Here is a 107,824-nt window from a genome sequence, read left to right as displayed (position 1 = left end):
GCAGGTCTAGAACATTCTCTGTGTAATGTTATTTACAGAGACCTAACAGTTCCCACCATGAGCAAGCACTTGGCGACAATGGCAAGGAGAACAGGAAGAAACCTTGACCAGGACCTAGGCTCGGGGCAGGCGCCTACTACCTCTCCTGGTTGGGTTATAGTGAATAGTTGCTTCTTCACCACAAAAAATACTTAACAGAAACTCTCTGCCTACACTTGTTAAGTAATATAACAAATACATTTAAAACAACTGTAGCTCTGCAATAAAAGCAGGTGAAGCTCATAATGTTTTTTTTTTTTTGCTGGTGTATTAGAGATGTAGATTCAACATGGTCACGTTGAAGAACTTTTGTGTTATAGTACGTTTACTGAAGTTGTTAGCTTTCATACCCAGGGTTGACAGAAATCAGGAACTTACAAAACATTTATTGAGCTGGCCTCAAACTTTATACTAAAAGTGACATAACGCATGTATTTATACCAGATATACATTTTGGTGCACTTGGCTGTAAAAATGGGACCAATATTTTTACTTGGCAAAATGAAAACTTATTTCCCTAAAATCTCCAGCAGGTGGAGCCAGAGATGTTTGGCTGATTTGTTTCACAGTCTGCTGATAACATTGTGGTAATGCAGATCAGAATGTTTGTTAACCACTGATTACATTAGTTTATTGAATTTATTTGTCATGGACTATGTGTAAAAACCTTAAAAAATACACCAAAAAGAAAGAGATGTAGCTTCTAGCTGCAGTCCACAAACACTAATACAGATAATGCTGCAACTACAACTTAAAAATACAGTAAATGCTAAATTAAATCAGAACACAGACATTTCAATAATTACCCCCAAGCCTTTGCAATGTAAGTACTCGTTCCCACTGCCAAAAATATACAGCCAATTAGAATCAATCAGAATCTATTGAATTACAAGCACTAAGTGTACTCACATAGCATGTCAAACAGTAAAACTGTAAAAAAACAGTAAAGATAATTAAATGGATGTATGATGTCTATATACAAGGTACACATGCTCACTGTGTGTACTAAATGTACAGGATGAATAGTAATACAAAGAACACTGGAATAAATAGTTATTTTAATGGGGATTCAGAGTGGTAAAGAAAAATAAATGTAGAGTTGGCTGTGTGGACGGCTATTGCATATTCCAGGCTATACAGGCTGTTAGTGAAGATGATAATATTTGAATTGGAAATATTATGTACAGCACAGTATATAAATACCCTATATACACATACACAGCTATAACAATAGTAATTGCAGACACTGTAGGGAGACATTCACATAGCTGAGTTTACTGTTTATGAGTGTGATGTCCTGTGGGAAGAATCAGTTCTTGTGTCTGCTTGCTTTGAAGCTCGGTACCCTGTAGCAGCTGCCAGAGGGGGGAAACTCACATTTGTTTTGGCCGGGGTGTGAAGTGCCTGTGATGAACAGTGGACATCTACTAAGGGAGTTTTTCCTGAGGTGTTTGTTGTTTTTCTGAGTCTGGATCTAATAGCAACGTCACATTTGTGGGATACATGCTGTATCTTCACTATATAGGAACTGGATTTTAATTTATACCTTTTATTTAATTTTAGAGGTATCAAGATGATTTAACATTTGTTATTGTCGTACATTAAAGACTTAACCTAAAACGTATCCATCAGAATCAGAATCCATCAGAATTTTAATCCTTACCTTAGAAACTATGAAAGCTTGGATGAACAATCATGGTTCCATAAGAAATGGTGCCAAGCCATGAGGCTTTCTCTATCCACAGTTTTACACACAGACAATAGTAAGAATATTATGTAAAACAAAAGACAAAAAAGCAGGGTGATTAATACAGGCCACTGTGTCTTAAGTTTCCTCACAGTTTTCATCATTAGCCCCAAACCCTGACAGTAGTTATCCATCACTGATATGTTAGAATGATGATATGATAGAAAAAACGAGGAAAAGAGGAGCAAGAAAATATAGGACCAATGAGTTGTAGAGAGTGAGAGAAATATCAGTAGATGAGTCTCATTAATATCGGTTAGCTGTCAGCTCCATCTCTTACAGCTCCTTATAACCAGACACCACACACTGCATGGGAGACAGAGTCCAATTTGTTGAGTGATAGATGAGGTGAAAGGGGACAAATTCTATCTCTCTGTCTATTTCACTTTGTGTGTGTGTGTGTGTGTATGTACCAAAGACACAGAGGGATCCTCTCCAGAGTAGATAGCCTGACCTCTTCACCTCTCCTGAGTGAGACAAGTTGGAAGTCACTTGGGATAAGACCTCCAATCTCAGAGTCAATGTGTGTTCTCTAGGTCCTCTTAGACAATTTATATTGTAAATGTGAAGGGGGTTGAGGGGAAGACGGGCTGGCTGAACAACAGCTGGCCATCAAGAGGAGGGGAGGCCAATAACTGCTGTGGCTGCTGCAAAAACAAAACTCTGCGACCACACTTGGCTGCTCTTGAGTCAAAACCACATAATCTCTAAAATATCAGCTTTTCAGGAGCCAGAAAATGCTGTGTTTTTAGGTTGAGTGCCATTCATCTTTTAATGTGTAACAATATGAAAGCTGGAGCTGCAGGGTGACCTCACTGCATTATGTGTACACTGGCAGGCATCAATATATTTATAGTTCAAAATAAACTAATTTCCTCATCTTTCTGTGTGTAGACCATGTGGACGACCTATGTACCCTCCAGGCCTTCCATGTCTGTTCCACTTACATTAACCTACAGTCTGCCATGCTTTTGTCTTTGTCTGGCCTGTCCCTGCAGGGCCCATGTACACCATTACTGTGCCATTGCCCTCATGTGGAGCATAGGGCCAAAGGCCACCTCCATTGGTCCATTATAATTCACATTATCATGCATTGTTGTTTCCTATTACTGTTAATCAGCTCAGCCTCAGGAGGAAAGGAGAGGTCTGGACGACTAAGGGTTACTGGGAAACTCCAGTCTAGACACATATGGAAACATGGCGGGATGTACAGTACAGTGTGTGTCTGTATGTGAAGATAGAAAGAAGGATTTGTTTTTCATATGGACTGTATAGGGATGGACGGTCACCCCTAAAGCTGTGGTAATCCAGGATCTGTTTTCAACTGATAGTGTTTAACTGGATCTGCATGCAGAGGAGGCAGGCCGCGAGGATCATCTGGGTGTCAGGGGGAAGACATACTGGCATCCTTCCCATCTTCTCTCCCTGGCTTACTTCCCTCCTCCCTTTTCTAGTCTGTCTGTCCATGTGGGTGCCCAACAAGGGGGAAGGGTGAAGGGCAATTGCCAATTTCTGGGACACCCAACCCCCACCCCTGCAGCTTCCCTCATTGGCACTGATGTAGACGCTCATAGACATACACAAATAATGTATTAACCCCTTCCTTTTACCCAGTAACTGTGTAACTGTGCCTCATCCAACTGTGCGTCACATCTCGTTTTGAGCCAAAAGCTTTTCAGAGTCAGCCTGGATCCTCACCATGAGTAAGTCACAGCTAAATAATAAGACTCTTTTTTTTTTGACACAGCAAGCAGATATATCCGTGTTGTCATTACATTACTGCAGTGGCTTTCAAACGTTTTGGCTTGTGTCTGTTAAAGTAAAATACTGATTACATGTCTACATTCAGATTGCTTTATTTAAGTACTTTTAGGGGCCTGAAGAAGAATCGTCGAGTATTTAACACGACAAAAGAGTAACACTTTAGATTACAGCCCACAAATCACAGGGTAAATATTTAGTACATAGGGAGTACCAATGAATCTCTTGCTGTATATCCCAGTAGGTACAAAAGTAGAGTGAAGATGAACAAATACAGTGTGACGACGGCTATGTTGTTACTAGTGGGGTTTTTTCTCTCTCCAGTGACTGAAAGAAAATATGTACAATACCAAGAACATAATTCCAACAGTGTTTTTTAGCAGTGTGTTGCTAGCAAGTGGTACCGTGCTTGTGAGCCTTGGCAAGTAAATCTCTGCCACTGATGGACAGTGTGTTCAGAGCGATGTGGAGCAGTCACGTTTCAGTCTCACTGATGTGTTGTTGTGTTTTTGTTCCAATAGGAGAAAGAGAGAGAAGTAAGATTTTACTGCAGACACGTGACAGACGTTACTAACTGGCTTATTTTTTCAGCCATATCCAGAGACTTTCAGCTAGTAACTGTAATTAATGTCCCAATCTCTCTGAAACCCAAAGTTGTTACCTCCTCACTCCTTGACTTCTTGTCTTCTTCCCTCATACCTACATATTTGTCCTGGTAAAGGTACCCAGAGTTTGGGAAAAGAGTATATAGTGTTTTATTGTACCATGTTATTAACTACTGCCACTTTCACATAAAAAGAGCCTCTTGTTTTTATATGCACGTATACACTCAGTGTAAACTTGTGACCTTGCTCTTGCACGTCCTTCAGTTTACTCATCCCAAAAACTCCATGTCTCCTTTCGAGTTATATCACAGCCTCTTTACATAACCGACACACCAGAGAGAGCTATCAAGACTCATCGCTCTCTCTCTCTCTCAACAGTTTTCATTCTCCTGATTCCTTCAAAGGGAGTGCCGATGGAGAGACGTGATGGAGGGCATGGTTCGCTGTTTTACGTTCTGAGAGGAGAGATGATTGAGAAAAATGCTTATCTCCAAACTCCTCCTGAATCAAGATCCTATTTATTCATCTGATCTATTTTCTTCTAAGATCTATGTGGGCTTTAGGGTGGGTTTAAGATTTGTCTCTGTGGGGGAATTACTCGGAGTAAATGAAGTATTGCCTATAGGTTGTTTAAGATTAACAAGAGCAGATGTTTCATACTGATAATGTGCCGAAAAAAACACACACAAACACAACGCCATTAACGGCCCCCGCCTGCCTCCTCTCAAAGATGCTGACACACTTAGCAGCCTTGTGTTTTGTTGGTTTAATTCCCCTCTCTTCCCCTCCTGCGTCTGCCTTTTACTCCACTTAGGGATCTGTGACTAAATGGATTTGCATCTCTCTTCTCGCATCGTTCCCAAAGGGGTGTCATCCCTCCATCTGCAACAAAACGAGGGGTCTTTTTAACTTAACTGAGAAGGATACCAGTACACAGAGAGGAAGTGTGTTACTGCAGAGTGTGGCGCTGCTGCCGCTGATTGCTGCTTGCTGCTCTCCACATTCACTTCCATTCATAGCAGGCACCTCCATTCAGAAGCTTCAGAGCCCAATTAGCACCTGCCCAGTCCTCGCAGGCAGACCAGGCCTCCTGCTACACAGGAGGTGTGACGCTGAGAAATGCTCCAGCTGAACCAACAGAACCAACATACACACACACACACACACACACACAGGCTTAAGAGGGGAAAAACTTTACCTGTTCTCCGTCACTTGTACATGAAATGGAGACGCCTAACTCTCCCACACACTCGCTGGCACACACCACACTCCAGAAGACACTGAACTTTGTAGTTACAGCTGATCACGCTCATTCAAAAAAACGACTCTTTTCTACATGAAGTGTGTTTGACACAACCGATTTTTATTAGAAATTTCATGTTGACCAGAAGCCCCCCCCCCCCCCCCCCCCCATTTCAAGGGATACAAAGTGTTTTGTTTGAATAACAGATCAATGCTTCATTGATGGTGAATTGATTGGAAAGTGACATGTGATCACACTCAATGAAAGCATGCTGGAACATATTTACGTGAATATGATGACAATCAGCCCATATGATCGCTGTGATGATCACGATAAGGAGGAGATGGATATTGATGATTAAATAATGATGATGCTGATAACAGTCGCTGATGCCACAGACAAACAATAGCGTCATTATAGATGCAGGTAGAGTTTCTGACCCCTGCTTCTAGCCAATAAGCCAGACTCAATGACTTGCTGGCATGCTTGCTGATCTTGACGTGAAGATTTGTGGTTTGCATAAGGCAAACTACTTAAATTGCTCGGTGCTTTGATCAGCTTTCGAGACATGGTATCATTTGTCTTTCCAAAGATAACATTTAGAAAGTTAGAATCAGGGTTCTTTACAAATATTTAGTATTGAGACTAAATATCATCAGTTTCTAATCCAATTAACTGCGCTAATAGTGGATAGTGTCCCTCTGTCCATTGGGACATTGTGTTATTGTGTTTCTTTGCAGGTCTTTCTGCCCTGCAATGAAATAAAATTCAGGGAGGAAAAGTAGATCTTAAAATATCTTTTCCATGAGGCAGAAAATTGATTCACACAAACTGCCACAAAAATATATGCTACCTGCCTCCTCTGTTAAAAAATGTTGCTATTTGCTTTCAAAAGCCCCAAACCTTCAATTGAACCTTACTTCTTATCGTACAATCCCTATCACCCTTTCTCCCTGGCCATCTTCATCCCACCTCCTCCCTGTTCATTATTTCCTAATCTCTGCTCCTCTGCCTCCACATCATCATCTCTCTCTCTTTCTCCCCTCCTGTTAAAGCCACTGTCCCCCTACCTGCCTGCTTGTGCTGGTACAGCCCCCTCTCTCTGCCTCTGTCAATGTATTTTGCCCTTATAAGGAGAGAGCACAGGCAGACTGTACTAACCGCGTGAGCTCGGCGGGGGTGTTGCAGGGGCAGGGAGACCACAGCGACTGTAACAGCAGGGTGAGATGGGAGGAGGGATGGAGGAGATTGGGTGGAGGGGTGGGGAGGGTGTCACACTTCTGTCAATGACTCCAAATAAGACGACAGAAATAGGCACAGGGGAGGAAGAGGTGAGGCGAAAGAGGAGAGGGAGGAGAAGCTGGAGATTGGAGAGGATGGTGAATGTATCTGTTAGCGGGGATGCTTGTGTGTTAGGTTGAGGTAATGTTACTAAGAAGCAGAGCAATTTCCAGCACAATTTACCTTCCGTGTCAACAACCCAAAAAAGCCCACACTGATAATATACTTTTACAAAGCTCTCATTTTCTTCATTCTGGTGCTGTGAGTGGTGTCTGCGTGATGCCAGCTCACCAGCTGCCCACATACTCATTAATATAGAAGTCTAACATTTATGTGCTGAGAGTGATGGAGGGAGAGTGTGGGCTGCAGTACGGATGTCTGTAGTGCAACATGACAAGTCCAGGCTTCAGAAGTTCAATCCTTTGATGAGAGGAATATGATGCCCCTTGACGGGGTGAACCAAGTCATACAAAATAATGATTGATTTGAGATTATTTAGCATGATCATGTTGTCAGACACACAATGGACAGTTAAAAAAAAGAGGTGTCATCTTTTTTTGTTCTGCACATTCTTGTCAAAACCTGGCGCCAACCTTACCCACAATGCAAATAGACTGTTGCCACCCTAGACTCCGAGGGTGATGTGGTGTTTGACATGGAAAAACAAGACATGTCTTTGCAACATACTGTTCATAGTTCAGTAACGATGTGTAACTTCAATGATATGACACTGACCCTGAAACAGGATAAATAATGCACTCTCTGAGACATCTTGACTCATTCGAGCATTCATGTACTCTGATGTATGTGAGTCCCTGTAAGTTTATCAGGCTACTGGGATGGTTCATTTTCCAAGTCGTTCTTCTGACTTCATTGTGTTCATGAGCTTTAAGTTGAAATGTGGATAAACAAACGTTTTTTCATAGCGTCTGGGCGATGTGATGTTGCTTTTAAAGTATGTTGAAACAGTTTGAAGCTTAGTGAATTTGTCCCAGATTTGTTGCTGCACCAGTACGCTACATTTGCCAAAACCACTAAAATATTGCTTTACCTGACCTGTTGTTAGGGTTAATTCTAATAATACAATAATACAGCCTAATACCATATTACAAATTACATGTGAGCAAAAAATGTATATGCAATACCTGAATTAATAAAAAACGTTAACTTTCGTCCACCATGTTTCTGCGTAATATGGTGTCAACTTGGCAAGTCTTTGCAGACTTACCAGTTTGGTGTTCCGACTTTAGGGGCATTCAAATGAATTTTGCCAGTCGGGAGCAAATTTTTCAGATTATTCCAACACCATCTTACTGCAGGGTAAGATTATCACAGTAAACCCTAAGATTTATACAAAGCATTTTTATTTATTGGAGCATGTTAACAATGTGATATAAAATTCTTTTAGTTTGGACCGCTTGACTGTGGATGTCAAAGGTCACCAGGATGAACTGTGACTACGGGTTTTTACATTTGTTCTTTCAGAAATGAAGAATGAATATTAAATGACTAAAAATGAGACTATGCCACTTCTCAGAGACAAAATAACACCTCTTCTTCCTCTTACAAATGAAAAAAAAAAAAAAAAAAATGATAAGCAATAAAACACATCCTTCCTCAATTCAGTACACTAAGAGGTTACAACCTTTAGCTTATTATGCTTGTCCTACTTTCTTGTTTTGCCATTTAATGTTATATTGCTGTCGTCACCTGTGACCACTGTGATAGCTGTTCAGTAGTCTCATTTTAATGTAAAGCTACTTATTAAGAACTCATCAAACCATTTGTTGAATCTATCAGTTTACTTTATATTTAAAATATCTGTAAATATCATGACCTTTCTGTATAAAATTCACCTGATGTAAGTGTCCTCAGCTTTTATATTTTTTTCTCACACCAAGTTGCTCTATTACTGAGTTTCACCTTAATGACACTAGTGACACTTTACTTCTCCTCATAATTCATAACACATGCCTTCATAAAGACTGAACTCATCTGAGGACACGCCATTCAAGCAGGATGGGACAACTGACCTAAAAAATAATAGATACTGTATGAATAATCGAAGGTGCTCCATGCTGGTTGGCAATAATGCTCAGGTATTAATATTTCAATTAAGAAAGACCTCCATACCTCTCTTGAACTTTCCCATTTTGAAGCTTGACAACTTGATCAGCTTAATCTATATAGACTTCAAACTTTCAAATGCGTTTATTTTCACAGCTGATATGATGTTAAAGGAGAATTTAGAGTATTGTGGTTGTCAGATAAAAAGCATGAAACAGAGATCTCTGTGTGATTAACCAAGTTAATGAATGGCTTAGCAATCATTAATTCATCTTCATGTACTAAGGGACTGTATACAATAGGTTTTACTGGAGGCAAACTTTCCATAGAAGCTTATGCAAATTGACTTACTCACCATCCTCCCTCAGTATCCTTGGATACGAGTTATTTATTCATTTTGGTCTACTTCACTGCAGAGCCGCTGTCTTTCAGTGCAGTGCACCCAGATCAGGTGATGATCATGTGTCTCAGCCGGCTTCTGCAGTTTATGCTGTTCAATCTGGCACACACACACACAGAAAGACACTTGTGTGAATTTCACGGTGTGGTGAGATGGCAGCAATTTATCTGTTGGCCAGAGTTCAGTTGGTTGTGAGGGTTCAATACAAGTCCTCACATCAAAGATGATGTTTATTCACAGACAACAGGCAAAACTCATGCCCTTCTCTTGTTTCAAACAGAACATCTGGTCCCATGCATATCTGAGTCATTAAGGTCGGCCATGTTGTCTTGTCATCCAGATTCTGATGCACTGTGTTAATGAATAGTCGCAGTCTATGCTGGAGTCATTTGCAAAAGGAGACATTAGAATGACAACACTGATCGCATTAGTGAGGCAAGACAATGAGTCAATGTGGTCACACAGTCATGTGAAATGCCCTGCAGAGAGCCCAGACCATCATGTTTTAACTGCTGTGCAAGACCAACAGATGCCACCATTTATGTGCTGCCAAAGCCTCAAATTTCAGGATATAGCCTCAGGACCTGCAGCAGCTCCTATTCACTCAACAGATGGGTGCAAACCTCTTTTTTGTTCCTAAATTGATGCAGAGTGATAAGAAAAAACAGATTATATCCACTGTAAGCTATAGTTAATCAGTGTAGGCGAATGTGCACAACTGTTGCTTTCAAGAGATGAAATTTGAGATTTTTGTTTGTATCAAAACATTTGTTTCTGAAACTCAAATACAGTAACTAAATACAATATCATAATACACAAAGGTGTGCATCATTACTCTGAGTCTCGCACCAGTTCAATCCTCCCACTCAATGAGCTTCGGTGAAGTGATGAAAAACTCTCTGACTCTGGTTCTCCTCCATTCCTCAGCCTCAGCTGACATCCCTGTGGAGGCAGACTCTTGTCCCAGCATGTGTTAAATAAAAAGCTAAAACACTCTCACACCACTACAAAATGAAGTGCTCACTGTTCTTTCTATTCTCCTTTTCCCCAGTGGTGACACTGCAGCACTACTTCCATGTTTCTGTGCATCTCTTCCTCTGTGATGGTCTCCAGATGGCACATGTGCATTCTGGTATATGGAGTCTACTGAATGCGGACTAAAATGCTCAAATTTGCATGTATGCAGGGGCTGAAATATATTGCACATAGGTTTGGGCCATATCCATAAAAATGTTTTTCTCATTAGTATTATAAGAAGATCATGTCTGCAGTATTAATAATGTACTATCACAGGGAAGTTGAGGTAAAACTACGTGTAATGTTTGCATGTGATAACAAGCTGCATATGAAGTCTGTTTAGCAATGTCGGACAATAATTGGCGATGTGAAAGTAGCAGTCAGACCATCCACTTCTCAGACACAACCACAAAAACAGGAAGACTTAAATTTATTGTTAGACATTAAACTCTTCCTCTGCTTTTCATTTTGGTTTAGCAGATGCCATTGAGCCTGTGTTTAGCCATTGTTTCAGATTATCAACACCATATGTAAGTCTTTGTTACATCTGAACTGAATTAATTGACAATACAACTTTTCTTTATGACAAAAGGGTACATGACTATAATGATATGGGTCTTTCAAAGCCTCCTCTCTCTGTCTCAGCTATGCTAAGTGGTGGCATTATTAGCTACTAGCATGCTAGTAGCTAATAATGCCGTCTATATAACAAATCCTTATACACAGTTGTACCCTCTTTTGCTTGCTCATGATCCACTGAGGCCACATTGCAGCGTCTCTGTGCTTATTTTGAACTCTGCTAGTTCACGGTTGGTGAAAGACACGCCTCTATGTTCTTTTGACTGCCCAAATCAGAATTCAGCACACGTGAACTCTGTGTGAACCTTTAATTCGTTTTTTCCCCCCACCAAAGTTGAAAAAGTTAAGTTAAATTTGTCTTCCAGTAGAAGTTAATAAAAGGAGCTAGTAAGCTATAGCTAGGAGCTAGATAAGCACTTTGGAGACTGATTGCATCTTTAAGCTTGTCATATTCACACAACAAGTGTCTTCTGCTCATTTGACAATCTGTTCAATCTGTTCAAATATTAATAGCCTAATGGCCACGGTGGGAAGAGTTCATCAACTGGACTCACTGTCCGCAAATACACTCACACAACCTGATTATAAAAGGGCTAAATTTGTCAGTTATGCAAACTGTGGGGTTGAGTATTGCACAGCATCATTTGGTCTTCCGCTCTTTTACCCTGCTCCAGTCCTCCAGATGGGCTACCATGAGCACTGGTCAGGTACAAGATCATCAGACAATAGAGAGTCTGCTCCCCCCCTCCACCCCCACCCCCACCCCCTCTTCCACCACACACACACACGCAGTGACAATTTAGCCACGGCTCCTTTAATCATATCCTTTCATCTGAGCTGCGACCCTGGAGTGAGTGTCCTAATGGGAGTTTTAATCAAATCAAATTCTTAGTGAATGACAAGGACAGAGAGAGAAGAGGTAACAGTAGCTACTTAACCTGAACATTTTATAAATGCATTTATGCTCATTGCTGCTCTGTGCTGTTTAGTCTTAAACAGCCTCACCCTGACGCTGCCTACAACCACAAATACCACAAATAAAGTGAATTTCCTTCCCTTCTGCAGCACAGTAGCAAATGATGCTCGGCAGTCACCCACACAGTTTGCAAAAATACCCTGCTGCACATCCTTACTCACCATGATTCACTTTCACACAGTGTGGACAGAAAAAGTCACTCTGCTGCTGAAACAATGTCAAACACAATACAACTCTGCACCGCACACACACACACACACACACACACACACACACACACACACACACATACACACACAGGGTAGTGCCCCCTCCTCTTTTTGCCAGCAGGCTAGTGGGAGATGTTAGTCAAAGGGGGAGGGGGTGTTGTGAGGACATGCCGAATGCGTGTGTGTGTGTGTGTGTGTGTGTGTGTGTGGTGGGGGTCTTTGTGAGCGAGCGAGGTAGGAGGAGAAGAGGAGCGGGAGGGGGACATAGCGTTCTATTTCTCATAGACCAACAGCTGCTGTCTTTAGTGCAGAGAGAGAGAGAAGAAGAGGGAGGGCTGGGTGGCGTGAGGCAGTGCGTGTGCTCAGTGTTTAGGTGAATCCACAGCCCTCTGGCTCACAAGGATAAAGCAGCCTCTCAAAGGAAGACAGAGAAAAGCAACACAAGGACTTTTCCCTCTTTTTTTGGGGCATCCTCTGTTGTCTTTCTTCCTGCTACATTCTCTCGCTAGCCAGCAGCTGCTGGTGTCTGTATTTTGCCTCCTTCTGTCGTTCTCTTTTGTTCCCTCCATCCATCTGTGTTTCACCTCAGTCCAGAAAGAAGGAAGGAAGAGCAGAGTCAGAGGCATCATCCTCCCCTCCTGTACGCCCGGCCGGTAAGCTGAGCCAACACTCTGAATTTTTTTCTCTTGATTTTATCTATCACCATCACTCCATCCGTTAAGCTCCGATAGCAGGAAGGCGGCTTACAGTCCCACCATGCACCTAAAAGAGAGGCTGCGAGCTGGCTTTGCTAGAGAAGGAGGAGGCTGAGGCTGGTGGATGGATGTGGGTTAGACTCTAGACCGTGGATGGTGGCTGACTGGTGGTTTTGGGGGGGGGGGGGGGGGGGGGGCATGGTGCTAGTGCTTGTGGATAGAAGGACTGGATGTGAAGGACCAGCGTGTTCCCCAGGATAGGGAGGGAGCGTTGAATTTGGCCAGACCATTTCAAACCCCGTGGGGCTGGTCAACTGGGGCTTGTCCTCTTTCACTGCAGTGCTTTGCCACAGCGGCACGGTCACTGCCACAGTCACAGTCATACACACACACACACATCTACATACACACATACCATATACACATACACACCTTAGCAAAGATCTCTTCCTCTGTGCATTGGCAGGAATCCATCATCAGAACATGGAGTCCACACACTGTATGCTTGTGTGTGTATACTTTCAGTGATGGGTGATGTTTGGTCACAGGACATCTGTGCTCTAGAACCATCAGAGCGCATGCATCATATATCACATTGATTCACTGGAGTGTTCTGTGAACAATGTGGGTAAATTGCATGTCAAGCATGCCTCCTCGTCTTTTCAGCTCCATTATCACACAAGCATTTCATCAGGAAATGTTAGTGTTACTACAAAGGGGGCTCTGTTTTGGACAGTAATGTGTGTCTGTGCTTGTTGCGAGCCGTCTCTGCTAAAAACAATAGCCCCAGATTGCACTGCTGATCAGAAGGGATGGGTGCACACAACTAGAGTGGAAAAACAGGGAAGGGGGAAGGAAGGAGGGAAGGAGGCAGGCAGGCAGGGGAAAAAACTGAATGGAGGGATGAATGAATGAGGGCTAAGGCTTTTCAAGAGTGTTTCAGTCTGTCAAATGTGAAAAAAACTCAGGTTGAGCAAAAATAGTGTACATGAGGAGGAGCAGAAAGGGTGAAGCTACCTACAGTGCTGCCATGTGACTCTGCAGGTCTTCTTTGTGTGTGCCGGGGAAGAAGGAATGAGATGGACAGATGGATAAATAGTAATGTAGAGAGAGAAAGCATGATAATCACGTATAGGCGGGTGGAGGGGGAGAAACAGACAGGAGAGGTGTGTAAGTGAAAGATCTGGTAGCTGTCAATCCCTCTGTAATCTACTGACTGGTTATAATCCATATGAGTAGATTAAATGATTAAATGACTTTCATGACACATACACATACACAATAATTTTGTTTACAAGAAGGCCATGTTGCAGTGTCAGTATGTTATGTTACAATATAAATCACACACAATATGCCGTTGTATCCTCTCTTTTTGTACAACATAGCTATACATATACTCATTCATACATGTGCATGTACAGACATATGCGTGAAGAGTATATATGCACACAGACACATATATATTTAAACAAATTAATACACATGGTGAAATTCGCCATATTTTGCATGGCCACATATACTCACACACATGTTGTACATACACTACTCTCCATTTGTGCACAGCCCTCTGAAAATATACTCAATATCACACATCTAAAATCTTAAATGTCTGTACGTGTCTATAAAACAGAGAAAATATATGTTTGATGCTTGTCATTTGAAGCATCTTACATAGAGCGAGTGATATGTAGATGTTACTGTATGGTCATGAATCAAAACATGTAGATTATAACCCAGGCGCACTGAAACAGCTAATGTGTGCTCCGGTGTTAATCAATCTGTGTGTGCTTTTTTCGGTCTAAGATTGAACGGTGGCTGCTATGGTATTTACTCCGCTGTTGCTAGGACACTCCCTTTGAACATTCCGACCGAGCCTTTTCATTGGCCTGCCACGATGATGCAAGATTCCCTTACCCCAAATCTTTCCCGAGCGCCCATAGAAACATGCCCGTCTGCGTTTTCTCTCCTCGCTCTTTCTCTGTCACTCTTTGTCTCACACCCTCTTCTCCTCTCTCTCTCTTTTCCTGCCTGTTGGTTTCTCTTCTCGTGCACCCTCTCCATTCATCTCTCTTGTTAACTCATTAATGCGTCACCGGCTCTCAGTATTTATTTCCTTCCAAGCCCCTCCAATCAGTCCCACTTTCTGTCACTTCCTTCACCCTCTTCTAGTCAAAATGCTCACCGCAAAATGGTGTTGACAGCATGTGGCTGTGTCTTCCAGCGCAGTCATTCTGTCCTGCCGTCTCGCAGAGGATTAGTGCTCTGTGTGTGTAACAATGTCCCATTTCCTCTGTCCATATTAGCTGCAGTATCTTATTAGGTTGCCTTAGCATGTGTCTGGATTATCAGGTTTGACAAGGCGGAAGACAGGAATGGGGGTTGGGGTGTCATGGTGGAGGAGGCTCTCTTTTTATTTCTCTTAATGCGCATCACCTTATGTACTTCAGTCTTTTCTCATTATGGACAGTTATTTGAGCTATGCATTCATATCATCACTGCAATCAGCCCAAGTTCACAGCTAGACAACATTTCCCATGGTGAAACGTATTTCACGCTACAGATGAGTGTAACCTTATGGCTCCAGCATGTCGGTTATTTCATGTTGAGGGACTGGGAATAGGGGATGGGGATCTGTAAAGTTAGGATGAAAGGAGAGCAAAGGGAAGAGGGAGGAGAGGATGGGTAATGTTTGTCGTGTTTGCTGCATCTCTCAGTATTTGTCACCTTTGAAACACTGTAAACACAGGCGATCAGGTGTAATGGTCTTTAATGATCTCCAGCCTTCACTGAACTAGACATGGCCGAGGTCGCAGCCTGACCTCAACTGGCGGTCTGTGAATGAGGCAGATGAGTGACACGTACAGTGACACGGGAAGTGTGTGCAGCTACTTCAAAGTGTCATGGTTCATGCCTGAAAGAGTATTTTGTGAAAACATTTTGACACTGAATAGATGCTAATAGGACAGCCTGAAAGACAGCCTGAAGTGCAGCTTCCAAATGTGAGTTAAAGACACAAGAGCATTTGTTGCTAATCTCATCATTTGCTGAGGTATATAAATATCCTATATCCTATATCCTATAATTTTATATCAATTTTAAAGCTGTACTTGCAATTCATTATTTATTTTTGCAAAACATGTGTGCTTTTTTAAAACCCAAACCATTCTTAAACTTCCTGTACTTGCCCTCAGCAAAAGAGCAACAATGATTTGATGGTGGATTATTGTGCTTTTTAACTTAGTAAAGCTTATCAGACTGACTTCCAGTGACATATTATGATGCCAGAAACAAGTTGATGGACAATGTTGCGTTCAATCCTTTGATTAAAATACAACATCGTCCATATGTCTGTCCATGTGGCTCAGCTGATTTCCTCAAAAATGCCTGACAATCCATGTTTAATCTAAACACTCCTAATCTTGTTGACTTGCCGACCCATCTGCCCAGCAGTAACATCTCTCATTCAAACATCTGTCACTTTAGCGTTCATGCTTGCTGTTAATGTTCCTTTTGTTTTCACTGGAGTTCAGAGGTTGGATCAGACTAGTATTGTAGCCAGATCATTTTGGAATTTGAGACGTGATCCGTCTCTACCTGGTAATCTTGTGGATTTTAAGACAGTATTGTCAGGAAGGAGGGATTACTCCCTCAGAGCAGAGATGATCCTGTTAAAGGGGGACAGGGTGCAGGGTGGTGAGGGAGGGTGCAGGGTGGTGAGGGAGGGTCCAGATATAGCATGCAGAGGATTGTATCTATGTATATTCAGTAACATTGGGTCAGAGAGCTGCTGACAAAAGAGAAACTGAGGATGCTGCCGATGCACAATTTCCATTTAATCATCTTGGGTTTCTTACAGTTTCTAACAGTAGTGCAACATTTTGGGAACTACGGTTTCTTTCGCTTTGTTGCTGGGCTTCAGTCAGAAGCTGGTTAGCTTAGCTTTGAATAAAGGCTAGGGTGACCAGACGTCCCCGTTTTCCGGGGACAGTCCCCATCTGGAGCTGTTCCCAGAAATGTCCCCGTTTTTTAACTGTGTGTTAATCACATAGACTGCATAAGGTGTTAACAGACCTGAAATCAGATTTTACTTGGTGAGAAAGACTGGACAGCAGAGCATACAGGTGTCGTGCCAAAAAATGGTCCCCGTCCATGAGAGTGTGCGTAGCATGTTAAAGCTGTATCGCCCAGTCTCTTCAACATCAAACAGACATAACGTACAAATTAACATCACTTTATGACCCAAGGTAATAGCAAAGGTATGTCTTTGTGATACTTACGCGTTTATTTTAATGGAATAATTACAATTGTGGCCAAATAAGTGTTTGCCATTTATTGCGTAATCCGGCGTGACATTTAGGCTACGTGATTATAGGCAATGACAGTAGCCTGTTGTTGCCGATGGAATATGTGTTTGGTAGGTGTATGTCTAATATCCTTGTTTATTTTTGGAAAACAAAGTTTAACCTATAATTAACACAACTTACTGCTGAGTTAATTTTAAAATAAAGACATGATCTCTTCTTTGGCTCTCTTATGATTCTACATTATTTAACTTGCTGTGTACCAACCAATCCAGTCCTTTACCTGTTAAAATACCTTTAAATGGCCAGTACAACCCATGTAAAGCAGTATTCCACTTGCCAGAAAGTGATTGCAGTGAACTATGACTGAAAGGTAGATTCTGCCTCATAATGACTTGATTTCATTCAGAAGAGTTTTATTTGACAGATTAGAACTCAACTACTACTTTTTACCTGTTAAAATACCTTTAAATGGCCAAAACAACACATACAATGCAGCATTCTACTTGTCATAAAGTGATTGCAGCCTCTTCTTATTGACTGAAAGGTAGTTTCTGCCTCAAAATGACTTGATTTCATTCAGAAGCGTTATATTTGACAGATTATAAAACCGAAATTGTCATATATAATAACAATGTATTTTTAATGACATACTGACCACCAAACTTAAAATGTCCCCAGTTTTTATTTCAGAAATCTGGTAACCTTAATAAAGACTGGAAACGGGGAAACAGCTAGCCTGGCTCTGACTCTAAATGTAAGAAAATCCACCTAGAGATCACTAATTAACACATTATATCTTGTTTGTTTAATCTGTACAGACAAACTGTAAATCTGTACAGACAAACTGTAAAAACAAAACGTTGAGGTTTTGGAGCGGGCTTATGTGTCAAACTATTTTTGGACTGGCAACAGTAACTTCCTGAAGTCACCATGGTTTGACTTTTTACACTTTTTGTATGAAATAAAGAAACAAGATATAATGTGTTAATTACAGAGCTTTTGATGTGTTTGTAGGTGGATTTTGTTATTTTTTATTTTGTTGTTGTTTGGACAAAGCCAGGCTAGTTGTTTTCCCCTGCTTCCAGTCTTTATGCTAAGCTAAACTAACCAGCTGCTGTCTGTAGTTTCATATTTATTGTACACACATTCTCTTCTCACCTAACTCTCAGCAAGAAAATAAACAAATTTCCCAAAATGTCATTCTTGCCTTTAAGACAGGTGACAAATTTTGCCTGGTAAGGTAATGTCACTTGTGTGTCACTATCCTGAAACAAGGAACAAAGATCCTCTAATGCTCATTCATTTAACAGAAAAAGACATTTTCTGATTCCTTATTCCACCTGTTTTAAACTAAATGACTCAACACTTAATTAAAACGCTTGTTAGGCATGTTTTTAAAATAAGGGATTTGCTAATTTAACACATGTCTGTGAAGTAACCCAATGAATCATTGTGAAAATAGATTTAGGAGACAGTGAGATTTAATTCACTGTGACAAGGGAGCCAAGATCTGATAACTCTTAGATCATATTACCTAACTCTCAATGTTGGATGGCACTTGTGGAAACTACTGAAAAGTCTTATTAAACTCTGTTATCATCCTTGTTATGGGTGTCCTGCTGAAACTCTTTGAAATGTGCGATATTACATCCAGTAAGACACAGAGATGGGCCACAGTGAACTCTCTCTTGCCTCTGTGAGTCTACTTCTAACCAGGCATGACTTGGCTTGTCTAACTCTCTCTATCTATGGCAATAAAAGAGGAGACGGTGATTTTCTGGATGTAATCAGATTACTTCAGATCTGCTCTCTGAGGACTTCCAACAGTATCATGGCCTGCTGTCTGTCGATCAGATCAACTGCTGTCCACTAACGTCGATGAACAGCTCAAATCCCCTGGTAATATTTAAGATCAATATGCCCAATTCAGTGGACAGGCGAAGTCAATTTAGGCCGATGGAGGCTAAAGAGAGCAGCGAGACAGTGTTGCAAAGTGTGTAATAAGTGAAGAGGGAAGTTATCTACTTAGCAATGGTATCTCATTTGAGGCTCTCGCTCACTTAATCGTTCGGCTGGATAATATAACCAAGTGTTTGGTTACTGAGGCTCAAGGTAAAAAATATGTGAGACTATCCAAGATAAATAAATGAGTTGGAATGCTGGACTATGCTGCTGATCTCTACCTCTTCACAGTCTCAAAAGTAATTCTTCAGTAAAAGCTTAGCAAGTACCCGAAGAGTTTTGAGGATGGTGTCATTGTCTTTTTAACCTTTCCAAGACCAAAAACATGAGGGCAAAAGTGTGACGATTAAACCATGTGTTTTCTGCTCCGACGTCTATGTCTCACTGACTAGCTTACCACAAACAGTTACATCACTGACCAAAGCAACATATCATTAATAAACTACATTATGTCGTAAGGCTCCAGGTTATGTCAGAAAAGACCTTCAGGACTAACCCTTAACCTTAACCCTAATGTGTGGGAGTCCTGAATGATACTATATCCGACTTCAGATTCACAAAAGCGGTTCTGTCCTACTCTTTATTGGATTTGAGAAAGTTTATGTAGTACCCCAACCAACGTTACCCGACCGCAGCTCCCACACACAGCTTGAATGTTTGCAAATGCAGAGTAGATAACAGGCCAGTTGTAACAAAGGTAGGCCTATAAGAGACAAATTTAGCAAAGTAAAAAGTAGATTACTGGCTCAAAAAATCACTTGAGTAAAGAGTAAAAGAACATTTTTAAAATTAAATGTAAGTTTATCTTTTTTACAAATTTTTACTTGTAACAAGTTACTATCATCTATTGAGGACTTTTTGGGTGGAATATCATTAGACTCTTTTTATTTAAGTCTTGCAGAGTTTTGAATTTTGAGTTGAGCTTAATTAGCAAACTAGCTTTGATAAAACATGCTAACGGCAATTTTCATTAATGCAGGCAAAACTGCATTGAAAAGACTGCTTTTCAGTTCCTCCAGGATTTCGCAGGCCTATTTGTGATTGTTACGACCTAAAATGCCTGATTTTGCGGCTGCTTTTCTAAACAAAATTGCGTTGAAAGGTGCATGTTTTGGAGGGGGGGTTAAACTGCAAAAGTAGATGTGACTTCTTTAAACTTTAGAATTATAGTTGAATCATTAAACAGTCCCTCCAGGATTTTGTGTGCCTAACCCTGACCCTGCATATTCAAACAAGCTTACTTTGATTCTTCCAGCGCTTGCAATTGATTGGGATGCTACAGCCTGTATCTTAGTGACTCGTCTGACGTCCTCCATGCATTTCTGCCAGTGTCCGCATATGTTTTGCTGTGGCAAAGTGTTTATCAATAGATGATTTTCTTTATGTTCGACCACAATACTGCACGGTTTGCCAAACATTTTACCTGCACTTTGGTAAAGAAGATCCAGATACTGTTTTTCCCAGTGCTTTTTTTTGTCGGCAAATGTGAGACATTGGTATTACACATGTCTGCTGGATCTTATAAACAAGGAAGAGACATGCTGACGTATGTAACGTAACGTTACAATATTTTGCGGGAAACAGCGATGATAGGTCAAATTTGTGGAGAAGTTGCGGTGATTGGTCAAAATTGCAAGTCGGCCTGAATTCATGGGGATTTGTTGAATTTCTGTTAATAGTTGCGATCGCAAAATCCTGGAGGGACTGGCTTTTGTCTAACTCTGTGTGAAATCGAGGGCACATTGTTTAAAAAATCACAACACATTCAGAGTGATATGTTCTCACTGTTACAATTGTAAACTGCATGTGTCGTGACTCATGCAAGAACAGAAAACAGGCATAGCAACAGGAACCGCAGAGGATGTGGTACAACACATGGTCAGTTCTCATTTCATCACTGTATGTCTTTGTATTTATGTCTGTTTCTGTGTGTGTGTGTGTGTGTGTGTGTGTGTGTGTGTCTGTGTTTTTTCATGTGTGTACACCAGATCTGCCGTGGGGCACACTGGGATGCTGGCAACCATGCTTGTGTTCAGTGTTTGATCAGGCTTGTGAGACTATACTCATACAGTTGATACTCTTTTTCCCCCTTTTTGTGCACATACACACACATATGCTCACTAATTAGCTCAGCTTGAGTGAGTGAGGATTCATCTACTGTATATATCATTGTTTTTGTATCAAAGAACAAGGAAATAATAGGAATGTAGGCCTTACTCAAAAATAAATCACTGGACAGACATAAACCACAAAAACAGCCAATATCTCAAACTGTCACCCCGGGGATCCACTAACATGTCCCAAACTACTTTTTTCTTTACTTCATTCTCATCCTGTTCCATCATTATTTTTTTCTGCGCGTCAGCTTGAGCCCATACCTTACATCGCAGCCAATTTCCTGTATTTGAGAGCTGCTGCTGCTTTTCTGCCCCTCCCAGTGGGACAGCGTGTAACACTGCGTCCTCTGCCATGTGAGACACACTGCAGCACAGTGTGATGGAGCATCGCCTCTGTCAAGGACACGCCGGCTCGTCTAGGTATGTGCAGGGTGGACGACTTCGACGCACCAAGCCTAATATAGATTCTAGGTCATGCTGAGGTCAAAGGTCACACCATTCATTCATTCTCTGTAGTCTCTATACTGCGGCCACAGGATTTGATGATGTGTCCCCATTCAGCACTACATAGTAATAGCATGCAATATAATACATACAAACAATCACAGTTCACTGTTAACATAAAAAATGTTGTTACTGTGAGTCAGTTTCAGTCAAGATGGATGTTGCATTTTCGGCTGCTGGGAGCATTAACGTTTGTCACATTAAAGAACTAGGCCAATAGTTTATAAGTCGACTTGCAACAACCACACATGTTGTCATTTTAAAGCCATTTCTCTGGCCCTGGCACAAGAAGATCATTGCACCTACACAGCTCTGATTGGCTCAGCTTCCGATCAGGGAAACGAACGTTAATGAGCACAACACCAAACCTGTTGGAACTGCTGAAAAATCCAATATTATATAGCTGCAGTCCCGGAGGCTGCAGTTTCAGGACCCCTGCAATCCTGGGACTGCAGTTCTAGGACCATAGTTCTTTGCGACAGCTCCCTCTAGTGGAGTGGTGGTGGTAATGCACAACAACACGAAGGAGGTTAACCCTGTCTGCTTGCACAGACAGCTGCCGAAGTACGCAGCTGTAGGGTTATCCGGTCGACATACACATAACTTAGGTTTAGGCACATACCCTGTGATGGTTAGGGTAAGGGTAATTGGCTTCGGGGGCTGTCAAGAGTAACATAGCTAGCTAGCTAACTTGGCGGTATGAAAGTAAACAAGGGTCCTAGAAATGCAGTTCCAGTCCTAGGATTGCAGTCCTGTAACTGCAGCTACATACTACTCGAAAAATCTGAGATGTGGACAGTGATTCAGAAGTCTGGTACGAGGCTTCTTTACTGTTTTGTAAAAGAGAAAGCAAAACTTACAGTCAAGCAATGCTATTTTTGTCCCTTGGGAGCTTTTTTATTAATCTTATGATTCTCTATTTCAATTGTACAATATGAGAAAATCTTTTGAAACAGCACCACAAGCATTTTTGTATGTATTTTGACTTAAATTAGTTTCTTTTTGTTTTGTCAAATTTTCCAGTGTGTACACACTACACTCAAAAACCTGCTAAGAATTTGTAAGTATGGTGGCTTGGTGCTTTAGATACATGCCAAAAAAAGCCAAAAAGGGACTGAATGAGAGAGAATGAGTTATAAAGCCAGGGAATTTAGATTTCACTACACAACAACAAAACATACAACTGTGTTGAGGAAGAGTGCAGTGGCTAACATGCATACAGTCAAAAACAAACATGTGGTCAGACAAAAGGTGGGCAGACGGAAAGACAGTGAATTAACTAAAAGAGTGAAGGAGAGTTGAAGGAGAGAGGAGACACAAGACAGAGAGACGCCAGGGAGTTGAGTTCAAACTGCCTTTATGTACTGTTTTATAGTCCTTGTTCCTCACTCTCTTTTACTCTTTCTCTCTCTCTCTCTCACACACACACACACACACACACACATGTTTTGTATAGTTTAATTTAGCACAATGAAAATGAATTCATTTCAGTTTCAGGTGAATACAGACACACAAACATACTGTACGTACAGGCATCTGCACACACACTGGCACACAAACATACACACACAAAACAATTTAACTCCATTCAAATAGATTCAACTCAATTCATATGTGAAGACACGCATGCATGCATACACAGACACACTGCCCTGACCCATATAAAGCAGTGTGTAAGCACTCCATCGGGGACAAAGAGTGGCTGGCTGTACAGACGTATATCGCTTCTCTCTTTGTTTACAGATAGCAGGGGGTTAGGGAAGGACAAGGAAAGGGGAGGCGGAACAATAGTCACAGCAATGAAAGTAACACACACATATGCACGTACACTCATCACGAGCCCCAATGCGAGTGCATGTAGGCCCCTAAAAGCCTATAGCGCTCCCTTAGAAAGCAACTAATTGGCATCCCACAAAACAAATAAAGACTACAAGATCACTTTACACCCATCTGTCCTCTGACAGCCAGCTCAGAAAGAAAACTGCTCTTAAAACTGAAATTCGAGGCTTTAATTGTCCCAATTCTGCTTTTCCAAGGTTCAAAACGCCCCTGAGCCAAATTATGGTATTCAAATATTAATGGCTGCATTAAATATAAGCCATATATTAATCTCTGGTGGAGAAAAGAGAGAAAACAGAACAGTGAAACTGAATTATATTACCGAGAATATCTTATGTTAAACACTTTGGCAAACAGGATGCTGTATATAACAAATGCAAATGCAGTTAATGCATAGAAACAGTTAGTAATATCTACCAAATAGAGACATTAGAGCTCGGTTTTTATCCACCTCTGAGCAAATAAGCCATGAAATCCCACAGTTGCTGCCCCAGTTCTTTATTTCAATCGAAATAATGATCACACTGAAGCATGTTACACAATGAAAATGGATTCAAGTACAGCTTAAACATACCATGCCCTCTCTCTCGCTCGCTCTCTCTCTCATTTTTTCTGTCTCTCCCTCTATCCTCCCCTTTTTCTTTGTCAGCCTCGCAGCACAGAATCACAATGCTCATTTGCAATCGCCCTTTCATGAGGCACCGTGCGCTGGACTTGTGTGTGTGTGTGTGTGTGGGTGGGTTGGGGGGTCGTAACCACCTACTGCCATTTCCATCTCTCTTTTGCTCTCTGGCGATCATCCATCCTTTGCTCTCACGCTCAGCCGCTCTCCCCTTTTATTCTCCTTCCCTCCTCACCTCGGGGGGGGGGGGGGGCAAATTGGCTGTAGCATTCCATCGGTGGTCAATCTTTAGCGATGGTCTAGCTGGGTCTGACACTGCCACCTCCCATTATACTCCTAAAAGTAGCTCTTTGCCAACCGATCTTTGCTGTCTTCTCCTATGTTCTTCTTTCTTTTCTTCTCCTCTCCTTCTCTATTCTCCTTTTCTCTCCTCTCCTAGCCTCTTCTTTCTTTTCCTTTCTTTTCTGTTCTTTCCTCACCTTTCCTCTCTTTCCCTTTTCTTTTTTCACCTTCTCATTTTGGTCTTTTCTCTGCTCTTCTAGCCTCTTCTGATCTTTACGTCCCTCCACTTTCCCTTTCTCCCCTTTCCTCTCCTCTTCTCTTCTCCTCCTACAACCACTACGTGATCATAGGTTTTCCATCCATCCTACCACCAGCATCAAAATGACAGTATTACAATGTACAGTATATCATTTTATGTGGTTAAACACCTTTTTACAAAAAAAACAGAGGATTGACTGAGTGTTTAGTTCACTTCACATCCTCCTCTTTTCCTTCTCACAAAATACTTTTTTTTTTTTATTTAACCGTAGCCTCCTGCACTTGTCTCTAACTTAAGGGAGAATATGCTGAGAACAAAGAAGGAAAGGACAGAGGGAGGATATAAAAGACACACGAACAGAGGAAGAGGTCAAAAGGGGTGTGCGGTGAGGAGATGAGCGAATGAAAGGCATAAAAGAGGGGCTTGGAGTGAACAGGGGATGGAGAGAGGGGTGTGTCGAGTTAGCGGGCGAAAGCTTGAGAAAGAGTGAAAGAGATAGAGAGGGAGCGAGAATAGGAATAATCACCAGTGGTGTTTTTAACGAAGGACCTGTTCAGTAAGCAGAACTAACTTGAGCTGAGTGCCACAGAAACGGACAGATGTCTGCATATAATGACTTTGTGATCACTCGGACCTTCCTACTTGCTCGCCAACCCTGTCTGACATACTTATCGGCTCTGAAGTCACTGAAAAAGCAACTGTTTATAAAGTCTTTCCCTCCAATTGCCTAGACCTCTCTTTCAGTGTCTGCTTTCTGGAGACTGCAGATTGGTCTGATATTTGATTAGAATGACACTGATTCATGATGGGGCTCAGCAAGTGGCAGCGCTACTATCAGATTTTTCCTGGAACCTGGTTGATATGTTTTGACTTTAAATACTTCTGTTGTTTTTGAAGCTTTCAACCACATATTGTGGACTTCCTCAGCAGATTTAGAGCGATGCAACAAAGGTCCTGGGCCGAATTCAAACCAGGAACGTACATGGTCCTCTGGTCTTAACCCCTAAGAAACTTTATGTTGGTAATACTTTTCATTAGCCAATATATGAATGTATTCACTGTATGAACAAACTGAATTTGTGTTACTAAATGAATCATTAAACCAGCACATGTACCAAAAAGACTAGGCATCCTGTGTTGATTGGACTGTATTCTAATATAAAATCAAAACTGAGCAGAATCACAATAAGTGTGACTGATTAACGAAATCTGATCAAAGTGAATGCAGTTGCATCTCCAACCCTCATGCTGGATGGCTAGTACGGAGACGGAAATTGATTTTTGTGTAGGGATCAGATTACGCAGTGCTGGGAAAGCAAACAGGTGGCATGGTGCTTAAACAGCAAACTAAAGCACACAACTAATTTGCAGAATTGAAAATAGTAATCCATCAAAACACGGTCCTGAAGATGGAGTCAAATTATTTGTCTGCTCTCACTTTAATCTGATACATCCATTAACAGTTATGACACGGAGCTTTTAATCAACCAATTCGGTACCATGTCAGCTTAAAAGGTCAACAGGGAGAAAGACTCTGAATCTCACTATATAAAGGTGGCTTACCCTAACTCTGTCCACAAGAATTAACCAAAATTTAGTTCAAGTTGTCACCTCTCTTGACCTCAGACTCCTGTGCAATATTTGACCTTTGCCATTTCACTTAGAGGAGGAATCAATAAGCATTAGGCGATTTACTAGAAGGGAACATACAGTCAAAATAAAGGTCCCTAGGTAAGGTAGAGGACATGTAATTCTAGGAGTGGACAGTGTAGTTTACAACCCCCACAAGGAGGTAAGTCGATGCTCTGGTGCCCCACACACTGCAGATTAAGGAGAGTATAGTCTGTCCATCCATCCAATCAATCCAATCCAACTGATTGATAACAGTACCCGACTGTGTGTTGCCATGAGAATAAGAGGCTGTGTTTCCCTGGCAACTATTCCTCAAAGGCCCCCGCCTCTCTCCTGTCGGCACTCTCTCGATGAGATTCGATGATGCAAGGGCAGCGGCAGCAGTGTTAATAGTTACACCAGTCTGCGGATAAGACAGCACTGGAGTTGTGAGAGACGCACAATGACTCAGATAAGCTTTACAAGCTTATCAAAATGTAAAAATAGGAAAGAAAGAAGCACCTTCTATGTTCTCAGATTAGACTGATTGAGCTTTAGGAAGGGTAGTCTAATACTGATAATTCTGGATTAGATTAAGATACTACATCTTTTGTTTCTAACCATGAATCATTAGTGCTTATAACTGCTGTTTAGAGACTTTATAGCTGAAATGGTATCACTCCACCATGACCACCATGGGACACTTAAAGCAACTGTAATCATTTATTTAACAATAGTCCTTCTCAGCGCTGCTAAACTTTTTCAGCTCAATATTTCTGTTTTCTGTCCACCAAAAACACCAAACTGCTGTTTTGTTCAGTCTTCCTTCTCTCAAGGTGTAATTTGCGGCCGCAGCAATGTATGTATGCAATGTATGCTAACATGTGCATATGTTAGTGTTGTGATGCACAGCTTCTTTCTGCTGTCCCCAAGTGTGCGCACAATCTCTCCTTACAATATGAATACATATAGAATAATAATAGTTTTAGAGTGGGTTATCTGGTGTATCGCTTTAAAGCTAAAACCATACCCTCACCTAAAAGGCTTGTGAAGGCAAACTAGTACATTGGCCTGATTACATAATTGCTCTTATGTTTATTTGCCCTTTTTGATTCCGTGCTTCTTAAAAGCCAAATCAAGACTTTTACATTCCTGCTTTTCTCGACACTGTACTGTGCGTGATGTTGATTTTTATGTTAATTCCTCTTTCTCTCTGTCTATCTGTCTGTCTCTTTGCCAGGTGGTGGGTGCTGATGCTGTAACCACTGTGTGGAGCTGACAAGCCCTGGTTGATGCAGTGAAGTGTTCCAGAGGGATAAACACAAGCGAAGGTAGGAATGAAAAATGAGTGGAAAAAAGCGGAGGAGAAAAAAAGAGAACAAACGCTGAAAAATAAGGACACGGCAAAGAAACGCCATATGGGCTGGACAATTTAGGAATAAGTGATGCGTAGAGAGGACGGATGAGAGCTGGGAGAGAATGGTGGCTGCGTACATCTGCTGAATGGGTTTGATTCACAGGCCACTGAATACCCACCATCCAGTGTGTGACAGAAAGAGAGATCATTGTGGTTAGAGGATGGAGAAAGGGAGTTCGGGTGGTATTCTTGATGAATTAATAGAGGTTAGACTTGGCAAAGAGGAGCACTGCTGTTTCTGTGCTCAGTAAATCCAAACTGGTGAGGCTCCTGGGCTGTAACAGGAGGAATCTTTCAGTAAGAGCTGAAAGGAAGCTGGGAAGACCTGCTCTGCTGCCTGGCTTCCAGTCTGGACCAGGTTTGCTTTTCAGCCACCATGTGGGAGCCGAGCCGTGTCTTTATTAAGACTCGAGGAGCCCCTCGGTTTGGTTTGTCTTGCTGGACTACAGATGAGAGCTGTGTGCTGTGCAGTTGCATAAGAGAAGCACTTTGCTCCACTTTCACGCTGGCTGACTGCAAACGTTGTGTGTGTTGCGTGTAAGAGAAACTGCAACTAGTGACCACCAAACACTTCCTAATTCACAGAATGCCATGTCTTAATGTTCAAATAATACGGCTCTGATACATCCCATGGCTTTTATGTAATGTACATTATGCACCAGTTTAAAAGGGAACGTGCATTGGCGCAGCCCGATCGCCATTCCCATTCTGCCACTTAGATTTGTTTGCACCTAAGGGCCACCAGTGAGTGAATGGCACCATGACAGAGATGGGCTGTGACAAGACAAGGCCAGGGGAGCCGGGAGAGTGCTGTTGAGTGGTGAAATAGAGAAGTGAGGCAGAGAGGAGAGCTGGAAGGGGATATTTTTGAGGAACCCATTCTGACGTCAGAAACGAAAAGAGAGACGGAGTTTTCTCTGCGTATGGATTGAAAAGACATAGACAGACATCAGGACAACACAGCCAGAGGTAAAAGACAGAAATGTAAATAACTTGAACCGATCTTGCGCTCTTTGTTGCTGACAACCTCACCCAGCAGAGCACCCTGCTCTACAAGCAGCTTGAAAAAAAAGAAAAGAAAACAAAGAGCAGCATCTAGCGCACAGACCCAAATAGAAAAAAACCCACAAGCCTTTAAATAGATGGCTGAAAAAGAGAAGTGCGAAGTGGACAGAGATACACGGAGAGAGACAGAGGGAGAAAAAGCGAGAGCAGAAGTTTACATCACTTGCTAACAAAGGCAGAGTGGCAAACATCGCTGAGCCGCGCTAACCTGGGATTTACTCACAGCAGCGATTTCACAAAGACAGGAGGAAGACAGGGAGAAGAAACTGAGGGCTAAAGATAAAGGAAGAGGCAAATCACGCATAAGATAAAAGGGTAAGGAGAGAGAAGTGTTGGTTAGTTTCTTGATTTCCTGCTTTTTTAAGGCTTAGGCCTTCATGAGTTCTAATTTAAAGACTGGATGATGTTGAAGTAGTAAAGATTGATGCATCAGATCACTGTTGTAAGCAACTGACCCAGTGTGTGAGCAAGCTGGATGCTTCTTTTTTTTTTTTCTCCACATCTTCTGCTGAGAGGAGCAGACGATATTACCAGGCCAACAGTATCCTGGCAACCAGCAGCCGAGCGCTGCTCTCAGGGTGGACCACATGCTGCTCCAGACTCGCTGAATGTGTGTGAACGTTTGTGTGTGTGGCTACCTCTAACACATACACACGCGCGCGCACACAGACACTCTCAGCTATTCACGTCAGAAAGCTTTCATTGCTTTCTATGAGGCTGCGATCTGAATCTCAGCTTGACTTCCCCTTTGCAATCACCTTGTCAGGTGGAAGATATGACTCTGTTATTCATTTATTCATAGCGTCGGTTGAGCGTGTGTCTTGGAGCAGGTGGTCTAAAAGTCAGGAGGAGACAGGGTGCGTTTTACAGGTTTTTGGACTGATGCTTGCAGGTTTCAGCTGTGACGCAGCACATAGCTCTCTTTCTCTTCCTCCCAGTAGATTTTGTGGATAGAGGAAACATATGATGCAGTGAACACTGTACTCATCTGAAAGAGAAATCGCTACTTTGGAGAATGCCAGCAAGCTGTCTCAGCGACTGGACAGTGTGTAACTCCATCCCCTCTCTATCTGTACCTCAGTGCTGCATTGCAACACCCGTTCTTGCTGAGTAACAGCGAAAAGGCCGGACTTTTATTTGCAGTACGGTGGCATCGCATAAACATGCTAATGCTGGCCATAAATCAGTCTTGCAGGGGGGGGAACTCATAGGCCTCTGCTGTGTGCTAACATAGCACAGAATCACAGAGGGTACGGCAGGGGAAATGAAACTTGGCAGCTGCTTACCGTCTGCTACCGAAGTCGCTCAATGGTCGAGAAGAGACTTTCACACTCGCCCAGCTGAGAGTCATTTCTGTTTATTGTGTGTTTTTCATGCGACATACACTTGGGTCCACATGTGGCCTCAGTCCTCTGCTTCTCTGATCTCGTAACATCCAGTTTCCTTAAATTTCCTCTATAAGTAGTCTTAAGTTTGTTAAAATGATTTTATTCCACACTGTCTGACAATATCACCTATATATTCTCTGTATCAGCTCATTCAAGCTTTGTATTGAAGCTGTATGATGTGAGTGAAATATTCAAAACCTGGACATTAAATCAGATTAAAAAAATTTATGGCTGAACTGCTCTATCAAATGGAAATATTCTGCACGTGCATAATTTCCAATTTCAATGCCCAAATTTAGCCTGACATGTTTGGTGTCTGTAAAAACATAAAAGTCTCCACTGCCTGAAAATAATATTCTGTGGGTTTGAACTAGGGGTGGGTGGTCTGATTCCTTAAATATCAATACTACGGACACTAAACTACTTTTGTTCTGTTTTGAATATAGATACTAGCATCACTAGGATCAATACGAAAAAATCAATCTATCTCATGTTAGATACTCTGGGCAGGAATACTCCACTTGCTGTTTGCATATGTGAATTGATCATTTGGTTAGTTCAGAGAATTCACGCACAATCTTTTTGTGACAATATCACAATAATTTACCATTAATAACTGTCCTGTTTTATGAAACATCTTTGTGATTAAGTAATTAGAGAAGAGTAAACGTGTTCAGAAGTAGCCTATTAATGATGCATTCACCTCATAAATTATGACACGTGGCTCTCCCCTATGTACATGATAGACCATAAGCTGTTTTAGATTTATTGACTACTCTGGACTTGGTATTACTTGGTATCAGATCAAAATCAAGTTTTGTGGCATGGCCCAGCCCTATTTTTAACAAGATTTGGCTCCATGGCATCAGTTTACACTGCCTGGCCTGACCAGTGTTGAAGAGCTTGAAACCAGGGACCACTGTCATGCTCCTAAATTCTAAAACATGACAAATGTTGTTTTGTCTGGTGCAATATGTGAACACACAAGCATGTAGAGCTGAATATCCTGCCCATCTGACCTCTAGTATGATCTGATAAAGCTTGCATCATTGGTTTCATAAAGTGCTGGCATCTGGCCTTTGGGTATGAAGTATAAAGAGCTTGTCATAAAGTATCTATAGACTGCTGTACATGAAGAGCATTAGGAGAAAGTAGCCCATACACAGCAGGCTTTTATTAGGTTACTATAGTAATGTAAATGGATTACAAGCACTGCTCAGCTCTCCTGACTCCCAATGAGTGAGCTAAATGATTCGCTACTGGATTTAGGCCCCCCTCTAATTGAATACAGCATACGCTGTGTATGGGATGCAAACTGTGATCAGTGTCATTTATGACTCTTATGTCTGACTTCGCTCTGGACATATTGCTTAGACAGAAGGATGGAGGAGGCTGGGTGGAAGACAGGGGAATTAGAAAAGTGCAGATGGGTAAAAAAAATAATAAAACAGTCACAACCTGCTGTGTTCTCCATGTGCATGTTGTGCATTTTCATGGCGGCTGCCAGGTTCTGCATACTGTATGCATTTTGTTGTTTCCTCCTGTCCAGGTCGCCAGCCATGGGGAACCTCATTAAGGTCCTTGGCAAGGATTTAGAGAACTGTCCACATTTTTTCCTGGACTTTGAAAGTAAGTGAGCGCCGGGGTGTGTGCACGTGTCTGTGTGCTTGAGATGTGAGAGCACATGTGTGCAGCAGAGGTGTTCAGTGGGAGGTCGCTGGGTGGGGTCAGGGCAGGTGTATTTGGATGTGAGCAGCTGAGTTGTTGATGGTGTGATGGAGTGTTGTTGTGGGTGTGATTTGTCATTATCAGACGCTCTCTAGTCCCACTCTCAGTACCTTTCTGATGCTAAAATCTGTTCTCTCCAATGAAGGTATAATATACAGAGGAGGAAACAAGCATCAGTGTGAATCCAAACCAGTTACATTTTCAGAGAAGAGTATATCTATGCTGTTACCTCTTGCTAAACAACACTACGGTTCTCAAATACATTTCCCAGAGGAAAGGAAACAGGTTTTTATTTATATTCTGACTTTTATGCAGAATATGGCTCCTTACTACATGTAAGGCTGTACTTTTATGCAAAGTATTTACAAATCTACATTATTCAAGAAAACCACGGAAAATGACTCAAATTGGAAAATGAAATAAATTTAAACCAAAAAAGACCATAAGTAAAACCTGCAATAAAACTATACATAGTATATGTATATAATGCCACTCCATTTGATTACAATATTCTCCACTTTTATGTCACGGAAACCCATGGCTCTTTTGCTGCTCCAGCTTTTAGTCACACTTCTGACACAGAGCTCTCATTACAGGGTTAACATCTGCCCACAAGTGGGGTTATTCTAATCAGATGGTGCATTCACATTTTTATTCAATGTCAATTAAAATTTTCTCTCATAAGATTTTGCTCAGTTCCTACTGAAACAAGATCTTTGCCAGAAAATGAGGAACAAATTCTTATATTTATGTTTTTACATTTAATTCTGCAAAGAAAAATTTGATTTCTGATTTTCTCTCTGCCATGTCCCATTTACACACAGTCTCTGTAACATTTGACCTTTAAACCTCAGGTTTGCCATCATTTTTTTAGCTATAAATGATACCATAGGAGTGGGATTAAAGAAGCTCCATGTCTATGTCGCCTGCTTCACCCAGGACATACTTCCACCACGCCATTCCAACAACCGCCTCTCATGTGGTCCCCCACCCCGACAACGTCACCTCTCACGCACCACACACACATACAACTCACACACACATACACACACGCACGCACAACCCCGACACCCATCCCCTCATCACCCACAGACTTCTCCCCTCTCTCTGTTCCAGGGGGCTCATGGGAAACCTCCTGAAAGTGCTGGCTTGCGCCGAACTTGAGCATGGCCCAATAGTTTTCCTTGACTTTGAACGTGAGACCATCCGCTTCTTCTTTTTTTGAGTTATCCCTTTCTCTTTGTTGCCTTTGCTTTGTTTTCCTCATTCCATCGATCTTAGCTGACCATTGTGTCATCTTTACGTCCTTATTTACTCCTTTCTCCCTCCTCAGCTCCTCTCCTCCTCACCCTCTTCTTTATCTTTTGAGTTGTGCTCGAGGGACTGGCATTTGAAAGTAATTTGGCTTCTTTCTAAAGGGGTCTTATTCACACGCGCCACATCTTATTAGACACAGACAGATGAACAATGGCATGGTGTAGCAAAATGACAACAACAATGCTTTGATCTCAGCTCCTAAGCTACAAAAACCGAGGAGAAATCAACAGTGAATGCCAGTCCTGTGTGGGTTTCTCTTCCTCGGGGATGATGATGGCTAACAAAAAGTCTATCATCATCCTTCCACCTACTCATCTCCTCATCCCCTATTATGTGATCTATTGCATGTCTGACCTATCTGTGTATGTATGTGTGTGTGTGTGTGTGTGTGCGCAAAACAATTTGTGTGTAAGAGAGTGAGAGGGATAAAGAAAATCTGAAAGAAAAAGAGAAAGATTTTGAAAGAGGTTGGCAATTAAAACCACCTCTATTCCCCCTTTTCTTGTTTTCCCTGTCAGTGAATTCTAAGCTTTGCAGTGTGAAAATGTCCATCTTAAAAGTTATTTACTAGTTAGTCATTTTAGTGCTCAGTTTTAAAATCTCATTTTGCCATCTTGTTAGCATATTTAACATTTGACAATTAGCACTAAACACAACGGCATGCTGCTAGCATCCATAGCTAAAAACACAAACCAAAATGTTCAAAATGTTCCCTTGAAATTTAAGTGATTTTCATTTTTCTTCCTTCTTTCAAAAACACATACTCTTTCATCAAACATTTCCTACTGAAGATTTTAAGACTGGTTATGATTATGAGACTAAATTAACTGTTAAGATGGAGATGTTTTGCGGTGTATCCCAACATATCCTGCCCCTCCTCAACTACTTTCCCCCTTTAACAGCTGGCTTCCTCCTCCTCCTCCTTTAACATACAGTCAGGTATGTTACAGTTGGAGAGGGAGAGCTCACTGCTGGCAGGAGACGTCAGCTGTCAAATAGACTGAATTTACCCTTAATTTATTATGCCTATGATTCACTTTACTTCAAAAGCAAGTGGAATGAGTCAGACTCAGGCATGGCAGCTTCAGACATGTCCCCCCACCCCAGTGCCATCTGTGAGCTCTCCTTCTCAACCCAGAGACACAGTCACCTCTGTCACACAGCTCAAAGTTTGGTTTAAACTCTTTACTGAGCTCTCATGAAGCGATTTATGGCTGAATGCTAATTGCCCTACCATGTTAAAGCCTTTTGTGGGATCAGGAGCAAATCTGAAACAATTACAAAAAATCGCATTTAAACTCACACACATGAAAAACATGATGCTTGGAAGTTCATCCTCACATGCTAAATTAAATCAACCCGTATTTGCTTAAAGTAATACTTTGGGAAGTGTGCTTAAGTGAAGAAAAAACATTTGCACAGGGACAGGCTAGCTGTTTCCCCCCTGCTTCCAGTCGTTATGCTAAGCTAACTGTCTCCTGGATCCAGGTTCATAATTTAGCATACAAATATTGAGACTGGTATTGATCTTCTCATCTAACTCCGCAATGAAAGTGAACTATTCCTTTAATGCTATGAGCATATGCTATGCTCATTTGATTATTAGTGTACCTCAAAATATGTTGTTGTTTACCACAGTAATGCAGAAGCACATTAGTTAGATCATCACTGAAATAGCGACGCTTGCTGTGCCTAATACGGCAGCCAGTGTGCACGTAGCACATATTCCACGATTCTGTTTCTCTCCAGGGAGGCGATGCCTCAGGATGCAAAAAATACTTGAACACTCCCACTCTCACTTTATACCTGAGTCACACAACGAGACAGATCGCTCCAAGTAAAGGAAACTAAACACAATGATGATTCAAGGGGACACATCCTAAATTGTGTCCCTCGAACACTTAATCCCTCCTGTATGCATGCAGCACGCCACATGGGCAAACAAAGCAGAACTGTGACTGGGAGGTGCCCTGCGGCAAAAACACCGAGTTTACAGTATATGTGCTGCTCAGTGTGTATGTGTGAAACAGAGAAAGAGAAAGAGTGAGCATGCCCAGAGGTAGTCCTCCCTGCTGCTTGTTTGTTTTAACATTCCTCACAATTAAACCTCAAGGGCAAAAAAAAAATGTGTCTACCCATTCACAGACATGGAGGAGGAAATAGAAAGTGAGAAAAAGATGGATAAGACCATTACATCTTTCTGATGGGACATTTACACCTATTCAGGCCAGTATAAATTTCAGCTGAATGAGCAGTTGAGACAGGAGTCAGACACATTGTCCAAGTGGTGCAATCCAGTAAATTTTATGGCACTTGAAAACCATCAAAATGTTTAACCATTTAACCATTTAACCATCCTCATTCAAATAGTTCCCTGAAATGAAACTGACTTGTCATTTTCTGGTCCTTATTGGGTGACCACAGACTGTAATCAGACCTCACTGTGAGACAGAGCATGGCTTGCAGCTCTCTTGGTATACTTCTGTGGGTAAATTGGATCATTTATTTGGTGGCCAGATTTTGACCTTAGATGTATATGGCTGCAATGTCAACTAACACGATGAAATGCTGTCATTTTCTCTTTTCGGGACACTTTGCTTTTATTGCAGTCATGTAGCGAGTAATTACTTATCTCAGAATTATATCTGGCCTTTTAGGATATAATTTTTCCAGCTCTTCCTTCATCACTAACCTCTTTCTCTCCTTAAATCCTCTCTCCTTTGCCCTCCCATTTTCTTCACTTGCCTCCCTCCGGTCCATCTCTCCTTCCCCCTTTTCTGCTGCAACCCCTCAATATTTTCATCACCACCCGTACCTTACATCACACTTTCACTTCCCACTCCTGCTCTCTTTCTCCCTCTCTTCCTGTTTTCCTCCGTCCCTCTTTACTTTCCGTCCTTCCTCCCCTCCCAGATGCCCAGCCCACAGAGGCAGAGACAGCCGTGTGGAACCAGGTCAGCGCTGTGCTGGAGGAGGCTCATGGGATCCTAGCCGAGCTGCAGTCTTATAATGGCGCGGGCCAAGAGATACGAGAAGTGAGCACGACGCAGTCAATAAGTGCTGAACGTCAATAAACAGTCGAGCCACATCACAGTGTGGAGAAAATAACACTCATGTGTGATTCACATGCCCTGCCTGGGTGAAGTTCTGACATGTAGTGTACCATGCAGTGTGCACTGAATGTAGGCAGAGACAGAAATGTGTGAAAGTATTTTTTCAAACAAACATTTCATGCAATATGTTGTTTTTGGTGGCAATGTTATGGTAGAGGCATAAATATTGTCCGCTAGAAAGCTGGCGCGCTGGTCTTGATGTACACCAGCTTTAGTGTGTTCAGGTTCAGCTTTACTCAGCGACACATTACTGCAAACCAGTTCCCTCTGCAGCATGAACGATTGCTGCTGATTAGCTCAGCTGTAAGTGTTGCTCTACTTTTTAATAAAATAGTGCTGAATCGTTTCCTAACCTTCCTAATAGACACTTTCACTAAACTACATTTCACCAACCTTTTCTTTTAACGTATGCATCAGCAGAGGAGTTCCGAAGTCAGTGTTGAACCTTAGCTGCTGTAGGATGTGACATGAATCTTTTATGTTACTTAATCCCACCAGGAAGAAAAATTAATTAACATGGGAACGTTTATCTTGAATAAATCCAATATACACTTAAGAATCCTGCTGCTGTAAATAGTCCCTAGCAAATGTGTATTAATCCATGGCTGAAAATAGTCCCCGACAAATGCACTGTTGACTCCTGTTTGAGTAACATTAGCTAAAACTGCAGGGCCCAGCTGTTTTAGGAGCTGTTTTTGGAAAAAATTTAATAAAACTATGGATGTGCGACCCACTTTCTAAAATGTACATCTTCAATATGAACAGATGGGCTTGGGGCAGAGTACCACAGAAGCAGTAGAAAGTTGGTAATATTTACAGATGATCAAATGTATTGATGAGTTTAGTCTATTTGTGGGCTTTGTTGATAATAAGAAAAAGAATTATGTTCCTACTTTGTTGAACATTCCTGTTGGATAGTTTGGTTAACTATGTATATATAATTATTTATTACAATAGCGAAATAATATAGTGATATATCATTAGGTGGATATTATATGACGTCAGTAAAACTAAATTAGGTTTGGCTGGTAAATTATATTTGATAGTCTTTTCATAAACTTCACTTTGCTGAACTGAAATCACTATAGTATGGAAGTACTTTCAAAGTTGAAAGTGAAAATGTTTTATTAAAGTGAAACATTGCTTTAAGGAAGAGATGGGGAGGTTTAATCATTTCTGGAAAGTAACATCTGTGCTCCTGCCTGTGTTCCTCGCCTGCAGGCCATCCAGAACCCAGGTGACCTAGCTCTTCAGGAGAAGGCCTGGAACGCAGTCTGCCCCCTGGTGGCTAAACTGAAGAGGTTCTACGAGTTTTCCCTCAGACTGGGTGAGCATGGCTATTACATACAGCCTACAGAGTAATTTCAGGTGATGTAACACTCTCTGGCGGCCATGTTGGAGGTCCAAAAGGGGGCTAGCTAACCTAAATCTAAATTTAGAAAGAGTATTTGCTTTATAGTCAGCCAGTCAGTTATCAAAGAAGCAAGGCCTTGACTACTCCAACCAAGAGGTGCAATTCTCCACCTCTGTAGGTGAATGTGTGGTATGGGTGGTATAGAGTCAGAGGACAGGGGGAAGACTGCACGAAATGTAACAGCAGTAGAAGATGAGGTGAATGGTGCACACAGAAAGAGAAGCATCACTCACATTCATGTCTCTTTGCTTCTTGCATTCTGACAAAGCTATTACATCTTTCTTTGGTCTCAGCATTCGTTGTGCATAAACGCATACAGGACTGCTGATACGTTCAACACTGGTCTCACACAATACTAGTGCATGGTAACACTGGCTGCTGCATTGTCTTTCTGACAGCCACAGTTACAGGATGTGAGACATGTGACATGTATCGTAGGTGACAGACAGTTAACGTTCCATTCATTGTGACCTTGACAAGTACAGTAAAAGGACAGATATTTGAACCACAGCACACTGAACACATTAAATATGCAGATTCATTTTGAGGTGATGAACAGCTCCACTCCATGTTACCATGTACCACCATCGTGATTTCACATTTGCAATTACAGTCCAGCAGCATTCCTTACACACACACACACACACACACACACACACACACACACACACACACACACACACACACACACTATGATGTCCTCTCAGCCATCTCTGCAGAATTCTGACCTAGCAGCCAGGCAGCCGTTGCTACGGAAACAGTGGTACATGGTCGTCCAGCACAGAGAGAGACTGGGGGAGAGGAGAGAGAGAGAAGTATGAGCAGAGGAATAGAGTTTGGCTGCCGCCTCTGCTCTGCCTTCCAATAATATTTCAATCTCATGGACACTGTGTTCCCAGCTTACCATAGAAACAGGGCTATCTAATAATTAATGATGTAATTATTATGTATGTATCAGCAATAATGTACTTATGAGATACAGTGTCTTGCAGACATCCCCTTACTGCCCTCCTTAAGAGAAAAAGGGATCAAATCTGAATCTTACAAAGAGAGAACAAACAAGAAGATCCCTCCTGTTTTGCCCCTAGCACCATTTTTGTTGAGTTATGTATTTGATCAAAGGGAGCAATAAGAGGTTGAGAGGTCCCATGTAATATAAACAAACAGCTGCAGTGCCTCTATCCAATATGTCAGTATAGACCCTCAGGAATCAGTGCTCAGGATAGGGACCATGTGGTCTGTGCAAACAGCAGGAGGCCGAGTGGGTTTCTGCCCAGGCCCTTTAGATGAAACACTTCAGTGCTGTATTTATAGAAGGCCCTTATGCATTTTTAATGCAGAGGAAGGGATGGGGCCTCTGGAGAGTTTTCTTTACTTTGCATTACTACCCCATAAAGCCTCTGAGGTCCAGCTCTGGTGTCTGATTTGTTAGAGGCAGCAAAGTAATGAAAAGGCTTAGGTTCACTGGCATACGTGACAGAATGGATATCTGTATGGTCACTGATATGGTGTCCACAAGGCCGCTCAAGGCTATATGATCAGCCGCAGTGTTATCTCTATGGAGTACCACTTACAGTATATATTCATTTAGTTTGTCTTGTGGAGTGAAATTTACTGTTAATGCCTGTGGTCATGGAGGGCAAAAAGAGAGCTGCTGAACTGCCGAACCTTAGAAAATGTCAAAATTACTCTCTGGGCCCAGCCCAGTGTATCACTAAAAGACTTCTACAGCAATGCTTGTGGATCTGTGGCGCTGCATATTGCACTAAATGTGAGACAGAGAAAGAGAAAGGGAAAGAAAGGGAGAACGATTGTGAAAGACGTTGATGAATGAAACCACCTATATTCCAACGGTTCTCATTTCCCCAGTCTGTGAATTCTGCACTGGGAAAATGTCCATCTTGACAAGTCATTTCATTGTGCTTTTTTTTTTTTTGCAGTAAGTTGAACATTTGAAAACTGAGAGCCTCCTGCCATGCCAGTGGCTCTGTGAAGTCGTACCTAAATGCCCTGTTACCTTGCTAACATGCTTACAATGACAAATCAAGCATGTTAAGCAGGTATAATGTTAACCATGTTCACCATCTTACTTTAGGGTATTAGCATACTAGCACTTGCCTATTAGTAGATGCGTGCGTAGCATAGGTGCCAGGTTTTAACGAGGAAGAAGAATGTGTGGACTTAAAGAGACAACAGCTCTGGTTTTACTAACTTTCCATCGTGAATCTGACAATTATAGGAGTGCAATGCTAAATCTGTGGAGTACTCTTTAAGGGATCACCAAAGTCTTAGGAGTAATCCTGAAGTGAATATGGATGTCTGTAAACCGTGAAGTATTTCAGTCTGAACCGAAGTGGTAGACCGACCGATCGACAGACCAACATTGGCATCCTAGAGCCATGTTGCTAGCACATTTAGAGTTTAACAGACATGTTCCAAAGTCTGATGGCTCTACTGGTAGATGTCTGGCCACATTAAATGTTAAATCCCAAAGGTTTATTATACTGCCTGAGGCCAGACTCCACGGTACTTGAAAAGTGCCGGGTCCATTTCTAAAAGCAGGTATCCAGTGATGTCCAGTGAGGATGTGACAGAAGTGGATTAAAGTGATATCATCTAGTTTAAATCCTGCTGCTGCTGCATTTTGTTATTTAAATATGGTGACATGAAAGAGACGTCAGATCCGGGGCAGATTAGTGAGAATTACTGCAGTCTGAACATGAGGCGATAAAAGCCTGTACAGCAGCAGCAGCAGCAGCAGCAGTATGACATGCAGACACATTTCTGACGCCCAGATATGTTTGCAGAGAACGCCTTGCGCAGCCTGCTGGAGGCGCTGACCAGCCCGCCGTACGCTCCCATGCAGCACCTGGAGAGAGAGCAGGCCCTGGCCAAACAGTTTGCTGAGATCCTTCATTTTACACTCAGCTTTGATGAACTAAAGGTGAAGGGAATCATGTTTTGTCTCCTTATAAGGCCTATGTTTTACTGTACTGAAAAATCAATGTCTTCCTCGAATTGCCTTTTGATAACGTAAATCACCTCTTCTCTGACCACACAGATGACAAACCCAGCCATTCAGAATGACTTTAGCTACTACAGGAGGACTATAAGCAGGAACAGGCTGAACAACCAGCAGGTGAGGCCTTGGCTGTTTACGTTGCATGCATGATCAAATGTTCAGCTTAAGCAGCATGGCTTCACTTTTCTCTTTAATCATTAATGACTGAAGTGCAGGTGTTCCTTTCCTCCTAACAACACAAGCAGTATTTGATTTGGTTTTTGAGTTACACAAGTTAGTGTCAGGACTTGCTTCATCATCCCTAGATGACATGATTATTGGACTGGGTGCAGTCGATGATGAATGCTTTTTAAAGATATGATATCCCTTTTGTATTGGCACACAGCTGGAAGCGGAGAACGAGGTTAACAATGAGATGGCTAATCGGATGTCCCTGTTCTACGCTGAAGCAACACCAATGCTGAAGACTCTGAGCAACGCCACCACCAAGTTTGTTTCAGAGGTAGAGAGGATTTTAGTGTGGTCACTTTCAGTACTGAGCAGGAGTCCAGATTTAATTCTCATAGCTTCAGTCATTGAAAGCAAGCATCAAGCAAAAGTCACAAGGAATTGATTAAGAAGGGATCCTAAAAATAAATCAAGGGAGCGTTCTAGGTGGTTTTCCTGCACAGGTGATAGCTTGGAGACCTAAAGCCGGTGGGGGAGAAGTAAAAGTAGCAATACCACAATGAAGAGTAATCCATTACAAGTAATTAGGTAAAAGTTAGTATTATCAGCTAAATGTACTCCGTGCAGAGAACTGGTACCTGTTAGGTACATAATTATATATTATATTTTTGGAGTATTACTGATGCATTAATGTGTAAGTAAGATTTTTATTGTTTTAGCTTGTAGTTTTGGTGGAGCTACTTCTATCTATTTCAGATTATTGGGTAGATTAATATATAACAATGCATCGGATAAATTCAGACTATGGGTTGAATCTCAGGACCAGACTGTTAGTGGTTGAGTTGCATTGTGAGCAATGTATACAGGCCATTTCTGAAACAAGGCAAAGACACACTGGTACTAAATCAAACATTAATCAGGGACTGACAAATATCTACATGACTCTACAGATACACTCTTGTCTATCTTTAGTCAGAGTCAAGACATCCTGCGCTAAATGAGCAGAGAGTTCAGAGTCTGTTTTTAAAAAGCTACAGAGCACAGAATGCACTAGTGAAGTACCAAAGCTGTTTTACCCTCCTTATACTTTTCCTAAACTCTGCAGATTTTTCTGTACTGATTTGTCTTTTTTAACCCCCACCCTTCAGAATAAGACCTTGCCCATCGAGGACACCACAGACTGTCTGAGCACCATGGCCTGTGTGTGCCGTGTCATGCTGGAGACTCCGTAAGTACTTTTCACACTTTCACTCTCTACCATCCCTTCCTCAATCCATCTCCTTCGTTCTCCCCCAAAGGTCAGAGGCCTAGATTTTAATTAAGAAGCCCATTCAAAGTGAACACAAAAAAGGCCTTCTCATGTTTGAGCCACTAATTCAAGAGACTAAATGACATCATTCATAGAGTCCTTCATGCTAAATTTTTAAATCTTTAGATATCTTTATGTGACTAAAAAGTGATCAGCAACTTTTCATGGCAATCATCCGCAGCAATATCATCCTGTCATTGTGTGGTCCCCTTGACTCTGTGTCTCATTTGTCGTATTTAAAAATGTTCTTGTATGTTAAACTCCTTTCCTCCATAACTGTCTCCGTCCCAGGGAGTACCGCTGTCGGTTCACCAACACAGACACCATGCTGTTCTGCATGAGGGTGATGGTGGGAGTCATCATTCTCTATGACCACGTTCACCCTGTCGGAGCTTTTGCCAAGACCTCCAAAATCGATGTGAGTGAACACAAATGATCAGCGTTTAAAACATATGATTTCTGCCACACTGTGAAAAACTCCCTTTAAAAATGTATAGTGGATTCGAATTCAAAACCGTACAGCATTTCCAGCCCAAACTGACTCAGGTAAACTTCTGTACCTGATGATGTAGCTTTTGTAATGAAATAAAGGAAACATTTTAAAGGGAGGGTTGCAAGTCCTTGGGAGGCAGGGTACACACAAATACACACACACACACACACAACCTTGTAGTAGACCAAGCTATCCGTTTTAAATCAGGTTTATATTTTCATTAAAAGACTGGATATTGGCCAGTCATGTCATGCAACTCTAATGCACAGGAGGTGCGTCCAAGTTGATGTAATACCTGAGGGATCAATACATTGTTTTTTTTTATGGGCTATAATAAAGCTTGAATTAGTTATAAACTGACATTGTGACTAGGTTCCACACAAATATACACGATTCAACTGATTTCTTTCTGAGACTGCATCATTCAACTTTACAGTCAATAAAACGTGCAGTAAAAGCTGCCTAGTTCTGCCTGTAGAAGCTGCTCACTCACCAAAATGATGTTGGACCACTGTTTTCTGTCTGTAAATGCTGTTTCAGATGCTTGTCTAAGATTTGATGGGGAAGAAAGTGAACCCCCAATTTTTTATCAAATGTTTGCTGGGATAACAAAACTCAAAGACAGCCTGTTAACAATCAGCATGAAAAGGCAATCCTGAGAATCAACCTAAAACCAACGCTATCACTATAAGCCTTCATATTAATCTAAAGGTCTAACCCAGTGGGCTTTTTCTTGTGAAAAAAATTCAAGCTGTGAAAATACTTTAAATCAAACCATCTGAGGAGCAAAAATTACCACTGCTCACATCTCATGACCTGTAACAAGCCAAGACGACTAGGAATCACCGGTCTAACCTTATAAAGATACGTGTTTGCTCATGTATGATACATAGTCAACGTTATACAGGTAGATGAGGTCACTTACCTCTATAAATGTGTGTATTTGAGTCGGTGTGCGGCAGCAGCAGGAGACGAGGTGGATCTGAGGCTGCTGACCTTTCTCTGACGCCATGTGTTGTCTTTGTGCCACACAGATGAAGGGCTGCATCAAGGTACTGAAAGAGCAACCGTCCAACAGTGTGGAGGGACTTCTGAACGCACTGAGGTGTGTATGAACGTGCGTGACAGTTGAAGAGATATTGAGAGACACAATGCATACAAATTACAGATTTTGACATATCTCTCCTCTTCTTGTCGCCTTCCTCTTCAGGTACACGACACGGCATCTAAATGATGACAGCACCTCCAAACAAATCAGGGCCCTGCTGCAATGAGAAAGAGGAGAGCGGTGGAGAGAGAGGGAGGAAAGAAGGAGTGCACTTGAAGGAGGAGAAAAGCGAAGAGGAAACAAATGCCAGTGGCTGATAAACCTGTTTGTTTACAACGAACAAAGAAAATCATCTCCAGGTTAAGTGAAACCTGATGATAACAAGAAGAGGAAAATAATTATATATATTGTCAGCTGTCCATCATTCTGTCTCTCATTTTGTAAAGTAAGGAAAGAGAAAAGCCAGAAAAGAAAATATAGATATATATTAAAACAAGTGAAACACAAGCAGCAGATGAAAATACGTAGGATTAAAGAGAAGCTATATTGCAAAATTTAAGGTCAGAACGAAGCAAACTGAAAATGTACAAAAAAAAAGGGTTCATGTTCCAGCAGTAGTCTGACAAGTATTTTTGCACACACTTTGAAAACAACGCCATCTCCTGTCCCCTGAAATCTGATCGCCTTGTGCTCTCCTCACACACTCAGTTTAACTAGAGGGGTTTGTAAGCTCTCGAGGTTGCAGATATAGCGGTGTGGCTGTCCTCCTTCAGCTGCACTGATCTCCACCTACAGGTGATTTATGAGGCAATGTGATGGATACACTCCGGAGATTTGCTTCTACCTGTTTTGTTTCTTTTCTGTGTCGGTGCAGCTGAAGGTGAGGCGGCAAGGACTTGAGGAGGTCTTTTTAGGATGCCTCCATTTTTGCCCAGATTTCTTCCTCGTTGCCCATCACCCTCACGCCTGTTCCCCCCAACGATCCACCCATCCACCGGATATGTGTTTTTATTTCCCTGGCACAAAAAAAAATTCATCCATGTTGTGTGTGCCCTTACGCTGTATGTATTCCTGCACAAAACATCTCGTGATGTTGTCTGGCTTTACTTGAACAATGTTGTACACTCTTTCTCTCTCTCTCTCTCCATGGTGCTAATGTGGTTTAGATATCACAGTACTAGCTTGTTAGATATCATTTTAAAATATGATATCCCCCTCGCCCCCTTTTTTTTGCTCTAACGTGTTAAACAGCAGATCCGCTATCAAATATTCTGTGATTTCACATTGGTGCACAAACAGGGGACGAATCAGATTTTACATGACCTGTAAGAAACCACAGCACACTTATTTCTTCACCCAGTGCCAAAGCTGATTGGTATTTGCTTTTATTACATCATTAAGCCAGGCTCGAGGAGGGGGTGGGGGTGGTCTATTCTTGTAAGACATCACTGATCATCATTTTCAAGTCCATACGGGGATGAGAAACTGCCAAGACAACGTACAATGACACAAACAGGTCAGACAGCGGTCAAAATTTACACACATGAGATCTGAGTGTTCCAGTGTAAATATGTGAGGCTTTTCTCAACCGGCATCAACATGGTCAGCTTGGGCCCTCGAGGGAAAACACAACAAACTCTGACATCTGCATACAACTAGAGTTCTTTCTTTTAGTACGAGGTCGTACGAAGTAATTAAATATGTGGGAAATAAAAATGAAAATAAAAAAGATTCAAAAGGAGATTAAAAAGAAGTGCTGTACTTTGGATGTCTATAGCCCTTAGTCTAATTTAATTTGATCTTATAATATATTTTCTATACAGGGGTATGTGCACAAGCATATTCCGTATAAATATATAGATGGCATGTTGTAAAAGTTCTGACAGAAATGTGTAAATAAGGTGTTTTTATTCATTTTTAATTGTTCAGTGACGCTGAAATTGGGTATGTGTTGTCTCTCAGAATTACCACGCGTTTGGCTTGGACCATCGGACTTGCCGTAGTCATAGGTTTCAGAAATTCAGCTTCATTATGGCGAATGAATCAGAGGGAGGGGAGGGATGCTGAGGGGGTGGGGGTGGGGCTGTCCATTTGCTTGTTATTTTGTACATTTTGTGCAACAATAAACTTGTCATTTATTACATTCAACCACTGATGTTCTGTGTCTGTAGAGCTTCAGAGCTCCATCAATGACATTAGTTGTTGCAGTAACTGATACAGATATATGTGGTACTGAACTGGAACAGATTTCATTTATGTTTACCATCAAATTAGCTATAAGCACCCACAGTGATATGCAACACCTTGTTTCACTGACGCTGTTTCACTCAGGAGTAGTGCTGCTAGTTGCTGCAGTTAGTTTCCGCTGCCTTGCTAATGGCCATGATCTTAATATGATATAACTATGTTTAATTAAATTTAGTACTTCAAACAATAATCAGGTGTCCCTTTGAATACTGAAACAGATTTTTCATACTGTATTTGACATTTCTCTTGTTCATACTGGCCACCAAGAGATTCCTCCCTAATGCACTTCCAGTGTTGTGGATCTACAATCCTCATCTTCTGCAGAAACATATTCAAAAGTTTATCTGAAGCTACTATTAGACTTCAGAAGTCTGACTTCATCAAGTGGACATCTTCAAAGTTACTTTTTTTTGTATTCCTTGTTTTTGTTACTGTCCCTCCAATGCAACAAGGATACACTGTTTGAAAAATATAAAGGGAAATATAATAATAAAAATAATTATAATAATACACTTCATTATGCAGTTTTACAATACAATACTAATAATCAAACAAATAAGATATGTCGGCAATGATAAAATCAATAAAAAGCTTTTTTGAGTGGTTTTAAAGATGTCACTGATTCACCATGCCTCAGATCCTTGGGCAGGGAGTTCCAGAGCTGAGTAGAGAGGTCCTGACTGTAAAAGCCTGGCCACCTTTAGTGTAGAGCCTGGACTCTGGGACAGACTTTGGGGGACCAAAGTGAATTATTTCCAGGGACGTCAGGCACTTTTTACTAACAAACGGGATAAAAGATGATTCAAATTTGCTGCTTTTTAACGGGACATAAATCTGTGTGCCATCTGCATAGCAATGATACAGGATATTGTGTTTATTTATGATCTGTCCAAGTGGTAGCATGCAGACTTAGTCAAAAAGCCATCACTCGCCTCCAACTTGTTCAAAAGCAGCTTGTACAGCTGCTAGGCTTTTAATCAACTCCAAAAGACGAGACCATGTGACTCCCATCACTTTCCTCTCTCCACTGGGTGCCTGGAGGGTTTAGAATTGAGTTTTGAAGATGTTATTGCTGACTTCTAAAGCTCTGCAGAGTGTGGGCCCCAACCGAGCCTCAACGTAACCTGAGATCAGCAGCTGGGACCCTCCTGTTGGTTACTAAGTACCGCCTAGTCACAAAAGGTGATCGGGCCCCGCATTTATGGAACTCCCTACCTGATCTCAGCTTAGCAACTTCAGTGTCCTCTTTTAAAGCTCATCTAAAAACACAAGTTTATGTAAAAGCATATATTATTTATTGTATCTTACTGAATCTTATTGTTTTCTACCAGTTTTTGGCTTTTTACCAGTCCTTCTTCTATTCCCCTAAGTAAATGCACTGTGTAACCTTGTTTGTAAAGCACTTGTTTTGAAAGGTGCTGTATAAATAAAAGTTAAAATCATCATGTTTCTAGAAAAGAAAAAAATAGTAGATGTACACTTGATTTGACTAACTCAGACTGATGAAACCTCATAAAACATTCAGATAACTTACATTTGTGCAGAGAAAATCAACATTATTTTTGTCCCGCAGCACTTCCATTAGAATCACATTAGGAAAGGATCTCATCAGGAGGCACACGCCAATGTTGAAAATGTTGTTAAATCCATGCTAAATTAAAAAGAAGTGGGGAGAAGACAGCAGCGGGTACTTTTTCGTTCAGGACGAATGATTAAAGCTAAACCTGTCTCTAAACCTGTTTCATTGTTCATATGTTCACCTGATTATTATTTTAAGACAGACCAGGAAAACGGTGAACCTGTCCTTAATGTATTTATTATGAGTAAAAATGACAGAAAACCATTAGGTTGTGAAGTTTTCTAAATGAGGGCTATAGTGTTAGCCTAGTCTTAGTGAGTGTTACAGTGCAAAAAAGCATTCCCCAATCTAAAGGTAGAGATCCCCAAGTGGTCTCAACATGGATATAATATGTTTAATGAGGTAGCAACCAAATAAACAAACAAAAACTAAGTTCCACTAAACAAAATGATGTGTATTTTACTAACTTTTCTGATCTTTGATTTTATTTCTCCCGTTTTTTTTAAAACATGGCATGGTGTAAAATAGTAAATAGTTACATTTACCTCTGAAGTGAGGAAATAAGGAAAGCACCATTTGATTGTCTGTGAAGATTCTCAGCCGTAGTTATCCAAGGAAGGTTAAAATCAAGGGCAAATGGACTTGATTTGATTGAAAGTGCTCATAGACATGCAACCTGTGATTCAAGGGTCACATGCACAAGAAAGGTCCGGTTGGAGGAGATGATCGTTCAAAAACCAAAGTGTAGTTTTTAACAGGATTTGAGGTTTCCATCCTGCCTGAAATATGGACCTCATGAAATATCATCATATAATAGGCTTCAGACAGAGCTGTTAGTGGCACCTGTCTTTATCACAATGATGGTATTTATCTTAGTTAGTCTCACAACCTCCCGCTGCCCAGCGTGTTCTCATCTCATGATGTACTTCAGTCGTGTTGCTTATCCTACCACAAGGTGGCAGCAAAAGATCAATTTCTGAAAGACTGCATAAGCAACCACTTAAGATAAACATGGATAAATACTCTGCTCTATTGTGATCAAAAGATGAGAGGTCTACTCCACCCCAGCAAAGAAGACCTTTTGGTACCAAAATGAATGAGTAATGATGGATCTGTTGTTCCAAATAAGCAGTATTGTTTCATAATTAACCACTTCAACACATCTGATACTGGAACGTCAGTTTTGGGGGTGTGACTGAGTCATGGGGACTATTATGAAGTCGGTTTTTGAAAGATAGCTTTAGAATAAGCTTCAGTCACACTGTCCAGTCTGCCGTGCTGTACAGTGTGAGTCCTGGAAGGTGTAAAGTAGAGCAGGGGGTTACAGGAGAGCCCGTCAGAAGTTATATATGGAAAAGAGAGCAGCAGGCAGATACTGTACCATCTTACGGGGCAAAATGCAACCAGAGAGAGAAGCAGCTGTAAGCAGACCGACACAGACGCTCCTGAATTAACAGCAAATTGGATGTAAAATAAAAATAGATAGCAGGCAAATATGATATCTCTTGGTTTGGAAGAGGGAGTAACTTGTATGTGTGTGTGGTTCAGACCACTATCCACAGGTCTGGCTTTGGCTTTGTGCCCTAACTGTCATGCCATAAATAAGGAACAAATGTCTCATGTTACTTCCCTAATGGCATGCATTCAATTTGGAAACTAAATTATTCCTGACAAAAGCCAGTTATTCACCGGCTTCCAATAGACAATATGAGGTACAAAATTACAGTTAAATGAGATACGCAGGTGATTCCTAGTGACTTTATGTACTGTAGTTTTTCACTTTGGTTCCAAAAGCAAATTGTTCTAACTGTTTTCTCCCAACCTCTATTCTTGTCAGGAAACTCAATAAAAACCAAACTAGTGGAATTCTGTTAAGGGTCAGCATGTTACCCACACCTTTTCAATAGTCTGGGACACACTGGGCTCTTTCAAAAAAGTAATGATATACTTATACTTTACAACAAATTCTGTAATGACATGAGCAAGTAAAATATGCAAATACATAACGTGATTGTAGGCTTTAGACGGTTGACAACAGCAGCAGACAAGTGTTGAGACTATAGAATGTATATAAAAGGCTTTAGACAAGTTATTAAAAAGGAATGTATCTGTTTAGTGTGAGTTGTGATCAGGGAGCAAAACACCTGCAGAGCAAATGGGATCACGAGTGGGGACATTTTCTGTTTAGTTAATCTTCCAACAGTCGACACTATCTCAAATAATCCAAAAGTTCCCCAGAAATGTTTTGCAAATTCCCCTCTTGCATTGTTACTTTCCCTCTTAAAGCCGCGCCGCTGCAGCAGGGCTCAGCCCAAACGGATCAGCTATTAACCGTTAACTGCCCCAGAGAAGGGACACCTTATCAGCCAAACTGTGTGTGTGACACACACTCAACGGCAGTTTCCCTCCATTGACATCCCCTCCCGCCTTTCACAGAGGTTTGAGTCACCCCACACTCACACAACTGTACAACAGCCTCTTTTTCCCCCCCTTTGTCTCCCTCTCACACACCTAACAGATGACACACCACCTCAAACATACTTCATATCAGCAATCATTGTCCTCCCCAGCCGCAATGTAAATCAACCAGGGAGTCGTTAGGGCCGGTTACCAACTTCTGCTACTGTGCTGAGAAACATTTCTGCACGTCTCTATGTCTGTGAGGACATGTGGTTTCTGATCATTCGAAATGAAGAATTCTGGGAGAATTTAATCTTTTTCTTTGAAATTTGGTGGTTTTAGAGAAAGACAACAAATGTAGTTTATACAAAGTTTCCATTAATTTCATTTCAATCTACAATACAAGACGCAGAGGAGGTCAAAACGCCAGCAACACTTACAAAACTTAAACAAACTTAAACAACAACATTGTGAGACCAACACGTTTTGGCTTGTGGTCTTCATCAGGGTGACCCACACTGAAGTTGTCCTTTATGCTGCTGGTGTTGTTGTTTTCCTTTCTCCATTGCAGTTGAAGTTGTGCCAGAAATCCCTACAACGTATGAATGCAGCTCAGCAGCATACCCACATACAATGTAAAAAAAAATAATAATAAAGCACTGTTCTATTCCTTTGTTGGTGAAAATGATTAAATATTACTTACCGTTATTACCTCTACTAACGTCAGTGTGATATACCCACATTCCTTCGCAGTGAGTGTTGCACATGGGTGAAAGTGTTCAATTCATAAACTCACGCTCTTTGAATTTATGTCACATGCTTTCAACTACTGATTGCGGGAGGAAAAAGCCAATTTGCACAATGATACTTGTTAAAGAATAGAGTACATTCAGAGTAACTTCAGTGGCTTGGATTAAATACCACATGTGTTTTCTATCTGCTGTCAACTGCATGACTATTTGCATCAGCTTGCCAAAATGACATGATAATACAGTCGATATGAGATATAGCCTACTACAATAATGTAGTTTGCAATAAAGAAATGAACAAATGGAGAGTACAGTGAGGAAATATCTGTGAGTGTGCCAAGTAAGTGTGTGAGACCATGTTGAGTCCTCATCCTGCCTGCCACTTAGTTGAAGCACACAATGTCTTCATATAATAGGGCCCTTTGTTGTGAGATGGGGTGAAGAGGTGGCGTGTGCGAGTGCACGTGTGTAGAGCAGCTGCTAATTGTCTACATGACATCTAAAGTTACACAGGGTTGTGTAACTGTTACACACACGCACACGCACATCTGTTTCACAATACCTGTAAAGAGCTAGCAGAGCTCCACCTTTTAACAACTGTGGCAGGTTTTAGAGTTTTTAGTGAGGTATCAGAAACTTAAGTAGTTTAAATTTCAAGTTCAGGTTTAAAGTTCAGGTGAGCAGTCACATGTTTGTCCTTGGGTGGCAGCACAACAAGTTGTAAATACAATAGGCCCTACTGACTGAGTTATGGTGAACACGTCATCAAACAGCTGCCCATTTACGCTTTCAGTAGCTCCATTTTTTGGTCTGAGGAAACTATCTGGCTCTTGCGCTGCTAAGTGCTCCACAACGTTCACCAGCTAGTGCTAACTGCGTCTGCCCATTGTGTGGTGCTAAGCAGGTTGTGCGCAATGGGTTGTAGCGCTTTCCCACTGAAAACAGCTGCCTGCTGCAGCTGAAAGTGTTGATGATGAGAGCGCTGAGAGTGAAGCAAAACAGTAAAGCTGCAACCAAAACGATGAGCTGAAAGATGCTAAAGCGGGGGAATTGCAGCTTTGGGTGGCAATTTCTCTGTGTGTTTTTCCACTAGGAGCGACCACTTTTGCATACAGCACACACAGTCATTTAATCAATTTATTTAAAAAATGATTAAATAGCAGCTTTAAAGGTGGGTCCTGTGTTATTTCCTAACCATTAGATCTGGTTTAAGACCTTTATTATTTCAATATTGTGCTTACATGGTGCAAATTCCTACATGCTTATTTATGTTTTTATTTCCACACAGCAAATCCGGTTCAAATTCAAGCATAGGAATACTGGACACATTGCAAAGAAAGTGGAAGAATGGCAGGTTAATCTGGCTATGGATAAGATTGGGTATACATTTTTAATCTTAACTTCAACCCTAAACCCAAGCTTTAGCCTTCTGCTGTCCTTCCTTTAGACTTTCCTCTTTGTTCTGTCATTTTGAGGACAGAAGAACAAGAAGGCAAAGACACAGACTGCCCGCACTTTGCTAACCACCACCCTGGCTGTGAAAGCGTTAAGCGCTGCAGTAGGGGAGGCTCCCTGCCCCGCCTCCCCTGAGCCTATTTGCATATCGGGCGGGAAGCTCTGGCTCTTTGTTGCTGCTGAGCCCAGCCAAAATCCCCTCCCACAAAACGCCGCACTGGCGGGAAAAAGCCGGCTCCAGTGCTTAAACCACTGACAATGGAGAAACCCAGAGACACACACACACACACACTCACACAAACTCCCTCTTTGTCTCACATATAGTACACTGCAGAGAGTACATTTCTCCCTGTGCACGCACACACACACGCACGCACACACCCAGGCGGCTGCATTGTTGGTCCTTTATGGTCTGGCACACCCATTTCCTGGCTGAGAGCAAAGGTGAAAACAAGTGGACAGACAGATAAATGAGAGAAAAAAAATGTACAGGAGGACAGAGGAGAGGAGTTATGATGATGTGAAGGCAGATGAGACACACACACACACACACACACACACACACACACAGAGAGATACAAGGCCAAAGTGTGTGAGGATTGAGACAATGATATTTATGTAGCCCACCAGACACAATACATCAAGGGTAAGCAGCTTTAGCACATTAGTTAAATACGTGAAAGCAGTATGTGCTCTGTCTCTGTGTGCCCTCCTAAGTGTTGCCCTGGGAAAAGAGTTCACTGGGTTGCTGGAAAAACAGGAAGGCATGTCATGCTCTGGATTGGGGAGGGTAGAAGACGGGGAAAAAGTACCGAGCGGCCCCCGCATTACATAACCGGGCAGGAAACATGCAGCGCGCAGAGAGAGAGAGCGAGAGAGAGAGAGACTATATGTAGCCATGCATACACTGCACCTACGACACTTTCCTCAGAGGCTTTTCACATCTAATCACATCTCTTCCTTTCCTCGTCCTTCTGTCGCTTTATTTATTTATTTATTTATTTTTTACAGAGGCCACTACAGGAGCCAGACAGCGCAACAAAAAGAGAGACAGGGAGCTGCATAAACTCACTGAACCTCACTCGTCCCTATAGACACACATCAATAAATGATGGTCTGCACTTGGCTCTGGATGCAAACATCAGATTGCATTGAAACTGCCTAACATCGTCTCTGGGCTGGATTAGGCTGCAACACACTCATCCGTCATTGTGCAGCTCTGGCCTTGTGTGTGTGTGTGTGTGTGTGTGTTCCATAATGAATATATAAACAAACACACACAAGCACTAGAGGGGACAGCAGGGGTTGTGGCGTGTGTTTCTTATTATATTGCTAATATGAAACATGCCAAAAAGCAGACACACTTGTGTGCGCACACACACACACACACACACATAACAACACAATGCTCCCTTATGTGATTGAGTCACACCTGAGAGTGATGTGTTTCTCACTTCATTACACAACACCAATGTTTTGAATTGTCTTTGTCCTCTTCCTGACAGACAGCAAAACACTGACCCTGAGCAGGGGAAGTTGCATGCAGGGAGCCGCACACACACACAATCTTTGAAAGACTATAAATGACAAAATAATGTCACGGGGCACAAATAAGAGCACTTGGTATACTCTGTACTCAGGATATAGCTCAAATAAAGTCGTGCACATAACAGCTGGCTGCCTGATAGTTGAACTTTCACCACTCTTCTGTCTTGCCTACGGTGACAAGAAAGGTTTCACATTCTTAAAGTCCTTCACGTTCTACATCTACTGGGAGATTATAAGTATGTGTCGTGTCTAGTGTTCTGCCACTGCCAAAGATTTGGCCTTCTGTATTATCTATAAACAAACATGTTTACTGTCCACAGTAGCAGAAGTGATACATCTCATAAATAGAAGTGTTTTCTTGGTAGCCAACACTGTCTTCGACTACAGCTGATTAAGTTGCTTGCATGTCAGTCTGCATGTGTGTAGGTGTGTGCAAGTGTTGTTGTTTTTTTTGTTTTGTCTCGCCAGGGCCAGATGGTAGAGAATGTTTAGTCAAATGGGATTAGAGATTAGGATTAAGTGGACTTCAAATTACCTAGACGCACAGTCACTGGATGACACACTACTACTGCAGAGCTCTGAGGCGGAGAGGCCCTGCAAGTACAACAACACAGACGGTGTTAAACATCATTAGCACACAAACTGGGACTAGTTAGGGGGGAAACCCCCTAAAAATGTAGCTTGACTGTCTCAAGAGTAAATTCAGGCTACGTTTTTACTCACAACTACCAGTGCAGAATTGATGAATTTCTGAAAGAAGTAGTTTGACATTATGGGAAAACACTTACACCATTATTCACTTTCTGGCAGAGTTAGATGGGATCATTGACACCACTCTCATATCTGCGTTAAATATGAAGATAATTATCTTAGCACAAAGTTTATAGCTCTGTCCAGCACCACTTGAGCTCACCAATTAACACAATATACTCTATATTGTTTGTTTAGCACATATAAAAACTGAATGTGTAAGCTAACCTGCTACTGGCTGTAGCTAAACATTTATTGACACCTATGGGTGGTATTGATCCTCTTATGTAACTCCTGGAAAGAAAGGAAATCAACGCATTTCCCACAATGTCAAAACCATTTCTTTCATTGATGTAACAAATTATCAAATTCGGGCCACTAAAGATTTTTTTTTTTAATGATTAATCCGTTAATCGGGTGGGACTTCGATACCGCAGCTGCAACCCCGATCACTACTGCGCAGACTCTGGCTCCAAATGGGACCACCAGTGCAAGATGGCAGTGCCCGTATCCGGGATATTTTGGCTTCATTTCCGTACAGTGGGAAGAAGGAAAACTATTTACCGATGATAAAATCATCATTATCTTTTATCTATCACGATACAGACTAGGCGATATCTCACAAGTCGATTTAGTCACAAGTATTCATTTGCAGCATACATTGGTGTTGCTGTACATGCAGTAAAGTCTGTACCAGAGGCCAAAACTCAACAGGATAGCACAGGCACAGATGCAGACAACAAGCAACTATAGGATGCAGCGTATGTTACATAAGTCAGCCTGCAGTTCCCCCACATAGGGCCTCATGTATAGGACAGTGTGTGCTCTGTGAACATAGGGCAGGACTGGGCTGAGAGAAGGAAACGGAAATAAAGTGCTAAAACTGGGTGAAATATTGTGCTTACTGATGCAGCTATACATATAAACACACACACCCACACACGCATACACAAGAACACTAAGCTTGCTCGAGTAGAAGCACTCATCAAATCAAACACTTAAGAAAGCAGAGAAACACTTTTAGAGCATTTATTTGTGTGTGGGAGGCCATAGCTGCATTTTAAACTGGTTTGGTGTCTTGATTCTTTGTGCTCACTGTCTGCAGCTAATGAGTTTCCTCAGTGCATGTAAGCGCATGCGTGTGTGTGTGTGTGTGTGTCCATAGATGATCCACTGTAAATCACTAATTAGCCTTGTGACCGTGGATGCTGCCCTAGTTCTCCACTTCTAAGAGTGTGTGTGTGTGTGTGTGTGTGTGTGTGTGTGTGTGTGTGTGTGTGTGTGTGTGTATGCATGGGTCAAGGGGCTGAAGCCTTATGTCACTCAATTGCGCAAGCTTTCTCCTTTAAATGAGGAGTGAGTCAGCAGTGTCTGGAGGTGCCAGGCCAGACTCACTGAGGCGCTCCCGATAAGAACATTCCACATGTAAAAGTTGCCCAATATAAAAGTGAATTATATGACTGATGATAACATGTATTCTTATTCAAAGATTCTTCGCATTGTTTTTATATTCACAGAAAGAGATGGGTGGGGGGAATCACTGGAGGGGAAAGACAACAAAGCAGTTGTATGTCTGATTTTAAAAAAGTGCAACAGAAGGAGAGAAAAACTAACCATCCAAACACAGAAAGGGTTATAAAAACCAGATGCCAGTTGCACAGTGACCTTTGCCATCAGTGTGACTCTCATACTGTATGGTAAGCCCCCAGTAAGCTTGATGCCTGACCCAGTTTGGAAAGAGAGAATGTGGGACACACACACACACACACACACACACACACACACACACACACACACACACACACACACACACACACACACACACACACACACACACACACACACACACACACACACACACACTTCCAGCTATTATATGGCTGGAAATATTTTTAGTCATGTGGACGAGGTCAAACACTGGGAGCCTGTGAACTAACGCTGTACTGAAAGAATACATCTTAAGACTAGGACTGAACGCATAAAGAAAGACATGGAGTGTTAGCTGGGAATGAGGAACAATTTTTTGATTTTCCTAGGAAAGGAGGTGTGTGTGTGTGTGTGTGGGGGGGGGGGGGGTTGGGGTTGTCATGGTGTGAAGAAAAAGTGGCAGGTGAGGAGAGGGAAACGGAGCGCCAAAAGAGGCCTTTGGAGCGATGCCCGGTATTGTGTGGTTTTCTAGCACGCAGGCACACCTTGCTTTGAAAGGGGTACGACACGTTGCTGGATAAACAAGGACCTGTAATCACTGTTGTGAAAACACAAAAAAATGAAATTGGGCTAACAGGGAAAGACAACAGCACAAATGACCAGTCATTATCACACAAAAGATCTAGAAAAACATATTTAATGACAGTAAAACAAGGTGGCAGCAGGCAACCAGCGCACCAAACTTTGTGCTATGTAAGCATGCCAATGAGGTCTCACTAGGATAATCTGCCGCTGATGTCGTGTGAAAACTCCAAGTCCAATTTTCCTTTTTAACTTAAGTGATTCAAAGCACATCACCCTAAACTGGCTGAGACACAAGCCTTTGGTTTATTGAACATATCTCAAACAAAATGGATGAAGTTAAAAGTGCATGGTGGCTAAGACAAAGACAGGGCAAAGAAACTTTGATCCTGAAGTCCTGCAGCAGTATGAAAGATCGCCAAATCGTTTAAGGCACGTTCTGCAAAAACAGAAAAAAAAACTCTTTCAGCTTAAAATAGATTTTCAGGCACTGGCCCAAAAAACGATTCCTTAAAAATTATAGTTCTTTGGCTGCACGCGCCATAAAACATTGATCACACACAATTGATCTTTTTGAGTCCACAATGTTGACCATCATCTCAACTACAAAAATACCTATCTTCTTTGTCTTTGACAGGTCCCTCATCCCATTCAAAAAGAAATACTTTGCTGAAATACTTTGCTGCTGCTCAATTTTCTGATTTGTCAAAGAGACATTTTGAATCTATGGGAAGCATGAAAGTAGCACTATAAGCACCATAAGGAAAAATCCAGCTGTTAGTGCAGAGCAGTGGTAGGTAGAGATGTACAGTATTTAGTCCAGAGTCTGCACAACTCCTAAAAAGCCACAGGTACTTCCTCATGTGTCCTCCTGGTGTCTTGAGAAGACTCCTGAGAGGTTTCACTGCAGCCTGAGGCAACAGTAGCACCAGAGTCCTTTGAAAGGCTCTCCGCGATCTCTGCAGCAGAGGGAGGAGGTGCAGTGGTGACCTGGGACTGGTCACAGACTGGTTCAGACTTCCTCTTCTTCCTCACATGATAGTGATGCTTTTTGGACTTCAGGTGAGCTGTGGGGAAAGACAATAAAACACTGTTGGATACATTTGGCACAAGACCACACCGTTTCAACTCAGTGACACTTGTGGATCGTGATCCAAAATGAGTCATTCACAAGAAAAATAAGTAGAAACTCTGTGTCAAAAGGTAGTTCTACAGGCGAGCATGTTTGTCATCACTCTTTATGGCATTTTATAGCCCTTGGAATCTCATAACATCTGGCTCTTGTCCCTGACCCTGAACCTAAAATACTGAAGTGGTTTGTATGGTGTGATATTTACAGTACAAGTAGAAATGGTTTGTCATGACATTAATACTTGAGGAACAAGTCATTCAAAGTGTGTACTGTCACTGTGTAAAAGTATTGACAGAAACCTGAAGGCGATTTCAGCATATACCAGAAACCGCTTTTACAGTGTATACACATTGGTGGCTGAATACAAACGTAAACATAAAAACGAACGGCACTTGATAAAAATGTCATATTGTGCGACGTGGGTCTACAGCCTCACCTGTCCACTCCAGGTCACCTATGATCACTTTGTCACACAGATCACATGAATGGTGGCTCCGTTTGTTTCTCTGCTCCGACCCCTGTACTCTGATTGGTGCAATAGCTGGCTCCTCACCCTGATTGATTGATTGAGCAAAAGAGTGTTTTGTTAGGGTTTATTATTGCTATTATTCACTTTTTTCTTGCATTCAGTGTTGCTCACCAAAAGATATTGTGTGTATCTTTGAGGTCTGACAAATGTGTTGAATGCATTTCCTTTCTAATAAAACAACTGCAAAGCTTGTTTTTAAAAAAACATATTTAAAATTTTTGCATTGTTTACATCCATGTTCGCTAGTTAGCAGCATAGTTAGCAGTCTTTGTTGATGCACTGCTTTGTTTGTTGGCATGTTACTGCCACTGTCAATCAGCACAATAGCAGAAAGCCGGCGGCAGGATGTGAATAATGCACCTTTGTGTAAGATACAAACAAAACAGAAACCCATTGTAAAAACCTTGCTCCTACAATAATAGAGTGTTTATGAAATAATGGGTTTACTTATTAAGTAATACCTATGGAGCAGGATATAAAAGCAAAATTAAGCAAAGCCAGAGTCTGGTGAGAAAGGGAGGGAGGGAGGAAATGAAGCAACTGAAGATAAAAAGAAGCTGTGAGAATAACAGAATGAGATGAAAAAGATGAGAGGAAAAGACATAAGAGACTAAAAAGAAAAAAATAATCAAATTAAAGTGGCAGTCAATAATAATTGAACACTACAACAATCCGCGTCTCTCTCTGCGGCTCATATCACTCCGCTAAGCCCCTCCCACCAAACAAGAAGTTGTTTCTCAGACATTGTTCTTGCAAAACTTCTGAAGCCGCACTGAAGATATTGAGCTTAACTGAGTAATGGCTTCATGCACGGTGAAGGGGGCTGTGCAGCGTGTGCACGAGCAGTGATTGACACTGCATTAGAGACTCCTCCTGGCTCTTATTGGTTGTTTAAACTCAGGCGCGGTAGAATTTTTGCAAATGGCATCAGGGGCACTAAGAGGAACCAACTGATTTCTTCCCACAGATTATGTGTCACTATATCATGTACTACTGTCAATGATATAGTGAAAGTTTCAGCAAATAAGACAAAAAGTTTTTTTTATTTTTTTTATTATAAAAGTTACCTAGTGAACCTTGAAGAAAAAAATAAATAAATAAATAAATAAAAACAGGAAGGAAAAGTTGAAAGAATTGGATAAGGTACAATAGTATGGGGCTGAGATGGAAATGGAAGAAATTAGGACGTAGGGAGGCGGGAACAAAGGCAGGTAAAAGAGGGAAGTAAAGTGAAGGAAAAAGGAGAACATGAGCAATGGAGAAAACAACCAACTAAACAATGGAAAGAGGCAGAATGATAAAGAATACAGGAACAAAAGGGAGCAAAGAGGGATGTAGATCGTTTTTATCCCAACAGCAGATGAAAGCTGCTGACAGCAGGCAAGTTTAGATTACTGAGGCCCCACCTTGCTGAGACTGTCCAGTATCTGAAGTGCAGGGTTCAGCACGTTCTCCTCCCACCTCGACACATCAGTCACATCCAGGCCATACACCACTGGCACGTTGTCTCCCGGTCCTACACGCACACACACAGGTCAAACACACACAGTTAGCAAACATTATGTGTTTTACAAGGCCAACACAGGGCTGCCAATAAATGTAATGAAGGCTCTTAATGGCTAATACATTGATTCAGTGTTTCCACATTTATTTTTATGGGACTTAGAAAAAAGGCTCCAAAATGAGCGGCATTATATCAGAGAGGATGAGGCAGACTTCAGGATGAATACAGTACAAACTGGGAAATGTACAGTAGCAGTGATGATTCTGGAGCCGCACCCTGAAGCTCTGTCAACCTGCTGACTCACACTGGCTCGATAATGTCTCTCCTTCCTTCCTCCCACCCTTCTCTCTTGTGCACCATCTCTCTCTTTCTCTCTCGCCATCAGTCTCGCTCCGGCTTTCACTCACTCTCCCGTTCTCCCCCTCCCTCCCTCTAACTGTTCCACCCCCGTGTTTCTATTTTGCATCAGTCAGCAGTCTCCGGGCCAGGCCTCAGCACTAAACAGCAGCACCAGTCCCTGCCCTGCGTGTCTCTGTGTGTATGTGGGTGTGTATGTGTATCTGTCTGTCTATCTGCCTGCATCGAGAGCAACTGCCCTGCACTGATTGAAGACATGCAGATGCACAGGAAACTGTAACTTGCAGAGAGACTGACTTCAAACAACTGCAACTGAATCTAAACAGTCAAAGTGTATGCATACATAATACATTTTTACCTACTAGAGCTATAAATCAAGAACATATATAAAATATGTGAACAGAAAATACAGGAACTTTTCAATAAAATAAAACAATAATATAAGAAAACAAGCAAGCTGTGAATTAGCATAATTTATGCTCTCGTAATTTATGCTCATAGCTAACGTGTAGGCTCTGAAGTAGGGCTGGGCGATATGGCCAAAAATTTTATCATGATAAAAGCATTTAATTTCATTCGATATCAATAATTATCACAATATATGTCAAATCATTATTTCTTTCATGTTTAAAGGCTGATTTTTACTCCTGACTGAAAATTGAAGAAACCAGATGTTGGTTAATTATGTAGTTAAACTTTCCTTTATGGTCAGAACATTTGATGCCAAACAGTGGATCACTTAACAAATCTGAGGTAGAACATTCAAAACTGTTATATAAGATCTTTTTCAACAAATATGATTAGTAATTGTTTTCAGTCCCTTTTCCTTAAAAAAGTAAATATTTTAATGAAAATATTTTAAAAGTGCTAATTTGTCCGTGATTCAAATGAATTCAACCAAATATTTTATACTGTTAGAGGAAAATTATATTGCGAATTCATTTTTGTTTTATTGTCCAGCCCTACTCTAAAGCTACGAAGTACTTGACGTGTGCCTCCTCAAAAATATAACTACATATTAAGGCCAAAGCAATGATGGAAATACTACATGGGGGCAGCAAGAACTGTGATTGATCAGCTTTCACCGTTTGTGTTTACTCCTACATGTTTATGACGCAGGTGCAGATTGTTCAAAGTGAACACAGCATAAAGTTGTAAACGGTTATCTTCTACATTTAAGTAACAAATCAGTTTCTGCTGATAGCAACATCCAATTTCTATCACAGTGAATAAAACAACATAAACGAGGCAACCACACGGAATAGTTTTATGTTCAGTAACAAAAAAAAGGCCCTTCCTGCCATGGTTGGTATCACAAAGTGAATGAAAGAATGTAAACACAGTTATGGTTGGAAATATAATCAAAACTCAACAGGTATGTATCACGTATCACTACGTATCACTATGTTTGCATCGTCCACCATCTTAGTTTACTGCGTTAGCATGCTAACATAAAAACTCTGACCTGATGGTGGTGCTAGAGGAAAGGTCAAGGGATCACCAAAGTCAGTGGGATTCATCCTGTCTGTACAAACTATCTGAATATACACTCACAGGCCACTTTATTGCTTGTTAACACAAATAGCTAATCAGCCAATCTAAAGTACTTATAGGCAAGTCCAGCAACTTGGCAGCCATCTTGGCAACGCCTCTGGACAGTTATTTTGGACTAATAAGACCAGGCTCCTATCTAAAGGAATGGGGAGAGAGCCATAACAGCACTTTCACTGTTCACCAGGACATAAATGTAAGGAATCAGCAGTAAAATCAGATCAAAATCGTAGAAAAAGTTTGATAACTTTGCTCCAAAATAAGGTTTAAAAAGGCAACAGTAACGGAAATAACCACTCGTTACAACCAAGGTATGCAGAATACCATCTCTGAATGCACAACACATTGAACCTTGAAGCAGATGGGCTACAGCAGCTGAAGACCACACTGGGTGCCCCTCCTGTCAGATAAGAACTGGAAACTGAGGCTACAATTTGCACAGGCTCACCAAAACTGGACAATAGAAGATTGGAAAAACGTTGCCTGGTCTGATGAGTCTCGATTTCAGCTGCGACATTCAGATGGTAGGGTCAGAATTTGACATTAACAACAAGAAAGCATGGATCCATCCTTGCTAGTATCAATGGTTCAGGCTGGTGGTGTAATGGTGTGGGGGATATTTTCTTGGTACACTTTGGGTCCCTTAGTACCAATTGAGCATCATTTAAACGTGACAGCCTTCCTGAGCATTGTTGCTGACCATGTCCATCCCTTTATGACCACAGTGCACACATCTTCTGATGGCTACTTCCAGCAGGATGATGTACCATGTCACAAAGCTCAAATCATCTCAAACTGGTTTCATGAACATACCATTGAGTTCACTGTACTCCAGTGGCCTCCACAGTCACCAGATCTCTTTCCAACAGAGCACCTTTGGGATGTGGTGGAACGGGAGATTCGCATCATGGATGTGCAGCCGACAAATCTGCAGCAACTGTGTGATGCTATCATGTCAATATGGACCAAAGTCTCTAAGGAATATTTCCATCACCTTGTTGAAAGTATGCCACGAAGAATTAAAGCAAAAATGTTAAAATATTCTTCCAAACCTTGTTATGTGGCAGAAAAGCATGAAAGCTATGACAGCCAAAGTTAGTACAATTATATCCAATATGAGTTGCATAAAAGCAAATATAAATAACCAAGTGTCAAACAAAAGGGGATACAGTAACATTAAAACCTAACATTAAAGTCTCTGAGGAATGTTTCAAACACCTTGTTGAAAGTATGCCACGAAGAACCGACCCACTGACAGACCACCATATTCATCCACAGAGCCTAAAAATAAAAAAGGACACAAAGCTGGATCTGGTCACGTGTATTTTTCCATTTAATAGCAATGTGTTAAGCACATACACCCATGTAAATGAATCCCATTAACCTCTCAGGTACAACTCAATTATGGCTTAATCCTTTCCTCACACAGACTCAACTGTGGAGTTGAGGGCAGCAGGCACCCTGTAGACTGGAGTTACTAACTCTACTGGGAACTGTCTGGGACTCCATTATTAGAGAAAAACAGAGTGGTAACTGTATAACTGGCCATCTTTACAACAAACTATATTGACTCCGTCAGAGCAAGGAGTGAGTGTGAGTGGGAACAATGAGTCTTCACACAGCTCCGCCTGAGAGTTATAAACTTGAATTTTGACCCTGTTCTTGGCACCAGCCACATTTTAACTTCTTCTGGTGTAATTTTGCATATTGTTGCTTTAATTTATCATCAGCCAAACGTGCTGTATTTCATTCATCTCCTGTCGAGGACAGATTTTTACCTAATAAAAACATGAACACAAAAAAAACGATCTTTAGTGGCAATGCCCAAGCACTCCTGCACCTGCATCATTTGACTCAAGTATGCGTTTTCTCTGTTTCAAATAACACACACTGTGCATGTGTGTTTACACAGTCAGACTGTAGGTCAGTTCGTTAGTGTTTGTTTTTAAAAATAGCAGTGACTGTTAATCAAAGCCTCTGGTTTCACTGGCGTGGATACAGTGAGTGTGTTTATGTGCGTCAGAGGGGAAGTCTTTTGTGTTTGTGGCACAAAAGCAAGCAGGTGGTGGTGGCAAGCGTCACCTGGCATACCTATACCAGATGCAGAGTTGGAGCTCTCTCTCCCTTAGGTGCTCTAATAAATACTTCACCTCGCTAGCCGCCCTCCTGTTGCTGCTATCTCCTTCCTTCCTTTTATCTCTCTCAACACCATCCTTTTGCATCCACCAACCTCCCACTGGGCAGAGTGGAGTGGTGGTAAATAAAAGACAGATAGTGTGTATGGTGGACTACCAGATGCTGGATGGATGGATTCTTGTTTGGGATCTGGTGAAATTTAACTCGGCTAATCCACTCTTTAGTGAATGGGAGTTGATAAGAAATGCTGAAGGGAACAAAGAGCACGGTGGCCAAAACACACACACACACACACCACAAGTTGCTTATCAAACACACACGTGGAGCCCTGCCAACAAGAAAGAGCATCTCCTGTTGCCGGGCAGCTGCTTGCCAGTGTCGAGTGTGTGTGTTGAAACAGTAGCCCAACAAACGGGCCAGGAGTCATTTGCTGCATTATCCCTGTGTTTGCCGAGTGAGGATGTGTGCCTGTGTGTGCTTTGCTATAAAAACTAGACCACCAGTCTCAGTGCAGCGTCCCCCGGCCCAGCTGTGCTTCTTTGGCTGTCATCCACACTGGAACACGACAGCTGCCTCCATTCACTCAACAGCCTCCTTCCTCTTTGCTATAGTTCCTCTTCCACTTTTTGTCTCCCTTACCTCCTTCTGTTGTTCATGTTTGACATTTCTGGATGATTTAAGGGTATTTCTGTAGATTTGGCCAAATTGATCTTTCTTTTTATCTGGCTGCTGGTTGGCTATGACCGAAGGAATCCAATACCCCTATCTATAATCTGAGCTTTCACTCCCCCCTCCGTTATGGAATTTCTTCTGCTGATCTATTAAAGCTGCTATAATCAATATTTCTATATTAACAATTGATCATATGACTGCTTGGATGTGAGAAATTCACTTGTAGTGATGAAGACAATGATCATCCAACTCTGCAGTTCTATTCAGCTCTACAGAGCTGATTAAGCGTCTTCAGCTCATTGTTTTGGTTTAACAGCTTGGACTTTGCTGTTGTGGTTCGCACCGCTCTCAGAGTCATTTTCACACAGCAGGCAGCTGCTTTTAAAAGTGGATATGCTACATACCCAGCACCAAATGCAGATAGACAAAGTTAGCACCAGCAGCTAAAGAGACAGATATTTCCCTCAGGAGTTGGTAGAAAAAACAGAGCTATGAAGATTATTGGACCTGTATTCATCAGGTAGACATGAACTAAATGAATGCTAATGTTCTCCGTAAGTGCTGGAGCCCATATTAGTTTAAAAGATCATCATATGTCAATATTATGTTCACAGGTTCTCTCTGCTGCCCCCAGCCCAAAAAAGCAGATAAGTTTTTATTAAAATGTTGTTTTAAGTTTTAAGCAAAAGTCTGACAATATTAGAAAATTTGAAATGTGATTCGTGTTTGTTTCCAACTACCTTTGTGTGAATATATTCAAGAGAATGTAACAAGATTGAATAATTAATGAAAAAACTGTAATTCTGACACATCATGGCATTTTATTGCTGCTTCCAACCTAAGATGGCAGCTGTGCTTTTTAATGAATGACTGTCTCTTCTGATTCACATGTTCCCTGTGGTGGTTTTATGAGTTGCTATGGTGATAGAGAGGGGGGGTGACATGCAACGAGGGCCCCCCTCCGAACTTGAACCAAGGACGTTGCGGTTGCGTGCCCCTACGACACCCCTGCTATTTTCATTCTTTATTTACGTACTTTCCCATGGAGCAGACGCCTTTCTTCTCAATGTTTCTATCTCCATATATTGCATGGATAGAAACGTATCTACTACTGTGTCTCCTTTTAACCCTCTGTGTCATCGTCGTCTCTCTCCACCTAGTGGAGGTGACACAGAGGTCTTTGTGGTAAAAACAACCCTGGATTGACTCCACAGGGGGCGGCTGTTGCATTTGTGTGTGCGCGTAAATGAAAGCTTCACACTTGCTAGAAGACAAGCGTGTAAACTCACCCTGCACCTGTTGCCCCAGCTGGATCAGATTACCGACACTCTCCATCCACCCAGCTACCCATGTGTCATTCCTGTCTCTCTCCGTCTCCCTCCATCCATTCTTCACTCACTCACTGACTCTCTCGTGGGACTAAAAGATACCTACAGCCCCGTTACTTAACACTCATAGGGCCTCAGTCAAACTACACCTGCGTATGGTTTGGTTACAGGTGGAGTGCATATGTGCATGTCTTTAGGGAATTAAATAAAAACCAACAACTCTGAGGCCACCAGCACCCTCCGCATCAAATGTGGCACTTACTAAAATTAATACAACCTCAAATTACAATTTTCTTTATGGGTAATTAAATCTACTAATTAAACATTCTCCTATCACACACACATCGTATACCCATGTGCGTATACCCATGTGCGTATACACCGCGCACGCCCACATACAGAGGCGCTTAAAGGAAAGACAAATTGCGCTTCATTTAATCTTAGCAGGCTGACCTGGTGTTTAAATCCCCACAGCAACCAAAGTCGAGTCCATCAAGAACCACGTATCCTGCTGAGACGTATTTAAGACACAGAACGCCCACCTGCTTCCTCACAGACAGTTGCTGCTAAAAACTGGTGTAAAATCGAGTTAAACTTGTGCCTTTGAGGCATGTGATTCTGCATATTCTTGTATATTTACATGTATGATCCACATTCAGGTCATTTTAGAGCTTCTCTAGCCTACTTAATTGTGTTTCCCTGACTGAGGCGCTCATTTCCAATTCGCCTTTCCCTTTGACCCACTGGTCTCTGCGTGCCTGGGTTGGTGCGTGTAGCCCCCTGGTGACCCTGCTGCCCAAGTCTGTGTGGTCGGGGCAGATTCCCGGCAGCTCTGTAATGCTTCAAGAGATTAGCCTGCTCAGCTGAGACCTGCCGGCATCTGTGCACGGGCGTGTGGGACTCAGACGAAACAGAAAAGAGGTCAACAGTCACAGAAAGGGAGCGAGGTGAACAGAGATGACAGCGGCAGAAAGGTGGGGATTGGGGAAGAGCGGGGTTAAAGAGTAAAACCTTCGGTTATAACAATCCAATTTAACACTTAACCGCTCCCTCAGACGTAGAGGGTGAACACGGACGCCAGCAAGAATAATGTCCACTGGCACAAAGGAGCTCAGCCTCAAAAACTCAAATTTAACAGAAATCATCCTAAAAAGTTGTAGTCCCCGCTATGTAGTTCACTGCAGTACCTACATGGGTTTCTAGGGGGATAAAGTTTACATTCAGTCAGACGTTCTTGCTAGAGTTTTGCAGTTCCCAAACAACTCCAGCAGAAAAACGCAGGGTCGTCCAGCAAATCATCTGAACCTGATTCAACTTTTGCTGCAACCCAATGTGGTGTCATTCAGCAAGACACTGTGTGGGCAAATCTGTGCAAGCACACATTCCTAGTGGCTTACCTTATAAAATGAACGGTGATTTTCAGCGCATACCACTTCATAACCAACAGTTGTAACCATGCTTTGCAATTAAGTACTTCCTGGGAGACTTCATGGGACAGAGTTTTAGACTTTTAAGAGAGGTGATCTTGTCTGCTGCCACCTGTCAGGCCTGATGTTGCAGAACAAGGACCTGCAAACTGTTCTGTGTGCAAAAGCACAGACATCTTCAGATTACTGCATATGTAAAAGCAGAGGAACACAGATATACACAAACACATGGAAGACCATATGGTGTGTGCAGCGGGTAGGCAGGCAGTCAGAAAGAGGGGTATTGAGGTTTAGGGCCTGGCGTGGCCTAAGCCACTTGGGCCTAACAAGATTAGGAGGCTGGGTTACTGCAGGGCATACTGCTGGTGGGACACAGAGGCCAGGTTTCCGTTTGGGACAGAGAAACACACTCAGCCTTTACATACACTTTAAAACACATCAGACTTTCAGGGGTTGCGACTGGGGTGGGAAATCACCACCTGCCAAACACTTGTTGATTTTGGCTGCGGCGGTTACATCTATCCATTCTGCAGCGTCAGAACCAGCCACTAGTTCACTTGCATGCATCTGTTGCAACAAGGGTCTTAGCTGCAGGCGTATTTTGGGGATGGACCTTGAAACATTATCCCCTCTGTAACGTCACAGTAGCTCAACCACACTGCATAAAATCAAACCCAATTTTGTTCCAGGGAATAAACTAACTGGTGATTTTCCAAAATTTAAATATAAAGTGCCATCAAATGCTCTTAAGGAAACATGGACAAGTTTTCAGACCAATGTGTCATTGTGAGTGTGGAAGATCTTATTGCAAAAACTAAACTATTAAAGGAACAGTTCTTATTCGCTTTCTTGACAAAAGTTAGATTGGAAGGGCGACACCACTCTGGCATGCTAAGTATAAAGCTACAGACAGGAGAGCGTTGTCTCAGCTGAGCTTACAGACTGCAAGCAAGGGAAACAATTAGGTTGGCTCTGTGGGCCCATAACCCTCTGTAAATGACAACGACGACAAGTTGTCATTATTACACTTCAGTTTTCAAATAGACTGAACTAATGAGATATAACACGTTAATTAATGATATTTAGAGGCGCTAGTAGGCACATTTTGTTACCTTTTGACAGAGCCAGACTGGCTGTTTCCCTGGTTCCAGTCTTTATGCTGAGTTAAGCTGTCTCTTGGCTGTAGCTTCATATTTGGCATACAATCACAAGAGTGAGATCAATCTTCACAACAGAACAAAAAAGCATACTTCCAAAAATGTTCCTTTACTGATATGAAATATGAAGAGGCAGTAAATGTTTTGGATAAAATGACTCCTTGGAAAAGATTTTCAGTGAAAAATGGTAAAATCTGGATGATGAGTAACTAAAACTAAACTTTTTAAGAAAACTGTGATGATGTTCTTATTTGTTCGCAAACCCCCCCACCCTCAAAAAAAAACAAAAACAAAATCACAGAATGACTGTTTTGACACATGCGCGCGCACACACACACACACACCCACACCCCGTACCCTGGAATACAATACGGCATCTGACAGGCTTATTGTGTGTATAATGGAGTGCCTGAATCTCATCTTGTGCTGATTGCTAAGGGAACTGGACTGTGGAGGACAAACGATCACACACAACACACATACTACATGAGGTGGGTGAAGGAGTACTCACGTTTAAGGAAGCGGTTACGGACCCACTTATTCTGTTTGCGGGCGTAACGCCTCGTAGCAATCTTCAAAGCTTCTATGCCTAGACAGAGTTAAAACGAGGCGGTTACAGATGAAGGGGAGACGGGAGAGAACTCTCTAAAATAGGTTCTTCTGGTTGATCAGTCAACCAGCCCACCAACTGGTGGATCTAAATCCATCTGTGACTTTGATCATGTATTTCTCTGACCTTTGTCTCGTAGTGTGTCTTTCTCCTGCTGGGTGCTGCTTTCAGGGGCAGTCAGGTAGTCATGGAACTCCTTAAAACCGATCGACTGGAAAATCCCATGTTGATAGTCCTGACTGGAAAGGAGAGGAGAAGAGAGGAGGGGAAATGAAATATTATCCATCAGTAAAAAAAAAGTTTACATCTCCAACTTGACATTTCTAGACAAGCGGTGGTGACTCATTTCACCTTCTCCCCATCCTCTATCTCTCCTTCCCTCACTGAAAAAAGGGAGGGAAGTCTGAGCAGATGTGAGGCCCTTCAGGGGACAAAGTGACAGAATGACATTAAAAAAAACTGAATGGCACAGGCAGAGGGACCCACGGGTGCCGGGACTCAGTTGCCTGACCGGAGTGACATCAGGTTGGGGCGGAAGCCCACTGGTTACCTCGCCAGACACCAGAGACAGAACATTTCCATCAATGTCAGACTATATCACCCCAATTTGAGCGTTGCTGCCTGTTCTTGCCCAAGCTGTGCCTCTTCTGATTTTAGTAATAGCTCCACAATTGGTATGCGGGTTTACGAGGAATGGTCTGAACCTTTGCTGAGTTTGGAGAGTGATTGCAAAAATCGTAGAGGTCAGCTGTGGTGGCCTTTTTTTTTTTTTTTTTTTTTTAACACCTCTAGAAGAAAATGTTTTTTTCGATCGTAATAGTTGACTTGACGGATGAAAAATCAATTCTGCACCTATTTAGTGGAATACAACATTAACAGTTACAGTTTATGTGGAACGGAACGTGTACAAATAAATATTAGGGATGTGATGCAAAGCTACCATCTGTATCTGTTTATTATTTTACAAATGTATCTGGAGGGTTTAAGAGCAGGAAATAATAGTCAGAATTTCATCAGGTTACCACACATGATTGGTTGTGTTTATAATAAGAGGAGGCCCAGATGAGTGTAAAGTTGGTTTGAAGAATTTCTCATCTCTCTCAGCCATTAACTTCATGCTGCCAACTGCCAGGCTTGAATATCAGATCATGAGGAAAAAACAAGCTTCATCTTGCACTGCCCAACAAAATACTGGTTAAAAAAAGAAACACGGATAGAAAGTTGTCGATGATAAAAGACAGGGAATGTCTTAATGTTGACCTTAAAACTCCTCTGTGGTTTTAGCCCATAGCCTGTCCTGCTTTGGCTACCAGCAGTTCCCGTTCCCACACTGTACAGACAACGGTTGCTGGATTACTTTGATACTGAAGAAAAATTCAGAATCTCATCATCATGTGCCAAGATCTGAAGTTACAGAAGCACCTTCTGTCTTTCCAGACTGATTTATGGATGGAGATCACAAATCAGGGGTAGCCTACTACTGTAAAAATCAGATGCTGTTTACATTCAGAGCACATTATCTGTTCATATCCAAATTCTGTATTGATATTTGCTTATATCCCTAATAAATACTACAAGCACAAATAAACTGCAATTTAAGAGAACCTTGTACCATGTTCCCATAAGCCTGATTAAAAGGAAACAGCACGGTTTCAAAATGTAATTTGCATCTGCACAGATGTTAGTCATTTTTAATCCCATCATAGGCGGGCTGCAGTTCAGGCCATCACACTAAACATGTAAACTGGATCTCTTATTTTTATTTATCTGTTTTAGTTTTATTTGATACTGACTTTGATTCATAGACTTGATTTTATCTAATCTTTTGTTTTGAGTTTGCATATTCAGTGTCATCCTCACTTTTTTCCTATAAGTCACTGTTCTTGCTGTCAATTTTGTCTCTTTGTAGACCACACAAATTTCCCTTTTTAAACAGACTGTAGAACAAACATTATAACAAAAATAATGACTATTTTTGGTCCATAACTTACACTTGTAACAGAAACAAGAGGAGGAAATCACAAAAATAAATCTGGCTAGACGGGCAGAGACAGAAATTTGAGAATAGCGACAGAGCACAGGAAATGTAGAGTCAATGGAGGGAGAAAGAGGAAGACAGAGGAAGAGAGGGAGGGAGGCAGCGAGGGAGGGCGGGAGAGATTTGACCTTGATGTCTGGGCCACAGCAGCCAGCCGGGGATGGAGACATGAGGGTGAAGGAGAGAAAGACAGACAGATGGGGGGAGGGAGGGTAAAGTGCTTGGGTGATCAGATTGCTGAAAGGGCAATAGTGGCAGGGGGGGAGGGAGAGAGAGCGAGACAGGAGGAGGCTGCTGGTTGATGAGGTGGGATGGGGTGATGAAAGAAAGGAGGGACAAAAGAAGGGAATTGGCAGCTTCCTGGGCTCTGTTCCACCACTCCCCTGCAGCCACACCCCATCACACATATATAATACCCTTTTCTGCTGCCAAGAGAGACCCACAGCAGTGTTCACATACTGCATCTGTTTCAGCCATTAGTGAGGCTAAAAAAGACGTTTATTTAGATTTCTTATCACATACAGAATATACACATTTCTTATTCAACTACGACACGTCTTACTGGAACTTTGTTGCTCATGTTGTAATTTTTCCCAAGCAAATTCTACATTTGCTGCTCCACAGTAACCCAGAGATCGCACCACACAACACCACTCACAGTGCAGGAAACAGTGGCTCCATGCCGCTCACAGAGTGACGCAGCTCCACTATGCTACAGGTCATGTGGTTACTGTTAAGGAAATGTCAGGGACAACTTGGTAATTCTGAGAAGGACAAGAAATCAATCTTGATCATATTAACATTCAAATAGCATCTTTAACTGACAACATAGCACTGTAGGTAATTTCTTCCAGGGACACTAGAATGTCCATTCAGTATGGGATACAATGCTTGAGGCCGTGAGGTAATAAGCACCGATCACCAGACTCCCTTGGTAGTGCTACTGTCATAAGGAGGGGGCTTATCTCTGTAATTATTAATAATCACTGGACATCCTAAAGAATTACAATTCCCATCTGAGTTAAACTTGCAGCAGTGTGGGCTGCACAAAAATTGGTCTCCAGGCCTCAGGAAAACAACAGCGTACAGAACAGAGTGACCTGTCAGACTGGGAAGAAGAAATAAATAACTGGATAGCTGCTTGACTGAGTTCACTTCACTCCTATTGCCCTGGTTACATGGAAGAGGGGAGTAAAGTCTGGACCTAGACTGAAAGTCTGGACCATTAATCTAGGTAGGAGGATGAGAATGTGATCTTAAACTTGTTCCACAGACAAGCAACCCTCAGACCACCTCGTAATGCTCAACAGTAATGGCAACAGGGCCAAAGTCAAGTATGACATACGTTTTTGGCACGTATCCAGCATGTCTTGGCTTTATGAAGGGAGGATAATGCACCATTCCCATTAACGGCGCTGATTTTACACATTAAAGTCTGTTTACAGGTGTAGAGTATTACAGCATAAGCAAAAAAAAGTTGTAAAAAGCCCTTTGTGGCTCCAGAAGGAGCTGTGCGATCAATTGCTTCATGTGATGTCACTTGAGTCAACGTGGGTTTGGGCTAAAGTCTACCAAGTTTGAAATGAAAAAAAATCTGAGGATGTGACGTGAGATTACGTGCTTGAGGCTAGCAGCTAGATTCTACATTAGCTGCTACTTGCATAACACCCTAATCTCCGGTTTGGCCAGGAAAAAGAAAGATGACCTCTGGCTCTGCTGCATCAGTTTGATTATTTCCATCATGAGCACGACAATGTTACAAAAGTGCAATGCTAAGTCTATGCAGTACTCTTTTTTAAAAAAAAATGACTTCGGCGTCAACTAGATGTAATCCCTGCATTCTTTTCTAGCGATTCCCCTTCTTACAAGATCAGAACTGCAGACAAGATAAAATCCCAATGAACAACTATCAGGACAGATTATTAAACAATGATAACACTGGGTAAAAGATAATTCTTTGAGGATGAACAGGATCTTGTTTATTGGGATGGCGATGGAGCAGTGGATAAGATGCATGCCTTTGGTGTGAGAGACCCGGGTCCAACTCCCTAATGTGACACTCACCAATGTGTCCCTGAGCATGACACTTAAGCCCTAGTTGCTCCAGAGGCGTGCGACCTCTGACAGAAAATAACAATTGTAAGTCGCTTTGGATAAAAGCGCCAGCTAAATTAATAAATGTAATGTTATGTTTCAGGAGGGTGGACATGTTTTGCTGCTGATCTGATACCTGTCGTCCTGGACTTTCTGCTGATTGTAGCGGACATGGAAGTCTCTGAGCTCCTCTATCAGTCCAGTAGACAACATCTCATCTACACGAGCATCCAACCGCTTGTCTAGAGCTAGAGAGGAGCAGAGAGAAAAAATAAGACAGACATAGATGTAAAAAACAAACAAACTGGCATTTCTATTGTTTTGATAAATAGCGGTAAGAGTAAAATGAAAATCCATACAATCTTCCTTCCGTACCGTCCATGTCAGCATGCAGCCAGAGGATGCAGGGGTCTGGGTATCTCAGCGGCCCCCCAAGCCCATCACCTCCCTCCTGCCCCCTCTGCTCCTCCAGCCAGCGGCTATGGGGGATGCCTGTCTCCTCATGGATTTGAAGACTCCTGTAGATAACAAACAAGCAAGCAGATACAGTATGTTGTGGTTAAATCAAACACTTTCCCACTGAGACTCCATAGAGACACAACCAATCTGACGATATCCAGTATACTATGAGTTTCAGTTCAGTCCCTGTACAGTATGTCAGGCCTCAGTGGGTAAACTAGTGGGAGATTAGATAGAGAGTTAACAACCCACTCATCGGTTAAATCCAGTGTAAAAGAAAATCTCCATCCCTCGAAGGAACACATTTAGAGTTTAGTAGTAAACAAATGGTTTTAAATGTATGATGAAACAAGATACAGAATTGTCGTGTATGAAATCACTCTTTTTTCACACAGTTAACATTCAGCCAGGGCTAAACCAGACTTCTGAGATTCAAATCAGACTCTTATGCTGTGCCAAACTGCACTCTGAGGTTATGAAGAAAATATGATTCCTGTCGCCTCCTGTCATCCAGAAGAACAGGGTAACCTAACCTGCTCACACAAAAGATCAGAGTGCGCTGACTGCTACTCATCAAGCTGTGTGTGTGTGTGTTTGTGTACGCGCGTGTGTAAACAGACACCGGTCTTGTCAGCGTAGATTGGGTGGAGGCCATATACTGTGACTGTCAGCCTGAGACGGGGCAAGGACCTCATACAAAAGTCAAGGAAATACTGTGAGCCACTCATACACACACACAAACAAAAATGACGAGCTACACCCACAAACACTACACCATATTGTTCTGAAGGTGAAAAGAGCCTTTTCCCCATTCTAATCTTGTAACAATGCTGTCATTTTGAAGTAGAGGCGCTTGTGTTAAAATGTTAACAATGTTTAAAGTACATTAATTTGGACAAAGTCAAAATAGTTTCACATTAAACACTCGAGACAATGTGTGCGTTTTCATTTAGGTGAAATTAGTGTTTTGTTTTGGGGCAATAACACAGTTGGTGGTGGCTCATTTATAATGATAATATAACTGAATTCTTAGTTTGTGGTGTGTTTGTATGTTGACCTAAAATTACTGCATTATAAAAGGCAATTTAAGAAGTGCGAGATGATGCTACAATTCAAAATTCAATCACATAAAGCAGCAAGAAACCAAGAACAAGAACAAGAGCAAACCTGAAGACATTAACCTACCGAAGTGAATATCTGTTACTACAGCCCCATGTGGAAGATTTAAAGATTTAGCGAGCAGCTAACACCTCAAACTGCATTTTTCTAATGCTAATGTTGCTAGTGTTTCGTTTCCTATTTGTCATTCAACAAGCTAGCAAAAGCAACAAAATATCTATAGAAAATGTGACTATCACACTATTTCTTTAGATAATTTGACTGTACTCGATGCTAGCACAAACCAATAACTTTGTAGAAGGATGGACTTATTATCATCTATGGCTAATGATAACTAAAAATGGATAAGTGCAATTATTTTATGTAGTAACTTTTCATGTGTAATTTTGATAAATAATTTCTCACAGAATGCTTTAAGAGAAATATTCAATATTCAAAACTATTTCAGGTTTCTAAAAAATACCCAGCTGATTTATTTGTTACTAGACATTCAGTGTAATGAAGACATTACCAGCTGTATCACCTGGCTATCTTGCGTTTGTCGTTGGGGTGCAACATGGCAGCCATTTTGGGGTCCACCTCTGCCAGCCGTTTGTGTAACTCAGCTCCTCCCAGTTTCTCCAGCTCCAACTTCCTGTTTGAAACCCCATCTCCCCTGTCCCCTGACTCCTCGTTTTCCTGCTGTGAGACAAGTTGAACATTTCATTTAACATTTTAGAGTTGAAAAAAAGCTACCTTCAACTACTCCTCTTAAATGCCTACTTTTCTTAATATGTCCCGTCAGAACAGTGCTTTGGGTCTCACCCAATATTGGTAATAACTGATAGTGTTTGGAGGTGTATTTGAGTTGTACATTTGCGGCACTCACCCCGGTATCCAGCAGGACTCTCCACAGCAGAGACTCAATGTAGTAGTTTGTTCCTCCTACAATGACTGGCAGTTTGCTTCTGCTGTGCATGTCATCTATGTTGGAGTGAGTTAAGGAGCGAACTGATCTGTGCACATTTATCAATATGAATTCCAGGGTGGTTCCTAATTTTTAGAGTTTTGACATGAATTATGATGATGCAACAATAAAAAACATTTTGAAATGACCTGTTGAGCTCATTTAATCACATTCACACCATCATGGCATTTAAAAAAGCTCCAGCTGGTTCTAATTCAGTTAGTCACAAAGGCTGCCAGTCGCATGTGGCTTAATTGCATTCAGCTTCTCTGGCTATTAATGTTTACTGTACATTTTTAAATCATGTTTCTGCAATGGTTTTTTATTCAAGAATGCAGGAAGGTATCCAGATGAGAAAGATAATTGATTTTTTCTTTTTTGTGTTGTTACTTCAAATTTAAAGTGTTCAAATTACAAGGCCGGTTACAGTTCCACAGAAAATTAATAGTGAAAATCTAATATTTAGGTGGAGTAAGTTTTTTTCAGAATATTTAACTTGGAAAAACAATGTTAACAAAATGATAAATGAAATACTATAGAATGACAAAAGTGCAGCTTTTTGGCTTGTAATCACTTGAAGTAAAGCATTGTGTGCTTGTGACACCTTGTCACAGGTGAGTCCTCACTTTGTGTCATTTAAATAAATGTTCCATTCCTGAAGAGGTGACAAGGTACAATGTGTAATATTTGGCTGGATTTTAGTTCAAGATAATTCAAAAAATAAACTAACATGATCAACTGAATGTGAAGAAGTGACAGCTGTAATGTACTAATGATATCTAGTTAAAATGCTAACCAGCTAGCCGCATCCCATCCTGTGTTGTAATACCACTTGTGCCTCGAGGTGTTAGTGAGACACTGTAGAGTCTAGTCTGCCCTCAGTCCAACATGAGAGGACGAAGATGTACAGCTGCCCAGAGGGCTTGTCAATCAATGCTGCTGCACGGGTTCTGATTCTCCCTGACCTCTTAATCCTCCGCTAACTCTACTTTTTTGTCTCCTTCCCTGTCTCTGACTGGGCTCTGAAGCGCTTCCTTTCAGCGCTCATGTTAACCAACTGGGCTGCTCAGACAAAGCTAGCGGCGTAGGTACAGCAGCGAGTGTATCTGTCAGGAAAAGACACTGATAATCTACTAATGATCTGATTATGACAAATGATTAAATATGTAATAGCAAGTTTTTTTAATTGCATACTTATTGCACATATTTGTCAGTTGTGTCTAAACAGTGACAGGGAGGAGCAGGACAGGGCGATGGTCCTTTTAACTTCATTACTGCTTCTTCTGCAGTAATGAAGGAACACATAAAAAGCTTCATTTTATGAGATTACTATAAAGATACATGCTACATGTGATTAGAAAAGAGCAGAGGAGCAGAATCACTTAAAGAGTAGCCGGCTGAGGGGGAGGAGGAGGTGAAATGCCCCTGATCTCAAACTCAATATCAGCCACTCAGTTTGGTTCACCTCCCACAATCAGCACAAAAATATCAATATTGGATTTTTACAACGGCCTGCCTGGTCACACAGACAGAGCCTGCTAGCCACACTGTGTTTCCCTTTCTCTCCCCTTTTCTGTCACATCTTCTCTCATCTTGCACCTTTCCGTCCCTCTCCTCCTCCCTTGCCCCCCCTTCTGTAATCAGGAATAATCAAATAACCACTCAAACAAGATAAAGGCCCATCAGCCATCGTCACCCACCTCCTCCCTCAATCTCTCCTTCTCTCTCGCGCGCGCACAAACACACACACACACGCACAGACACACATCGTCTGCATCGCTGTGTTTGCAGGGACGCGGAGCAGGAGATGGGAAAGACGGTGAGATTGATCGCTGACATGCGGCGAGGAAAATCAAGGGAGGTACAAGAGAAAGAGGGCTGGAAGAGAGAGTTCTAAAAGAGAAACAGAGGAGTGGTTTGGATAGAGGGGGTTTATGTGAGTCGCATGTTGAGTAAAGGGTTGATAGCTACTGATGCGTCATTAGGTCCTGCGTCTTTGAACTCCTCAAGCATGTCAGCCTTTTCCAGCTGTCACACACACCCTCCTCCCTCCCTCCCTCTTTTTCCCCTCTATGGTCTCTCTTCCCTGCTTTATGGTTGGAAATCCTCCACACCGCTTCTATCCCTACTAATCTGTATTCATGTCTTTCCATTTCTCCCTCTTCCCACCAGCAGGCTGCAGTGAGCCTATTCTTAGAGCTACCGCATCCCCTCACCGCACTGGTGAGTATGAGAGTGAGTGAGTGAGTGAGTGAGTGAGTGAGTGAGTGTGTGAGTGAGTGAGTGAGTGAGTGAGTGAGTGAGTGTGTGAGTGTGTGAGTGTGTGTGTGTGTGTGTGTGTGTGTGTGTGTGTGTGTGTGTGTGTGTGTGTGTGTGTGTGCGCGCGCATGCCTTCCTGATCTATTAATACCGTCTCTGGTTATCACCTCCTCTCTCCACATCTGTGTGGCGGCAGGTGTCTGCAGGAGGGTGTGACAGTTCAGAGAGTGTGTATAGACACACCGCAGACACGGACTCCATAAATATCGCGTCTAGTGATCTATCTCTTCACATTTTCACCACAACATCTGCAGAGAGAGACGCTGACAAAACGAGGACATAGCAGATCTTCCAAACACATACACCCACACACAAACACAAACCTGCAGACCAATTAGTGAAGTCAAACCAACTGAGATACCATTTAATAATCTGGGGTGGGGTGGGGGGTGATGATAGCAGAGGTGATAGCAACGTGTGATAAATATTGCTCCTCTGCCTTAACTTGTTTCCAGGAAAGGATATTAGAGCCAGGGCTTTGTTCCTGAAGTCCATCACCGTGTAGCTGCTAACTAACGGGTCCACAAAGCTGATCATGTGATGTCTGCACTGGGCACGCTCCTCAGCTGTCACCTTATTGGTGATGATGTCGAGGCCCTGATACACCTGGAGGGGAAGCCAAAAAAACAATAAAGTCAATGAGAACCATCATTTAAAATAAATGTTTTATAGGCAGGTATAATTACAATATGATAACATATGGAGGAATTAAAAATAGAAATTGTAATAGCAACTGCATCACATTCTATACTGAACTCCGTATTAAATAAGTTTAATGGAAATTCTTTGTCCTAGAAAGCATAAAACCCTGGACAACACTGAAAAAAACAAAAACAAATAGGGCAGGAGATTGAAATCTATGTTAGTGGAAGGATGTATGTGAATGTGTGTATTTGTGTGAACATGTCAGAAGCTGGAAGCAGACACTTATAGAGGAAGGAATAAGGAGCGCAGTTTGTCGTCCCTGTAAAATCACTCGGACCATTCCTGCAAATTACGATCCACACCTCCGCTGTCCATTTTACATCACCCAGCAAGGAAGCTCCCTCGTGGAATTTGACAGCTGGGCGTCATACAGTAGTCAGTCATGAGAGAGTTTTATAAGGGATGCCTCAGGGATGCAGGGGACTTTTTAACAGGGCTTGTCTTTCTAGAGGCCCTTTTCTATCCTTTAAACGTCAATGCCTTGTTTTCCTTTGGTCCATGCCCTTGATTATTCTGAAAATCCAACTGATTAGGTTCCTTTTGGAGTATATGCGCAAGATTTATGTCTGTTTCTGCATTTGTAATATGGACTGGAGACACATTTATGCTCTCAAAGTGATCAAACGTCATTGTAAATTGAGTGTATCTACACTTCTGTGTTATTTTATTACCACCCAGAACATGTAACCCCAGTCATTAGATGACACAAGATTAAGTTTTCTGGATAATTGTATGAACTGAGTGGTCAATAGCGGAAAAAAGCAAAGCCTCGATTCTTGTTAGTTTTAGAAGTGCCTTCTCCCAAATGCGTGCACAACAGAAACTTTATTTGGTTATATTGTGAAGCTTTAACTACTTTTTTTATCCCCATTATGATTTTTTCCCCCATAAGCATGGTACAGCGTAGAAACAGAACTGAATCTCGCATCATTGCAGTTTATGGACACCATTGATCATATTGCAGATGGCAAAGTATCGACATCTCCCCACATCTGTCATGTAAATACACCTCTATGGCCCTTGTCCTCTGCACAGCATCTGTGTGTAGTCTACCATCAACCATTCAAAGCAGGTGTGTGGCTCTGAAAGTGAATCAGGCTGAAGTTGCCAGCAAAACTTGATGAAACCCTTTTGAGTGAAAAAAACTATTTAAAAAAAACAATTTTATTCTGAAACCTCTGTTTGGATTCAGCCTTGATTTGAGTAAAAAAAAGCTTGGTGAAGCACTCTATTGTTCAACAATTCAGAGAAGGAAAATACATCCTTTAATCATAAGCAGTCAGCTGGCTATTGGCAGTGAAGCACAGTCCCAAATGAACACACTAGTATTATTTTTACACCATGAAAGAATGGATGAAGTCACTCTTGACTTTAACTTGTTAGCTTATTTTACCCTTTGTGACAATAATAAAAATTTCATGACAAACAATGCATTGTGGAAAGAGTTTTTTTCCCATTTCAGACTCCAGCATTTCACTGAGTAGAATCTTTGTGAAGTTAGGTCAGCTGAGATGTGGGCTTCACGTGGGGCTGTAGTAACAGATACTCAGCATTTAGACTTTGGAAAGTCTTTTTTTAGCCTTTCCACAACCACAAGAGCAAAAGTTTAAGGATTGGATTAAACAGTGGGTTCATCTGCTTTAAAATAGGCTGCAATCATTGTCAGAACTAGCTTAGTGCCTACAGTAGTAACAGAGCGTTTCTTCAAAGTAGGGATGCGTTCGGTCCAGTCTATGGTTCGGCCACCGAGCAAAAAAAAAAAAAAGAAGCATTTTCGGTGTTTGGCCTTGTAAGTCAAAAGACCGAATAAATTTTACTGAACAATTACGTTGACATGTCGGCAGTGTGGAAGCATTTTAAACTGTCAGAGAAAGACGCAAAAATTGCCATTTGCAGACACTGTTCTGCTGAATTATCTCCTAAGAAGACTTCTGAGAAAAGGCAGCAAACGGTCTGACCCGCTCTGAGTGTTTCTGTCACTCGTTTCTGAGAAGGCGATTTAGCTAGTTGCACCTAAATTTGGAGTGCACGCGTATTACAGCCTTTATGGTATATCCACTGAAACGGACCAGAGTGAGCTGACAGGCAGGTTAGCGACTTTCTCCTGTCATTTTCTGTCTTTACATAGACAAGTGTTGCAGTATGACAGTCCTACCCGAAGAGAGATGTGAAGTTTTCATTTTGCGCGATAGGAGAACCACATACAATATAATTTAGCAAATTGGGTCGGACTTGATGAATTTAGCACAAGGATACACATGTGACAACGCCCGGTTTTCAAAATAAGGTTTGTATACAGTATGGAAAAAAGGTTAATTGGATTATATTCACAGAAATTTTAAAACATATTACATTTGTCCATTAAAAGTAAATGAACATGTAATTTACTTTACCAGTCCCATTTGGGCCTCTGACCTATCCACAATAGATATAGAATAGAATAGAAATTTTTATTATGTTTGGCTTCGGCCAGGAATTTTCATTTTGGTGCATCCCTACTTCAAAGACCAAGAGTTAGCACATTAACAAACTACTTCTACATTAGCCCTGTTAGCGACCAGCACATTTATTGTGTAGCATTTCCTCACTGTGTGGACGTTCTGGATGCTATCAGAGTGGAGGCTAACGTTAGCAGCTCCTGCTATTAATTGGATTAAGGGACGTTTATGCTCCATTATGTAAGGCTAAAGTAGCTGTGTGATAATAACAACATTAAAAAGTCAGCTGGAGAGAGCATGGAGCGAACATTAGTTAATTAAGCTAACTACTAGCTAGCTACAGCTGACAAAATCTGCTAGCAACAGTTGTCATTTCTGTCAACAAAATCGACGGCCAGATATGGAAATGCGAAACCTGTTTTTATCTATTTCTGTCTGAAATCAAGGACCGATTGTTTTGCAGATGAGATTAGACTTTCAAGTGATAAATCTGTCTATCACTGTAAACTGCATATTTGCTGTGCAAGAGTGAAAAACTTGACAGTTGTAACAGTAACTGAGGTGAGCAGAGCTCAATGAACCATCAGTTTCTTTTGCCCCCATAGTTTATTTCTCCAAGATTATCTGACTTTGTCATTTTTCTTCATTCTTGATTTCAGATTTTTTTTATTTTTAGTGTTTTAAATGCTTACTTTTTACATTAAGAGTTTCAGTTAACTTTCCTTGAATAACTATGACCTGGATGACTGATAATCTTCATAGACATCCTTCAGATTAACAGTTTTCATGTCAAATGTCTACTTTAAACATATTTTAGACAAATTTTTGTCATGTCAGAGTATGGCACAACATAGGGAGATACATTAGGGAGAACCAGACAGCACAATTTTATTTTGTCTCAACTTAGTTGTTTAGTTTAGGAAGTATTTTGTAGAGCAAGGCGTGCCCCCATCTTCTTGAATACTCCTAACTTTGTTACCGAGCATCTTCCAGTAGTCTAAATCTTGTATTTCAAGCCAACAACATTACAGGCTGTTTAACCCAACACATATGCATTTGGGTAATCGATACAGTTGTGAAGGTTATTGATCGCATCCTTTGGTGCGTGTGTGGGTTTGCGTGTACTTCACCAAATGTTTTTCAGCGCCGCAGCAAGCCAAAAGTGGCGAGCTAGGGCAGGGCAGAACAACCCAGCCTGATAAATTATTCACGGCTTCTCCGCACGACACCGCTGCCAAGTCAAGGGAGGGATGGGTGCATGGATGGATGGTTAAGATGAAGGAGATGGAGAGCAAATGAAGGAGGGTGAAGGTTTGAAGAAAAAGGGCGCTGAAAAGGACGAGAGAGAAAAGGAGATGAACAGACAGAAGAGCGCTGTGTACTTGTTAGAGAGAACAGGATGCTCCCTGATAAATCTGCACACATTATCCACCACCAGCCCTCATTTGCCTTCACTTCTCTCTCTATCTCACACACACAAACATACACAGATTGTACAGAATGAAGACAGAATGACAGGTAGCAGAAGGATGGCAAAATGATGGTGAGAGAAAGACAGAGAGAGGCACTTCGAGTAAGGTCACGTGTCTCTCATTCTGAACCACACACACACCACCAAATTAACACACTATTGGTTTCACACATGGTGAAAAGACAAAAGCTCTTGTTAAACACACACAAAATGTCTCTTTCTATTTTGAGCACTTTAAGGACTACTCGTCCATCTTGGCTTAAAATTATAGATTTCATGACAACCGGGTACCTGCTGAAGCATGCGATATGACCGACAGCTGCAGAACAGCTACTAAATGGACCTGGTAAGATTTTGTCAACTACCATTTTCCAAGTCTATGACCAAAAGTTAGTTCTACTATCATCCAAGTTGATTTACAGCATTTTGCATTCTTTCCCCCCAGCAATAATGAAGTTTCCTCTCTTCCATATGTCTTCTCCCTCCTCACAATCCCTCTCGTGTTGTCCATTCTTACCTGCCACTGAGAGAACACAGCTAATCATTATGTAAACACTCCTTAATGTACATTTATGTGTTCTCGGGAGAGAGCGCTGTGAAAACAGTTTGCAACGATTTTAATTTCGCCTTAACAAGGACAAGGAGACCCGAGAGTAAAAGCAGGCAGGGGGAGAAAAATGAAAAGAGCCACTTGAGTGGAAGATATGAGGAGAAAAACGCTTTGAGGGAGGAGCTGCAAATGAGAGAGAAAATGAGCAAGAAATGAAGACTTACAATCGAGGCAGCTGAAAATGAGCTACAATTTGCGGCGATGTTAGAGCTCAGAGTCGTAAAGGAATCAAAGATAAAGATCACCATAGCTAATCGTGACAGATGTCTTCTGGAGGAAACTGAAAGACGAAGTCACAATGAAAGGAGGCGACTGAAAGTAAAGTAAAAGGTGAATTTTCTTTTATCATCTAGGCTGGAGGGAAAATGTAGAATACTGTCATTTAGAGAAAAAATAAAATGACAATATGTAGAGAAAGAATTGATTAGTGCCGAGCATGTTGTTGTTCTTTGGTTTTAAGCTAATGCTGGTCATATTGTTCAGGCCAGCTGAGGACGATTAATGATCTGTGTATTCATGGAAATGCCAGCATGGGCGTCATTTCTACGAGTCAGTCTGATAAACTGTGTTGTTTTTTCCCCATAAATGTTCCTGTCTTAGCGTACTGTGTCATTTTTTTAAGCAATGAAAAAAAACAAAAAAAAAACACTGTAGGTGTTTTCTGGAAAGTTGCTGAGGCCTTCCTCATTCCAAACGTCATAATTCACACTGATGTACTTCCATGGAAACCCATCTAATGTGGGTTCAGCTGCCTACTCCTTCCTGCCTCGCTTTTAAATGGATGAGAATGGATGTGACCGTGTGGCTTGTGTGCAAGTAAGGGAGGAATGTGCTTGTGTGTGTGTGAGACAATGAGCTCAGTGTTCGAGCTCTGCAGAGCCTGCAGCCGGCCTGCCTGGCCAACCTTATGCCCTGCACGAGACAGCTGTTTCTCTGCCACATAAATAAGGGGGGAGCACGGCCAAATGAAAGAAAAAAGGGCAAGAGAGACAGAGAGGGATGCAGGAAAACAGAGAGAACAAACACTCATAGAGACACTCATTGATAAAATAAGATTCAGAGAAAGCCAAAAGAGTGATAAAGCAGACCTTTCAGAGCAGTGTTTGCCCATAATGGAAATTTCTTAACGTTTTTGCAAAATGTTGTTTTCTGACCAGAGATGGTCAGAAATGGACCATACAACAGACCATGTAAAATATGTGAAACGTTTTCTTTGTATAGCTATATGGGGATGCACATACTACTGACCTATCTGAGCAGATCAGGTTTCTGATGTCACTGGTCCACATACAGTTTTCTATTCCACTACATTCATTTAAAGCAATCGATAAACATTTTGGGAAATATGCTCATTCACTGTCATGCCAAAACTTAGATGAGAAGATGGATACCACTCTTGTATCAGCCCACTAAACATAAAGCTGGCTCCAGCAGGCGGAAACAGTGGGAAACAGCTAGCCTTGTGACCAGGCCTTCAGACAGGCTGAACGCGCTTATATTATGGAGGATGATGCAGATGTATGCGCAATTTCAAAAACCTCAGGCTATTGATGAAAAACTGCACAAGCTTGAATACAAGGTTTGTGTATGCACTACCCAATGTGTTATCTTACACACAGAAGGATGATTTTGAATCCAGTTCCACAAACAGAAGGTACAAAATGTTGTGTTTTGGGAAAAAAAGATCACTGTACATGATCTTCACTCAGTATTGGCTGATACTTGATGTTTGAGTATCAGAATCAGTCTTGGAGGAGAAAAAAGTCGATTAGTGAATCAGTGAAAAAGTCTGTTCTCCACAAGCGGGAAGCTTCCGGTCAAAGAACTAAGGCGAACACAGAAGTCCCTTAAACCAGAAACGACGCTTCTGGCTGCAAAAAGAAGTCTGGCTCCATTAGAAATAATGGTAAGATGAGCCTCCTTCTCAGCTGATTTATTACCTCAGTAATAAATACGTACCCACGGCACTGTGTAAATTTAACCAGCGCCGTTGAAAAAGCTTATTAGGAGTCAGCTGTTCACTTTCTCAGAGTACGTTTAGTTTTAAGACTATTTTTCACTAGACAAAGATGTCAGCCCTGTTAAAATGACGTGAATTACAGATGCACCTAGCTAAGCAAGCTAGCTAGCTCAACACACGGCCGTTAGCTCCACCGTCTCGTCCAAATATGGTCATGGCCGGTGCCGCTGGTTGCAAAAACGCAACATGACAGCGCCCTATCGGCCAAACTCGAGGCTTCAAAACAGCAGCAGTTCACGTCACGATGACTACATCCACCGATGACCTATATTGCACGTCATGCTGCGTTTTTTTCCCCTCAACAAAGAAAATCGTTGAAATACTAGTCCTCTTTCATGAAAATAATAGAGAAATAAAATACTGGCAACAAGAATTTGATCAAAAGCAATAGCAGGGAGGATGTTACAATGTCCTTATTCTGACCCCTGTACACACAACAGCCAAACTGTAAGCTGCATTGCTTTATTTTTATCCTTCTCTCTGAACCACTTCCTCTGTTACATTTGCAACTGAATACGTATCCGCCTATTTTCTCTTTTTACCCCTTCTCTTCTTCCCCCCTCAAGGCACCATCCTTCAACAATTTATCCCTCCATTTTCCTCTCCTCTCTCTGTCTCTCCGGAATGGCCCAGTAATGCCAGACTAATAAATCATTCATGGCGTTGTCCCTCCTCCTCCTCCTCCATCCTGCCATCCTCCTCTCCCTCGCTGCTTTACTGTAGTGGTCACCGCATCACCACACCCGCAGACTGCTATTTACACACACACACACAAAATATAAGAGTCAATCAGCTCTCTTTCTTGCCCCGCTCCTACACAGGCTTTGATTACTTATAAAGATGCATCATAAATCGGATGTGGGAGGCAGCATCGTCTCAGTTACAATACAAACAGATACGTCAAAGCCCAGACAGGTCACAGCAACACCAGACAGAGAGAGACAGTGGGAGGGGGAAGGGGGGGAGATAGAGAGAGAGAGAGGAGGGATGACTGCGAGCAAATTAGAGGGATATAACACATAGCTACACGGTTTTTGAGTGTAGGATGTGTTTAATACGTAGATAAGCAGTTGGTGTGTGTGTGTGTGTGTGTGTGTGTGTGTGTGTGTGTGTGTGTGTGTGTGTGTGTGTGTGTGTGTGTGTGCGCGCACGCATGTATAACTACCTCTGGCTAATAATAAAGCATAACCTTTGATAGAATAAGCGCTCCTCACAGCGGGCAAAGCAGTTGGCTACACAAACATCACATTTCCAAATTTACGACTTAAAAAAGGCAAATGACCCCTGGTGCTTTTTACAACGTCCACCGTTACGGGACTATAAGGACCAAGATGACACATGACAGCTTTCTGGCTGTTCAGGGCCATTTCTCACATTCAACGGAAAAAACGCCTGACAAATTGTCGCCCTTTGTCGCAATTTTTCACTGCTGATGTTGTTTTTGAGAGAATACGGCAGCTCCCTCTTTCACACATGCATAAAGCAAAAAGGGTCATCGGCCACCAATACTTCCAATAGTCCCACAAGCCAGCAGGCATGTGCATGACCTGTTAAATTGGCCCTTAGGACCTCTGCTGGCCCTATAGAATGACACCCCACAGCACTGCCCACACATAAACTCAAACACACCCCTTTTTTTTTTTTTTTTTTTAAACACCCTTCGGGGATACAATTTATTTTGCGTTAACAATGTCTTTATCGTTAATGCGTTGGACAGGTGGCTGCGAGTAAGGATGACTAACTTTGTTAGGGTCTTCATGAAGTATTAACAGAATCATACTGGTGGTTTTGTGTGATTTAGCCCATTTACTCATAGTAAGTAGACTTGATCAATGATCAATTTAGATTAATTTCCTACCTTTAACGCAGCAACTGTTTTCCATTCATTTTGCTATTCAGTGTAAATAAACTTACACACTTGAGACTTTCATATGATAAGAAATCCATGACAGTGAACATTAAATCATCTCTCTCTTTTTTGTCAAAGCTGAGTAAAAGAGAGACAGTTTTTTAAAACACTTCCATGTCGGTGAGTTCAAGCATTCCTGGGAAAATAAAATACCTGAGACTTGAGTGCCCGTCGTCCATAAAGCACACCTAAAACACTGAATCACAATATTACAGAATCCCAATACATATTTAATCAGCATTGCACTCTGATCATTGCACACTGTATCATCAAATACTTGCTGTTTATCATCCTTAAAAGAAACATCAGAAAGGTATTTTCAGATCTTTCAAATTACCAGGTGAGTAAACTTGAGCTGCATGTGACAAGACAGTAGTTATAAAGTGCCCAAGCGACAGATGAGACGATGGATGAAAAACCGCCTGCACATTGGCAGTGGCGTAGCCCAGTAGCTGCCAATATCCTCAAAATGAAGAGTGAGAGTTTATTTCACCGATGTGATGAGCCACAGGACATAAACAAGGCAGCGTTTGAGCGATGATCACAGAGCACGAGTCGCATAAATCACCTCTGAAGTGCACTCACTCTGTCCCCTTACTGTCACTGTCCATGTCAAATGTTTCTTATTACAAATAAAGCCTTGCAAAGCATTGTCAGTGGGCAGGGCCTGGATAAATCCTCCTCTCTCTGCCCTGAGGTGACACTTGATTAACAAATGTTTATCCATTACAGCTCATCTGAAACCTGATTCAACCAATCCAATACTTCAACTTGTGCATATCAAACGGTCAACAGTAACTCAACAGTCATACACAAATACATTTCTCCAAGTTGTCCACTTTCATCGGCTCTAACTTTAAAATTGCCCATATCCTCATTGATCCACCAAAGCAAAGCCTAAACTTTTCCACACACCAGCCGCCGTAACTCCTACCCATTACTAGACGTTAACAGTTTTTTAAAGCCAGATAAGTTGCATAGTGTGAGAGTGGCCACCAATGGCTTGACAATGATTTGATATTAAGAAACCCATGGATACCCAACTACTAGAGTGTGGGTTTTTGAGAGCTCAATTCCCGATCTTTAAAACTTCCAGATCATATTAAGCAAATTTAAGTCTCTCAGGACATCTTTAATGCTACCTGTACTTAGAGCTGCAACGATTAGTCGATTAATCCATTAGCTGTCAACTGTTGAATTAATCGGCAAATATTTTGATAATCGATTAATTGTAGTCCTGTTTTAATAAAAAACGTCCACATTCTCTGATTCCAGCTTCTCAAGTGTGAACATTTTCTGGTTTCTTTACTCCTCTATGACAGCAAACTGAATATCTTTAGGTTGTGGACAAAACAGGACATTTGAGGACGCCTTCTTGGGCTTTGGGAAAATCAATTAATCGTAAAAATTAGCAACAGATTAATTGATAATGAAAATAATCGTTAGTTGCAACCCTACTTGTCTGTTCATTAAAGAATAATTTACTGTACAGCTAAATAAACAGAAAATTTGAAAATCATTTTTCATGAATTATTTTAAAAACGGTAAGTGTGCATATGATGTACTGTACTACTAACTTGGGATTCATCTAACTTTGAATATGGTGCACAAAAAAAAAAAACTTATTCTCTGTGTGAAATAAAGACTTGGTGAGGTGATGGGTACAGGGAGGCCTGTAAGATCCTAAAAATCATGCTCCTCCACTCACACATTTTCCACACACAATTCCAACTTCAATAGGGAGTGAGTGGACAGGGACATTTTTGGTGAAGGACCCCTGCTGGGCCCTGGACCCCCCACTTTGGGAACCAAGGGTTTACACTGTTTGGCAGCGCCTCATCCACTGACAGTACAGCCGAGCTCTTGTGTGTGTGTGCCATAGATAGCATGTTCATTTAATGAGTGAATAATATCCCCCTGCATGTCCAATGAACTGTGGGTTGGGGGCTTGGGCCACGGGCGGGAGGGGGTGACAATAACACAATAGGAGTGTTAGGGAGTGTGGGAACCAATTCTCCCCGGGACAATAGACACTTCCCAGTGGCCACAGCGTGCCCATTCACTATCAGCTGCTGGGCCGGCGTAGCACGGCGCTGAATATGCACCAGCTCAGCATAATGCTGCTTTCTCCCAAACAAGACCAGACTGTTTCCTATCCCAAAGACAACACAGGCCAGCTCTAGCCTATACACAGCCTCATTCTCACATAAGCAGTCTCTTTCTCACTCCCTCCGTGTCTGCATGTCTCTCTCGCTTTCTGTCGCTGTCACACACACCAACAGGAGGGTAGCAACAAGGCCAGGGATTGTGGAGATAGGCTGGGGCTGCCGTGCTGTAACTAGGCCACTGTTCCTCTCTGGCTGCTGGTCGTTGAGATATTCTGGGCTGAAATGTTATTAGCGTAACCCAGTTTACCCAGTACCAGGTGACTGCTGGAAGAGGCGCTCCCCGCAGGGACACACACACACACACACACTCTCAAGGACAATGCACGCCAAGAGGCGGGGAGGAGGGGGAAGGAAGGTGGTGCCGAAACGGGAGAAAAGGCGATGAAAGAGTGAGCACAACGCGATAACGTGTTGAATTCTGCAGTCAGAGGAATCACTGCGGGACACCGGCACATTTGGATAAAGTTGAGTTACTGTGTGTGTTTCTGCGTGTGCGTCCACGCCGTGCTCTGGTGTGACCCAGACTCAAACCTGTACCCAGCCTTTTCTTTTGTGTGCGCGCCCTCTGGTTGCTGCGGCAACGGAGCCTGAGAACCAAAAGGGAGGGCGGGGCAAAGAGAGAGAGAGAGAGGGGAACAAGGAGATGCAAGCCTGAGAGTGTTTTTAAATGTTGCGGTGTTGACACACACACACACACACACACACACACCCACCAGCATTTTATCATGTCAATACAGTCATCTGTCATCACACAGCTCTGACGTCTCACTGCTTATCATATAAACCTTTAACTAAATCCTGTTGAATATGTTAATGTTTTACTGGATAAGCAATGAAAGACACAGTAATGAATGAACCAGTAAATATTTTTATGAGCTAACTCATGACTGATTTCCATTCATTTATCCTTCGCCTTAATTGGCCCCAGAGCCACGCTGCTATATTACACTACTTAAACAAATAGCTGTTACCATGTGGCCTAAAGACGTATATTTACAGATCGCCATTGCATTTCTGCAACACCTGTCGTATTTTGCAGTGCAAGTGAATTTAAGTATTCAGTTGTTTATTGTGATTTATTTACCTCCACTTTATTAGTGATTATTTGTCTATTAATACACTCTGTAGTTATTACTTATGTCCAGTTTATATAGTACATTTTATTCTTATATTACTGCTTCATACATAAGATGTTCATAATGTGTTTAGTATTCTAGCTTTTTACAGTTACTCAGCTATACGCTGCATCCAGCCTTTTACTTCTTTTTGCAGCGGTGACCATTCAGTTTCTTACCTTTTTCTTTTTCCTCGATAACAGTCACACTGTATAGTTGTGTGTGGTGGTGTCACAACAAGCTAAAATGTAAACTCATCCCCTAACAATTTTTTAATAGATCACACCTGCGATCATCAGTTCAGATTTTGATATCACATTTCCATGCCACCAAAAGTCAAAGGTATTGAATGAAAGCCAAGTCCCATCTGTTGCTGCCAAGGTGTTAAAATGGAGCGCAAGTCTTCACCATAACCACCAGATATAAGACAAGAGGACAGAAGACAAGGAAAAAGCACAGCTGTCATACATAAACTGTTGTTTTCTGTTGCCCCTCTCTCTTTCCCTTGTGTGTTCCCTGGCTTTCTCTTTACTTTAAATAAATGCAGTCTATTTAAACTGTCTTTTAAAGAAAGACAAAACATCGCTGCGTGTATTTAAGAGGATGTTGGGTGACATGTCTGGTTTTCTCCAGGCCGTGCAGACATGGTGCTGATGTGGGTCAGCACGGGATCCTCTAAACACGGGATGCTCTGCCCTGAGGCGAGGTTCATTGCTGGATATGAGTCAGCGCAGACCTTTAACTGTTAACGGTAGAGGAATAGTCTGATTAACGTTATAATGGGAATGTACTGTGATTTCCACATTATGACTTGCCCTGTTGCTAACGGCTGCTGGCCTGCGCTAAACTCCGCAGTCAGAAACACCGAGTCATATTATGGCAGTCTGCTTGCTTCACTTCAGATGTACATTAAGTTGTCTTTATGCAGATGTTTTACTTGCTTTACTCGAGTTATTTCTGTGTCAGTGACAGTATAATGGCTGCCATGCCGAGGAGGACTCCCTATGCATCCCCCCTCCACTGCCAACAGTCTTCCTACCTGCATGGAGTCGGCGCTGATTATTTCTGCCTGAAGCCGTTTTCCGATCTCGATCGCCAGCTTGGACTTCCCGGTGCCGGTAGCTCCCAAAACCACCACCAACGACGGGATCATCGCTCTCCGTATGGCACACTGCACGCTGCGAGCGGACGCCGCCATGATGCTGCTTCCTCGGTGCCCAGCTGACGGCTATGCGCATGCGCAGTGGGGGGAGCAGAGAGGAGAGGCGGGCTCTGTTACCGGGCAACAGGCAGCCGTTACTGTGGCAACTCTGATCGATGGGGCATCGTGTCTTTCATCTTAGAAGAATAAATAAATGTTATTTTAATTTAAACATTCAGTCTTACTGATGCTCTGATTGGTCTGATCGGTCTGCAGCATCAAGCTGGATTAAAACCAGTTCAGCTCAAAAAGGTGAATCAGGTGTCTGACTTCTCTCTCCTTGTTGCTGCATGTGGGAACAAATCAGACTGCTGATCGCATTTATCTATTTGTCAATGAAATGACTTTACAGGGACGATCCAGTTAGTATTGTTTCTATGGAAACTGTGGGAGTGCTCCAGCAGCAGTAAGCGAGGATGCTTGTTGCCATGGCAAAGATGCCAGGATGGGTTACCTTGGAGAACAAACGGTGGGTGGCTGCAGAGAGCGAGATGTGCGTTCACTCATACAGGTGGTTTTAATGGGAAACAAATGTGCCCATAATAACACACTAGATTTAAGTGTAGCTATATCCAGCTACAAACTGAAAAACCAATATACAACTGATTGTTCTTATTATGTGTGGAAGAGAAACAGATAAGGCAAACAGGTCATTTATGATGTCAAAACATGAACTGAAATGAACACCATAAAGTTGGAACTCTGTGGGATTCATCTCCAAGCAAAGGTTGGCATTTTTGATGTTGCTCAAACATACAGATTCAATTTAAAGCCACTCTCTGTGGATGTGTGATGGTTTGGAAGGCACTGTACAGTAAGGGAACTGTATAGGCTATATAACATCCAACTGGATAGTCTACGTACATTAAAAGGCTTGTATAGGCATCAAGTCAAATGCAAAAAAATAAAAATTACAAAATATCAGACAGCAAGATGAAAGAAATACACAGTTGGAACTCTGTGGGCTTCTTATTCAAGCAAAGGATGAAATTTTTGATGTTGCTTAAACATACAGATTCAATTTAATCTATTCTCTAAGTGTTTAGTTCAGTCTTGTAATTTCAAGCCAACATTCACCTTTTCGCTGGTCAATAATAAAGACAGGGTGAAACTTGGTAAACATGTTCATGTTTTTGCAAATAAGATCAACTTCACCAAATGCCTGCATGGCAACATATTGCCTGTGTATTCACCCCTACGGGTGATTTTAATGGAGAACAAATGTGCACTATAATAGTAGTCAAAATAACACTAGATTTAAGTGTAACGGTAATCCAGCTACAAACTGAATAACAAATAAACAACTTGATGATTGTTCTTATGTGTGGAAGAGACAGACAGATACAGCACACAGGTCATTTATGATGTCAAACCATGAATTTATTAATTTCCGGACATACTCTTCATACATATAGGCTTATGAGGTACAGAAAGAAAAAGTGCTGAGACAAGGCTCCAAAATCATGATAGTTTAGCTCCCAAAGTATGTAAGCAATATCCACTGCTACCGTGACTGTGCCAAACACAGAGACCAGTGACCAATACCAGTCAAACAAATAAAAATAAGAAAGCAGGGCAAACCACTGCTGTGTGTGCACCCTATTGAGAAATCTAAAAACAGGACTAATGGTGGTTTGTGCTGAATTTATTAGCAGAAAAATATATAACAGCAAGTTCACATGAAGGAAGGGTTGCTTCTGTCTGCGTGGGTCTGGCATTTGGTCATAAATACAGCATATTACAGCAGGGGGTGTTTTCCTCAAGCACAGCTGAAGGCCCTAGCACAAGAGCTACAGCTTGCTTGAGAGTTTCCTGAGTGCTGGTAAGAGCAGGATCATTTACAGTACTAGTTCCAGGGCTACAGTGTTCTCTGTTGCATGGCTTGTGGGAAAATAGGGAGCACCAGGGCTTGCAAAAAAGCAGAGAGAAAGCATTAACATTAAGGTCACTAAAGGCTACACACAGCCAGAAGTTTAATCGGTAGATCCTCTTAAGTCCCCCCCCCCCACGTCAGATTTAAGAGTGTGTTACAGCTACAGTGATTGGATTGAATACAGGAGCATTCAGGTGCTTTTGACTCCAGAGAGAAAACAGGCCATACGTGCCAATTTTCAGCACATAACCACCAATAAAGACCTGCCAGCTACAATAACAGAAACAGTCATTAGCTCACACTGAAACAACTTGGTAGGAAAATATAGTATAAAACTTTTGTCAATTCTGACTTGTACAAATAAAACAAACCCCCAGAGAAAGAAACAAAGAAGCCATGAACAGTAAAGAAAACAAGTAGGCATTGCAAAAAAAAAAAAAAAAAAAAAAAAAAAAAAAAGTGTTGACAAAGTGGCTAGTGTGATCAATGTTCAGTAAGTGTTTTATCTTGACTTTTTTCATAATCATTTTATTAACAAAAATAGAAGCTTTGAGTTATCTTTGAAAAGCCTGCAAGCTTGGCCCCGGTTTAAGACGCAGGGCCCAGAACTAGGATGAGTATAGTAGACAGCTCTGGTTTTGGTTTGGAAGGGGCTGTACAGTAAGGGAACTATATACATAACATCCAACAGGATAGTCTACGTACATGAAAAAGGCTTCTATAGGCATTACATTAAATGCAAAAAAAAAAAAACAATTACAAAATATTAGACAAGATGAAACAAATACAGTTGGAACTCTGTGGGCTTCCTCTCCAAGCTAAGGTTGGCATTTGTGATGTCGCTTAAACATACAGATTCAATTTAAGCCATTCTCAAAGAGTTTATTCAGGTTGATAATTTGAAGCCAACATTCACCTTTTGGCTGGTCTCCATGGCACAACAATAATAAAGACAGGGTGAAACTTGGTAAACATGTTCATATAGTGTTTTTGCAGATGTTGACTGTATATGGATTGACCTGAAAAAAAAATGCCTGCATGGCAACATATGGACTCATTTTCTCCAAATAATGCTGCAAAACAGGGTGTTACTGTGGGCACTGTGCTGCTGTTGAAACATCTATGACGCAAGAAGACAAACACTGAAGTTATGAACCTGCAGGCACAGAAGTTAGGACTTAACCTGAGCTATTCAAGAGGTGCAGAACAGTTTGTATGCTTCCAGTTGCAACATTATGATGCATGGCTCAGTACAGTCCCACAACAGCCCCCTGCATTCCCCCATTATCAGTAAGCATAAAGCTAGAAACTTCATCTGCTGACACGGACAAGTGTGAACAGAAGAGGAAACAGAAGAATTTAGATGCTATGGAGAATGAGAGAAGAGGCACAACTTGAGAATAAAATGAGTTGTATGCCAAGCGCTAAGGAGCAGGGAACTTTAAAAGAAGTTACAATTTGAAGGGAGACCCCACAGAAAACGTCAGGGGGCCTTTAGACTGATGACAGATTGAAAGAGGAGACAACACTGCTGTGCAAGCACACCAAGCCTTATTACAATCAGGGAGACATCTGACCAGACCATGCAGCAGGTAAACAGCAAAGCTGTAGCAGTTTCTCAACTAGAAGCTGTTGCATTCACAACAAGCCTTCTGGTAGCAAGCAACAATTTTGAATATTTTTTAGCAAGGGGAAATATAACATTTTGACAAACCTATATTGAGTAACCATGGACATATAAATCTGTCCGTAAGATGCCCCATAAGATCAGTCCCTAGCTGGCTGTCCTGACTGGCTTACGGCCTTGTCAATCACTCAGAAGCTAATGTGCAAACCACAAAAATAGAAAGAAAAAAACAACAATACACCCGCACAATTCCAACGTGACCGATTCAAAGTGAACATTAGGGTCTTTTCTCCTTCACGTAGTCCCGTTCAGTTCTGTGAGTGTACGTTTGTGGTGACGGCTGACCCCGACGCTCAGGATCGTTTGAGCTGGGCCAGCCTCTGCAGCAGCTGCAGCTGCCTGGCTTTCAGCTGCTTCCTTTCCTGAGCCTTCTGCCTTTCCCTGGTGTGCAGCTGCTGCAGGTACTCCGTGGCTCGCGTCAGGATCGCCACCTTCGGCGTCTTGGGGCAGTCCGCTAAACCCGGGATCTCGTCCCGCAGTGACAGGAAACGTGAGCGCAGGTCATTCCTCCGCTTGCGCTCGAGGAAGTTGTGCGCCTTGCGTTTGTCTGTGTCCTCGCAGTCGGAGGACTGGGGGCTGGAGAAGAAGTGGGGCTTTGAGGGGGAGCTGTTGGGATGGGAGGAGGGCGAGGAGGAGGAAGAGGAGGAGGAGGGAGGAGACGAAGGGGATGTGGAGGAGGTAGGAGAGGAAGCCCTAGGGTTAGGGGACTCTGACCTGACTCCGGCCACAGTCACTTGAGACTTCCTGCTGTCTAAGTTCAAAGGGGTGTGGCCGGGCCGGGGCTGGTGGTACTGAGTGTTCTGGGTGACCTGGGTGGAGGCCTCCTGCCGAACCCTCTTCCGAGGCGGCTCGGCCGGTGTAGGGAGTGTGTCCGGGGAGGGCGCAGCATAGTTGTGCTGCTGTTGGTGGATAGAGATGTGGAAACGCTTCATGCTGGGGTCGAGGGGGTCGGCGCGAACCGTTATAGTCACTGGTTTACGAGTGTTGACCAGTCGGCGAGGTTTGCGTTGCTGCTTGTGCTCCACTGTCACCACATCAATCTCCTCTTCATCCTCATCCTTGTCATCTTCATCATCTGAAAAAAGGGCAGGAGGGAAGGCATTAAGTGATGCGTTTGATTATCCAAAATACCTGCTAATGACTGCAGGGGACAGCTGGAGTTGGAAACATGAGTCACATAAAAAAAAAAATAAATAAGAGCCACCTGACTTGACACAGTCACCCTGCCCTCCTGTCTCCTTAAACAAATAAAATGCTTCTGTAAAAATTTACTTCACACAAGGCCTCATGAAGTCTCACACACTACAGGATACACACTGTTGCTGTGATGACTCACCGCATCGGGTGACTTCCGAGTTAGGATGAGAGGCAGGTTAGCTGAAGAAGCACTCAGGTGCAACTCTTCAACTTGTTCTAATGAGCCTAACATGGAAAGCTGCGCACGTTTAAAACCATTTGCTGCCGAATTTTCTCGAGTGGAAACAGGATATTAAACATGAAAGGTCTTATCGACTTGATTCCCGCCAACAGACTAGACTCTTGCGAGATTTTCAATGCTCTTTTAAAGTGAAACCCACCTTTAAAGTAATAGCACTTCCGTGTATTTGACTACTCAGAAAGTAGTAATCTCTATATGAATAACACAATAAAGAGGAGATGGATAAAGAGCTTTGGAGGGAGGGGTGCCCGCTTATTATTTACAACAGCATTTATGAGAATAAATAATACATCTCGAATTACAAGGCATACAGAATGAATTCCCTAAAGTAGCCCTATTAGAGCTCTTTATTGGTGTCATTTCCTTTGATTGCTCATTCTCCACTTCCTTGAGCACATATTATTCCCTGAAACTGTGTGAAATACTGCCTCAAACTCATTTCAAAAGAATTCTGCAGGCCGAGCCGAACTCCTAAATGACTAATCCCGCTCTATTCACAGACCAGGCTGGCTCGCACCAAATCCACCCACTGACACAATTGGCGCTGCAGCCTGTTGAGTGGAAGAATGCAGCAACAAGTTCCCTTTGTGACATTCCACACACCATTATGCATGGTCCAAGTTCAGCATCACATGGTAGCCCACATTGGGTTCAAGGAGTGGAAATGGGAAAAGAGGTCTAGAGCCAGGGAGAATTTTGGTTATATAAAATAACCAAAATGATTGATTTTCCCTTCCCTCCTGGTTACATAAAGTTCCAATAATAAGCAATATGCTTATTGAATTCATGTCAAATCTGAGCTAGGCAGCGCAGGAGAGGATATTGTTATCATAAATCAGACTAGAGGAACAGGGAGAGGTAGCAGCTGGTTTGCTGGAGCCCTGCCAAGCAGCAGATGTTTCAATGGGCGTGTCACTCACTGGGCTAGAAGCATGTGTTGCATGCACCAAGGTAACGCAATGCAGTCATTATGTGCCATGCCAGCCCCTACTGCCAGATAATAGCTAATCAAAGCAAAATATTAACTAAATGCCAGAAAGAAACATGACATTTCAAATCCAATTAACCTTAAGTCACCCTTGTAAAAAATGCTTGAAAGCATAAATGTGGACAGGCAAATCAGAGAAATGTTTGTATAGAAGAGTCCCCGGCTATGTTGCATATTTCATCTGTTACTGACCTGATGAGTCGGTGTGAGACTCGGAACCAGAGGACACTTGTTTCTTGCATCCACCGTTTAATGGGAAAGTGAGCACGGCAGCCGGGTCTACACAGTCCGCCGCCAGTCCGCTGAGAGCGGACGCGTCGGCGGGAGCACTCTGCGCTCTACCCGGGGACGTAACGGCAGACCCGCCTGCGACTTTGGCCGCGGCCCCCGTCCCGGGACAGGAGGCGCAGCGCTCCCCTACAACTCTCTCCAGCTGCTGTCCGGCCGAGAAGCCACTCCACATGCAGTCCTGGATAATGATGGAGCTCAGGTTCCCGAAGGAGTCATTGGACGTTGTCAGCTTGCAGGGAAGGTCCTGCTGCTGCTCATCATCCTGCCCTAAGAACTGAGATACCCACTCCAGCTTGTCCCCCAGAGACGGGCACAGCAGCCCGACCCTGCTCGACCCTTCCACCGCGCGGATAGGGGACATGGGCGGGGTCGGTACTAGCTCGAATTTCTTCCATATGTCCTCGCTGGGCGCTGTGGACTTGAAGAAATCCTCGTCCGGGTCGTGGTGATCGTCGTAGAAATAATGTTGGTAGTGGTCGAGGTGGTCCATGTCCCAGTTTTCATAACGAGGAGCGGTGGAGCTAATGCCCGGCATGGGGGCTGCAGGCAGGGGGGTTAATCACTCCCTGTTCCCTCTGTCTGCAGAGAGAAATAGCCAACAGTTGTATCAGAACTGAGCCTCATTCTCATCAAAATAATCACACCCCTGGCCGGAAACATGTTGCCCTCTGGAGGGAGTGGGTTGATTTTGGCGCTATAGTGAATGCATTCTACTTATTATATTGTCTGTCACAGCGAACTGTTTCCTACAGTAGCTTTAAGAAAAAACATCAACAGAGTTGCAACAGAAACAAAGTAGGTAGCCTACCTGCATCAGAACATGGCGCGCCAATTAAGACTTGCCTACCATGTAGTCCGTATCCAGTCCGTGAATAAGGTCAACGAGTTCATAGACGCGCTGAAATAACGCTATGGGAAATTTTCAGCCATGAAATACAAAGTAGCCTCGCCTATGCTTAAATGCAACAAAGTTAAAGTTAAACTACTCTGTGTTGCTGCTGAGAAGTTCAAGTTTCGCAACAGTGTTTCATTACATAACACTGTTTTAGTAGTAGGCTCTGGCGGAGAGAGGGGAGGGGGGTGTATTTTCTGCTGACTGAAGAAAATAGAGTGATTAACCTAAATTAGATTGAAATAGGTTAATTGGATAGACAGGTACCTGTCTTGTCTGGCAACACACCCGGTCAGACGGGGGGAGTCGTATGTAAAGTAGTTTCTGACTCCTCGGCTCAACTCCTAACAAGCTCAAAGAATTCAGCTGCGACTAAAAAGCGCAGATCAGTTAATTACGCAGCAGGCGCGCTGGAAAGCTGCAAACTCCGAGCGGCCCATTTATTAACTGAGAACCTATACCCCCGCGCCTGTGTGTTGACGTCCCCGTAAGGACAGTTGCTGGAGACAAAAAAAATAAAATAGTTTTACCTGGTGTTGAATGTGAAAAACCTGCCTGCGTCTTCATAGATCCGCCGTGCGCAATTTATAAAGCAGCAGCCACAATGATTCCTTATGTATAATCTGGCTCAAAATGTGAGCGGTCCCGCAGATCCGCTTTGTGCCTTGCCCAGGTTGTAAACAGTCCTTTCAGGTAAATGAGTCCGTTTGGTCGCAGTCCCGCCGCTCATAAGGCTGGATGGGTTTCGGCTGTGGTCACTTTTCTTTGCAGACTACTGCACTATATGATCCGGGGGAAGGCGAGTCGGCTATTATGCATAAAGGGCGGGTCGTAGTAGGAGAGCCACGCCTGCCGTTTAAAGGTGCAGCACGCTCAAAACACGCATGATGCTCTGCAGAGGCTGTATGGCACTGATTTCATAAGTTGTCATTGTTCTGCTTTTGCAATAGGCCTAATTATGCAAACATATTATTGCAACGTATGTATGTGCGTGTGAGTGTAAACACACTTGTGCAAATGCATGAGAACCTGTGTGTAACCATCATGCTGCATAAAAAGGCTTTAATAAGGAGGGCATCTTCCACAACAGGGAGCAGTTATAGGCATAATCTGTGTGTTTGTGGGAGGGGTGTGTCACAGTGATTTCATGTGGACATACGGCTGCAGTATCCGATGTCGGTCCATGCATCTCATAGTCTCTGTAATCAATATCAATGATGTAGAGCCCTCCCTCCGAGAGAGTCAATATGGAAGCAACGCTCTGTGTGTCATGTGTGTATCTCCTTGACAGCTGCACACGCCTACACACACACACACACACACACACACACACCCCAACAACTGCTGACACTTGTTTTTCTTACCATATGAAACCCTCTCAGTCTTGCCTTTTTTTCGAGTCGTGAAACTATGCCGCACTAAACTTTGGCACATTCGCTCTTGAGGATGATGATTGAGAAACATCCTTCCTTTAACTGCTCCTCTGAAGTTCCCCCTCCAGCTCGGCAGCAAAGCAGACAGCGTGAAATCCATGTCTGTCCACCTCATCTTCCAATCAAACTCAGACACCTCCTCACCCCACTTCTTTTTCCCTCAAACCCCATCTTCTGTCACTCATCCTCTATTCTTCTCTCCTCAGTTTTACTCCCCTCCCCGACACTTTTATCCCCAGTCAACCCTGATCAAAAACATCTTGACCCTACAAGAAACAGGGAGACTTCAGATGGTTATATCCCAGGAGAGAGCCTCCAAACACACAGAACTAACAGACTGGAGAAGCAGAAGCTGCAATCTTTCAATTTCCCCGTCTGTATCACTTTCTCTCTCTTAGCTCGTCCTGTTTCTGATCCCTCGTTCTCGTGGCGCTTTTATCTTGTTCCTCTCTGTCTTCTGCCTTGTTACATACTTTGAAATGCTTAATCTGCCGCCCCTCTTTGAAATAATCATCAAAAGTGAATGGGTGCAAGGACGAGCTCCTTAAAATGTCCTTAAAAATAAGGAAGATATGTCTTTTTTTTTAAAAAACAGATTAAGTGAATTCAGTCCTCATAAGGAGTCCCCCCAATTTAAATCATTTAAATGTACAAAATATGCAATTCTCCCATTTTAATCTAATATTTCATTCATATGCAAATGTAAATATGATTCTGGGAAATGTTCTTTCCATGCAGATCCTTACTTAGATGTGTTGTGGTAGGGCTCAGAGGGAAATAATAAAAATTTACAGTAATTCCCCTATGGATTAGTGAACCTTCTTTGCATAAGAATAGGAGTACAGACATGCCAGAGAGAGTCTCATTGGATTAGTGAAATATTATCACTCACAAGGTACCAATTAAGTGGTATCTCCTCCCAGAAGCTGATAGTGGTGATCTGCACTATGCATATTAATATATTACATTAACATTTTAGTGCTGGTGTGTAACAGCTCAAAGTAAAAACCTGCTGAGGTCAACGTAACCCTTGACGTAGTTCAACATTTTGGGAACTACTTATACGCTTTTTTACTGAGGTTTAGATGAGAAGTTACTTTCATATCTCCACTAAATATGAAACCAGCTAGCTTGGCTTTGCATAAAGAGTGGCTCCTTCCAAAGGTAATTTAACAAATCTGGCTGTCAGCACCTTTAAAGCTCACTTATTAACACAATGTATGTTGTTTGTTTAATTCACACAAAAACTGAAGTTAAAAAACTGCAAGTTTAAGTTTTACAGGGGTTATGTGCAGGATTATTTCTTTGCCGGGTGCAGTGACTTCTTGTAGTCCGGCACATAATCAGACTATTTCCCTCTGTTTCCAGTCTTTTTGCTAAGCTAAACTAGCTAGCTGGCTGTAACTTCCTATTTATTATAACTTCATGACTAACTTTTGTTAGTTGTATAATCCTTTCCCATATTATTATAAACCGCTGTATAGTATTTTGTCATTTGACAAGCCTTCAGATTCATGGACCTGTTACCAACACTGGTCTTCCTGGATTGTATTTCGTGTCTCACCAGTTCCTGAAGCAACACCCCCCCCCACACACACACACACACACACGCCAATGCAGCCCCTTGCGTTGTTTTAACGCAGGGCTGTTTTGTGGTCTGAACACTGGCTAACTCATTTCCAAAATATCTAACTATTTCTTTAACAGTCCGCAGCTGTGATACAATTAAAGGTAGGGCAGTTTGTTAGCAAAAAGTTAAAGTCTGAAGATTTTTTCAATTTTTTCTAAATCAAAGATATACTCAAATACCACAGTTGATGTTTTCCTTTGGCACATTCTCTCTGCAGCCTTCGATATAACATACTGTGCATAGAATTGCGTTTCATTTTAATGTCATATGTGATTAGATTAGTTTCCATAAAACAATGCTGTAATGATCCCCATGGGGCTGTTGCAGCAGCAGCAAAGTGCAGGATATGACTTTATCATATACTGCAGATAATTAAAATAATCATTATGCAAAGAGAGAGAGAAAAGTAGTGCAGCAAATACAAAAGGAAATTGACAAAGAAATGCAGGTTTACTCGAATAAACCAGTGTGTGGGTGTGTGTGTTAAATATGCACTGTGTACTGATCAGATTTAAACATAGATTTACAATAGATGTTCAGACATAATTGAGCTTACAAACGTGCAATGTTAGCTTTCACTGCATCATTAAGATTATAGAAATAGAAATATGCTGAGGCTTGCTTTGTTCAGTGTCACCTTACAAAATATGCAAATTAATTTCAACAGGAATACGTACGTAACAGATAATTAAAGTAAAGTAAAAGGTTAAAGGTCACCCTTCACATCATTCCTCCAACCACCCCCTCTCCGTCTGACTCTGACCTTCCAGACTGATCAATGAACACCTAGTCTGGGATCCACCAGTGTATCTGGACCACCACAGGTTCACTTTATGTAATCTGGGAGACTGGAGAGGAAAAGTGACAGCTGCTACCCACTGCATGGTGTTGACCTCCTGCTGACACACTAAACACACACTGACACACACGCACTTACAAACACAAGCACACACACGTGGTAAGGGAGAGGATTGCCTTTCAGCCCAGATGCTCTTTACATTGAGCTATTGCACACTGAGCTGCAAACACACATACATGCAAATACACACTCTTCACCTTTCACCTCTTCATATCGTCTTTCTCAGATTTCTGCCTCCACATACAGTGGAGGTAAATGAAATTCAATGGTCTCAGCATTACAAAAACTTTCAATCGAAAAATCAAAGAGGATTATATCTTTCTAAAAACAGCTATTTTCAGTGAAAACTGTTCACAGTAAGGTATGTGGATTATTTAGAGTAACAGGGATATTTACAGTTTATTGCTGTTGCAATTTGAGGTTGAAAAAAACCCACCACAAATGTTTGTAAAAATAACATTTATAATAAAACACCAAATACCCTAATTTCTCATGTATTAAAATAAACTACTGTATTTTTCTCTATAAATGTCTTTGCAAATCTTCTATCGGCCTATTTGATCTCTCCCTTCACCAGTACACTAATGCCACATTCAGACCAACCGTGAATTTTCGCCTCGCAACGCTTTCCTCGCGTGAGTACATTCGCAGCAAGTGTTCACACACAACGCGAGAAGGCGATTTTAACGCGATAACGTGAATGAACACAACTCGCCTTTACTACAACTGTATGAACCCAAAGTAAACATTTTACTGTGATTAAATAGCAATAAACGGATCAAACTGATGCCAAAATAACTACAACATGATGCATGATTTCCTAAACATATGAATTCATGCTTTGTCAGGTTTGTCAGCAAGACAGCAGGACAACAACTTCTAAGATGTTTGTTTTCTGAATGGAGTTTGGGTCGATCAGAGCTATGCTATGCTAACTTGGTCAATGATAGCTGGAATAAAGTTACAGACACATGTTTTCTGAAGTCACCAGGTAGTTCAACCTCCTCGCTTTCTTTTCTCCCAGCAATGTCCACTTTTGTCTGGTTTTTATATAAATATGAAGTCGTAGTCCGACAGAGCTAACGACGCTAACAACATCACTGGAACCGGGTGTAAACGGAACCTAGCTGCTGAGAAGCTCCAGTGAAGATAAATCAACGTTGTAATCCTAAATACTAAAGTAAAAAGCTAATTTTATAAAAGCAGTTTACTCCGAGCTCCTCCAGCGAGAAAACGGCGTAGTTGTCAGAGCAGAATCTGACGGACTACGGGGGTTTATTTGTCCAATAGTTGCAGCGCTGCTCCCTGCTCCTCTCCCCCAAGTTTAGCAGCTCTCAGCCGGCCAGCAGATTTTCAATCCCCCGCTCTGCCTGGCCCTCTCCACACAACGCTCTGAAGCCTCGGTGACGTACGGACAAGCACAACACTGATAGGCTATCGCGACTCAGCGTCATGCGACTTCTTTGCTTGAGTTGAAAATATTCAACTCACACGAATTCCTTCGCGTTGCCTTCACATCACCGCCCCCGCCCCCTTCGCGTTGCTTCGTGCCGCCCGACAAGAAACCGCGGCTATACGCGACAGCAGGACAACAACTTCTAAAATCTTTGTTTTCTGAATGGAGTTTGGATCGATCAGGGCTATTCTATGCTAACTTGGTCACAGTAAAGAACAGTGATAGCTGGAATAAAGTTACAGACACATGGTTTTCAAAATGAAAAACGGGGTCGACAGCGTTTTCAAACTTCTCTGTTTTAGTTCTTTGTTTTCGCCGTTTTAGTTTTTAGGTGCAAACATAGCAAAAGGTCTCCGTTTTAAAACTAAAACGCAGTAGTGTAGATGGAGCCTGACTCAGCTGATTAAGTGGACATTGTTTGAGATCAACAGCTTTTCTCTGCCTAATGAGTCATGTGATAAATCTGACATGTGCAACCAGTTAACAGATCAAATATTCACATATTCCTGTGATCACCTAGATGAAGGTTAGTTTTAAAGCCATCAACAGTTTAATGTTTAACTAACAGTTTGCTAATGACTCATAGTTTTATCCTAATTTAGTTAATTGGTGTTTGGTAATGAAGGGTCTACTTTGCATCATCAGAGCTACAACAAACACGAGTGGTGGATGGGTTAACAGCCTGCTGTTTAATGGCGTTGGTTGCAGCACAATGTTGTTAATGACAAGAAGGCACAGGTGTGTGCATTTAACAAGTTACACCACGTGGCATTATAAAGTAATGTTGAACAATTCTAAAATGCTTTATTTTTATCTTTGTGCGCAGCTGATGAAAACCTAACACAGGCTGAAAGTAGCAAGCCAGCGTTAACTGTGAGGGCTGCTACTCGGGTCAAATAGTTAGCTGGAACATTACGTAATTTGGTAAATGATTTAGCCTATACTGTAGCTACTAAAATGAAAACCAAAACTAAACAGGAACTGTTATGAATTTCAGCAATTTATGCTAAAAATCAACGGAAAGCTACACGCCTATGTTTTTTTCACCTTGATCTTATTTGGGTCTGGATCAATTTTCTGATCTGATCTCAACTCATATCCTGTCTGGGCAAAATACTGAGTAGGCACAAATCAGGTGCAGTGTTTTTATAAGTCATAACATCATAACATAGACTTCTCACAAAATATTTTATAGTTTTTATGATATAGTTATATGGTTTATAGTATTTTTAAACTACAAAATAAACTGAACATTGATTGTATTTTGATGCAAAATTTGAAGCCATTTTCATCAACCCTATCAAACACAAATGACAAAATCCTATTTTATTTTGAAATACATGTTTCATAAACACTGCCCATGAAGACGACAAAGCCACAGCTGGTTCTATTTCGTATTGGCTTCGCCCTCTAAGGCTGTCGCTATTGGGTTTACCCCTATGTGCACATGCGGGGCACTGAAAAAAAAGCTTGTCTACGCCCGCCCGCGGTGTGGGCCTCGCCTACGTCCCCACCTTGTATATATACACAACGGTGAGACCTGGCCATGGGCTCCCATAATGCCCTTTCTTCAGCACTGAGAACCAAGGTCCAGTGAGGCCCACAGCTTAGAGGGCTGTGCCTATTCTCATAAAATCTGGAGTTACAATACGTAACTATCGTTCTATTTCGTATAGACTACGCCCTCTAAGAATATCACTATTGGGTTTAGAGGCAAAGCAGGATGAGTCAGCGCCACGCTGGCCCATACGGTACTACCAAGCACAACTCACCTGCCCAGAGCCAACATAATAAGCCACGCGATCCCTCGCAACCCGTGGCATTGGTGTCAGCATGCGCGCAGTCACCAATGGTGCAACATGGAAAGGCAGAGAACCGACCCATGCGTAAAAGACCAGGGACCAGATGGGGGGCCCCGCTGCTGTGCAGGCACAGACAAGGTCACACACATCACAGTTACAACTTTATGTCCATTAACTGCCTGGAGGGTATGTAATGTTATTTTAATTTAATATTTTACTAGCTTGGTTTGAGGGCATGCCTGACTAGCCACTAGGCGAGCATTATGAGGCATGTTACAAAGCTGTTTCCAGGCAGTTCAGGAGCAGTGTTTTCTGTGGGAGATGGTAACTTCCTTTAGGGTGGACTTTGGGCTTTTTCACTTTGTAAACTTACATGCACAAAAAAAGATAGATAACACAATAAAGGAAAGGGAAAAGGTCAAAAAGCAAAACATGACCTCTTACTGTGAGGGATGGAGTTCTAAATGCCCACACAAATTTCTGCCAAAGTTAGAACAATCTTGAGTATTTCACATGAGAGATGATTTTTGTTGTTCACTTTTCTCACTAGAAGGGGGCAGGGCTTAACTGAAAAAAGATGATGTTGCAAACTTCCGTCCACCAATCAGAGTTTAGAAACATTTGAATAAAAATCTGATACCTGTTGGGCTCATGCTGCTGGACTCAAACCATGAGTTTTGTTGTAATAAAAACCTAAAGTTGTTGTTCCAAGCTGTGATTGTTGATTATTTAATCACACGTATTTAATATTATAGAGAGAGAAATATTTAGGGTTTTAAACCAAGCTACTGTACGTGTGTGTATGGGCTTTCCAGTAATGTGTCAAAGCAGGAAATATTGACTCCCTCCTGTGTATATCGTCCTGTGTCACTGAGTGTCATGTTTCCATAACTATTTGTGTAAAACCACAGCTGTGTGTAATTGAATGAGAAATTGATTTTAATCAAACGGCAGCACAGCTAATCATCAGCAGTTACTGAAAAATCAAGCAGGCGGGAAATCCATTCAGCCTAATGAAGATATGAGTGAATACTGAATACCAAGAGTGAGTGAACCTCATTGCTTCAAATGTAACAAACACACTGTAATATGTAGACAGGTAAATTAACTTTCTACCATGCAAGTGTGTCCGCTAAACCAAAATTACACGCACACACATCAGCAGAACTGATTGACAAGCTGTTGTTACTCAGTTGCTCGTCTTCTTTCTTCAGTGACTTTTATTGCATTCTGTGTAGAAATCAATTCTGGCGGAACAGGCTGTCAGCACAGACTGTACCCTGGAGAGACACAGAGAGACAGAGGTAAAAAGAGAGGGTGTGAGTGTGAGTGTGAAAAAGAGAGGGGTACGCGTGCGTGGCACAAAGGAAGGGAATAGCAAGTGACTGCAGGAGAAGAAAAGAAGACGGGAAAGTTGGGGGAAAGACGCTGTGCGAAATAATGAATTAGATGAGGTGTGTGAAGAATGTAGAGAACACTTGGGAAGGGAGGGAAAAGGTATTATATATCAAGGGAGTGAGGGGGAAAGAGGGAGGGATCATGGGAGGAGAAAAGAAACAGTATGATACAGATTTAGGGAGGCGAAGAGATAGCAGTTCACAGGAACAGACTTGAAGAAAACAATGCAATTACATAACTGATATTTGGCAGGGCCCCTTATTGAGCATTCTTGAAGCACTGCACACTCTGACACACATGCACGCACACACACACACTGACAGACATATACATACACTGAGTCAACAAAGAGTACAAATAATCACACATATATATAAATACAAACCGTATAAATACAAGCAAATAGTAAGCCTTAGAGTAGGCCTCTGATAAATCGCCAGCTTTTTTGCATTTACGTTACATAACATTGAAGCAAAATGTCTGGGAAATTGTCTGTGTGTGTGT

The 107,824-nt window shown here is 42.0% G+C and overlaps 3 protein-coding genes across 11 annotated transcripts; 1 reads left to right on the top strand and 2 right to left on the bottom strand.

Moving 5' to 3' along the window:
* Positions 1 to 12,199: 12,199 nt before the first annotated feature.
* Positions 12,200 to 45,749, top strand: fam49al (family with sequence similarity 49 member A, like). 7 transcript variants are annotated; one of them, XM_038725439.1, is made up of 12 exons: positions 12,200 to 12,577; positions 27,360 to 27,450; positions 32,834 to 32,913; positions 35,948 to 36,069; positions 37,369 to 37,474; positions 40,369 to 40,505; positions 40,623 to 40,700; positions 40,969 to 41,085; positions 41,900 to 41,979; positions 42,352 to 42,478; positions 43,588 to 43,658; positions 43,764 to 45,749. In XM_038725439.1, the coding sequence occupies exons 3-12, from the start codon at positions 32,841 to 32,843 to the stop codon at positions 43,825 to 43,827; spliced, it is 975 nt and encodes a 324-aa protein (XP_038581367.1). In that variant the 5' UTR covers positions 12,200 to 12,577; positions 27,360 to 27,450; positions 32,834 to 32,840; the 3' UTR covers positions 43,828 to 45,749. The 7 variants fall into 7 exon arrangements, with proteins under 7 accessions (XP_038581367.1, XP_038581370.1, XP_038581369.1 ...); XM_038725442.1 differs by lacking the exon at positions 32,834 to 32,913 and adding an exon at positions 31,539 to 31,618; XM_038725441.1 differs by lacking the exons at positions 12,200 to 12,577; positions 27,360 to 27,450 and adding an exon at positions 28,469 to 28,505.
* A 10,907-nt stretch (positions 45,750 to 56,656) lies between these two features.
* Positions 56,657 to 91,607, bottom strand: trit1 (tRNA isopentenyltransferase 1). Of its 2 annotated transcripts, none has more exons than XM_038724717.1 (11): positions 91,412 to 91,607; positions 78,402 to 78,542; positions 75,540 to 75,638; positions 75,195 to 75,349; positions 73,469 to 73,611; positions 73,230 to 73,341; positions 69,088 to 69,200; positions 68,863 to 68,940; positions 59,626 to 59,735; positions 58,127 to 58,244; positions 56,657 to 57,625 (listed from the first exon to the last, which is right to left on the bottom strand). In XM_038724717.1, exons 1-11 carry the CDS (start codon positions 91,568 to 91,570, stop codon positions 57,396 to 57,398), a joined length of 1,458 nt encoding a protein of 485 aa, XP_038580645.1. In that variant the 5' UTR covers positions 91,571 to 91,607; the 3' UTR covers positions 56,657 to 57,395. The 2 variants fall into 2 exon arrangements, with proteins under 2 accessions (XP_038580645.1, XP_038580644.1); XM_038724716.1 differs by having other exon boundaries at positions 75,195 to 75,352; positions 91,412 to 91,606.
* A 1,324-nt stretch (positions 91,608 to 92,931) lies between these two features.
* Positions 92,932 to 99,519, bottom strand: myclb (MYCL proto-oncogene, bHLH transcription factor b). 2 transcript variants are annotated; one of them, XM_038724718.1, is made up of 3 exons: positions 99,273 to 99,519; positions 97,752 to 98,429; positions 92,932 to 96,208 (listed from the first exon to the last, which is right to left on the bottom strand). In XM_038724718.1, the coding sequence occupies exons 2-3, from the start codon at positions 98,383 to 98,385 to the stop codon at positions 95,427 to 95,429; spliced, it is 1,416 nt and encodes a 471-aa protein (XP_038580646.1). In that variant the 5' UTR covers positions 98,386 to 98,429; positions 99,273 to 99,519; the 3' UTR covers positions 92,932 to 95,426. The 2 variants fall into 2 exon arrangements, with proteins under 2 accessions (XP_038580646.1, XP_038580647.1); XM_038724719.1 differs by lacking the exon at positions 99,273 to 99,519 and adding an exon at positions 98,659 to 99,221.
* Positions 99,520 to 107,824: the final 8,305 nt, after the last annotated feature.

The sequence above is a fragment of the Micropterus salmoides genome, unplaced genomic scaffold, assembly GCF_014851395.1.
Source record: "Micropterus salmoides isolate LMB-PRFRI ecotype aquatic unplaced genomic scaffold, ASM1485139v1 Ms_hic_scaffold_17, whole genome shotgun sequence".
Lineage (NCBI taxonomy): Eukaryota > Metazoa > Chordata > Actinopteri > Centrarchiformes > Centrarchidae > Micropterus > Micropterus salmoides.
Note: the sequence above shows the minus strand (reverse complement) of the source record. Positions and strands in the feature narration are given on the sequence as shown.

Coding starts and splice junctions, on each gene's coding strand:
- trit1 (XM_038724716.1), bottom strand. CDS start 91,570: ATGGCGGCGTCCGCTCGCAGCGTGCAGTGTGCCATACGGAGAGCGATG. Junction 59,736..68,862: donor CCGTAACCGCTTCCTTAAAC/GTGAGTACTCCT, acceptor GTGTGCGTGTAG/GACCGGGAGACAACGTGCCA. Junction 58,245..59,625: donor TACTGGACAGTCTCAGCAAG/GTGGGGCCTCAG, acceptor TCAATCAATCAG/GGTGAGGAGCCAGCTATTGC.
- myclb (XM_038724718.1), bottom strand. CDS start 98,385: ATGCCGGGCATTAGCTCCACCGCTCCTCGTTATGAAAACTGGGACATG. Junction 96,209..97,751: donor GTCTCACACCGACTCATCAG/GTCAGTAACAGA, acceptor CCCTTTTTTCAG/ATGATGAAGATGACAAGGAT.
- fam49al (XM_038725439.1), top strand. CDS start 32,841: ATGGGAAACCTCCTGAAAGTGCTGGCTTGCGCCGAACTTGAGCATGGC. Junction 36,070..37,368: donor CGGGCCAAGAGATACGAGAA/GTGAGCACGACG, acceptor CCTCGCCTGCAG/GCCATCCAGAACCCAGGTGA. Junction 43,659..43,763: donor GGACTTCTGAACGCACTGAG/GTGTGTATGAAC, acceptor CTTCCTCTTCAG/GTACACGACACGGCATCTAA.